The sequence below is a fragment of the Helianthus annuus genome, chromosome 1 (genome assembly GCF_002127325.2).
Source record: "Helianthus annuus cultivar XRQ/B chromosome 1, HanXRQr2.0-SUNRISE, whole genome shotgun sequence".
NCBI lineage: Eukaryota > Viridiplantae > Streptophyta > Magnoliopsida > Asterales > Asteraceae > Helianthus > Helianthus annuus.
The window spans coordinates 34,725,846-34,870,024 of NC_035433.2; the positions used below are offsets into that span (position 1 = coordinate 34,725,846).

General features: G+C 38.3%; 4 protein-coding genes across 4 annotated transcripts; 2 read left to right on the top strand and 2 right to left on the bottom strand.

Annotated features, from left to right (window-relative positions):
* Positions 1 to 45,921: 45,921 nt before the first annotated feature.
* LOC110880296 lies at positions 45,922 to 48,040 on the bottom strand. The gene is made up of 4 exons (XM_022128910.1): positions 47,915 to 48,040; positions 47,521 to 47,764; positions 47,199 to 47,453; positions 45,922 to 46,964 (listed from the first exon to the last, which is right to left on the bottom strand). The coding sequence occupies exons 1-4, from the start codon at positions 48,038 to 48,040 to the stop codon at positions 45,922 to 45,924; spliced, it is 1,668 nt and encodes a 555-aa protein (XP_021984602.1).
* A 4,594-nt stretch (positions 48,041 to 52,634) lies between these two features.
* LOC110880400 lies at positions 52,635 to 53,090 on the bottom strand. The gene has a single exon (XM_022128960.2). It carries the CDS (start codon positions 53,088 to 53,090, stop codon positions 52,635 to 52,637), a length of 456 nt encoding a protein of 151 aa, XP_021984652.2.
* Positions 53,091 to 70,968: 17,878 nt separating this feature from the next.
* On the top strand, positions 70,969 to 72,126 carry LOC110880568 (uncharacterized mitochondrial protein AtMg00810-like). The gene has a single exon (XM_022129093.1). The coding sequence runs from the start codon at positions 70,969 to 70,971 to the stop codon at positions 72,124 to 72,126; it is 1,158 nt and encodes a 385-aa protein (XP_021984785.1).
* Positions 72,127 to 85,468: 13,342 nt separating this feature from the next.
* Positions 85,469 to 87,142, top strand: LOC110936017 (vinorine synthase). Its single transcript, XM_022178366.2, has 2 exons — positions 85,469 to 85,919; positions 86,015 to 87,142. The coding sequence occupies exons 1-2, from the start codon at positions 85,599 to 85,601 to the stop codon at positions 86,924 to 86,926; spliced, it is 1,233 nt and encodes a 410-aa protein (XP_022034058.1). The 5' UTR covers positions 85,469 to 85,598; the 3' UTR covers positions 86,927 to 87,142.
* The last annotated feature ends 57,037 nt before the right edge of the window (positions 87,143 to 144,179 follow it).

Genomic DNA, 144,179 nt, shown 5'->3' on the forward strand with positions numbered 1-144,179 from the left:
TCGGCATTTCTTTACGGGAAGGTTAAAGAGGAGGTATATGTCGGACAGCCACCGGGCTTTACCAATCCAATCCACAAAAACTAGGTCTACTTGCTGGACAAAGCACTATATGGTTTACACCAGGCCCCGAGAGCTTGGTACGAGACTTTGTCTCAACACCTACTAGCAAACAGCTTCATTCGTGGAAAAGTGGATGCCACTCTCTTCACTAAAGAGGTCGACGGACATCTTCTGATAGTTCAAATATACGTGGACGACATAATATTTGGGTCAACAAATGAGAATCTGTGCAAAGATTTTGAACAAGTGACGAAGCAAAAATTTGAAATGTCATCAATGGGGGAAATGAAATTCTTTTTGGGACTTCAAGTTGAACAACTACCTGATGGAATTTTCATTCACCAGACGAAGTACGTTCATGATATTCTAGAGAAATTTAGAATGTCAGGTTCTACTCCAGCATCAACCCCGTTAGCAACAAATCATGGGATTCACCCAGATCTCACCGGAGACAGGGCTGATGAGACGTTTTATCGTTCCATGATCGGTTTATTGATGTACTTAACTGCTTCAAGACCAGATATCATGTACCCAACGTGCCTCGCAGCAAGATTTCAATCTAACCCGAGAGCTTCGCACATGGTTATTGTAAAGAGGATAATTCGCTACCTAAAGGGAACTCCAACATTGGGGTTGTGGTATCCTAGAAAAGGCGACTTTACGCTCGAAGGGTATTCTGACTCAGATTTCGGATGCTGCAAAGTCAATGCAAAATCAACAACAGCAGGATGCCAGTTCTTTGGATCTCGTTTGGTTACCTGGCAGTGTAAGAAGCAAACGTCTGTGGCGCTATCCACATGTGAAGCGGAGTACGTATCTGCTAGTAGTTGCTGCTCTCAGATCCTGTGGATACAGCAATAGATGCGCGACTACGGTTTGCAGTTTCTTAACACACCTCTCTTTGTTGATAATGAGGCCGCTATAAATATAACAAAAAATCCAGTACATCACGCTAAAACTAAACATATAGAAATTCGACATCACTTCATCCGAGATTGCTTCGAGAAGAAGTTGATTCGAATTGAGAAAATCCACACTGACGAACAGAAAGCTAATTTACATACCAAAGCTTTTGATAAAACACGTTTTAAATACCTTTTAAAACTGAATGGTATGATGCTTTTATCGGTGTCAGATGGAATTATTGGCGTTGATGAAGGTACTGTTGTAGATGAAGATGAGAAACAATCTGCAATGGTTTGTCGTTTTTTTACTTGTTTTGGTATTTAGGGGGAGTAAATATTTTCAGAAAATACAAAAACAGTAAAAAATTCAAAAAAATCCAAAAACATGATATAATCTTCAAAATCCAAAAACAATAGAAAACTGAAAAAGAGCTTGTGTAAAAAGGGAAAATGATAGTACATTGGCTGGACAGTTACAGTACGCTAAAGATTTGTAATGTTTAAAAGCATTAAACAGTCTCGCTGATGATGTGTCGATAGGTTTTTACACATTTAGTAGATTTGTTCGGGATATAAACAGAAAATTCAAACTTGCTTATTTTGTGGGGAACACTACTTGGATATATAGGTAACACCTGAAATCTTGTTTGAAAGGTCCCTCTTTCTGAAATACTAGGTCTTTATACTCAGTAATATCTGGGATATTATTCCGGGACTTCTGCTGAATGGAAGTTCTGACCTAGTCCCCGAATAATACTTTTCGCATTGCTTGAAATATAGCACCACCCTCAGCATAAAAAAAGATGAAACATTGCAAAATGATCGTGTGTTGTTGAAACAAAAGATTCTCTAAAGGGAACACACCCAAAGTCAAACCGTCATCTCTCTGCTGAACGGAAGTTCTGACCTGAGCTCTCACGGTTTCGCATCTAACCCCTTACAGATATCATCTGTGGTATACTCACCTGTAAGACTGAATATTGGGATCTGGATACGGGAGTATATTCAAGAGGTGGGACACATGAATGAGTTAAGTTCTAAAGACATCTAATTCGTATCCTAAATAGATTGAAAATTGTGTGAGAATTTAAAGTGGATCAGCATATCGGCAATCTAAGTGAAGTGTTTAATTCTGAGTATGAAATTAAAGCTTAATGGTACTAGTGACTTGTCTGATAGCTGATATGATTCCCTAACACGCTCATCAAAATTATGTTTGTAAATATTTCTTTACATTCTACAATTTAAGTTTCTGTATTTCATTTCTAGTGTAGAAACTTTATTAAAAATCCAAAAAGATTTTTCATTTCTGCTTTATTTTCCGACAAACCAAAGTGGAAAGTTGATCGTTGGATTCTCAAAGTTGAAGCAGATGCAGGAAGTTTTCTGGACTGGATGATGAGGAGAGCTTATCTTGATAGAGTCTGATTGTTGAAAAGTCAAAACAAGTTCATTAACTTGATCTTGTTATTTTTAGAAAATGTTTGAAATTTTTTAAACAAAAATTAGTTTGTTTGTCAAAAGATCAACCAAGGTCAGTAAGTTGAACTTGGTAGATTAATTGAGTAATCAGGGTCATTAATTTGGACTTGAATACTTGAGTGGATTTCTAAAACTGATAAGTTTATAAGTTTTAAGATTGATAGTCAATAGATTGTAATGTTTATGTTTGAGAAACAGGTTGTGGATTTCATCATCCCCATGGCATCAAATTATTGAAGTTTGAACCAGATTACGATCCTAGATCTCAGCTTACCGAGAGGGGGAGTCTAGATTCTAGAACAACACACAAAGGGGAGTTTGAAGATTAAAGTTTGTAGATTGAAAATAGAGCTAGGTTGAGATCCTGAACCTGTGAAGAGAGAGTTTTTACAATAAGAAGACAAAGTTGGTAAGAGACAAAGACTGAAGACTCGACGCCGAAGACTTCATCAACATCCAAGGGGGAGTCTGTTGGTGCACCTAATGTCTGTTAACTACGTCTTAATCGAGTCTTAGGTCTAGATTGGATTGAACAATGCACGGAAATCTAGAATATGTGTTTAGCATGTGATTCCGCTTGAAAGTGGGCATGTCCACTTCAAGTTAAATAGGTATTCCGCTCGAAACTCATTTTAGTGATTCCGCTTGGACAGTTCAAGCGAAATCAGATTTCGCTTGGGATTGTCATGTCAGTTCAAGCGGAATCAGTACTAGTATAAATAGGTGTGTGATGAGTTCATTTGTAACGGTTAGAGTGGAATTAGGAGTCGAGGTGCTGTCGGATTTTTGTCAGAAATCATTGTAAAAGACTCAGAAAAGCAGTAATAGAAAGAAATTGAAATGATACAAGCTGTTTGACGTTGTTTACTTTGATTCCGCCTTTGTAAACGATGATGAACTGCTCATACTGACTGTTTAGGGTCACAAACGGTCCAACATTTTATTTGTCACACCCTGACTTTTGCGGAAGCGTGATTATGGTGTGACTTTGTTGTTATCATTGCATTCAACCATACCAAACAACTATATGATAAAACCAAAGTTTTGTCATCCATAAAATGAGTTTAAAACATAACAACCTTATCTAAAACGTAGACTTCAAATTCAAGTTTTACAAACCATATGAATTGTGTAAAAGTTTGCTAAGGACTCGTCAAAAGATATTAGTTGTAGTCAGAGTTTGGAAGAAGTGTCTCGTCCAGGAGTAAGACACACTGACCAAACCCAAAGACCATGGATGACATCTTTATGCTTAACATGAATTGAAACTCCAACGCCCGCCAGATCCATACTTAATTTCCTGAAATACATGTAGTTTGAAAAACATCAACAAAAGTTGAGTGAGTTCATGTGTGTGTGTATGAATAAGCCTTTAAAGTATGTCTGTATAAATGTATGTCCCTGGTATGTAGCAATAAGGAAAAACAGATCAATTAATGTGTAGCTAATACATTAATAAGTGACATGGCCTATGAAGCACTTAATCCTGTATGCGTATTTCGTATCGGCCCCTCCGGCGGAACGACATAGTCACCACATGCAACCAACTCACCGGCCCATGGGTGGGGCTCGCAACACCCAATAAATCTATCACTCATGCCCCTCAGTCCTTATACAAGGATTAATGGTCTTAAGACAATAGCCTACCCATTCACGTGATCTAGCAGTACATTCCTTAGCTAATCATACCATGTATAAAACGTTTGTAATCAATATATAACATGTATTTCACCCCCGAAGTTGTAAAACTGAAAACAGTTAAAAGAAAAGGGGGACATGAACTCATAGTTTTGCATTCTTCGAATCTGCATGTAACTCAAAGTGTCCTCTGGTGTACACGACTACCACTAGCACAAGGCTAGGGATGATCAAGAGGAGAAAACAAGTGGATAAAAGCAAACGGTGAAGGTCCTTCAACTCCCGAAAGCTCCAAGCTCCCTTATACACCTTCTAACACCTTAGAATCACCTTGGAATGCTTGAATGTTGAACGAAAATGAAGGTAGTGTGGTGGGGTGTATGAGCCGTAGCTATAGGGAAGAAGAAAGGAAATTTTGGTGTTGAAGGTGGTGAAATGAACTTGAGTTTAGTCTTGTGGTTTATAAGAATTTTCTCCAACATGTAATGGAATATGCTATGTTATGTGTGGAATATACCCAACAAGATCAAATAAATAATTAAAAGAAGATCTTCTAGGTGGGTCCCTTGTTGGGGGCGGATTTGGTGGGGGGGGGTAAAATGTAATTTTTTTGGAAGTTTGGGGTCTAAAGTCCAAACTAGAAGGTTTAAGTATGTTTAAGTGTGTTTAGGTGTTTTTATGATATTTAAGGTGTTCTACCACCAATACTAGCTTAATATCATAAAAACATTACTTCTAGTAAAATTTTGATGTCCCGGTTATTGTCCGGTTGTTCGGTTCGTTACGGTTCGTTAAAGTGCTGAATTGTGCAGTTTCACTAAATATGAAGCCCCTTTTGTGGCAGTTTTAATTCCCGACACTTTGTAAGTTGTTTTGGACATCAAAACATAAATTTTGCATGATATTATTGTGTTAAATAGCTGGTTATAGCTGAATCGTGCTGATTTTCCGCAGAATTTTGCGGTTTATGAAAGTTTTAGGCACGTTCCGGCACTTAAACTATCTCTAGGAAGGCAGTTTTGTGATCCTTGCTTTCCTACACACTATACTAGTGTAGTACCTTGTCTCTGGCTCATATTGGGCCTCAAAATATTGTTTGTCTATGTTCTGGCATTGTCAGCATGTTTCTGAATTATCCGCACCCTGTGCTAACTGTGCTCTGTGCATCAGGTTTGTCACTAAGGTTTGTGTGCAATAAATGGAGTGAGTATGAAATGTGATGCATATGTATGTATGATACAAAAATCATAAAGCAGTTTAATCATCCGTTAGGATTTAGCACAGTCATTAAGCACAAATCAATATTAATTAAACGTACGGATGCATGCAAATTTGACAGTTGTCACATTCTCCCCCCGTTAAGAAAATTTCGTCCTCGAAATTTGTACTACCTTAACTCCTTATAGTTACGTCACACACGTATATGAATAATACCGAGGTAGATAATCACCAAACCAAATCAAACCTTACTCACATCAGGTGAGTTCAAGAATATATAACAACCCGAACCCTATGGTCAAAAGGTATGTGCTTTTAGCATTAGATGTCAAAGGTAAAAGACGTATTTGACGTATAGTCTAGTGTAACCCAGCTAGCAGGGGTTCCACAAAAGAGGAGTTTTGACTAATAAGTTTCTCAAACGATCGATCGGAATATGCCAACGAGCTTTCGCAAACCATAGAATCCGCTATATGAATTCAAAATCAACAACTCAAATGTAATAGTAAAATGATCTGTCAACTCCCGAGTAAATGGATGGTAAGGTTTAGTGTGTTGACATTCTTAAATTTCGAAAGTACACCGAATGAATTACGAGCGAATCTGGTGTATCAATGTTTTAATCCGTAGTTGCATCAGGAATGTTTAAATGACAAGCCAATCAAAAGTATGTGTGGTTTGAGTGAAACGGTTGACCCTGGCTAGCACAAGCTGCAAATTCACACCGATACCACAAGGTGTCATAATTGACATACTGCAATAATAGTGGTGATTGAACAAGTTCACCGTGTTTGAAATCAAATGAAAGTGCACTGAAACAATCTGAAGATTTGATTTACACAATGCCATAGCATTTTCAACTGAGTATGGAACATCAAAGAACCACTGTTCCTGATGAAAGAGCAATAATCACTGTGAGAGACCTTCGACCAATAATGAAAGAATCGTTAAGGGGTACATTGTGATATGAAATGAATCGATGTACCATTGCCTTAACACACAACTGTGTTGAGACTGCTTTGGTTGTGATAAGCAAAACGGATTCAGAGCAAATAAATAAACATTTGAATCCGTGTATTAGGTGCATAAACAACTTAGCGCAAGCTTCAATCTTGTGAAAGTATCACAACAAGGTGTCGGAATCGACAACGATTTAGTGGAGTCGTAGATCAACCAAGTCCACTACGACTCGAAATACAAGAACTTCGTAAAAATATTTGAATATGATGTTCCCAATACATCATATGACGTCTTAATTTGAATATGCGAAATGAATAAGTTCAAGCAATTGAACTTAGTAACCTAACAATAAACGTATGTATCAACGAAGGTATCTCAGCATGGTTACGAAGATAAACCATGAATGTAACTTGAAAGAAATGAAGACTCAACAAAGTGTGTTGACTTGGTAACAAAAGAGCCAACAATTACAATAAAGCAGGTCATTCGAATTACAAATCTGTAACTAAATTTAGCAAAATAATTTTTGAATTTCAATGAAGTGTTTGTTTGAATCGAAACCACATGCGTAGCAAATGGTGCATGTGTGTCATAAAAGTTTCCGAGTCCTGAAATAATGAGTATTTGCTAAGATGAAGAAATGACCAAGTATTGAAACAAAAGTGTGTTCGCTCTCAGCGAAGAAAATTGGCGCGATGCAACTACCATCAGGGGAGTAGAGGTGCAAACATCTACTCGCTAGAAGCAAAAGTGATGATCTCAACAAAAGAAATTTAAGTACTTTCTGTTTGGCTGACTGAAATGGCATATATGTCAGGTTAATGGTGTTTGATTGAGTCAACATATGTTGTTCCTAAGTGACAACCTTTACAAGTTTGGACTGGGTTCCCAAGATCCTAGGTACATGTTTTCTAGATTCCCAGAGTTTCGTATTCTGTGTAAAATTGTTCTGTGCATCGTGTAGGAAACACCATCTTGTGCATGTCTAAAACAAGTTATTGTCCCACAATCTCCCCGGTATGCTGTCTTCCTGAATCCTCAGCTAATGATACTCGATCATCGATCGGTCGTGAAATGGTAATTGAATCCTCATAGTTAGTTAAATAAGAAATTCGTTAATCCTTAGCAAGAGTCACCGACTCTCGTTGGTTAGCTCGTTCGGCTCCTGGTAGTTCAATGTTCGTACGAATGCTATCGTCCTTTATCTTGAAGAGCAAAACTGGGTTACCTAAAGCGGGAACTTGGTCTGTTATCTTCCTTCTCTATCAATTACTGAAGCTACACTGACAATCCTTGCATCTCCGAAGGAGTAAGTCGCCAAGGCGTATTAACGGCAGGCACGGCGCCCGGAATCAAATCGATGCGAAATTTGACTTGTTGTTGAGGAGATAATTCTGGCAAGTCTTCGGGGAAGACTTCAGGATATTCCCTTACCACAGGGATATCTTCGAGTTTTGCTTCTTCGGCTCCCTTGTCCACGACATGAGCCAAGAAAACATCACACCCTATGTGCGAAAAACTTATGTATCTTCAATGACTGATAGTCCGTAGGGGCGTTCCCTGCTCCATGAATCACGATCGATTCTTCATTTTCCATCGGAGTGCGGGTAATAACCTCCTTTTGATTGCCCGACAACCAATCCATCCCAAATACCACGCCAAAGCTTCCCTTCAGCTAGTTCTACCGAATACTGGATATCTATCTTGCTTACTATTAAAACAAGTATATTCTGAAGCTAAAATTTGACAACAATATCAAATAGCACAGACGCATAATATTAACTACTATAAGGCGTACTGATAGCCCTGTTTGGATCCTTGCGTGCTTCCCTAGCTCCTGTGTTAGACATTCTTCCCACGATTTTGTTTAATCTCCCTTGGGAAATCTTTCCTAAAGTGCCCCATATCACTGCAATTATAACATCCCTTACCTTTCTTTCCATGTTTCATCTCATGCCAATACGTTTCCCTGCTGTGCCCCACTTTGCCACAGTTGTCACACTTTCCATTTTTACATCGCCCGGTATGATGTCGTCGACACTTGTCGCATTGAGGTAGTTTACACATGTACTCTTTTCCCTTTTTGGCCTTATTGTTGCTATTCGTCTGAGTACCCTGCTTGAAGTTTGCGAACTTTCTCTTGTTGTCACCAGATGACTCTACATGAGTCTCCTTTTTCTCCTCAGAGGTTGAAAATTTGTTCAACCTGATCGCCTCTTCAGTCAAGGTTACACTTAAATCAATGGCCTCAGCGATCATTGCAGGCTTTGATGTCGTCACCATACTCATGATTTGGGGTGCCAATCCCCAAATAAAACGCTCAATCTTTTTAAATTCTGGTTCTACCATGTAGGGGACAATACGTGATAGAACATGGAATTTCTCCACGTATTCAGCTATTTTTGGTCCTTCCATCTTCAAGTTCCAGAACTCAGTTTCCATCTTCTGGCTTTCTGTTATTGAACAGTACTTCTTGTGCATCAGTTCTTTCAGTTGATCCCATGTCAAAGCATACGCAGCAGCCTCGCCCATCGTCTGAACCTAGAGTTTCCACCATGACAGAGCCCCATCTTGGAACAGTCCGGAAATGTACGTGACCTGATGCTCTAGAGCGCATTTGCTCACACGCAAAACAGAATCCGTCTTTTCAACCCAGCGCACGAAGGCCACGGCACCCCCAGTGCCGTCGTAATGCAGGGGCTGGCAGCCCAAGAACTGCTTGTAGGTGCAGCCTGCGATATAAGCAACATTATTCGCGTAAGGTAATAGCAAAGCACTTGTGGAAATGTCCAAACATTTTGTAATGTGTCTTAAGTGACTAAACATTACCGTTGGGTGGGTTATTTCCTGAGGTACCTCCGTTGCGCTCGGAGCGAAGGGCCTTGTACTGTGCGATGACTTGTAAGATGCGTTCTTGAAATTCCGCCTCTGTCGTCGGCAGAGGGTTGTTGGTATCGGTGTTCCCTTCAGTCGACATATCATAAAAATTCTACCACCAATACTAGCTTAATATCATAAAAATATTACTTCTAGTAAAATTTTGATGTCCCAGTTATTGTCCGGTTGTTCGGTTCGTCACGGTTCGTTAAAGTGCTGAATTGAGCAGTTTCACTAAATATGAAGCCCCTTTTGTGGCAGTTTTAATTCCCGACACTTTGTAAGTTGTTTTGGACGTCAAAACATAAATTTTGCATGATATTATTGTGTTAAATAGCTGGTTATAGCTTAATCGTGCTGATTTTCCGCAGAATTTTGCAGTTAATGTAAGTTTTAGGCACTTTCCGGCACTTAAACTATCTCTAGGAAGGCAGTTTTGTGATCCTTGCTTTCCTAAACACTATACTTGTGTAGTACCTTGTCTCTGGCTCATATTGGGCCTCCAAATATTGTTTGTCTATGTGCTGGCATTGTCAGCATGTTTCTGAATTATCCGCACACTGTGCTAACTGTGCTCTGTGCATCAAGTTTGTCACTAAGGTTTGTGTGCAATAAATGGAGTGACAGTATGAAATGTGATGCATATGTATGTATGATACAAAAATCATAAAGCAGTTTAATCACCAGTTAGGATTTAGCACAGTCATTAAGCAAAAATCAATATTAATTAAATGTACGGATGCATGCAAATTTGACAGTTGTCACATTATTAGCCAAATAAATGGCAAAACATTTGGTATTTATCTTTATTGTGAAAACTCGTGACAAAATAGGTTTGTATATGGCAATATGATATTTACTAAGTCATTTTATGCCTTACATTGAAATCTCGATTAAACCATCGTAAAAACTTGTTAATATGTTATTAGGAATCCAATCAAGGATTAATAATAACTGTTTTGAAATAAATCAAAACTTATATAAGTATTATATAAATCAAATCAATGAGTCATGATAATACTTCAGATATCTTTCTAAGAATCTAACATATAAAAATATGGGAGATTCTACAAAGATTTTGATAATCAAACATTGAAGCAATTGTACACAAAATCCTAAAGTGATCCAGATAACGCTACAAGAATAATAAAATAAGAACACTTATATATAGGAAGTACCAGCGGCTTATCCACCATGTTCTTATTTTATTACACCCGTTTTGTTATCTAAATCACAACTACCACATAAACACATAATCGCCAACTTGTTCCACCTCGTAAACACGCATTAAAGTACACAATGAATCCAAACAGGGACTCCAATATCAGTACTCTAAACATCCCACATATGTCTAACAATGAAGATAGATAGATACTACAGGGATCGGGTTCTCGTAACATCATCTAACCTAACACGCATTAAAGTACACAATGAATCCAAACAGGGACTCCAATATCAGTACTCTAAACACCCCACATATTTTTCTAATTATGAAGATAGATATATACTACAGGGATCAGGTTCTCGTAACATCGTCTAACCTAACATGCATTGAAGTACACAATGAATCTAAACAGGGACTCCAATATCAGTAATCTAAACATCCTACAAGAATCAACCTATGAAGATAGATAGATGCTATAAGGATTTTGGGTTCTGTCACATTGAATCGAAACAATCCTAAATCCTAATGGTGATTCGGGATAACGCCACGAAAGGTAATACAATAAGCACACTTATATATAGGAAGAACCAGTGGCGTATCCACCATGTGCTTATTGTATTCTCTAGTTTCGTTATCTAAATCACCAACAAACTACACAAAAACCAACCATCGAGTTGTAAAGTACTTCTTAAAAACCTTACTATGAAGATAGGAAGATCTAAGACGTACTTCAAATATCCTATATGAATCTAGCTATGAAGATAGGTAGACCACTTAAGGATAAAACATTACATTTGCATAATCGGAATAATACACATAAAAGCACTTAGTGAACACACATATGCCATACATTTTGAAAACAGATCGATTACACATATGAATCACCCCGTAACATTTGAAAATGGTAAAAGAGGGGAACTATGTACTCGCCTGGGGTTGCGTATAGTCCCGGTTCAAAGGGTATAACAAAGCTCAAAAGACCAAGAGTTCAAGTGTTGAAGTGGCTCCTAGGGTAACAGATACTATGTTAGCGAATCGACACCTAAATCGGAAGATTGGATAGAATGAGGTCTTGAAAACCAGACGAGCATTGGAACTCATGTGATATGGTTTAACAAAAGCCTACATTCTAAATCGGAACCTATCCTAAGTGCTTACGACCCGTTAAGGTAGCTTACACCACTTTAACACGTCGTTCGCGCAAAAGCGCGTTCGAGACGCCTAACTAGTCCTATGACAAGTACTATATGCCTTAACATACCTTATTATGTTTTATAATCAGTTTAGATGTCAAAACATGTGCTACATATGCATAAAATGAATTTATGCGTAAAAAGGGCATTTTGGTCATTTACCTAAGGCATATAAACTACCTATCATACAACTACTTAAAAGTGACCAATAGGTATAACCTCGGAAGGTTATTCCCTATACAACTATGGTCAAAAAATATGTTTGGTCCAATCCTACTAATTGACCAAACGGGTCAGGTTCGAAAGTCTAAGCGGTTGTTTAGACCGCTTATCTTACGACCCTATATAAGCACTAATCTAAAAGTGACGAGTTAAACATGTTAAAACATGTTTAACGAAGTTTAAAAACAAGTTTGATATCAAGACAAAGGGTCTTGATACCCAAGAATAGTTTGGTTGCAAAATACGCAAGAATACGCATTTTGACCGAAACTATGACTCGCCACTACGACTAAATAACGTGGTAATCAGTAGGTATAGTCACAAGAGACTATAACCACCGTGATTACGCTCACGTTACGAAGTTCATACGAACTTCGTGTTGACCATAGACTGGTCAAAGCAAAAAGTCAAATACTATTTGACTTTTACGCTTAAAAACGCATAAAATAACGAAAGAATACTTACAACGGGTCCAAGAAATGGAGGTTTGATCTAATTATTCTCAGGTATGAAGTGTATAACTTCAACTTAGAGAACAAAATCAGATCAAAGGTGAGTTTGCAAATGAAATGGAAGGGGTATATATAGATTTCGGAGAACCGTTAGGATCGTTTCTCGTAAATCGTGCTTTGATATTAACCTTACAAGTGGGCACATGGTTTTCAAAACCTTGGGAATACTTAAAACCATCAAATTCCAGCCCATAGAGTGGAAAACCATGGGTTAAAACTATCAAAACCTCAAAAATGGACCAAGTTCAATGTATCTGCCAAAAATTTCAAAAATGGTCCCTGCACTTGTAAAACTTGATTTTTGGCACTTTTAAGCCCCGTTAACCCCGTTTCAAAGCTCTAAAATGAAGTTAAAGTATAGGGAACTTAAAATATGCTCAAAAATATCTCGGATGTCGGTTCGTTTGGTCTTACGGTTGTGTTAATCGGTTAATTACGACGGAAGTCGAAACGAACGCAAAAACGATCCAAATTAAGCGACGAATGGAATTTTATTATGCCAATCACTAAAATAAAATATATTAATGATTACATAAATTTTTTGGGAGTCCGGATATATTCAGAACGTAAGATATGCGCGAAAATGCAAACTTATGCACTTTTTGACGCCTTTAGTCCCTATTGATCAAGAAAGTTTATTTTTGCATACCAAACACCTCAAAGCCTATTTCTAAGCTATGTAAAGGATATTTAGGGCATATTTAACTTATGATCAAGTTCCTGAATGTGCGATACTATGTGAATCAATAGACTTTCATAGTTTGACGCAAATAGTCCCTGAGTGTGAATAAACTTGTTTTTGACACACCAAAGCTTTCAAAACTTATATCTAAGTTATATAAAAGTTATTTAAGGTATGTTAAGCCTATGTCACTGGTTCGGAGTGTTTTCCGCATTAAACTTATTACGTTTATGCATCAGATCGCGTTTAACTTTCCAGAAAGTGATTTAAAGCTTGAAAATGAACTAGAATCAAAATGCGAAATTGTAAAACCAAAATAAATAAATTTTTGAGACCAAAACACATTGTTTCTTTGATAAAAGATAGTGTCCTACATTGTGTGTGTTTACGGAGCACAAGTGTCACAGTCTCCCCTACTTCAGGAAATTTCGTCCCGAAATTTATTCGAAGGAGACCGTAGAGTGGAATTGAAACAACTAATGGATAAGCAGATTGCTAGATCCCAATGATGCGGAGCATCGTTTGGAAGGGAATTCAAAATGTGATTTGGGATATTCGAAGTATCTTAAGGTATCCAACCCTTTGAAACTTGTGATAGTCGACTAGTGTTCAAAAATCATTTAAGTATGACACTATGTTATACTAAGCTCCTAGTGTAATTCCTAGCAAACAAAGGGGTGTACATTCAAGCCCTACTCGTACACGGTTTCTAAGGTCCCACGAGGTATATCCAATGCACCATGAGCATCTCATGCATAGGAGACGGGTCAACATACCTATGGCATCAAGATCGTCACCTTTAACACCATAATATACTCCCGGTCGGCTCGATTTGAGTTAATGAATGTACTCGTCGTCTTCCATCGAAAATAACCACACAAATAACACTAAAACACATAATCACATAATGGTCCAAGATAACATAAAATCACCAAATGATCTCAGCAACGTTCTGTAGAATAACACAATAAGAACACTTATATATAGGAAGTACCATCGGCGTATCCACCATGTTCTTATCGCATCATACTTCTCCCGTTACCTTAATCACTCTAGATTTTATGCAACCATACTTAACAAGGCTTACTATGATTCTCATGCGTCGAAACTCATAATTAAGTGTGCACCCATAATTACTTGTTTCGTCACATGGTCCACATAGCTCCTCTTGTTAAGCAAGAGTAAACAAATAATAAGGTCGAACTATCGTCTAAATTAAGTAAACATCACTATAACATAATATCTGTTAAATCGAATTGTATTCTATACCAGCAATGATAACACTACTTATTTTGCATACAACAAATTTAGTAATAGGTATTTTATTCTAGTACAAATATTTATATATGTTTCATACTTAACCAAACAGGTAAAATGCAACATATACAAATCATACATTGTCATCATAATAGAAGTATATCGAGGAAAATATTTTCAAATCATGCGCTAGGTATGCTAAGTTAATACACTAGTCAAAATGCATTTGAAAATTAGAGTACTAAGTACGTTAAATCAACATACGAAATAAATTGTATTTATAATCATGTATTATACATATTAGATAAACAAATCATGCATGTAATGTTATGATCATAAAACAGTATTAACTTATTCATAGTATTCGTATCGATCGTGTCACCACGTTCGTACGAAGGCACCGGAGTGCAATTTATATTATGCTAATATTATAAGATTTAGTTCCTAAAGAACGAAATCATCAAAATCGGCATGAAATTTGAAACCACACATAGTGTAATCACATTAGAGTTTGAAATTTGGAAAATGAATAACATGGATAAAGATAAACTTCTTGAAATTTACATTGTTTTCGAAATTTAACAGAAAATATAGAGGTTCTAATGATCATAAGGGCTTGATCATTAGCTTGAGCCTTATTGACGTTGAACACTCGTCCATTAGCATTGGCAAGCTTGGGGCAGTTTCGCTTGAAATGATTTAAATCACCACAATTGAAACATGCTCTTGGGCGAGTCTGAGTAGGAGTTGCTTGACTCAGGACACGACAGGTTGCAGCTAGATGTCCAAATAAACCACAGATTGTACACTAGCGACAAGGAGAATTTGTTGCATGATGATAATCGTAATGGTTGCACCGCGGTTGCTTTCCATGATAAACTCCTCTAAAGGGTACTGAATTTAGTGGAACAGGTGTAGGAATTGCAAAACTCTTTGAAGTTTTGCGCTTCCTAGAATTTTTAGAAGATTTGGCCTTTGTTCTTTTCGAATTCTCATTAAAAGTTTTGGCGTTTCGTTTCTTGTACTTAGAAAATTTAGCGTTAACTTTGATTTAGTCAAATCTTGTTTATAAGTCTCTTTTTTTTTTGTATTTAGATTATACCGTGTTGTGGATTTTGTTTTGAAAAAAGAATTGTTTGAGAAATAGATTTTTGTAATATTTTTGGATGAGAGAATACAAACCGAGTTAATGGTTCGTATTATAAAATTCTTTACCTGTTAAAAAAATTTATTGCTTTTAAAACAAAAACATTTTGAATAAAAATTTTTAAAACAAAGAAACTTTGTGTTGAAATTTTGAAAATTCTCATCCAAATGGTAAAAATTTGAAATTTTAAAAGACAAAGGTAGTATTTGGAAAATAAAATAAGATCTCGTGGAGTCGTGAAATGAAATGAGATTCATTTCAACTATATTGAATCAAACATACCACCGAAGGTAATATGATGAAATGGTATTGGGAAAGAATGGATGCTTCGATTGTCGCGAAGAGCAAACACATTACCGAGGGTAACATGAATGAGTAGGGTTACAAAGATCGTTTAAAAATCATTCGATAGGGTCAAGATGGATAGGTTTTTATAATGCTTCACGAAGACATGCTTTAGCCTATAAGTGGACACTCACCCTAAGAGTTCCCAGGTAAGAGTGAATGGTCCGAAAATGCAGATTTGTACAAACACTCTAGCCTTAGACAGAAAACTCGGGGTACAGGCATCCACCCTTCTAGATTGCATGTGTTCGCATTATTAAAACCCAAGATTTCGATGAAAAACGTTTGAGAAAACATTCGAGAAACCTTTTGATACAAATCGTTTGAGATAAAACATGTTGTAAAATATTTTGACAAAAACGTTTAAGAAAAACATTTTGAAAGATATTTTAATGAAAACGTTTTGAGAAAAACAATTTGAGGAATACCCCAAGGCATAAAGCCTAAGGTTCAAGATAAATCATCTAAGGTTAGATGCTTCGTAAATCATAGAGTAGTCGTGGCACGAATAAGGATGAGGATTAGGAAAGAAGTCCTAAGTCTACTCATGTTTGGGTCCAAGGAAGGTTATAGACTAGGTTCAAGGCATGCTAATAACCTAATTCCCTATAACCAGTGCTCTGATACCAATCTGTAACACCCCAATCGCGTAATATAACAACACGCGGCGGAAATATCGGGGAGTCACGTTACAAATTGCTCACAACTACTGGTACTAAATTATTTCTATATCATTAACATCGTTTTACAAACAAAGAATACATGTAATTGTTCTTTTGTTTTAGAAGTCTAAGGCTCGTATGCAGTCATACGCGTTGCATGCTTGAACAGTCGAAAACCTGAAACAAATGCGAAAACAGTCAGCATAAAAATGTCGACGAATACATAGGTTTTATTAGCCAAATAAATGGCAAAACATTTGGTATTTATCTTAATTGTGAAAACTCGTGACAAAATAGGTTTGTATATGGCAATATGATATTTACTAAGTCATTTTATGCCTTATATTGAAATCTCGATTAAACCATCGTAAAAACTTGTTAATATGTTATTAGGAACCCAATCAAGGATTAATAATAACTGTTTTGAAATAAATCAAAACTAATATAAGTATTATATAAATCAAATCAATGAGTCATGATAATACTTCAGATATCTTTCTAAGAATCTTACATATAAAAGTATAGGAGATTCTACAAAGATTTTGATAATCAAACATTGAAGCAATTATACACAAAATCCTAAAGTGATCCAGATAACGCTACAAGAATAATAAAATAAGAACACTTATATATAGGAAGTACCAGCGGCGTATCCACCATGTTCTTATTTTATTACACCCGTTTTGTTATCTAAATCACAACTACCACATAAACACATAATCGTCAACTTGTTCCACCTCGTAAACACGCATTAAAGTACACAATGAATCCAAACAGGGACTCCAATATCAGTACTCTAAACATACCACATATGTCTAACTATGAAGATAGATAGATACTACAGGGATCGGGTTCTCGTAACATCGTCTAACCTAACACGCATTAAAGTATGCAATGAATCCAAACAGGGACTCCAATATCAGTACTCTAAACATCCCACATATGTCTAACTATGAAGATAGATAGATACTACAGGGATCGGGTTCTCGTAACATCGTCTAACCTAACACGCATTAAAGTACACAATGAATCCAAACAGGGACTCCAATATCAGTACTCTAAACATCCTACAAGAATCAACCTATGAAGATAGATAGATGCTATAAGGATTTTGGGTTCTGTCACATTGAATCGAAACAATACTAAATCCTAATGGTGATTCGGGATAACGCCACGAAAGGTAATACAATAAGCACACTTATATATAGGAAGTACGAGCGGCGTATCCACCATGTGCTTATTGTATTATCTAGTTTCGTTATCTAAATCACCAACAAACTACACAAAAACCAACCATCAAGTTGTAAAGTACTTCTTAAAAACCTTACTATGAAGACAGGAAGATCTAAGACTGTACTTCAAATATCCTATATGAATCTAGCTATGAAGATAGGTAGATCACTTAAGGATAAAACATTACATTTGGATAATCGGAATAATACACATAAAAGCACTTAGTGAACACACATATGCCATACATTTTGAAAACAGATCGATTACACATATAAATCACCCCAAAACATTTGAAAATGGTAAAAGAGGGGAACTATGTACTCGCCTTGGGTTGCGTATAGTCCCGGTTCAAAGGGTGTAACAAAGCTCAAAAGACCAAGAGTTCAAGTGTTGAAGTGGCTCATAGGGTAACAGATGCTATGTTAGCGAATCGACACCTAAATCGGAAGATTGGATAGAAAGAGGTCTTGAAAACCAGACGAGCATCGAAACTCATGTGATATGGTTTAACAAAAGCCTACATTCTAAATCGGAACCTATCCTAAGTGCTTACGACCCGTTAAGGTAGCTTACGCCACTTTAACACGTCGTTCGCGCAAAAGCGCGTTCAAGATGCCTAACTAGTCCTATCACAAGTATTATATGGCCTTAACATACCTAATTATGATATATAATCAGTTTAGATGTCAAAACATATGTTACATATGCTTAAAATGAATTTATGTGTAAAAAGGGCATTTTGGTCATTTACCTAAGGCATATAAACTACCTATCATACAACTACTTAAAAGTGACCAATAGGTATAACCTCAGAAGGTTATTCCCTATACAACTATGGTCACAAAATATGTTTGGTCGAATCCTACTGATTGACCAAACGGGTCGGGTTCGAAAGTCTAAGCGGTTGTTTAGACCGCTTATCATACGACCCTATATAAGCACTAATCTAAAAGTGATGAGTTAAACATGATAAAACATGTTTAACAAACTTTGAAAACAAGTTTGATATCAAGACAAAGGGTCTTGATACCCAAGAATAGTTTGGTTGCAAAATACGCAAGAATATGCATTTTGACCGAAACTATGACTAGTCACTACGCCTAAATAACGTGGTAATCAGTAGGTATAGTCACAAGAGACTATAACCATCGTGATTACGCTCACATTACGAAGTTCATACGAGCTTCGTGTTGACCATAGACTGGTCAAAGCAGAAACTCAAACACTGTTTGATTTTTACGCTTAAAAACGCATAAAAGAATGAAAGAATACTTACAACGGGTCCAAGAAATGGAGGTTTGATCTAATTATTTTCAGGTATGAAGTGTATAACTTCAACTTAGAGAACAAAATCAGATCAAAGGTGAGTTTGCAAATGAAATGGAAGGGGTATATATAGATTTCGGAGAACCGTTAGGATCGTTTCTCGCAAATCGTGCTTTGATCTTAACCTTACAAGTGGGCACATGGTTTTTAAAACCATGGGAATACTTAAAACCATCAAATTCCAGCCCATAGAGTGGAAAACCATGGGTTAAAACCATCAAAACCTCAAAAATGGACCAAGTTCAATGTATCTGCCAGAAATTTCAAAAATGGTCCCTGTACTTGTAAAACTTGATTTTTGGCACTTTTAAGCCCCGTTAACCCCATTTCAAAGCTCTAAAATGAAGTTAAAGTATAGGGAACTTAAAAAATGCTCAAAAATATCTCGGATGTCGGTTCGTTTGGTCGTACGGTTGCATTATATGGTTAATTACGACGGAAGTCGTAACGAACGCAAAAACGATCCAAATTAAGCGACGAATGGAATTTTATCATGCCAATCACTAAATAAAATATATTAATGATTACATAAATTTTTTGGATGTCCGGATATATTCAGAACGTAAGATATGCGTGGAAATGCAAACTTATGCACTTTTTGACGCCTTTATTCCCTATTGATCAAGAAAGTTTATTTTTGCGCACCAAACACCTCAAAGCGTATTTCTAAGCTATGTAAAGGATATTTAGGGAATATTTAACTTATGATCAAGTTCCGAAATGTGCGATACTATGTGAATCAGTAGACTTTCGCAGTTTGACGCAAATAGTCCCTGAGTGTGAATAAACTTGTTTTTTGACCCACCAAAGCTTTCAAATCTAAGTTATGTGAAAGTTATTTAGGGTATGTTAAGCCTATGTCACTGTTCCGGAGTGTTTGCCGCATTAAACTGATTATGTTTACGCATCAGATCGCGTTTAACTTTCCAGAAAGTGATTTAAAGCTTGAAAATGAACTAGAATCAAAATGTGAAATTGTAAAACCAAAATAAATAAATTTTTGAGACCAAAACACATTGTTTCTTTGATTAAAGATAGTGTCCTACATTGTGTGTGTTTACGGAGCACAAGTGTCACACAAAATACCAAAATTTTGCATACCTTATGATCCCTACAATGAGGTGATCACGAATTTATGCTTGGAAGTCGATTTAGACCAGATTTAAGCCTTCAATTTGTCAATTTAGTGCAAGTTATGGTTTGATGGGGGAGCCCTGGTTCGCCCCCTGTGTTTATGATCGACCAAACACACACACTAAGTGTGTGTTTGGTGTTAATTATTCTCTTTTAATCTTTCAAGTTTCAAAATTGGCAACTTAAGTCACTAAGTTTTATTTTACTTATAGTTTAGGTGTTTTAACCTTTTTATTTGTCACCTCAAGACTCGTAACTAACTGGGTTATCGATTCCTAGTTAGCTTGTTCTTGTTTGCTTAATACTTTATTATTCTGGTTTTAAATTTTATAAATTTCAGGGTGTTACAAGTACACCCCCCTTAAAAAGGTTTTCGTCCCTGAAACCGAATTACGTACCAAATAATGTAGGGTAGAGCCGTTGCATCTCCTCTTCGGATTCCCATGTGGTATCCGAACCCTTCTTGTGTTCCCATTTGACCTTTACTTGATTGATCTCTTTGTTCCTTAATATTTTCACCTTACGATCCAAAATCGCAATGGGCTTCACCACATAGTTAAGGCTATCATCCACCTCGATGTCATCGTAGTGGATATAAGTTGTTTCGTCCGCTAGACATTTCCGAAGATGTGACACGTGGAATGTGCTATGAATTCCGCTTAATTCCTCCGGTAGTTCAAGGCGGTATGCTACCTTTCCTACTCATTCGACAATTTTAAACGGCCCAATAAATCTCGGGCTTAATTTTCCTCTCTTTCTGAATCGGATAACCCCCTTCCATGGAGATACCTTAAGCATGACCTTGTCGCCAACCTGGAACTCGATCGGTCTTCTCCTTTTGTCCGCATACGACTTTTCTCTATCTTGAGCCGCCTTCAAGTGAGCCCGAACCATAACAATCTTCTCGTTAGTAGCTCGAACTATGTCTTTATGGGCGAGTTCACGTGGACCCACCTCATCCCAACACACTGGGGTCCGGCATCTTCTACCATAAAGCATTTCGTACGTAGCCATACCGATACTAGCATGGTAGCTGTTATTATATGAAAATTCGACCAATGGTAGATAAACATCCCAACTACCTCCGCAGTCGATAATATATGCCCGCAGCATGTCTTCCAATGTTTGTATTTTTCTTTCGCTCTGTCCATCCGTCTAAGGATGGTACGCGGTGCTAATGAACAATTTCGTTCCCATTTGCTCCTGGAAATCTCGCCAAAAATTCGAAGTGAATCAGGTATCTCTATCGGACACGATGCATATCGGTACTCCGTGGCGTGCCACTATCTCATTAGTATATACTTCGGACAACTTTTCTGACGTATATCTTTCACGTATCGGGATAAAATGAGCACTTTTTGTCAGTCTGTCAACAACTACCGATATAGCATCAAATCCGCGGTTCATCTTTGGTAGTTTGGTTAATAGGTACATTGTAATATGTTCCCATTTCCAAACCGGAATTTCCAACGGTTGTAGTTTACCGTATGGTTTTTGGTGCTCCGCTTTGACTTGTAGACATGTCAAGCATTTTTCCACATATTTTACTACATCTTTTTTCATTCCGGGCCACCAGTAATTTTGTTTCAAGTCGTTATACATCTTGGTCGCTCCCGGGTGAATGGAATAACGGGATTTGTGAGCTTCATCAAGTAGAAGCTTTTTAATCCCACACGAGTTAGGAACCCATATTCTACCGAAATGTGTTTTCAAAGCGTTGTTGCCATCTACCAGATCCTTAAATTGACCGACTATTCTTTCCTTCTTCCAGTTTTCCACCTTCACTGTTTCAACTTGTGCTTCTCGGATTCGTTCTAGTAGGCCCGAGGTCACAATAAGCTGCATCGATTGTACCCGAATCGGGGCATAGTCTGCCTTTTGGCTTAACGCATCCGCCACTACATTGGCTTTCCCAGGGTGGTAGTGTATCTCACAATCATAGTCCTTGACTGTTTCCAACTATCACCTCTGCCTCATGTTTAATTCCTTCTGATCGAAGAAATATTTCAAACTTTTATGATCGGTAAAGATAGTACATTTTACCCCAGATAAATAATGCCTCCATATCTTTAAGGCAAAAACCACTGATGCCAACTCCAGGTCATGAGTCAGGTACTTCTTTTCATGGATCTTCAGTTGTCTCGAGGCATAGGCTATGACCTTGCCTCGTTGCATTAAAACACATCCGAGCCCCGAATGTGACGCATCCGAGTAAATCACCATATCGTCAACTCCATCTGGCAACGTTAATATCGGAGCGTGAGTTAACTTTTCTTTGAGTGTTTGGAAGGCTTTCTCTTGTTCAATGCCCCATACAAATCTTTCCTCCTTGCGAGTCAATTTGGTCAACGGTAAGGCAATTCTGGAGGAATCTTGTATGAATCTCCGATAATATCCCGTGAGCCCTAAAAAGCTTCAGATTTCTGAAGGATTCTTCGGGGTGCTCCATTTTGACACGGCTTCTATTTTTGACGGATCCACTAGTACCCCGTTAGCACTAATGATATGCCCGAGAAACTACACCTCTCGTAACCAGAAAGCGCACTTTGAGAATTTTGAATACAGCTTTTCTCGTCTGAGTGTCTCTAACACTTCTTGCAAATGATACACATGCTCAGCTTCATTTTTTGAATATACTAAAATGTCATTGATAAATACGATTACTGACCTATCCAGTATAGGTTTGCAAACCTGGTTCATGAGCTCCATGAAAGCCGCGAGTGCATTGGTCAACCCAAAGGGCACTACGAGGAACTCATAACGCCCGTACCGCGTTCGAAAGGCCATCTTCGGTACGTCTTCCTCCTTGACCTTCAACTGGTGATAACCCGATCTGAGGTCAATATTTGAAAACCGACTCGCTCCTTGTAGCTGGTCAAATAAGTCATCAATTCTTGGAAGTGGGTATCGATTTTTCACCGTGAGTTTGTTTAACTCTTGGTAGTCGATACACATACGCATACGCATACGTCCTTCCTTCTTTTTCACGAATAGTACTAGTGCACCCCATGGAGATACACTCGGTCGGATAAACCCCTTGTCGAGCATATCTTGAATTTGAGACATCAATTCTTGTAGTTCTGACGGCGCGAGCCGATACAACGCCTTAGCCACAGGTTTTGCACCCAGAATCAATTCGATTCCGAACTCTACCTCCCATTCTGGCGGTATTCCCGGTAAATCTTCTGGGAACACATCTTCATAATCACGTACCACCGGTGCATCTTCGATTTTTGGGGACTCTTTCTCCGTCTCGCTTGCGTATAGCATATATGCTTTGTATCCATGTTTCATAAGCCTGTGAGCCTCTAGCATTGTACATACCACAGGGTTACCCCCTTTTTCACCGTATATGGTAACGTGCTTTCCGCTAGGAGACGTCAGTTTTATCTCCTTCCGTAAACATGCCACCTTTGCATGGTATCGGGACAACCAATCCATACCCACGATCACTTGAAATTCTCCCATCAACATCGGGATCAAGTCTATTGAGTACACTTCGTCGTCAATGCTCAATTTGCAATTTTGACATACATCACAAACAATAAAACTCTTGTTATTACCTATTTCTACTTCTGAAGGCATAGGTAACTTTGTTAGAACAAATGAAGGATGTCGAATAAAGCCATATGAAATAAGAGATTTATTCGCACCCGTATCAAACAATACACGTGCAGGAATCGAGTTTACAGCAAATATACCTGAAACCACTTCGGGTTCTATTTTTGCTTCTGCGGCGGTTAGGTGGAAAGATATGGCCTTTGCTTTCGGGGTTTCACCTTTCGTGTCTTGCCCATCTTTCTTTCCCACTAGCTCCGGGCATTCCGACTTCTTGTGACCCGGTTGATAGCAATTGTAGCAAATCGTCACTTTTTCTGGGCATGTTGAAGCCATATGCCCCGTTTTCCAACACATGGGGCAGGTGATCGGAGAGTCGCGCTCCGGTCAAAGATAATATTTATATACCCTAATTACCCTTAACAAATAGCTAGTGGTAGCAAGGGGTCGAACCACGAAGAGTATGTGGTTTGCGAATGGACTTTGAATGAAATGTAGAAAATGTCACTTTTATGAAGCTTGCTAAGATATGTTTTTGCGTTTTTGTTTGATTGGAAGATATAAATTATAACTACAAAAAAAGCAATTGCAATAATGTAAATAAGGTTTTGACAAGATAGAGAAAACAAGGTTCACACCCGGTTCGGTTATTGCAATCCTAGGGTTCTTACAAGTTTTAGATTTAATTCACTTGAATATGTTATTAACGGATTTCTATCATCAAAGCTTAGGTGCCAATTGTTATCAACGCATACACGGACTACAATGCACTTCGTTACTTCGGACAAGTAAAACCTTTTGAATGACAAGGCATAATTGCACAAACTTATTTCGCAAAGTCAAATTTCATAACTCACTCGACAATTCACAAATATAGTTCAAATGCAAGACAATTGTCAATCAATTCAAATACAAATCAAGTTGTCACAAAACCAAACTAAATCATTGTTCAAACCCTAGACTTACAATTAACCTACACCGGGGTGAAACCTCCGAGGAATTAGCCGCTCATGGTGTAAATGGCACGATCAACGGATGCACGAGACTTGAATTGGGTCATCTTGGAGCTTGAAGATGGATGGTTGAATGATTAGGGTTTGGAATGGTTGGTGGTGATGAATGGATTGAAAGTGGAAGAATGATTGTGATGGTGATGAACTAGGGTTTTGATTCGGATGAGAATTCGGGTTGTTGGATGGATGGTAGGTTGATTGAAGATGAGATGATGGATGAATAATGGCTCCAAGACTAAGTTTCAAACTCAAAAACTTGTGTAACTCCCGAAATCAATGAGTTCAAACCAATAGAAATCGGAATAGACCCTCAATTAGCAAAAATTCGTGATTCTCAAATCCCACACCCGTCGCCGACGGGTCTGACCCCGTCGCCGACGGGCTCCCAAAAATTCATGTTTGGCCGACGGCCTAATCAACTGGATACGGGTAAACTCAGCATACGGGGTTATCCAGGGGGCGTCGCCGACGGCCTGGACCCCGTCGCCGACGGCCCCCTAAAAACCAACTTTCCATTTTTCGCTCCTGGCACTTCCGGTTGATCCGTAACGCATCCCGGTGCTCCGGTTTTCGACCCGATGACCCGTAAAGCTCCCGAAAAGCTCCTTAAACTCCATCAAACCTGCAAAACGTATTCTTGATTAAAAGTAGGCTATTCGAAACTAAAACTTACGTAAAAACGTTAAGTTAAACAATAACAAGCACCGGTTTTCAACCGCGTATCACATCCCCACACTTGTCTTTTGCTTGCCCTCAAGCAAATCTGTTTTTCACTTTCACGTGGGTCAAACAATGAATATACATCCCATTCCCGAGACAAAGGTTAAGGTCTAATGTCATACAAAAGTTCAAACTCTTTACAATATTCAATGTATTTAGCGGTGACGTGCTTTAGATACACAAATGGTTACCCAAGATTAACCCGCCCGTAAAACTAACAAATCATGCATATCCCTCACAATATGCTCTCCACTCGGCTTAAAGTTTGTTAACATGTGTAATGTATTAGCTTTTCAACAATTAATCGCTCAAAACCAAATAGAACACGTACCCGCATAGGCTTGCAACTCAATCATTCTCCACTATCGAACACAAATACTAAGCACAAGTCAAAAGGTCTTTGAGGGGTTGTAACGGGGCTAGGCGAAGGGTAGGAATAGGATATTTTTAAGTGGCTATGGTGATGAAGAATTCGATTTTTATTACAAACCACTAAACTAACAAGACTAAATATAAACATCAACTATGAGGCAACAACTTTCGCCTTTTATTCAACAAACTACTAGCACATCTTTTTGTGTTTTTCTCACTGCTTTTTCATTCTTTTTCGCAACATTTTCTGAATTGTTTTTTTTTTTTTTACAAATGAATCACAACTATACAAACTTAAGTTCCTATAATCGAATTTTCATCACACGGGTTTAAAAAGAAAAGGCTTATGGTTATGGGCTAAGTGGGTGATCGAACGAAAGGTTTAGGCTCAAATTGGGCGACTAGGGGACTTGTTTGGGTAAGGATAGATAAACGGTTTAAACGGAAAAGGTTTACCTAATGCCTTAATCATTCTCGTGCTTGTATTTGGTCTATAGTCTCAAATGTATCAAAAGTTGCAAGTTCTACAATACGCGACTAATGGCCCACTCAAACAAAGAAACATGTGAATGTGCATCTATGATGTATAAAGGGCTCAAACCTCACGTATAAGGGTATGATATGTGATATGCATACATTGCTAGTTCCTTGGGCGAATTATTCTCAAATAACCACCCGCTAAATACCCGATATGCTTATTAATTTGAACTTGACCGTGACAAAAGACCAAATGGCTTGTGACATCCCTCGTTGACTTAGTTACTTGTGCTTTTGAGATTGCTTTGAAAACAAGACATTTTTGAAAAATTTTTGAAATTTTCCCCCATCCCCACACTCGAGGTAAACATTGTCCTCAATGTGTAGTATTTAAATGAACGGGTCAAAATCGAAAATTTTTACTACTCCCCCATCCCCACACTTGAGGTACATATTGTCCTCAATGTGTAAGAACTAGAGTTTTAAAACGCACAAGGAATGTGACACGGCTAACCTCCCCAAAATTACACCCCGGAAAATAAAATACAATTTACAATCCACTTATTTGCTAACTAAAAATCAAAGATAAAAAGAAACGTATGCACCTGGTTTTTCGCTAGTTCCTCGTGTGCTCTTCATCTTTTCAACAAAGCGGTCGTCTCACGAACATAATGTACCTACAAATCTTAACCCTTGTGTAGAAGCATGCTTCTCACAACCATCAAAATTTGTTAGTTACCTAGTTCTACCACTTTTATGAAATTATTACCAAGCCATATATTATTTTACCTTTGACTTTATGTGGAAAATATTTTACAACAACAATAAACCTAACTCACTTTCGTAGGAATCACGACGGCATTTAGCATATGCACGCAAGCCCTTTAAACCTCCCGATAGCTCGGGAGGACGAGACGGTCTCGTGAGGGTTATATAGGGAACACACCCACAAAGTTCATTTAACTAGGCAATAATTAAATAAAAACAAAAAGAAATAACGGAAAATAATATACAACAACATAAAACATACCATACCTCTACCGCTGATATCGCTCGTTTGGATCCATGGGCGGGTTGGGTTGGTATGGATAACCAGTGAGGGCCTCGAACATCTCCCTATGGTTATCTAAGGGGCTTTGCTCCCCTTGGGGCGGTGGTTGGTACGGGATTGGAACGAAGCTAGACCCTACCGCTTCGGGCCAATGCGGAGTCGGGTCGGATGGGCCTTGAGGATAGGGAAGATCGGAGTAATTTGTCCACCCCGAGTGCTCGGCGTAGGGGAGGCCGGCTTGGTAGTCTCTATGGTGTCGCTCCTGATCATGCAACACTTTGGCGTTATTAAGCGCCATCTGTTGAGAGACGTACATGGCACTCCAACGGCGGCGGTTCAATTCTTCTTCTTGTTGTCGACGCGCCGCTTCTGCTTCTTCCCATGCCCGCCTTCGGGCTGCTTCATCCTCCTGTTGCTTTGCTAACTGTTCCATGTGTGATCTTTGCATGGCTTGGAACAGTTCTTGCTCTTCCATGAACTTATTCATTCTTTCACGTTGGGCTCCTTGAGCGTCCCAGTATTCTTGCATTGAAGCTCCGTAAGACCCTTGCCAAGCTTCTCTCCTTTGATTGTATTCCCGACCTTCTCCTATACACGCGGAGACATTATCATATATCTCCTGTTGCCCCCTATCAAAATTTTTGTAAGAGGGCACACGTCTCCGAGTCACAAAACCTGCCACTTCTGCGTTAATCTCTCTGTGTGGCCGCATGTATCGTTGCCTCGGTCCTTGTGCCCCGGAAGGTTCAGCTTCCTGCTCCTCTTCTTCCTCCATCTCCACATCTTCTTCCCGCACGGGTGGTGCCCCAGAAGTACGAACCTCAAACTTGTTTCCCAAATCATCGGTCACCACATACCTATTTCCCGAAAACTTGACCTCTATCCTCCAATTTTTCTTCATGTAACCCCAGTTAAATTCCTCCACTGGCTTAGAGACCCATAATGCTTCCGAGGGTAAGTAATTCTGCTGCACAAGCATGACACTAATGAGGAGTGCATACGGAATAAACCGCCTCTGGGATGACTCCCTGGTAGCCCATGTGTTCATCATGACTATGTGCCTCCACGACAGTGTCGGGGTCCCATACAATAATGCATGCACCACCCTGCAATCACTTACTCTCACACCCCCACGATCACCAAATCTTGCTAAAATGTTTTCAACCGAGATCCCTTGAAGGATCTTTCCCTCGAGCGACATATGCTTCCGTTTCATGTCACCCCCTGGGTGGGTTGGCAAAATAACATCTATCAATTGATCCGTATCGTTGATGTTCAAATGATTATCCAAAAAATTCTCAATGGATGGGTAATCATAGGCTTGTACCCCCAAAGAGTCAAACCCAGCAATACGATTCATAGTTTCGAAAGACATCGTCATGTTTCCTCGAGATGTCTTCCCCACTAACTTCCATTGCGAAGGGGATTCATTCTTGTTTACAAGCTTCAAAGTGGACAACCACTCACATACTTCCGACAAGTAAATCCGGTGAGTATTGTCTTCACACCAATCCAAAACGCTCTCCCATCCCAACCTCTCAAACATTTGTACAATCCCGATTTTCCGGAATTCTTCTACATTCACGGTCCGTTCACATATCACTCTTGTTGGAACCGACGTGTTCACCCCGTTTGTCATCTTCCATTTCCACAACTTAGCTTCCAACTTTCTATCTTGGTAGCTCGACAACTGTTTGTTCTTCTCGTCATCCCAAATTCTGGCATTTTGACTATCCCTGAACTTTGCCCATTCCCAATCTTGTCGGTATAATCTTGGATCATTTTCCTCAACAGAGCTCAGTTGCTCCCACTTCTTCGGTATTAAACCGGAAGAAGACCCAATCCCGGATGATGAAGCTTGACCGGTAGTCTTTTGTCTCTTGCTTCCCGCCATGACTACAATCACAAACAAGCAAAACATCAATATAGATTCAACCTTCATTAACTCCCAAACTTTGAACATGAGGTACGATGTTGATAATTTAATTTAATTAACAAGTATATGCAAAATCGCCTCTTTAAACTTCCAAAGTCGCTCACTTTGTCATAAACTTATTAATCTTTTGTTAATCTTACAATCTCATATAATTTCAACAAACATTCAACATCATCTTCATGCTCAATCATGTTCATAACAGTGTAATCACTTCACTATGGTTATGACATACTCAAATTCCATTCAAAACAACTAATCTTGCTCAAAATCATGCTAGCACAACATACATTGTCTAAACAACCTACTCTTAAACCAACAAGTTTAAAATTTCGGAAGAAAAACACTAATATATGATAATCAAGCATAATTCTAAGAAAAATCCATACCTTTGATGTTGTTAGACAAGAAGAACTAAGAAAAGATGGCAAACAAGCAATTTGATGAACACCCCTTCAAAAACCCTAAAGAACACGCCCAGAACTCTCGCACAATAGCAAGAATTGATGAAAACCGTGTTGGGGGTTTTGTTCGTCTTGAAAAATTACTCAAGATGGACCCAAAAATCAGTGTATTTGATGGAGAATTGAGAGAGTTATGGAAGCTTGAAAGTTGCTAGGGTTTGGAGAAACTTGAGGAAGATGAAGTGAGTTGAGGAAGATATGGGTGTTAGAAGAGAGAAGGTGCAGTGAATTTGTGAGGTTGTGGTGAAAGGAGGTTGAATATAGGGTTAAAATCACGTTTTAGTAATGTTTGGATGGTTTAGAAAGGTTTTTTTTATCGGCCGATAGAGCAAAAAGGCATCCGGTTTCCCGATCACTTCCTGATCTCGATTCCAAGGATAGGATTTCCACCTTAGAGCGGGAAATAGCTCAATTGAAGAAAAAGAAAGAGGTGAACGCGGTTCAATTTGAAGTGTGTGAAGATTGTGGTGATATTGGACATAGCACCAAGCAATGCCCAACGGGATCGAGTGACTACACCGAAGAGGTAAATCAAGTGTATGGGGATCGGAAGCAATACGACATGAATTCCAACACTTACCATCCGGGTTTGAGAAATCGCCAAAATTTGATCGGAGAGTCGCGCTCCGGTCAAAGATAATATTTATATACCCTAATTACCCTTAACAAATAGCTAGTGGTAACAAGGGGTCGAACCACAAAGAGTATGTGGTTTGCGAATGGACTTTGAATGAAATGTAGAAAATGTCACTTTTATGAAGCTTGCTAAGATATGTTTTTGCGTTTTTGTTTGATTGGAAGATATAAATTATAACTACTAAAAACAAGCAATTGCAATAATGTAAATAAGGTTTTGACAAGATAGAGAAAACAAGGTTCACACCCGGTTCGGTTATTGCAATCCTAGGGTTCTTACAAGTTTTAGATTTAATTCACTTGAATATGTTATTAACGGATTTCTATCATCAAAGCTTAGGTGCCAATTGTTATCAACGCATACACGGACTACAATGCACTTCGTTACTTCGGACAAGTAAAACCTTTTGAATGACAAGGCATAATTGCACAAACTTATTTCGCAAAGTCAAATTTCATAACTCACTCGACAATTCACAAATATAGTTCAAATGCAAGACAATTGTCAATCAATTCAAATACAAATCAAGTTATCACAAAACCAAACTAAATCATTGTTCAAACCCTAGACTTACAATTAACCTACACCGGGGTGAAACCTCCGAGGAATTAGCCGCTCATGGTGTAAATGGCACGATCAACGGATGCACGAGACTTGAATTGGGTCATCTTGGAGCTTGAAGATGGATGGTTGAATGATTAGGGTTTGGAATGGTTGGTGGTGATGAATGGATTGAAAGTGGAAGAATGATTGTGATGGTGATGAACTAGGGTTTTGATTCGGATGAGAATTCGGGTTGTTGGATGGATGGTAGGTTGATTGAAGATTAGATGATGGGTGAATAATGGCTCCAAGACTAAGTTTCAAACTCAAAAACTTGTGTAACTCCCGAAATCAATGAGTTCAAACCAATAGAAATCGGAATAGACCCTCAATTAGCAAAAATTCGCGATTCTCAAATCCCACACCCGTCGCCGACGGGTCTGACCCCGTCGCCGACGGGCTCCCAAAAATTCATGTTTGGCCGACGGCCTAATCAACTGGACACGGGTAAACTCAGCATACGGGGTTATCCAGGGGGCGTCGCCGACGGCCTGGACCCCGTCGCCGACGGCCCCCTAAAAACCAACTTTCCTTTTTTCGCTCCTTGCACTTCCGGTTGATCCGTAACGCATCCCGGTGCTCCGGTTTTTGACCCGATGACCCGTAAAGCTCCCGAAAAGCTCCTTAAACTCCATCAAACCTGCAAAACATATTCTTGATTAAAAGTAGGCTATTCGAAACTAAAACTTACGTAAAAACGTTAAGTTAAACAATAACAAGCACCGGTTTTCAACCGCGTATCAGCAGGGTTTATCCTTGAAGCGGCACTCGCCCTTATGACCCTTTCCGCAGATTTTACTGTTTCATTCGTCCGTGCTTTCTTAGTAGGGCTTGGATTAAGATCATGTGCCCTTCGTTCACCCCGTTCAACTACTTTTTCAATTCAATCTCTCGTTCCCGAGCAACATTTATGATCTCGGTAAGGGTCTCATACTTTGAAGGAGTCATAAACTCCCTATACTCGGCACTCAACATGTTATAATAGTAATATATCTTTTGTCCTTCATTTGTCACCAATTTATCACAAAACTTCATCTTATCCATAAACATTCCTATGATTTTGTCAATAGACTCACCCTTGTGTCTAAGCTGCATGAATTCTTCTTTGATTCGGTTAATAACCGCTTTGGGACTATGATGTTTAAGAAAAGGCGTCTTAAATTCATCCCATGTCAAAGCCTTAGCCGTTTCACTTCCAATTTCTTTCTTCTTGTTATCCCACCAGTCTTTCGCTTGACCCCTTAATTGACCCGTACCATAGGCTACGTAGTCATCTGTATCACAATGGGTCCTTTCAAACACTCCCTCGATGTCACTTAGCCATCGTTGGCATACTATCGGGTCAACCTCCCCATTATAAACTGGCGGGTTTGCACGCCATGAACTCTTTGTATGAACAAGGCTTTCGTCCTCCGGACTTTTCCTTCGCTAAATTGGCACTATCTTCCAATTTCTTGATTCTCTCATCCACCACCGATAGTACCGTGTTTTGGATCTTATCGATAAAACCGGACAAACTATTTTCGGTTGCCTTTCCAACCTCCTCGGCAATCACTTCACTCATTTGCTCGGTGACTCTCGGCACCGCATCGTCGTTACCTTTATCCGTCATCTTTAAAACTGAAATGTTTACATCAACCCTTAAACATTTCATTTATAACATATAATTTACTTGCTTCGGTTTAATCAAGTCAGTAACTTGCTTTAACCGTTCTTGTTTAATGCACATCCCGTGTTTGAGTGTGTTAACACACTCTTTCCGTGCATGTCAATTCATGTTTCCTTTCTATATTTACTAAGTCTACTTAAAACAATTAACTCTTACCGGATTCTTGATCAAGCTTGAACCGAACAAACTTTATTGACAACCTTGAGCTCTGATTACCAACTTGTAAGACCCATCTTAAAAATAACAAAATTTTATAATATTAACACACATTTATCACAAAAATGCGAGCTTACAAAATTTTTGTTGGGTTTACGATTGTACAGGAACAACATATACTAGACATCATCCTAATGTTTAAACCTTCAAAACATAATATCCAAGAGTTTACATATTAACTAAAACAAAATAGATCAATGCGGAAGCTTGGTTTAGTGCGTTCGGTTCTTGATAGTCGCTTGATCTTCATCCGGAGTCGCTCGTGCTTATACCTATGCCAAAACCACGTTAAATGTTAGTTTCGACCGTATTTGAATACATATAAACAAGTTCTAATGTCAAACGATGAAAACGGAACAAAATTGCTGAGATTTGGGGCTGTCGCGCCCCGCGACGGGTTAGCCGCATCCTACGCGGCCCACGACAGTCGTCGCGGCACGCGACGATAAATCCATATTGGCATCCCGTAGCGCGACGCCCACTTTTTCACAGAATGTTCGTTTCCTTTTTGCTGCACTTGCCCAGCTACGAAAATTAACCAATATAAACTTAGAACTTGCATAACTTTCGCTATACAAGTCCGTTTTACGCAATTTGTTTTCCCACGCGACCGTAATTAAATTACGGACCCGTTTATCAACACAATTTACCTAAAAATTCAGTTTAAGAGCAGTTGGCCTATAATTCGGCTCTTTGTTTATTCAACCCATTTGTTTACAAGTTCTACAACTTGTATTGTTGTCGTCTCATGTTTTAGGCCATTTTTACCCATTACCGGGTTTTCCAACAATAGTGTTTTGCTCCCTTACCGAGAGTTGTTTACGCCTTAACAACATGCTTTGTTTTCGAGGATTTTTATCATGCTCCTCTTAACAATTTGACAAGCATAACTTCTAGATTTGTAGGATCGAATACCGACCTGTTTGAGTCGTTCAGAGAAGTTCGTATCCGAATTAAGAGGCGGAAACTAATAATTCGGTGCACTTGACGCTGAATTCACTTTAATCTTGCTGTTGTATTGCTATTGAACTCGATTACAATGTTTTACAGCACTTCGGCAGCACTTCGTGGCTTACCGGAACAATTCACCTCTAACTATGTGTTTGGAACTATATGTTTGGAACCACTCTTATGACCTATATATATGCCTCTGGAACCGCTTATACGTCATGTCCGTATGAGTGGTTCAACAACTTGACGTAAAAGGGGTCCAAGATCATGACACAAAAGCGGTCCATGATCATGACATAAGAGTGGTCCTAGACGTACATAAAAGCGGTCCTAGACTAGATATGACACAAAAGCGGTCCTAGATCATGTAAACATAAACAATCCTATACAAATCACTATTTCTAGGATTCCGTGCCATTTCTGATCTGTTCAGCTTCAAGACTTGATGGAAGACGTAGTCAGCAGACGTAGGTGCACTAACAAACTCCCCCTCGGATGTTGACGGAGTCTTCATCAATGTCTTCATTCCAGTCTGCAATCTACAATCTTCATCAGTCGACAATCTGCCTCTGAAAAATTTGTCGTTCCAAGAATCCTGGTTCTCTTCAATATCAACAAACTCTTCTCTCTTGAATGTTGACTCGGTGTCGTCAGACTCCCCCTCTCATATAGCTGGGATCGTAGTCTGAAAGTCAATCTTTCACTGGTTCTGAGATCTTTAACAGGCTCTCATCAGGTTCTAGATCGAAACCTGGCTTTTTAACACCTGCACAATCTCTACCCAACCATAAGTTTCTATAAAGATAAACTTTTCAACAATTTTAAAAACTATATAGAACCAATCAGCAATAATGATTTTGCATTCAAGAACATTACTGGTTTTTATCAAAAACAACTTCATCATTTAACTCTCAAACACTCCCCAAACCAGTTCTTCAAGTTTAGCACTTTGAATTTCGAAAATCAGTATCTCAACATCATTTGTCGAAAATCTTTTGATTTTTCAAAATTTATGCTAAAACACACTAAAAATCTTTTTGAATTTTCTGTATGAAAGATAAATGCAGAAATGAAATATTTACAGACACTATTTTTGTGAGTTTGTGCAAGAGGATCATATCAGTTATGAAACATATCACTAACACCGTTAAGCTTAATTACATAATAAGTTCTAAACAATTTACCTAGATTGTCAGTATGTTTGTCCACTTAAATTTTCAACACAAATTTCAATCGATTCGAGATACGATATTAATGTTTTAAAGACTTAAACTTAATTGTGTATCACTCCACTTGAATATATTCCCGTATCCAGATCCCAAATATTCAGTCTTACAGGTGTGTATACCACAGATGATATCTGTAAAGGGGTAATGTGCGAGGGCCGTGAGAGCTCAGGTCGATACTTCCGTATACGCAGAGAGATGACGGCTTCGACTTTTGGTGGGTCCCCTTTAGAGGATCTTTTGTTACAACAGCAAAGATTACCAATTTTATTGTTTAATCAGTTTGCTGAGGGCGGCGCTTATATTTCAAAGCTTTTTGCAGAAAGTATTATTCGGGGACTAGGTCAGTATTTCCATACAGCAGAAGTCCCGGAATAATACCCCAGATATCACTGAGTATAAAGACCTAGTATCTCAGAATACGGGACCTTTCAAACAAGATTTCGGGGGTTACCCATATATCCAAGAATAGTTACCCACGAATCAAGCAAGTTTGATTTAGGTTTATATCTCGTTTCAATTTACTAAATGTGCGAAAATCTACTGACACATCCGCAGTAAGATTGTTTATCACATTTAAACTTTACATTTCTTTAGCATGTCGTGATAGTTCACTGATGTACTATCATTTCCTCTTTTTCGCAACAAAACTCATTTTGATTTTATCATGTTTTTGGCTTTTTCAAATTTTCTGATGTTTTTGGATTTTCTAAAAATTCTTACTCCCCCTAAAATTCAAATACATCTAAAGAAAATTGAAAACAAACTATACAGAACATGACAACTGATATCAAAACACTTTAATTCTCCATCCGTTTGGCATAAACAATCAGAACTCCCCCTCACAACAAACTATTTTCCCATAATGATTTCAAAACACTTAAGTTTGTTTTAATCAGAATGGTTTTTCCGGAAAATAAGTTTCGTTGTTTTTACCTTTTGTAAAAAGGGGTTCAAATCATCACTTTGTTTACCAAATTCTTGAATGATAATTAAATCAAGTTCAAATTAATGACCCTGATTTAACCACTTGTAAGATCTACACCAATCACAACTATTTAACCAATTGTAAGTTTAGCAATTCAAGCTCTTCAAACCTGTTTTTCAACCAATTTACCATCTTTAGGTTGAATTCTCAAGATGCCGATTCCTACTCCTCGCTTACAAACCTGGAAGTTCCGGCAAGTCCTGCAACTTCACAAACAAATTTAGAAAGATGCCGATTCATGATCCGCAATACCATCTTGGGATCTCCGGCAAGTCAGGTTTTCATTCTTGAAAAAATATATCCACCCAAGCCTGACCTTCCTTGGGTGTAACCTCATCGTTTTCATTGTTTCTTTCAACTGACCTGTAAACCCATCCTTTGGAAGCATAAAAATCCTGAATGCTTTGGGCCTTACCACTGACCATTTTTCCAAAGATGCGTTTTACATTTCCGTTGAAAGTTTTTTCAACATCAATTTTCTTCTTGTCAGAATAAAACTGATTTGAAATGTCAACTTTTCCGATTTCAGATTTGTAATTTTTAGCACTTAGTGGCGGAAAATTCACATCGTCCACTTTCTGAACTTTCTTTTCAATCTTTTTCTCAACACGTGGCTCCTCTGATTTTATGGAATCAGATTCATCACCAGACTTGTTACCTGAACCTTTTACAACCCATTTCTGATTTGTAGAATTGTCTATTCTTTTGGAAGCACTCTTTGAACATTCTCCTTTCTCATAAGTCGAATTCTCAAAGCCTGTGAACTTCCGGGTTGACAGTTCAGTCTTCTCAACAACTTTTTCTTTCATTTTTCTTGAGACTTCTTGTTTTGGTCGAAATGTCTTTGGACAATCTTTCGCAACATGACCCACAGCTTTACACTGAAAACAAGATCTCTTTTCAACCTTTTTCGGGTCTTCTTTCTTCATGCCCTCTTGCTTCTTAGCAAGGAATTCTTGATTTGTCTGATTTCTGAAAGATTTCTCCTTTTCAGCTTCTGTAGTTTTTCCTGCAACAAACATTGTTTTTGGTTTATAAACTTTTTCATTTTTATAGTTTTTCTGTGGAGCAAAACCAAGACCTTTCTTTTTGTAATTACGATCATGGTTTGGTTTCTTTTGGAAACTATAACCACAATTGTAACCCATTTTCTTGTTGATTCTTTGTTGATCTCTTGAAGTGTATTGTTTAGGTTTTCCATTAAGATTAAAATCTTTTATTTCAGAAATATTAATTTCTGTGATTTTGAAAACCTTTTGAATCATTTCAATTCTGACACTTCTTATTGGAAAACTTTCATCTGAATATAATTTGTCAGAACCTTTCAAAGTATATGCCACTTTGACCGATTCATCATTCAAATTAGATTTTGAAAGTAAAAATTCTTTATCATAAACCCGTTTGTCCTTTTTGACTGTTTGCTTTGATGCACTGGACCCAGACTTTGACTCGGGTTTAGACTTCGGTTTTGATTCTTCATTGTCATCTGTGTCTAACACCTGATCGACCATACTTTTTATCAACTTTGACTCATGATCAGTGTCTGATGACGTATATGTGACATCAATACTTTCTGGTAAGTTATCCGACGACCCAGACTCCCATTTCAAATTGATCGCTTGATTGACTCTTTCTGAATTTGGATTTCGAGGTGAATATCCATTTTCGACTGGGGGCGGACATCTGTTGTAAGATACACTCGGTTTCTTACCAAAAGTTTTCAATTTTTCTTCATCTTTTGTCACGGATTTTTCTTCTTCAAATATCTTCACTTCTTCAAAAGTCTTCAAATCTTTCACAACTGGATAAATCCTGTCAACAACAAAAGTAGAACATGAGTAACTGTCTAATAATTTCTTAACTTTCTCAGTTTCTATCTTTTGTGTTGCCAACTCAAGCTCGAGATCTGCACATTTCCTAATGTTATAGTTCGCCGTATCAAGCTGTCTTAGATATGCTATCTTCAAAGTGTTCATAGCTTCAGCTTGTTCACCACCAGAATCTGTATACTTGTTGATTTCTCTGTTCATTGTGTCATACGATTCTTTCAGCTTGTGAATATTGTGCAACAACTCATTGTTCTGCTTAATCAGCGAATCACAGTTCATGCACTTTTCTTGGACTATGACCGGTTCAGCATCCACTTTAATTTCAAATTCAGGAACTTCTTTCACTGTCCTGCCTGAATTTAAAAAATGAGCTCTTCTCAATTTTTCAGCTTTCGCTTCTTCCTTCAATCTCTCTTCCTCTTCAGCCTCCTCTTGAATCTTTCTTCGTCTCTCTTCAGCAGCTTCCATGACTTTTCTGCATCTTTCTGCACATTTTAAATCATAAGCATTAGCAAAGAAAGCATGAGAAGTATTTTTGGCCATAAAGTCTTGATCTGTACAGAAATTATTCCAAGTAAATCCTTCAGCCAACTTCTCGTCATTGTGCTCAGCTACACACACTTTAAACTTTGCTTCCAATTCTGTCCAAATCGAATATGCAGTTCCATCGTGTTGAAGCAAAATCAAGATATCTTCTTTTATCGCTTGCTGAAGTAGACTGACCATTAATTTCTCATCTCGATACTTCTTTTTCTCATCTGTACTCATCTCTCGAAGTGTTAGTTGCACACCATTTTTAACTGGTTTAACATATGGTTCCTCGGTGTGTTCCCATGCATCAAGATGATAAGCTTCAACCCAATTTCCGAATCGTTCTGACCACACGTTGTAATCATCAATATCCATGAGTTCCGGTGGCTTCTGAGACGTTCCGGTTTCATTTTCTATCAAAGCACTTTGAGTAATCGAGGTTGGGGTAGCAAAAGCGTTATAAAATTCCATATCCATTGTTCAAATTGTCCACAAATTCACAACAATTTTCAATTTTTTTTCAATCAAACACAATGTCTGCTCGAGCGAACTGTCTTTCAAACGATCCAATCAATTTCCAAATAAACGGCCCAAACTATTCAAATAAGCGGCCCAAACAATGTCTGTTTGAACGGGCTAACCAAATAAGCGATCCAAACCCAATCCGTTCGGGCGGTCCAAACTGTATCAATTTGAGCGGTCCACAAGTTGTTTATATAAGCGGTCCACGAGATTCGTTCGAGCGGCTCACACAACTCGTTCGAGCGGTTCACACATGGTTCATTCGAGCGGTTAAAGACAGAATCAATTTGAGCGATCCAAGGGTTCAATATAAACTGCACATCCACATGGATCACAAATAAATGTTGTGTAGTGGGCTAATTTGACCAACAAGTGTTAATGGTTCGGCAATTAATTCACGTGACCATTCACCTTATCCAACAAGCAAGATTCTAAAATGTCCGACATATGAAATTCATATTATGAATCACTGTTCTTAAATCTCATTGGCCATTTATTTAGTGGGGGGCGGCAATGTTATGATTATTATGGGCGGTGTAATTTTTAATTGAACCCCGTATATATGTTGATGTCATAAAAGCGAGTCATGCATCCACCAAAAGAGCGGACCAAAGACTGACTAATCAGCGAACTCTCCCCTTTTTTAATCCCTATGAGCGATCCATGATGTTGATCACATAAGCGGTTCAAAAAGTTTCCCTATGAGCGGTTCAACGTGTTCCACATGAGCGATTCACATGTAAGTTCACAAAAGCGGTTCAAAGAGGTAACTTTATGAGCGATTCAGAACAATTTCACACGAGCGATCCTAAAACTTTGACGAAAAAGCGGTTCACAACTGTTTGAATAAGCGGTTCAGACTTTTTGACGAAAAACCGAACCGAAAAATCGCGATATCTCCAAAACGGCTTGGAATTTCGAGCTGAAACTTGGTAGGGTTTTAGATCATGTATACGCGCACCACATATCCAAAAATCAGCCAAAACGGACCGTGAAATCTTGGTCTGACGTAAGAAAGAAGGTGTAGAAGAAGAAAATGTGACGAAATCCAGCAAATTACAATAAAACTCCTCCTCCTGAAGCTCTGATACCACTTGTAGGATCGAATACCGACCTGTTTGAGTCGTTCAGAGAAGTTCGTATCCGAATTAAGAGGCGGAAACTAATAATTCGGTGCACATTAAGCTGAATTCACTTTAATCTTGCTGTTGTATTGCTATTGAACTCGATTACAATGTTTTACAGCACTTCGGCAGCACTTCGTGGCTTACCGGAACAATTCACCTCTAACTATGTGACTCTCTTTGGAACCACTCTTAGGACCTATATATATACTTCTGGAACCGCTTATACGGCATGTCCGTATGAGTGGTTCACCAACTTGCCGTAAAAGAGTTCCAAGATCATGACATAAAAGGGGTCCATGATCATGACATAAGAGTGGTCCTAGACGTACATAAAAGCGGTCCTAGACTAGATATGACACAAAAGCGGTCCTAGATCATGTAAACATAAACAATCCTATACAAATCACTATTTCTAGGATTCCGTGCCATTTCTGATCTGTTCAGCTTCAAGACTCGATGGAAGACGTAGTCAGCAGACGTAGGTGCACTAACAAGATTTTTAATCCCCATACAAAGGGTTTATTTGCAACAAGTTTAGCGTGTCCGCTTCACGGCTTATGCTTTAACTATAACAATCATCGAGTGATAGGTCATACGCTTCCACATTTACAACTCGACATTGTTTTGACCCGTTTGGATGTCGAATGGAGGCCACCATTTCAAAGACATACCAAACTCTACATCTAACAAATGTTTGACCTGTTTTATTTGTCTAAGGTACTTCGTCACTTCCGTGACCTAACGGGTTTCCTGTTTGCTAATTCTAATACAACAAACTCGAATAAATAAATGATATAGTGTAACGAAACCATAGGTCGCGTACCTTTAGAGTACACCCTTCAAACGCGTATCACCTCCGGCTTGTCCGCTTAACGATCCAGATTCTTTACCTAAAGAGTTCCATTCACAACCAATTTAGAACCCTTTTTTACAATCATTAACGCATAATTCATTATGATATTCGAATCTGCGTTTTTGTCCGATTATTAACATTTTAATCCTCTCTTAGGCGTTTTAACAAACACCTAGCGGGTCAGATTTTTACATAATCAATACTAAATTCATGACTTGTTATTTCCATCTATATCAACTTCAATTTAGCAAATCTACACAAAATTTTAACATCAATATTTCAGAATTTACCACATAAATTCAGATTTCACTAGAATAAGAATCATAATTCTAGTGTTTACCTAGTTTCTACAAACCCATTAATCACCTACAATGGTGATTATAATCCCCACAAGTATCATACAAGATTTTCACAAGAATTTATCTAGGGTTCATCCCTAGACATCATATTACTTCTAATTTCACCTATACAACACATATCCAAGCTCAATTTCGTTTTTCTCAATTAACCTAAAATTGAACATGAATCAAAATACCATAATTTTTCATACCTTATGATCCCTTCAACGAGGTGATCACGAATTTATGCTTGGAAGTCGATTTAGACCAGATTTAAGCCTTCAATTTGTCAATTTAGTGCAAGTTAGGGTTTAATGGAGGAGCCCTGGTTCGCCCACTGTGTTTATGATCAACCAGTCACACACACTAAGTGTGTGTTTGGTGTTAAGTATTCTCTTTTAATCTTTCAAGTTTCAAAATTGACAACTTAACTCCCAAAGTTTTATTTTACTTATAGTTTAGGTGTTTTAACCTTTTTGTTTGTCATCTCAAGACTCGTAACTAACTGGGTTATCGATTCCTAGTTAGCTTGTTCTTGTTTGCTTAATACTTTATTATTCTGATTTTAAATTTTATAAATTTCGGGGTGTTACATAAAGCTTTGGTAACTAACGTTTTCGTAAAACTATGAACTCACCAGCGTTGTCTGATACACGTGTGTGCATGCTCGCAGGTTGTTGATACGTGTGGATGTGGAACTTGCTGTCTGGGATGCTGGAGTGGTCATGGGTCGAGGAACATGGAAACTTGAAACGCGACTCGATGATTTCATACACTTGGGTTTTAGTTAAACTTGTATTATGCTTCCGCTAAACACGAGTTCTAAATAATGTTTTGTAACACTTTATCTTAATGAATGAAAGTTTTTATTAGAAATCTTGTTATGAGTTCAATGTGATTAGTGGCTAGATCCTGGTACGTCACACGTCCCGCGGTATTCCCGCATGTGGTATTTGGGGTGTAACATCGTTGTTCTTGAATTCCGTACCACTGTCACTGTGAATACGACAAATAGGCCGATGGTACAAATTCTCTAACTTTCGGAACAAACTCAACAAACTCACGAAGGTTTGATCTTTGGTCTTCAGAAACGTTACCCACGAGAACCTAGAATAATCATCAGTAACCACAAGGCAATAAAGATCTCCGGTAAGACTCTTCACACTTACAGGACCGAAAAGATCCATATGTAGCCTTTCCAATGGTTTAGTGATCGAATTTTCAAGCTTCCTCAGGTAAGAGTTCTTGGTTTGTTTTCTTTTCTTGCAACTGATGCACTCACCTTCCAAGTGGAAACTCTTCAAATTGACACCTCTCACTAAATCGCTGTGGACTAAATGATTCATCTTCCGTAAGTGGATATGGCCCATTTTGCGATGCCACATAATCGAATCCTTTTCAGTAGCCTTAGATACGAAGCACTGAGGTTGACCATTTGTTTTAGTCGCTATGCTCATGTCAAGAACACACAAGTCATTCTCTCTTGGTGTTCGCATTAAGATCCACTCCTCAGGGATAAAAAAATCCTGGCTTTAAGATCAAACATTCCTTATCGGTGAAATGAGTAGTGTACATCCTGTCACAGATCTGAGAAATACTAAGTAGATTGTTCTCTAGCTCTGGAATGTAGTTTACTCTTTCAAAGGACACTAGACCATTCGATAAAGTCCCTTCCCTGATTATTCTACCTCCCTGGTTACCAGCGAAACCCACATAACCTCCACTAAAACCACGAACGTCGTACAACAGGGTTTTTCTCCCTGTCATGTGCTTGGATGCTCCATTATCCATTATCCATTAAGAGATTGATCTTGGGAGCTCCTGCATGTTTCAGACACAATTAGTTAGATGAAGCAACCCAAGCCTCTTTTGACTCGGGTAGCTTGACGTTTAGGCGAGTTGTAGTTGTGTAAAGAGCCGGGAAATTCTTATCATTAACTTCCAAACCTTTTTCTGTTCCAAGCTCAACCTCTTAGTCACACCCCAACCAATTGCGAAAACATCGGGGCGCGACACTAAGCGATTCAGATTGCTCAAGAGATTCCACAACACTGTTAGTTTCAATATTGATTAATCAAATTTCATAAAAATTTTCTAAACATCATCCATGATTCACAATCCACAAAAGTATCAAATACATAACATTCAGATATTGATCAAATTTCTGAATTAACTAAGATGAGTTTCTAAGCATCATCCTAGCTTATTTTCTTGATTTCCTCAGCTACTATCAACCTGCAACATGTATTAAAATACTATCAACAAAATGTTGGCGAGCATACAAGTTTGAATACGTAGCATAATAGTTTAAAAAGAAACTCATATCCATCATGTAAACATATATAAGTTTCACCATGCTAGTTTACGCAGTCCAAGTGATAGCCCAAGTTTCCAATGCGTTAAATGCCTTTCCCAAAGACTAACGGGAGGTTAAATGTCTCATCCTAACAATACCCCAAAGACTAACTGGGAGGTGCATTACCCCTATAGCGCTACCATTTTTAAGGCGAAACTACACATAAGGATTAAACGTTCGCATAGCATAAAAGTCTCAAGTTTCAAGTTTCATGTTTAACGAGGATAGAGTATGTTTCAAATAAGTTTCAAGTGTCAAGTGTCTTGATTATAGAATACATATTGCATCCCAAAAGTGTTTAAAGCAAAAAGGGATCGAGTATACTCACAGTGGGTGCTTAAACCAAACACCGCTAATGATTGGATCGAAGGGAGCGTTGGATCAGCCTGCATGCGGGAACAGAGCATAACTCCTCTAAGAGCTGACCCGGTTGGGAACAGAGTGTCAAACGGTGCGAAAACCGAGTAAAAGTATCTGACTAAATACCTGAGCGGATGGTCATCCGGACGGATGACCATTAGAACGGATGGCCATTCGAACAGTAGGTAAAGTTTGCGAACTGTTAAAGTGTCAAACGTAGTGATCATAGTGTCCTGTAAAAGAAACAAGTGTCAACATAATCAGATCAACTAGATGGTTGGTCATCCGATCGGATGCCCATCCGGACAGACGATCAGTGAGTGAAGTTCTGTGAAAGTTCCTAAGTTTTGAGCTAACAGAGACAATGTAACAACGTGTCAAACAACAACAGAACATACCAAACCAGCTCGTTCAGTCGGTTGGGAACCACCCCTTCTCGAACCGACGAACTGTTTATGGTGAGTTTCATGTAGGACCCGTCAATCGACCCGTTTTCCGGTGAAAATCAGTTTTCAAGCCGGCTTTTGACTAAGGACGAATCAATAGCCTGTTCGAGTCCAATTTTGCTACTGTTTGTATAAATGTTTAAGAAAAATCCGAAAATCAGTTGTAAAACATGGTGTTCTTTAGATCTGGGCCAGAAACAAGTGTCATTCCATTCGATCTGAGGTAAAAGTGTGAGTTTTCTTTAGATTTCGTTTAAAAGATGTGAAAATCTGTTAGATCTTAGGCCGATCTTGGTTACATGGTGCTCCACAACAGTTTGTACCAACATCTGAGGAGAAACCACCTTCAAGAGGCCCAAATCAGTTGATTTTCATGAAAAGTTGAAGTGTTCGTGTGATTTTGATGAAGAATCTTGTGTAGAAGTGATGAATGATGAAAGTTGTACAAGAATCTAGGAGAAATACTTACAAGTTTGCCTTGAACCGAGTGAAATGTGCTTGAAAGGACTTGGGAATGCGTGTGGTCGGATGGCAGAGAGTGAAAGGTGAGAACGAGAGCACAAGTGGCCTATTTATAGGTGATAGAGATAGGTAAGGCGGTGCTGTGTGCAAGGGGTCGGATGGCCATCCGATCGGATGGTCATCCGACCGGATGGTCATCCGACCGGATGGTCATCCGACCGGATGTCCATTCGGACAACCGAGACCTGTTTGCTAGTTTTCCGACTTTGGTTCATTTTGCGAGCTAGATTAAGCGTTGCGTTACGTATGATTATGAGTAACCAGTACAATGGTATAATTATAATTAACACAAAAGTTTCCAAGTTTCAAGTCTGCGTATAAGCTAGTTTCCCGTTTGACAAGTACCAAAGTATCAAAGTATCAAAGTCTCTCGTTCAATAAAGGATCAGAGTTTCATGCATCAAAGTTTCTCGTTCCATCGCAGTATCAAGTATCAAAGTCTCTTGTTTAATAAGTATCAAGCATAACAAGTTTCAAGATTCGAGTTTCACAAGATTCAAGTATCATAAGAGTCAAGTTTCACCAAGTATCACATCGAGCAAAGTTTCACATAGTTTAACATAGTTTAAGGCTCAATTAGGAAACATTAAGTATTATAGGGATGAGACTTGCCAAATATGAAAGTTTCAAAACGCAGGGCGTTACACTCTTTGTATAAGAAAAATTCCTTTTTGGTTGGTTGAACAAATTTGGGAACATACTTCTTGACCTGAGGGGTCGAAGAAGTTTATTTCTCCAAGTTATAATAGAAATCAATAGGAACAAACTTTTCAACCGGTTTGGTTAGAGGAGTTTGTTTCTCTTTTGGAACACTAACAGAAACCTTTGGCTTTGATTTAACCGATGCTTTGGCATGAGATTTTGGCTTCCAAGTTTGTTGTTTTGGTATAAATTGTTTCGAAGATTCACCAGTTTTCTTCACAGGTTGTTTTACTGGTTTAACATTGGTTTTAGCATTTTCAGATTTTGGAATCTTCTTTTCAACAAACACCGGAGCCTTGCCTTTTACATTGTTTGGTTTCTTTTTGTTTTCAACAACCACAGACTTATGTTTTGAGTTGGTGCACTTTCGTGCAATATGTTCAATCTCATTGCATTTAAAGCATGTTCGATTATCAGTAACCTGACTTGGACCTTCAGTCTATGTTTGTGATGCTTTGTTCGCAAAGAATTCTTCATTTAATTTCGAAAAAATTTCAGACTCTTGATCTTTCATAGAACTTGAACTTTTCACAAATGTAGTTTTCTTAACGAATTTTGACTTCTGAAAATTTCTTTTCTTTTGTTGCTTACCAGCCCACTGCCCATTGTACCCTCTGTTCTGATTGTTGTTCTGAAAACGTGGTGGATTTTTGGGCTTGTTATAGTAATACTTATCTTTTTGAAAATTCAAAAATCTTTTGTAACTTGACAACCTATCAACTTCTGACACATCAATCCCCACAAGTTTAAAAACTTTCTCAAGTTTATTCACATTTACATTTTCTATCAGAAATTCCTCATCTGGGTATAACTTATCAGAACCATACACCTGGTACATGACCAGGGTAGGTTCGTCCTTTAAGTTGTTCTTGGATTTGGAATTTGGAAGATAATTATTTAGAAAACAATCATCATTCTCATTTGAAACCGTGGAGTAACTATCTGTTTTCAAAACATTTTCAACCACATTTATCACAACCTCCGATTCAACACTATCCTCATCAGATGTTTCAATAAATGTGACGTCTATATTTTCAGGCAGGTTGTCAACTTCACCCTTTGCATTCATATTTAACTCTTTTTCCACCCCAAAATGTTTCTTTGTGAATTCATTGTTCATGGGTGGTGGAACTGTATGATACCAGACCCCAGTTCCATTTTGATAAACATCTTCACCATCTTTGTTCTTCCCAATGGGTTTCGGGACAATATGTTGAAGAACAAAGCTGGCGGAATGATAACTCTTCAACTTCAAGTTGATTCGTTCATTCTCAATCTTAACTTCTTCAATATGAAGTTTTAAGTTTGCGATCTCATCCAGTTGATTGTTAATTTGTTTCTCTTTTTCTTGAATGACAGTTTTTAATTGAATGTTCTCTTGACGAGTTTGAAAATCTCTTGAATCGGAATCTTTAATTGTCCGTTTTAGTTTTTCAAAAGCCTCGGTTAATTTTCTGTCTTCAAGAACAAGTTTTTCATTTTCTATTCAAAAATTCTCAACATCTTTTTCATCATTCTTTATCTTTTCTATTAATTCATCAATTCTTTCTTTTAAACTTTTCACAATTCTGTCTTTCAAACCCATATCATTTTTTAAGTTGTTGATTTTACCGGTTAGTTCCTGGATGTTAGATTTTAACACAAACTCATTTGTATTACAGACCTGCATGATTTCATGCAATTTCTGCAATCTCAGTTTTGTATCCTGAGACTTACCTGCATTGACATTATGACCGACCGAACTGACCTTGTTAGATGACTCAGACTCAAAAGCAGATTTGGTATCTACCTCAAGTGCTTTTGCCATCAAAACTTGATCAGCTTTTTTCTTCAAGTTCTCGGTTGTCATCTCTACATTCACATCTATGATTTCCTTAACCACTTTCACAGAATTCTCTTTGCTCTCCTTCTCAGCCTTTTCTTCAGCTTCTATTTTCAATCTGTCCTCCTCTTCAGTTGGAATCAACTTCACTAGAGCCTCAAAATCGATTGTTTTTGGGTCTGTACAAACACTTCCCTTCGGGTCCAAATAACACACTCTCTCTCTCTCTCTCTGCGTCCCATCTTTTCGCCTTTACAGCTTCTTTGTATGCTCTATGAATTATGTTCATTCTCACGTGTGCAATCTCTCTTTCTCTGTTAAAAGTCACCGGTGAGATGTCATCGACAAAAGCTGAACCTATCTGTTCTTCATCTGGAATATAATCATTCCAGTTGAAGCCTTCATCATCTTGTATAACCGCTAGCGCCCTAGATTTTTGCTTCACCGAATTTTCCTCAATCTACCTCATCTTCGGGGGTTCCCCTCTGTTCCGATGATAAACCGTCTTTCGATAGTAATCGTCTTGAAAAGGATTGGCAGTTTCATCAACAGCAGAATTCTTGCGTTCCCGTTTAAAGTGACCTTTTTACTTGCACTTAAAGTAAGTTACTTTTGATTTATCAAAACCCAACTTTGTAGATGGCCCACTGATAGACTGCCTCCCGGTAATTTCCATGAAGCGTTGAGCACGACGAATGATGCGGGCCATACACCACCTAATGTCGATTAGCTCCATCTCTTTAGGATCAATTTGATCATAATCCTCTTTGGTCAGGTTGGTATTCCCAATCTTTCATGCGACTAAACTCTCGTATGAGTCGAGGATTTAAGCCAAAAAGACCATTTGCTGCTTGGCAGTTTCTGTATTGAAGTTCTGAGCGTTGTTGAGATTCAACGCAACGTTACATTGAATAACATTCAGATTAGAGGCACTTTGATTCTGATTCGAATTTGGTGTAGACTGAGCTTGCGTGCTTGAACTCGAACTCGGATAACCAAAACCACTTGTACCGGCTGATCCCCCACCAGAGTTACCTTTAGATGTATCGTTGGAATTCTCGGCACTGAACGCTGTTTTAGGTGACGAAGTGTTTGAAATCATGCTACCACGGTAATATAGATTTACATTTTGTTGATAAGTAGCATTGTTCATTTTATTTTGTTTTCTGATTTCAAGTTCGTGACCTCCTAATTTTTGAATTAGCCAGTTCAAAGTTATGTCACTCATTGGTTTGGTGTTCTTCAGAACTATCGCGTAATATTGCCAATCCTGTTCATTTAGCAATGCTTCGAAAAACTTCTCGATGATTTCTTCCTGATCCTTTTTAATCCTAAACCTATCAAGCTCAACCTTTAGATGACAGAATCTCTCGATCATCTGTCGAACACTTTCTCCCTTCATACATGCAAAGAGATCGAATTCCTTCTTGAGTAGAGATTTATTGTTCTTCACGATTTCCTCACCTCCCATACACTTCTTCTTTAGAGCTTCCCACAATTCTTTCGATGTTTCGTAATCAAGCAAGGAAATGATGTCATCTTGAACCGACTGATGAAGAAGTGCAATTGCTTTCTGTTCGGCGATAAATAATTCTTGCTCATCTGAACCAAGATTTGTAAACACTGTATTTGTAGTCATGTACCCCACTTGAACTAACTTCCAACTATCATACGCAAACGCCCTCAACCAGTTGTCAAACCGTTTTGCCCATCTGTTATAATCTTCTATATTCATCATATTTGGCGGTTTATTGTATGTTCCATATGCGTTGTCGACACTTAGCGATATGGAAATCGCTTTCGTTGCATTTTTCGGATTTGCATCTGTAGAAGTTGATTCCGTGTTGTTGAACGCGTATGTGTTGTAGAATGGATTCATATATTTGTCAGCCATGATTGGTACATGAAAACTTCAAACACTTAGTCAAACTTTGGAATGAAAATAGCAAGAACAGTTGCTTTTACAAAGCTAGAATTGTGAGTTCGTATGAAGCCAAACAAACAAGCTAATCAAACAACTAATCTGTGCGTTCGTACGAAGCCCCATGTCTTCGTACGAAGCTGGAACAGTCACTTCGAACAAGTAAACTTTTTGCAAAAATAACAACAAGAACTCTGCGTTCGTACGAGGCTACCTTCGTACGAGGCTAAGCTGCGAAGAATGTTGTTGTGTTTTTCATGATGCTTAGCTGATTTTGAGAGATTTAGATTGATTTTAGGTCTGAAACTTTAGAGGATTGCTTAGTGATGTGTTTTTCACATAATATCACAAATTCAGCTGAATCTATCCGTGGATTCAATGTGAATTTGAGGTCCAAAGTCTCAAAAACTCAAAAAGAAGAAAGAAGGAGCAGAAGTAAGATGAATTTTGATTTGAATCAGCTCAAATCAGGTAGATAACTCCAGTAGATGATGATCCTCTGTCACGAATCCGGCCTCCAAGCTCTGATACCACTTGTGAGGACCGTGATCGCCTTCAATTATGCGCTCCGACCGGTTTGGTTTATCTACAAGCTACGTGCAGAATCTGTGCTAGTGATAGACATAAGAATCATGCATAAACCGTTAAAGTTCATTCTCATTGATGTTTTGCAAACTTACAGACCCAGGAGAATTTTGGCAGCACTTCGCATCAAGTTGCCAAAAGTTACTTTTCGTTAGAACCCACTACCCCTATTTATAGATAAACAAGGGCCTTCGTACGAAGCCTGTGTGGCTTTGTACGAAGCCAGGTAATGGCTTCTAACCAACTAACATGTCTAACTATCATGCCGTTGTACGAAGGCTTACATGAAAGACAAAACCAAACAAGTTGATCATAATTACATATAAAGACTCGATACTCGACGAAGGCTACAAACATATGCATCTACACATCAGTCCGAGTCACATTCGCATGAATGTGCGCATTCATACGAATTGACCCTGATCCGTCCCTAGGTGCGCATCCGTGATAAAGTCCATCCGTCCTTACATGTATGTGCAGATGGGTTGTGCCTATAAATAGGGATGAGGTCTCTTCATTTGGACAACTTTTGGTTCCCAGGGGGGAAACTCTGTCCAATTGGTTTCATGGTTATGTAACTTCAAACATTGAATAGAAACCAATTTAAATTAACCTGTTCGGTGCTTCTACTCCTTTTATCTCAATAATATTCTACCGAATCAGTTATCTCGGGGCCAAAACTCCGTCAAACCTGCCGGATCCTGGAATCTCAATTGGTATAAGAGCTACGGTACCGATTTAATCGACCTAACAGTTGATTGAATCACCTACGCTCATGAATTTTGGATTTTTAGGAGGTTTTGACGTTAAACATCAAATTGAAGGTCAATTCTCGAATGGGATTTGAAATTGAATACATCATTAGGTTCGTAATTGATTTTCGCACAATCCTGTGAAGTTTCATCATGAAATTCGCAGAAATAAAGATTTTCGATCGAAAAATGTGATTGGGAATGTTCTTGAGAAGATCAGCTTCTCTAGGACGGATGTGCAGGTTCGCACGAACCGACAGTCTTGATTCGCACGAATCGGGCATTCGCTCTAAAATGTCATTTGATCCAAAATCAGCCCATTCGCAGAAATGGACCTACCCTATTCGCACGAATGAACAAATGCCTAAAAAATTGGCGATTGGCATGATGACGTGTTGAGTCTCTAGAAAAAATTTGGTGATTGAAAATTTTTTCGAGTTTTTAACGACCAAGTTGAGTTGTTCGGGGACACCGTCTGGTGCTTCAGAGAATAGTTTTGATGATGTGATCACAGATTGTGGAAATTAGTGGGGTATCATGATACTGGTGCAGAATGTTTATCATCAGGGTTATCTGACTACTAATGGGCCTTAATGTAAAATCCGCATTGAAGAAAAACTGACTTCTGAAGGCCAAAATGTCATATTTTCGGTATAGTCAAGTTTTTCAGAGATAAGAGAAGACTGAATTGCTCAATTTGAAGGGGAATTCAGTGATAAGACGTCAGAATTTGCAAAAATGAAGGGGAATAAACTTTCATAGAATATATTGAAATTCCAGCATTTTTGAAATTTGTGACAATGTAACAGCATTCGGGTGGTTCCGGCTTCAGATTTTTCGGGGATACATAAGATCTGGATTCGTGATTTCGTGATCATAGGAAGTTCAGACTCTACATATCAGGGTCAGATTGATGTCTTAGGGTTTGAGTCATGGGTCTTCGTCAAGCCGATCAGCAGGATTAGCGTCAGGAGTTGCAACTGTATTGTGGATACTTATAAGATATCACAGCATTGTGATAGTCTAAAGTGTCAGAATGGTTAATCTTCGAGTAGAGGAATTGTTTTTCGGCTAACCGCTGGGGAATAACGATGTTTGTTAATTAAGTTGCTGCCGGAACTAGCGGAGAAGACTATACATCTGTTATCGTGACTGAAGAGGAAGAATGTGAATCTGATCATGGATGAACGTTTCTGAGATCTGAAGGCATTACCATATGATTTGTTATCCGATGAAGATTTGCTTAAATAAGGGACCCAAGTTGAATGAGTCAAAAAGGGCTCCACTAAGTTGAATGGGTCAAATAGGGCTCCACTAATTGATCGTGTTTCATCCCCTCCTGTTTACTCGGTTTAGTTATTATAGTTCAGTCCTTTTATACAAATTGCAAAATCATGTGTTAAATTATTATATAAACGCTCTTAAAAATAAGAAGCGTACAAAGACACAATGCATGACACAAGATAACATAATGTTGAGCAAAATATACCATAGTGTCGAGGAAAAAAAGGCATAATGACGCAAGTATAGGAAAAACACAATGGTAAATAAAAGACACAATGATAATAAACAAAAATTTTAAAATCTGCAACCTATAAATAAAAGAGTTAAAACCTAAAATCTCACATCGTAGAGTTCGATGAGACGGTTCCAATGCTGCTTGAATGAGGTCAATCAGAGTTCGTTTGATACCCTTTGTACGGCTTCTTATTTTTAGCAGCCTTTTTATTTAATTCTAAACCGCAAAATTATATCCACCAAACTAATTATTTTGGTTAAATTAGAAATTAGAAATTCGCCCGAAGGTATATGTACCCACCTTTTCATAATTATACATAAATATACTGTAGAACCTCTATAATTTAATACTCGATAAATTAATAACCTCGATAAAATTAATAATTTGTCAAGTCCCAACTTGGGACCCCAATCGATAAAATAATAAGATAATAATTTTTTTTTGAAATCCCAATGTAAATAATTAAATATATTGGTAACAGCGAAATTATAAATTAATAATTACTCAAATATTCCAAAATTGTAGGATTGCTAGTAAAAAAATGAATCTATAGTCACTTGTTTTTTTTTTTTTTTTTTTTTTTTGTGAACTTCAAATCTATATTGAGTTTATCTTTAAATCTCCTCATTGCACTTAAGAGTTGAGGCACTGCATTCTCGTATTGCAACAAAAACTTGTGAAGAGTTGTTGTCGCTTGCAATGCTTCTTTCCGAGTGACCAGTTTCAAAGGTACTGAATCATCATCAAGCCAGCCCTGTGAAAGTTTATGCTCAGAAGAATCCTGTGGATACAAAAGCTTCAACGCCTCAACCGCCTTCTCTATGGTTAGCTCTCCTGTTATATTCACACGCTCTTGATGTTGGAGAAACCATTCATAAACAACTTTCTCCATGTCCGGATACTTGGCTGCTTTGTGATGCTTGTAAGATCCATCTTTATCAAAGTTAGTTGATAGGAAATCAGATGATCTCTTAAGAGTGTTTGATATTGTTCCTTGACTAACTTTCATATCGAAAGTTTTGTCAACCCACTACACCAAATGTTGGTAAGTGCATCCTTGGTGATCTTTCTTATACTCGCATAACAGTTTTCATTATTGATTAGTCATCGTTGATTTTTTAAAACGTTTTTAGTTTAGAAGCCATAGTTGATTTGATTTTAAAATTTATCATTAGATATTTTATAGTAATCAATCTAGATCTTTGTACAATGAACTTGACAAGTTCATTAATGTGTGAATGTACATGAGAATTTTGAAGGTCATTGTTTCTGTTTTATTCAAATAGGTAAAGTGAATAGACAAGAAAATTTTGAAGGACGATGCATTAATTTGAGAGTTGCTCACGAAGATAAGACAACTCTTTATATTAATAATTTATTAATTTATCGATATAATAATATCTCGCTAAGTTAATAAAACATCATGATCCCAACATTATTAACTTATAAAGGTTTTATACTGTATATGAATAGTTTTACCGTTTGTGAGATAACTAGAATTGGTTAAACTCGCAACCCTAAACATTATTATTATTATTATTATTATTATTGTTATTATTATTGTTATTATTACTCCTACTGTTACTGTTACTATTATTATTATACTTATGTAAAATAATCAATATTATTATGTATTTAATAAGTATGATTAATATTATATTATTATAAATAATTTTGTTATACAAAAATAATAATTATGTAATTAGAAACAATTAAATAATAAATGTGCTAAGCCTATTCTCAAGTTTTTTACATTGCTTATGAGTAGGGGTGCAAACGAGTCGAGCCGAGCTCGATTAATTTATGAGAGCTCGAGCTCGAGCTCGGCTCGATTCGAGCTTTGTTTTCAAAGCTCGAGCTCGCCTCATTTGTATTTTATCAAGCTCGAGCTCGGCTCGGGCTCGGGTCGTTTATTATCTATTAATTAGTATATTAAATAAAAATAATATAAATAATAGACTTTTTAGGCTTGCGAGCTCGATAGGTAAAGCTCGGGCTCGGGCTCGTTTACTAAATAAGCTTATTTTTAGGTTCGAGGTCGGCTTGTAAATAAGTTAAATAAGCTCGGCTCGACTCGGCTCGTTTACACTAAGGCTCGATAAGGCTCGACGAGCCTAACGAGCTTCACATGTGAGGCTCGAGCTCGGGCTCGATAAAAAACGAGCTTTGTTTTGAGGCTCAAGCTCGGCTCGGGCTCGACAAGGCTCGGCTCGTTTCGAGCTTTTTCTCGAGCCGATCTCGAGTAGCTCGCGAGCCGCTCGGCTCGTTTGCACCCCTACTTATGAGCCGAGCTCGAGAATTAAATATAGAGTTCGAAAATTTCGAGAAAATAAGTTAAATTTGAACTCTGACTCGGCTTATAAAAAAACTCTAAATGCACAAAGGACGAGAAATATATTATAGCAATATAAAAGGTAAGTAAATGAATAAGCAGATGATAGCGTTAACCTGAATCAGTTTACCAAAAATACATACGATCTCATACACCTTAAAATATTATCTTAGATGGCTTAATTTTTAGAAAAATCAGTTTACCAAAAATACATACGATCTCATACACCTTGTTTTATTAAAATTTTAAAATTAAAATTGTCATTGTAATTATATATCGTTTAAACCATAACTTAGTTATGATAACTATAATAACTAATGCCTAACTATTTAAATGAAATCTAGAAAACATAAAAAGGTCCGCGCATGTCAATCAAACTGATGCAATCATTCAGCCTTTACTAAAAATGATAGCGTTAACCTGAATCCGTTTTGGGTCATCATTCAAGTTCAAGCTGCACATCTTGACCCAACCCATTCAACCTATACTAAAAATGATCATTTTAACCTGAACTCCGTTTTAACCTATTATCCAACCCACCAATCTTGACCGAACCCCTAAAAAAATCATTTTAACATGAATTTTTTTTTTTTTTTTTTTTTTTTTTTGTGATAACATCTTTTTCATTGAAATGCCAAAGTAACATGAATTAATTTGACCCATTATCCAACCTGTCCATCTTGTCCAACCCATTCAACCTATATTACAAATATCATTCTAATCCGAATCTGTTTTGACCAATTACCCAAACATATTTCTAGATTTCTCCCTTTTATTGATAAATTCCAATGCTTCCCGACAATGGTCGTGTATGGAAAAGCCTGAGATCATAGCATTGAATCATTCTTCTGGTTAAGTCACCACATTTTGCATACATGTTAACTAAACCATTCAAAAAGAACTGATTAAGCTTGATTCTTTTTTGAATAATCATGTTATGAAGTTCATTACCTGTATCTAACGAACCCAATTGAGCACAAAAGATACAACACTGGCATACGAGGCCTCATTCGGTTTAAACCCATATGATTGCGTTTTCGCAAATGCATCTAGTGCTTCATCACAAAGACCATTTTGACAATAACTCGAAATCAGTGAGTTCCAATTCACCAAATTCCGAACCTTAATACATTCAAAAAAGGATTTTAACAACCTATCACATTCCTCCTAACACTCAAGAGTCTCCATAATTATTCATTTATTCACATTGATGTTTGTTATTAATTTTACATTTATTCTTTGCCTATATGTATGTTCATATTGTAACTTGTTTTGTCATAATGAGAGTTATCATTTCCTACATGGTATAGAGCCAAAACCGATCCACCCTCCCTCCCTCATTCTTCATCATCGCTACTATGGCTGCCTCTTCTTCCGAATCCACCCCCTCCCTCACTCTCTTGCTAATCTCATTCTCATCAAACTCTCATCCTCCAACTACCTACTTTGGAAATCCCAAATGGAGCCTCTTCTTTCCCTTCAAGGTCTCATATCACATGTTGATGGCTCAGTTGATTCCCCAACTCCCACTGTTACCACTAATGATAAAACCTCCCCTAATCCTGAGTAAGTTTCATGGCTTGCTGCTTATCAACGCACCATTGTGCTCATCAATGCCACGCTATCAGAGGAAGCGATGACCGTAGTGGTCGGCCAGGCCATCGCTCGTCAAAGGTGGCAGTTTCTTGAAGCCGCCTATGGTAACACTTCTATTTAACGGGTCCAGAACCTCCGTGATCAGCTTCGCACTCTTCTTAAAGGGTCTAAATCTGTGGCTGACTTTGGTCGTCAATTCAAGGGATTGTCGGACCAATTGGCGGCGATCGGATATCCGGTTAACCGGGATGACCAGACTCACTGGTTCCTTTGTGGTCTAGGACCTCTTTTGAGTCATTTTCTGCCATCATTAAATCAGTTCAGCCACAGCCATCTCTTTAGGATCTTATTTCCAAAGCCGAAAGCTATGAAATGTTTTTTCGGCCGTTACATGCTAACAATCAGCCTCCATTTGCTTTCACGGCCCAAGCCGATCGCACCAACACTCCTGTGCGTGGTCGTCGTTCTTCTCGTTTCGCTGGATCCGCTAACCGTGGTGGTCGCTATGGTGGTCGTGGTTATAACCAGCGACTGCCCCATTGCCAATTGTGCAGTCAATCGGGCCATTATGCCTCTGCATGCCCATCGTTGTCCACTTTTGCTAATCGCCACAATTTGGTTGAGGAGAACATTGCTAATGCTTTCTTATCGAAATGTGTTGTTAATGAATCTCGTCCCGATTGGTTTGCTGATTCGGGAGCAACGGACCACATGACTCCCAATGATCAAAATGTCATCAACACCACTCCATCTTCAGGTAATCAATCCGTTATGTTTGGGAACGCTCACTTGCTACCTGTTGCCCGAACAGGTTCCTCTACTCTCTATAATTCATTAATATTAAATAATGTTCTTGTTGTGCCACATCTTATGCGCAATCTTCTCTCAATTAGCAAACTTACTATGGATTATCCTGTTGATGTCCTATTTTCTTATCCTTCTTTCTTTATTCAGGATCGCAAAACAAGACAGGTTCTGGCTCGCGGTCAATGTGAAGGTGGTCTTTATGTTTTGAAGCCCACTCCTCAAGCTTGCTTTTCTACGTCCTCGTTTTCCACCGCATCTTTTGAACTTTGGCACTCCCGTTTGGGGCATGCCCATTTTGATGTTATTAATAATCTAAATAAACGTGGTTGTTTGCCCGTTTCTGCTTTATTACCTAAACCTCAATTATGTCAATCATGTCAAATAGCCAAATCTAAAAGGTTACCGTTTGAGTCAAATAATAATAGGGCTACTAAGCCTCTTGATTTTATCCATTGTGACCTTTGGGGTCCATCACCGGTTTACTCAAATGATAACTTTAGATATTATGTCATATTTGTGGACGATTACTCTCGTTTTTGTTGGTTCTATCCTCTTCGTCTAAAATCGAATTTCTATCGTACATTAGACATTTTTTTAAAACTCGTACAGAACCAATTTTCATCAAAGGTTAAAGTGTTTCAAAGTGACGGTGGCACAGAATTTGTTAACCATAAAGTTCGGTCTCTATTTGAACAAAATGGCACCCTACATCGTCTCTCATGTCCATATACACCGCAACAAAATGGACGTGTCAAGCGCAAACATCGACATGTTGTTGAAATAGATTTGGCCATGATGTTCAATGCTCAACTTCCCACGTCTTTTTGGGTTGATGCCTTTTCATCCGCTGTTTACATTATTAATCATTTACCCACTCAAACTTTAGAAGGTGTATCTCCATATGAGCTTTTATTTCGCAAAACACCAAATTACACCACTCTTCGTACCTATGGGTGTCGTGTGTTCCCGTATCTTCGGGATTATGCCGACCACAAATTAGCACCTAGGAGCCTTCCATGTGTGTTCATTGGATACAGTCTGATACACAAAGGGTACCATTGCCTTGATCCTATTACCAATCGTGTATATATCTCTCGTCATGCGCATTTTGATGAATCCGTTTTCCCGTTTCAAGGTAGTTCGGCCACACCAAACCTTTCACAGCCTGATCTTGTTGCATTTCAGGATGATGCTCCTACCCCCACTCCATTGGCCACTCCCACCATGCCTTCGGCTACCTCTCCACCAGTTGATTAACATCAACTCACTGTTGATGTGATATCTCACACTTCTACCCCACCAATCTCCACACCACTTCCGGTGCACCCGTTTCCGTCACCACCTCCTTCCCCCACTCCATCGTCTTCATCTGAAGACACATCATCGTCCCCAGCGTCTCCTTCGTCTGTGTCTCCTTCGCCAGCCGTCAGTCCGTCCTCGGCAGTATCGTCGATTTCTACACCGCCACCCTTACCATCTTATCCGATGATTACTCGGGCCAAAGCCGACATCTTTAAACCTCGCCATTTTGCTGACTTCTCCCATTTAGTTAATCAGCCACTACATCATGCCTTGCATGCGGCTAGTGACCCTAAAACTCATAAATCTGCAATTAAAGACCCTAAATGGTTAGATGCTATGAACAAAGAGCTCGATGCGCTTCATAAAAATCAAACCTGGTCCCTCGTTCCTCGTCCTACTAATCTCCACATAGTTGGCTCCAAGTGGCTCTTTCGGACAAAATATCTCTCTGATGGCACTATTGATCGTCATAAATCCCGCCTCGTTGCTCAAGCTTTTTCTCAATACCCGGGACTTGATTTGTGACAACTGTGTTCTGTAGTCGTGGTGCGATGTAAAACAATGTTGGTTATCAATAAAACAATGTGCTTTGGTGTTATTACATGCTTTTTTGTGTTATTATGTGTGTATTTGTGTTTGGTAAATTTTCAATTCAATTCGATTCCGATTTCAAGCTCTAAATCGCTTTCTAGAAGGTTATATGCGCACGAATGCGTAAATATAACCAGATTAATGCAACAAACACTTCGGAATAGTGAAATAGGCTTAACACACCTTAAATAACCTCCACATAACTTAGAAATAAGTTTTGGATGGTTTGGTGTGTTGAAATCAAGTTTGTTCGATCGTAGGGACTATTTATGTCAAACTGCGAAACTATACCGATTTGTATGGTAACGAACATTCCGGAACTTGATCATAAGTTAAACATACCCTAACTAACCTTTACATAGCTTAGAAATAGGCTTTGATGGGTTCGGTATGCTAAAACAAACTTTATTGATCAATAGGGACTAAAAGCGTCAAAAAGTGCATAAGTTTGCATTTTCGCGCATATCTTACGTTCTGAATATATCCGGACATCCAAAAATTTATGTAAGCATTAAAATATTTTATTTTAGCGTTTGGCATGATAAAATTCCATTCATCGCTTAATTTGGAGCGTTTTTGCGTTCGTTACGACTTCCGTCGTAATTAACCGTACGACCAAACGAACCGACATCCAAGATGTTTTTGAGCATGTTTTGAGTTCCCTATACTTTAACTTCATTTTAGAGCCTTGAAATGAGGTTAACGGGGTTTAAACGCATCGAAAAAGGCCTTAAACATGTGCAGGGACCAAAACTGTAATTTTTGAAACTTTTCTGAAGCTGGCACTTGCTAGCGCTGCGTGAGCACCAACTGCTCTCCTCGTGGCGCTACGCGAGCACCTCATCTGGACAGAAAGTTGATTTTCTGCATTTTTCAGCAATGGGGTCGAACTTGGGGGTCTATTTTGTAACTTTTTCAATACCGTTAGCTGGTTTTAGGGCACCCCTAGTATCCCAAAACCATGGGCCACATGTGTACAATCCAGATCGAAGCTCAATCTTCGAGAAACGATCCTAACGGTTCTTGAATTCCTATAAATACCCCTCACCTTTCACTTGCAAAACCCACTTGATTTCTTGAGATTTCTCTAAGTTGGAGTGCTAAACCAATTCATACCTGAGAATACTTGAGAAATCAAAGCTTGCGGGGACCCGTTGTAAGTATTCCTTCGTCCTTTTCATTCGTTTTTATCATAAAAGTCAAACTGCGTTTGACTTTCTGCATTGACCAGTTTATGGTCAACGCGAAGTTCGTTTGAACTTCATAACGTGAGCGTAATCACGATGGTCATAGTCCCTAGTGACTATACCTACTGATTACCACGTTATCTAGGCTCAGTGACGAGTCATAGCTTCGGTCAAAATGCGTATTCTCGCGTATTTTGTAACCAAGCTACTTATAGGTATCAAAACCGTTTGTTTTGATACCAAACCTGTTTTCAAACTTCGGTAAACATGTTTCGACATGTTTAGCTCGTCACTTTTTAGATTAGTGCTTATGTAGAGTCGTAAGTCAAGCGGACTAACACCCGCTTAGACTTTCGAACACGACCCGTTTGGTCGATCATTAGGATCCGACCAAACATGTTTAGTGACCATAGTAGCATAGGGAATAACCTTCCGAGGTTATACCTTATGGTCACTTAGGTTTAATTAGTCGCATGATAGGTGGTTTATATGCCTTTGGTACATTACCAAAATACCCTTTTCATACATAATTGGTAATTAAGCATATGTAACCTAAACTTTTGACACGTAACTGATTATGTAACATAATTAAACATGTATGGGCATATAATACTTGTCGTAGGACTAGCTAGACGTCTTGAACGCGCTTTTGCGCGCATGACGCGTTAAAGTAGCGTGAGCTACCTTAATGGGTCGCAATGGGTCGAAAGCACTTAGGTTAGGTTCTGATTTAGAATGTAGGCTTTGTTTAACCATATCACATGAGTTCCAACACTCATTTGGTTTACAAGACTTCATTCTATCCGATCTTCCGATTTAGGCGTCTATTGTTTGACTAGTGGTTCGATTACTAGGTGCTGTTTGATTGCACTGGTTTACTTGAGTTTGCATGAGTTCTATTGATTGAAGATACTTTGCACTCCATGTGAGTACATAGTTCCCCTATTTTACTGTTTTAAAATGTTTTGGGGTGATTCATATGTACGAAATGTTTTCAAGGTTTAAACGATGATTTCAAAAACGATTAAAACGATTTTTACTAAGCTAATAACGATTTCAATAATGTGAACGAAACTTGATGGTTGTAGTTACATAACAAATGACATTCATTAGCATTGATCAAGCCGACCAGTATTAGGTCATGGTACCATAGGATCTGACAAATCCCGTTACTTTACTACACCCATGGTTATGTGTGGGGGTTGTAGGTAGTGACTGAATCTGATGTTTGTTAACTTACCCTTTGGTGGTTTGTTAATTCGAGAAGCGAGAAGCGAGGTGATCGAGTCACGAAGGTTTGAATGTTGTTAGCGAGACGACCATAAATAAGTTTTCACAATTAAAACAAGGATGATTTTAAACGATTAAAACGAGTTAACGATTTGGAAACGATTTGAAAACGATTTGAACAAGTTATACGAATTGGGTAAACGATTGGTTTTTGGCTAGTGTTTAGATAACGGGATTGGTGTAATATGGTGAAAACATGGTAGATACGCCACTGGTACTTCTTATATATAAGTGTTTTCAATATATTACATACAGTGGCATTAGTTAGTTCACTTGGGTAAACGATTTTGAAACGATGTCACACAAACGATGTTTTCTAAAGGTTATAAACCATACGAGTTTTTAACGAATTTTTACAAGATGTTTTACTAGTTGGTTTTCTAAAACAAATGTTTTTGGGTTAAGAAGCATGGCTATGGGATTTTACAAACTATAACCCACTTGATTTGAGTTGGTTAACTATGTTGCAATACACTTTTCAAAACAAGGTTTGTATTTTGACTCTTGTAGTCTAATAAAGTACTGCAACATATAAACGAGCCATGATTCTGATACTCTTATAAAACCTATGTACTCACCAGCATTTCTTTGCTGACTAAGTTTTTACATATGTTTCAGGTGTTGATGCTTGATTGATTTCTAGGATGCATGCGTCACATAGGATCTGGACAAGGCCTTAGTGACACAACAACTATGATAGACGATATAAAACTTGTTTGTTCTATGTGTTAAGATAGTATAATGTTCAATCTTATCAATAAAACAAAACTATTTTGTATCTATGGTTGTGAAACAATAGCTTCTGTTGCAACACTCCCCGACCTTTCCGCCACGGTTTGTTGTCCTACGTGGTCGGGGTGTGACAGAAGAAAGTTGGTATCAGAGCCAATGGTTATAGGGAATTAGGTTATTAGTAATGCTTTGACCTAGACTATAACTTTTAGGACCCTAACGCAAGTTTCTTGCGTTTAGATTTTAAAACAATACCGTCACCTACCCTTAGGTGATAACCACAATAAGTTCGAATCTCTTTGAAAACTAATCATCTGTTCTAGGATGATTGATTACTAGGTTTTGAACCCTTTGTTATAAGGTTTTGAACCCTTTAAGTTTTCAAAATCTCGTCAGAGTTTGGGTCTAAATAGTGTGAACACGTGCAAACTGGAAGAGTGGGTGCCTGTACTCTGAGTTTTCTGTCTAAGGCTAGAGTGTTCGTACAAATCCGCAGTATCGGACCAGTCACTCTTACCTGGGAACTCTTGGGGTGAGTGTCCACTTATAGGCGAGCATGTCTTCGGCGATACATTATTTTTGATCCATTTACTTTGATTAGTCACTCCGTGTTGTTTGTTTGTTCGAGGTAACGAACAAATGATTGCCTTTCCGGTGTTTTGACGGTATTTTCAATACCTCTTTTGCTTTTCAACCTCACTCGTTTCTCTTATGTCCTTATTAGACAATGCCTCCTCGACGTGAAGCACAATCTTTCACTATTGAAGAAATCGCAGCCTTGGTTTGTCAGCAAGTGGCTGCTGTGCTTCCAGGCGTTGTGACCCAAGTCCACGAGATATACAACAACAACAATAACAACAACAATGCGCCGTGTAACTTCAAGAGTTTCAATTCTGCTAAGCCTCTAAAGTTTTCTGGGTCGCAAGGAGCAACTGCGCTCCAGCAGTGGCTTGAGAGTATCGAGAGCACATTCAGGCATGTGCAGTGTCCGAATGCGCGTAAGGTTGAATTTGCTTCTAGTGTGTTCGAGAAGCGAGCGCTTACCTGGTGGAATGGTATTATGCGCGATAGGGGTGCCGAGGTGGCATTGGCACAAACATGGGAAGAGCTTCGAGCTCTCATGATGAAAGAGTTTTGTCCCCGTCACGAGATTCGAGCTTTGGAACGAGAGTTTGACGATTTAAAGCAAGATGGGGCTGAACACCGTGCGTACACGGATCGTTTTGAGGAACTCAGTCTATTATGTCCCACCATGGTTACCCCACCAGACAAAGCAATCGAAAGATATATCGATGGTCTACCCGATTCTATGTTGGATATCGTGACCGGTGTTAATCCTACTACCCTTCGTCAAGCGATCGAGTTGTCTGCTACCCTGACTGAGTCGCAAGTCAGGAAGGGTAAACTCACCCGCAAGGATGATAAAAAGAAGGTGGCAGATTCTGAGAAAGACAAGAAAAAGGGTAAGGGTAAGGGTAAGGAAGGTGAGACGACAAAGAAGTCGAGGAAACGGAAGGATGCTCAGAATTTTGCTGTTACAACACAGACTGATCAGAACCCACCGGCTCAGCCACCTGCGAAAAAGGCGTATGCTGGTACCGCACCTCATTGTGCACGCTGCAACGGTCATCATGTTGCACAGCAAGCTTGTAAGCAATGCACAACGTGTGGAAAACTTGGGCATTTGGCCAATATTTGTCGTCTGGGACAGAATCAGGCTGCTCAGGTTCAAGCTCCGGTTCAGGGGAATGCTGCGAGATTCCCACCGGGTTCCTGTCTCAATTGCGGAGAGTTTGGTCACTTCCGCAACAACTGTCCAAGACTGGTGAATGCGAACGCGAATGCTAATGCAAACCCGAATGCGAACGTCAACGTCAATATGAATCCAGCACATGGACGAGTGTATAACATCAATGAGGCACTCAACGATGCAGCAGTGAACGATTAGTATTTTGTATTTTCTCTGGTTGTTATCTTTTAACATTTTAAGACAATGCGGTTGTTATATAAATAAAATTTATGGTTTTTATTTTTGTGAACCAATGCAATTGTATGAATTTTTGATGCAACCTTATGATGTCAATACAAAAATAAACCACTCGTGTGGTTTTGTCATTTTTTTTATTCACTTGTGATCCCCCCTAGAACCTTAAACGCCCGTTTCTTTTAAGAAACAAGAGCCGAAAGATATCTACGAAAAAGATATGTTGCTTTCCTAGCACATGTCACCGAGGAGAAAGTCAGGAGCAAGAGTATTCAGGATATTCCGACTGTTCGGGATTTTCCAGAGGCGTTTCCTGACGAACTGCCTGGTTTGCCTCCAGTTCATCAAGTCCTGTTTCATTTTAACCTTGTACCCAATGCCAACCCAATTGCAAAAGCGCCTTATCGACTTACACCGTCGGAGATGCAAGAGTTATCAAAACAGCTTCAAGAGTTATCTGATAAAGGATTCATCCATCCAAGCTTTTCGCCTTGGGGACCTCCTGTCCTCTTCGTGAAAAAGAAAGATGGGTCTTTTCGAATGTGTATCGATTATCGTGAGCTTAATAAGCTTTCCATCAAGAATCGATATCCCCTACCTCGAATTGATGATCTCTTCGACCAGCTGCAAGGTGCTTCATGCTTTTCAAAAATCGACCTGCGTTCTGGGTATCATCAACTTCGTATTCTCGAAGTAGATATTCCCAAAACTGCTTTCCGTACATGGTATGGGCATTATCAGTTCTCTGTCATGCCCTTTGGTTTGACAAATGCTCCAGCCATCTTTATGGACTTAATGAATAGGGTCTATAAACCTTATTTAGACAAGTTCATCATTGTGTTCATCGACGATATTCTGGTTTATTTGAAGTCTCGAGCCGAGCACGAGTAACACCTTCGCTTAACATTGGAACTCCTGAAGAAGGAACAACTTTTCGCTAAATTCTCCAAGTGTGAATTCTGGCTTAAAGAAGTTCAATTCTTGGGTCATATAGCCAATGAGCAGGGTATTCATGTGGATCCATCCATCATTGTTGCTATTAAAGACTAGAATACACCAACAACACCAACAGAGATTTGATCTTCTCTTGGTCTTGCTGGGTATTTGATAGACTGTCGTCGGGTCTATGCAAAAACCTAAAATTACCTATAGACAGGGTAAGTCAGGTATCGAATCCAGAGGAGCATGTGGTCAGTGTAATACCGTTTAACTAATCTAAACTTACTTTATGAAATTTGCTAGTTTATCTATTTTTGTAATTTTTATGAATAAGTATTGTGAAAATGAGAAAACAAAGATAGGAACGTGACCACTCCGGGATTCAGATTCTGTAAACACTTAATAACCTAATTATTGTTTATTTGGATGCCACTGATTAAATGATAAATCTGTCACATAAACTAATTACTTATACAAGATCCTAGCATAATACCAATTGATCAGAGAGATATTAACCGCAAGCATAAATAATTATTCAATCAGCAAAGGCAGAATTAGATTTAACATAAATACGTCTCTCTGGTTATCACCAGGATTTGTCTGTCACACAAATTGTATATATATATATATATATATGTGAATGCAATTCGGTCAACACCTAATTACAATCTAATTCTCAAACAAACAGAACTAAATTAAAAGTGAAATACAAGAATCATCACCCGGAGTGTTCACTGGAGGGTTAACCGCGCATGTTGGTGGGTTGATCTTCACAGGCTCGAGCTGAGGTTGAATGCATGATCGAATTGGTTGAGTGGTAGAAGATCGATGATGATGTGTGATGATGTGTTCGATGACTTCAGAGCCCCCCCAAAGAAGGTATACGGCTGCCAATACTTTAGAGTTCGGCCCATGTGCTCTTCTGAATTATTCATCCCCTAATCCAATATGTCGGCCCACTTACATGGCCCAAATAGAAGTCCACTAGAATAATTAAGTGGTTTCCAATGATTCGATAATCTTGCTGCCAGTTTCGTAGTCTCCTAGATGTCCAATATCTGCCGCCACTAGTGTTTGCGTGGATGTGTGGCCCAATCCAATATGCGGCCCAACAACCCTCCATTTTTGTTCCAATCTCCACGTGCATATGTTGTCCAAAATTGTCTAGCATATGCTACCTGTGATGATGAATGATATTTATATTGATATTTGTATTGTGATTTAATGGCCTTGCACGTGTGTAGTTTCCCAATGTTCCAAAAATCAACACATATATATGATGTTGATTCTTGGATGATGAAAATTTATAATACGCCAACAGCATGTGCGCTCCTTTTACACTCAGCCGTAACCTACGTGTGAAGACCGTAGGTTATGCTTTTAATATTCTGTTTCTTTCCTTCATGTTTCTGTCGATTTCACGTTATCATTCGGTCCGAAACGTTCCCAAGTAATGCGATACCTCTTTCTAATCATCCATGCTTGTATCGTTTCATCACTAAACTCTGTAACCTCGCCATATTACGCGTTTTACCTGTAAAATCATAAAAACCCGTAGTTATCATACTCGCAACGCGTAATCACTTAAAACAAATAACATACATAATTTAACACACTTAACACTCGTGTTTTGCACTCTCCATCAGTATTATCATCGAATCATTTCAAACTTCTCAAAAATCGCGGTTCCACTCACTGCTTTGACTCAAAAGAATAAGCCTTTTGAGTGGTGACCCAAACAAGAAGAAGCGCTCCAAACGCTATTTAATCTTCAAACTCGTGTTCTTCAAGCTCAGCAATTTTGTGTTTCACAAAATTTGATGGGTACGGAATTACCACATCAGCTTGAGCTTAAACTCGAAACGAAGGACGATGGGTTGCTCTATTTCAAGGATCGTTTGTGGATTCCAAAACAAGACGACCTTCGCACCTTGGTAATGGACGAATCTCGCAAGTCTCGATATTCTATCCATCCTGGTGCTGATAAAGTGTACAAGGATCTTCGTACTCAGTGCTAGTGGCCTGGTATGAAAAAGGATGTTGCCTTGTATGTATCAAAATGCCTAACTTGTCTTAAAGTCAAGGCTGAACATCAAGGACCTTCTGGTTTGCTTGTACAACCAGAGATACCGGTTTGGAAGTGGGAGAGCCATGCGATGGATCTCATCACTAAGTTACCGCGTATATCTAAAGGTCACGATGCTATTTGGGTTGTTATCGATCGATTAATGAAATCAGCTCATTTTATTCCAATTCGCAAGGTCCTATCTGCTGATAAACTTGCAAAGATTTATGTTGATGAGATTATATCACGACATGGTGTTCCTTTGGATATTCACCCGACTTTTCAAGTGTCCAATTTGCGAAAGTGTTTAGCTGACGCTGATCTTCACATTCCTCTCAATGAGATTCGAATCAATGAAACGATGCACTTTGTCGAGAAACCGGTGGAGATCATGGACCGTACTTTCAAACAGTTGAAGAACAAACGGATTCGATTGGTAAAAGTTCGCTGGGAATCCAAACGTGGCCTAGAGTTTACCTGGGAACGTGAGGACCAGATGAAGGCGAAATATCTGCATTTGTTTTCACAAGCTCCCTCTAGTTAAAAATTTCGGGACGAAATTTCCTAGAAGTAGGGGAGACTGTGACAACGGTGTTCTGTAGTCGTGGTGCGATGTAAAACAATGTTGGTTATCAATAAAACAATGTGCTTTGGTGTTATTACATGCGTTTTTGTGTTATTATGTGTGTATTTGTGTTTGGTAAATTTTCAATTCAATTCGATTCCGATTTCAAGCTCTAAATCGCTTTCTGGAAGGTTATATGCGCACGAATGCGTAAATATAACTAGATTAATGCAACAAACACTCCGGAATAGTGAAATGGGCTTAACATACCTTAAATAACCTCCATATAACTTAGAAATAAGTTTTGGATGGTTTGGTGTGTTGAAATCAAGTTTGTTCGATCGCAGGGACTATTTGTGTCAAACTGCGAAACTATACCGATTTGTATGGTAACGAACATTCCGGAACTTGATCATAAGTTAAACATACCCTAAATAACCTTTACATAGCTTAGAAATAGGCTTTGAGGGTTCGGTATGCTAAAACAAACTTTATTGATCAATAGGGACTAAAAGCGTCAAAAAGTGCATAAGTTTGCATTTTCGCGCATATCTTACGTTCTGAATATATCCGGACATCCAAAAATTTATGTAAGCATTAAAATATTTTATTTTAGTGTTTGGCATGATAAAATTCCATTCGTCGCTTAATTTGGACCGTTTTTGCGTTCGTTACGACTTCCGTCGTAATTAACCGAACAATGCAACCGTACGACCAAACGAACCGACATCCGAGATGTTTTTGAGCATGTTTTGAGTTCCCTATACTTTAACTTCATTTTAGAGCCTTGAAATGAGGTTAACGGGGTTTAAACGCATCGAAAAAGGCCTTAAACATGTGCAGGGACCAAAACTGTAATTTTTGAAACTTTTCTGAAGCTGGCACTTGCTAGCGCTGCGTGAGCACCAACTGCTCTCCTCGTAGCGCTACGCGAGCACCTCATCTGGACAGAAAGTTGATTTTCTGCATTTTTCAGCAATGGGGTCGAACTTGGGGGTCTATTTTGTAACTTTTTCAATACCGTTAGCTGGTTTTGGGGCACCCCTAGTATCCCAAAACCATGGGCCACATGTGTACGATCCAGATCGAAGCTCAATCTTCGAGAAATGATCCTAACGGTTCTTGAATTCCAATAAATACCCCTCACCTTTCACTTGAAAAACCTACTTGATTTCTTGAGATTTCTGTAAGTTGGAGTGCTAAACCACTTCATACCTGAGAATACTTGAGAAATCAAAGCTTGCGGGGACCCTTTGTAAGTATTCCTTCGTCCTTTTCATTCGTTTTATCATAAAAGTCAAACTGCGTTTGACTTTCTGCATTGACCAGTTTATGGTCAACGCGAAGTTCGTTTGAACTTCATAACGTGAGCGTAATCATGATGGACATAGTCCCTAGTGACTGTACCTACTGATTACCACGTTATCTAGGCTCAGTGACGAGTCATAGCTTCGGTCAAAATGCGTATTCTCGCGTATTTTGTAACCAAGCTACTTATAGGTATCAAAACCGTTTGTTTTGATACCAAACCTGTTTTCAAACTTCGTTAAACATGTTTTGACATGTTTAGCTCGTCACTTTTTAGATTAGTGCTTATGTAGAGTCGTAAGTCAAGCGGACTAAACACCCGCTTAGACTTTCGAACACGACCCGTTTGGTCGATCATTAGGATCCGACCAAACATGTTTAGTGACCATAGTAGCATAGGGAATAACCTTCCGAGGTTATACCTTATGGTCACTTAGGTTTAATTAGTCGCATGATGATAGGTAGTTTATATGCCTTTGGTAAATTACCAAAATACCCTTTTCATACATAATTGGTAATTAAGCATATGTAACCTAAACTTTTGACACGTAACTGATTAACATAATTAAACATGTATGGGCATATAATATACTTGTCGTAGGACTAGCTAGACGTCTTGAACGCGCTTTTGCGCGCATGACGCGTTAAAGTAGCGTGAGCTACCTTAATGGGTCGCAATGGGTCAAAAGCACTTAGGTTAGGTTCCGATTTAGAATGTAGGCTTTGTTAAACCATATCACATGAGTTCCAACACTCTTTTGGTTTACAAGACTTCATTCTATCCGATCTTCCGATTTAGGCGTCTATTGTTTGACTAGTGGTTCGATTACTAGGTGCTGTTTGATTGCTCTGGTTTACTTGAGTTTGCTTGAGTTCTATTGATTGAAGATACTTTGCACTCCATGTGAGTACATAGTTCCCCTATTTTACTGTTTTAAAATGTTTTGGGGTGATTCATATGTACGAAATGTTTTCAAGGTTTAAACGATGATTTCAAAAACGATTAAAACGCTTTTTACTAAACTAATAACGATTTCAATAATGTGAACGAAACTTGATGGTTGTAGTTACATAACAAATGACATTCATTATCATTGATCAAGCCGACCAGTATTAGGTTATGGTACCATAGGATCTGACAAATTCCGTTACTTTACTACACCCATGGTTATGTGTGGGGGTTGTGGGTAGTGACTGAATCTGATGTTTGTTAACTTACCCTTTGGTGGTTTGTTAATTCGAGAAGCGAGAAGCGAGGTGATCGAGTCACGAAGGTTTGAATGTTGTTAGCGAGACGACCATAAATAAGTTTATACAATTAAAACGAGGATGATTTTAAACGATTAAAACGACTTAACGATTTGGAAACGATTTGAAAACGATTTGAACAAGTTATACGAATTGGGTTAACGATTGGTTTTTGGCTAGTGTTTAGATAACGGGACGGGTGTAATATGGTGAAAACATGGTAGATACGCCGCTGGTACTTCTTATATATAAGTGTTTTCAATATATTACATACCGTGGCGTTATTTAGTTCACTTGGGTAAACGATTTTGAAACGATGTCACACAAACGATGTTTTCTAAAGGTTATAAACCATACGAGTTTTTAACGAATTTTTACAAGATGCTTTACAAGTTGGTTTTCTAAAACAAATGTTTTTGGGTTAAGAAACATGGCTATGGGATTTTACAAACTATAACCCACTTGATTTGAGTTGGTTAACTATGTTGCAATACACTTTTCAAAACAAGGTTTGTATTTTGACTCTTGTAGTCTAATAAAGTACTGCAACATATAAACGAGCCATGATTCTGATACTCTTATAAAACCTATGTACTCGCCAGCATTTCTTTGCTGACTAAGTTTTTACATATGTTTCAGGTGTTGATGCTTGATTGATTTCTAGGATGCATGCGTCACATAGGATCTGGACAAGGCCTTAGTGATATAACAACTATGATAGACGATATAAAACTTGTTTGTTCTATGTGTTAAGACAATATAATGTTCAATCTTATCAATAAAACAAAACTATTTTGTATCCATGGTTGTGAAACAATAGCTTCTGTTGCAACACTCCCCGACGTTTCTGCCACGGTTTGTTGTCCTACGTGGTCGGGGTGTGACATGATTACTCTTACCCTTTTAGTCCAATTGTCAAAGCGTCTACAATTCGTATTATTATGACCATTGTTGTCTTGAATAATTGGAAGTTACACCAACTTGATGTTAATAATGCTTTTCTACTTGGGAACTTAAGTGAATCTATTTATATGGAACAACCACCGGGATTTCTTGACCCGCAGTTTCCAGATCATGTTGGTAAACTGAACAAAGCTCTTTATGGGTTACAACAAGCTCCACGGGCCCGGTTTCGTAGACTAAGTGACTTTCTTAATCGTAGTGGGTTTACCTCCTCTCGGGCTGACCCATCTTTGTTTATTTTTAACAAAGGCACATGTGCTATGTATGTTCTTGTATATGTTGATGATGTTATTGTGACAGGTAATCAAGGACACAAACTACATGCATTTATTAAAGCTCTCAACACTGAGTTTGCACTTAAAGATTTGGGTGAACTTAGTTACTTTCTTGGCCTTGAGGTTGTTCACATGAATCAAGGTTTGTTTATACATCAAGCGAAATATGCTACCGATGTGCTTGAACGAGCTCGTATGATGGATGCAAAACTGGCGGCCACACCTCTCTCATCCACGGTCTTGTTTTCCTCAATGGGTGACCCGTACCATGATCCGACTTTTTATCGATCCATAGTTGGTGCACTACAATACTTAACTATCACTCGTCCTGATCTTTCATATGCCGTGAATCAAGTGAGCCAATTTTTACATGATCCAACAATACAACATTTTCAAGAAGTCAAACGCATCCTTAGATATGTTAAAGGCACGATTTCATATGGGCTCAATTTTACCAAACCAACAAATGTTAATATACTTGGGTTCACTGATGCGGATTGGGCCAAGTGTCTAGAAACAAGGAGGTCCACCTATGGTAATTCTATCTTCCTTGGTGGCAATCTTGTGTCTTGGAGTTCAAAGAAACAACCAACTGTGTCTCGCTCCAGTTGTGAATCTGAGTATCGGGCCATGGCTAATACGGCGGCAGAAATTATTGGTATAACTCATCTTCTAAGTGAACTTGGTGTCCTACCTACAAAGTGCCCAACGCTTCTATGTGATAACCAAAGTACACTCTTTATAACTCAGAATCCAGTTGCTCACAAGCGGGTTAAACACTTGGAACTTGACTATCACTTCATTAGAGAGCTTGTTGCTTTGGGTAATTTACTCACCAAGTTCATTCCATCCAAGCTTTAGGTGGCAGACATTTTTACGAAGAGCTTGCCTAGACCGCAATTCGAAAGCTTTCGCTCCATGCTCTGGCACAGTCTACCACCGTCTCGCTTGAGGGGGGATAACAACCTATCACATTCCTCCTAATACTCAAGAGTCTCCATAATTATTCATTTATTCACATAGATGTTTGTTATTAATTTTACATTTATTCTTTGCCTATATGTATGTTCATATTGTAACTTGTTTTGTCAAAGTGAGAGTTATCATTTCCTACAGACTTGCCTTGTTCCATGTCATGTTTCTTAAAATACCCCGAAACCATCAAAGACGAAACAAAAAAGCTCCATTCGGGCATAACCTCAAACAGATTCTTCCCAGCCTTCTTCTACCTGTTACTCGCATACCCATCAACCATAACACTCCAAGTAACCACATTTTTTCAGAGACAACGGAACCTAGTCGAAAAGATTCCTTGCCATCTCAGTATCTCTTGTTTTAGCCTACCCTGCAATCATTTCAAGCAACGAAACCGTTGTCCGATCAGACATCTTTTCAAACAAGCACAACGCGGTCTCTGTAGCTCCATTCCTCGTATATTCACTAATCATGGCATTTCATGTGACAACCATGGGCGAAGGATAATGGGGGCGGGAGGGAGCGGCCGACCCCCCGAACTTTTCACTCAGTAGTGGAGAGCATGTAGTTTTCGTATAGAAATTTTTGGTTATATACGTTTTCAACAACCCGTTTTACAGAAATTTTTGGGTATATACGTTTTCGACCCCCCGGTCGGAAATCTCAAGCTTCGCTACTGGTGACAACATTCTTCCCAGGCATTGCATAGAATACGTGTTTAGTGTTGAGATATCTATATTTTAAATGAAATTTTGATGTCTTTCAATTTCGTTTTTCTTATACTAAGCTTAGAGATATAAGATATATCTAAAAAAAAAACGACATTCCTTTTTAAATATCTATTTCTTTTTGGTCTAAGACCATGCGTAGTGGTTGGGGTGAATAATGCCCCACCCTTGGGCGTTGTCCGCCACGTGTCGTCCTAGTCAGCAAATGGGCGTTTTTTTCTAAAATAGTTGTAGTGGAGATGTGGGCATTATGTCAAAAGCAGTGTAAAGAATTAATAAATAAAAAAACCATGAAAAAAATTGATTGGCTAAAAAAGAAGAGGGTTACATATGATTGGGTATTCAAAATGGGGCTTTGGCGCTGTTTTTAGAACGTCTGGGACAAAAAAAAACCAAAAAAAAAAAAAACGCTCAAAAGGGCCATGACGGGAGCGTGCTTTGGCGTTTTCGGGCAAAAAAACGCCCCAAATCCACAGCACTACGGGTGGTGTAACAGGGCTCCACAAATTGATCCTGTTTCCTAAAGCTCCACTAAATCCCACTAAATGCTGTTGAATGGGTCAAATAGGGGACCGAAGAAATATCATAAATATAATTGTTGGTTATACTAACTGAAATAAAAACTCCAAATATACGATCAATTAGAAACATTAAAGTTACACACTACAAGCATTGTTTGCAAAATGCTATGTGCTCTCCGAGATATAGAAACTTTTAGCATTTTACCATACTGACCAAAATATTCTTTCTACTGAAGAAATAACCCGTTGATGTGGCCTTACGGATTAACATTACCAATATGACATAACTAATCCCTGACAATTACTTGATGGTAGTAATTGTAATTATTGATTAGTTTAAGGGGCAATTATGATTTCCTTTTAGGTACCTTTAATAGAGAATGTAAAGAGGTTTCATAACCTACCATCACTTATGATCATTATATATTGATCATTGGTATTGATAAAAAGGTATGAAAAACTCATTAAGAACACCAACACTAAAATTCTCTCTAAGGTGATCCATCAACCCAAGGTACCATAACAGGAATCATGGCCTTATCTTCGTCTTCAAAGATGACCACTCCCACAAGTAAGTGTCTCTAACTTGGTATCTATATTTACGTTATGATTGAATAAACATGATTAGGTTTTATATTTTGACCCATGTTTATAGATATAATCAACATGTGGTATCAGAGCAATGTTGATTATATCAGGTTGATCATATAAATCGATTTGTTGCCATGTTTTATGTTTCATGATCTTCTGACCTGCAAGTTGATTTAGAAGTTAAATCATGTAAGTCAATTTGTTAATAATATCACGAGCTCTTTTGAACAATTCAAATAACTGGCAATCATGATGTAATAGCTTTCTTATGGAAGTAAAATATATTCATTTTCAAATGATTCATTCTGACACTCTTGATAACCGAAAAATATGGCATACAATCCAAAACAAAGAATTATCATTTTAACTATATTTACATCATCTTGAATTGCAATTGATGGTGATTTTAATTAGTGACATATTTTTAATTGTGTTTTGTCTATTGGGTTTCACAATACTCTATTGCAATTCTTTATTCAATGTGATTAATCAATGAATTAATGGTATATTAATTTTATATTTATGGTATATTAATTTTATAAATGTATGAATCAATACTATTAATTCTCACATAAATAATTTTAGTCTAAGCAACGTATTAGTTGCATTTCATGAATTGAATGCATGAATCAATTCTATTAATTCTCACATAAATAATTGATTAGAATGATTTTTCTTATGAATTACTAAATACTAATATATATCTGTCTTCATTCACGATTATGATTATTGGAAATTTTAGTTCATATATATGAGCTATGTGTGTTGAACCTTAATTGATGGGTTTAGATTGCTATGATGTGTTTTATATACGGTTAATTGATCAGTCATTATATTTAAAATTTAGTGCCTTGCCTTATGTCGATGGCTATCAAAACTAAATTATATATATTTGTTGGTGTGAATCCTATCTCCAATTTCGCATGGCTCATTTAATTTATGAAATTAATTAATTGACTTTTTTGTATGATCCACAAAAATTATATATTAAGCTTTCGCATGTGATATTTTGTATAAATTATTTCTGCATAAATTTTCGCATAACGTTTATACGAATTCGCATGCCTTATGTTAACTTTTGGAAGCCTTATTTTATTTGGTTTCGTATGACCATAACTTGCGAATGGCCCAACTTTCATTTATGTCATTTTATGTTATTATGTGTATTATTGGATAATGAACCCAACAACTAATTGTTTAATGACATACATAGTGAATTATTAGCCTAATTTACATAAATATTTCATTTTTGGCCCAAAGGTGTTATGTTATATTTATGTGTTTTACCTTATTGTGTATGTATGTTCATCATGATACATGAATTTTGGTCAAAGCCAAAGCGAAGCTAGAGTTCATGTAGAACATTGAGACAGTCTATATTTATGTGTGTTCATAATATGTGAATTTTGGTCAAAGCCAAAGCGAAGCCAGAGTTCATGTAGAACACTAAAGACGGTCTATTATTTATATCGTTCATAATGCTGAATTTTGGTCAAAGCCAAAGCGAAGCCAAAATTTAGGTAGAACATTAAGCCGAGGTTTATTATTTTATATCGTTCATCATGCGTGAATTTTGGTCAAAGCCAAAGCGAAGCCAAAATTCAGGCAGAACATTAAGTTGGTTTTATTTATTTATGTTCATAATACATGAAATTTGGTCAAAGCCAAAGCGAAGCCAAATTTCATGTAGAACAATAAGTCAGTGTATTATGTATGTTCATAATGCATAAATTTTGGTCAAAGCCAAAGCGAAGCCAGATTTATTATAGAACATCAAGACAATTTGTTATTTATGTACGTTTATAATGTCTGAATTTTGGTCAAAGCCAAAGCGAAGCCAAAATTCAGGTAGAATCTTAAATTAGTCTGTTATTTTGGTGTTATAGTAGACTATATCTTCAATATAATAATTTGTGTGTGCCTTACTTGATTACCCCATAATGTAAATCACTCCAAGCTTCTTCTTAGGTTTGTATCTCATCTATTTCATCCACTCTAATTTCAAAACCTAAAATGTTTTACTTACTAAAGAGTTTCTACAAAATTTGCTCTTGTTATTTTGTTGATTATTTCTTAAGATATGATAATCCTACTGCTCTTTTCTGATAAAAGTTTTCCAGAAGACAACTAGAGTATGACTAGTGGGATAAGTCAACCATTATATCTCTTATGATAATCAAGAACTAACTTATTTATTGCTATCATGTGAGCTATTCTAGATTCTAAATTTCCGAAGACTAATTTGTTTTCTTTGGAAGAATCAAAATAACTCCTAAGATGCATGCATTACTCTAGATTCTTACTATAAAGTTAGTGGCATATGCGAGTACATCATGGTGTACAATACCATGACCCATAATTTAAAGGTTTACACATGGAAATCAGTACACTTTTCCGGTGCATTACATATAACTTTTCCACCAATACCATAAGTTGCCTTAAGAATCAACTATACCACTCAAGAGTACCAAAGGAAAACGAGTGTGTTGATTAGCAGCATATGTACAGGAAAAAGAATGCATGAAACTGGAAAATTAGATGCTGTTTATCTCACCGCCACTAAACCTTAAAGGAGGATACTTTTAAGATTCAGTGATAGTGTACAAGTACTATTTTCAGCTATAAGTTTCTTCAAAAGGAAAGTCTCGCTGCAAATTTGTGTCATTAAACCAGGCATGAGCATCGAGACTATCCATTATTCAATGGAACAACTGGCTAACATAAGTAGTCAGAAATTTATGATATTTAAGTCTGCTAATGATGATATTCCAATCAACACATGACGAGTTGACTCTAGTTCTTTGTGTTTCCTTACCAGAAATCAACAAATAATTAATATGAGAGTTAGTGGCAAAATTTTATGTTAAGACTATAAGAACCATAATAAACTGTTTTACAATTAGGCTTTATGATACCTTATATATTTTGTAGATTATTCAGAATTTAGTATCAATATGAAAGCTACATTATGACAGTTGTGAGGTTTGCATGGTTAAAACAAAGTCACTCTTACCTTAAACTCTCATATTATTTGTCATCTCAATCTGGATAGAAACCTTATAAGATAGCACTAGTTGATGCTACACTTTTTCACAACCTTTTGTTATCATGAAAATGAAAATTTAACAAAAGAAAAACGAGACTTACAAATTCCATCCATTAAGACCAAATTTCATGAGAAATCATGACTAGGTTAATGAAGGATGAAATATTATCAAATCTCATTCTTAGTGACTTATGAGCATGTGTTATAAGCCTTAATATTTAAATGGCTAAGGGAATAAATTAAGTTCCATTAGAAGTTATATTTCATTGGAACTTATCTCAAAATAGAATATTCAGACATAATTCATTTATCATAATATTTACTTGTATTTAATATGTCTTATATGAATAAAGATATTAAAGAAATTAATTCATGTATACTATGATTCCTTCTAAATATGTCCTCAAATATTTTATAACATCTGGACATTAAGGAAATCAAGTCTAACATATATGAAAGGTTCCCACAACACGTACATCACTGAAACTCATCCTGTAGCATTCCTAGAGATCTAAAAGGTTAGTGGGAGCATTAAGTGTCTTTATCTTAACTTGCGAGAGTTGCAAGAGGTAGGGGAGTGAAAGCTTGTTGTTATATCAATTTGTACCTCTTGTACAAGACACAGCTCCTTCACAACTTTTCTCTTTAAGAATATACTGCTACTTTAACAAAAGTTTCATTGTTGCTCAGACGTGGGCACAATCAGATTTCTTGCCATAATTGGAATCCTCAAACAGAGAAACTACAAGGAGTAACTTCATTAATTTGTTACTCTATTAGAATTTATTGGTCTCCTAATGTTGACCATAAGCATGCTAAATTGTTAAAGATTTCTAAGTCAGTGGGAACAGTAATAGTCCTTATCAGGACTTGCAAGAAGTACAAGAGGCGGGGGGAAGAGACTTATTAATTTTTATTCCGATTACACCTCTTGTACACCATACTCCACCAACTCTTACACACTTAGAATCTTGAAAGCGATAGCAACTTAATCAAGAGTTAATCCATAAATCTGAAACTCACTATACAACCCAATAATCAACTACGGAGGTCATATAGGTTTAACTTTGATGATTATGTATCCTACTTGACTGAAGTTGAAATGGATATCGGAAAGTTTACTGATTCTACCTTTCCTAATTAAGCCATTTGCGTTAATCAATTTTCTAAATGGAATAAAAATTATTTTAGTAAAATTAATTTTTTGTTTAGAATAATGTTTGTTATCAAAGAATCATCTTACCTTTTTGCAAAAGTTTTCTTTGAGGATCATTGTTGTTTTAGTAGCTTATAATCTTTTGTAGCTACATTAAATGGATATTAAAACAACTTTCCCTAAACAAAGACTTGCATGTTCAAAACAACCTGAAAGTTCTAAACTGAAAGGTCAAGAACACTTAGTTTCTAAGTCGATGAAATTCATATATGGGTTGAAGCAAACATCAAAATGTGACGAAATCTTAATGCAATTCTTTTCATCACGAATTAAGTGGATTTATGTGTACCAACCTCAGGATGAGTGGGAGCAATTAATGTAAAATTATCCTTATATAGATGACACTCTTTTGATAAGTATATGTTACATAAGTCAAATAATTTCTCACACATATTTTGATATAATGAATCTCGGAAATAGCACTTACGTGAGAGATATCAAAATATACCGAGATAGACCCATTGGGGCATTAGTTTCATGCCATAAGCTTTACTCTAAAAGTGGGTCCTTACATATGTAACAAACAATATTGCTCTCATTAAGAGGAAAAAATAATAAATGAGATTACTTCCTTATTCTTTGTTAATTAGAAGCCTTACGAAGGTTCAAGTCTATGCTCGTTTAGATATTGCTCACATTGATGAACAATAGACCACTATAGATTATTGTGAAGCATCTTACGATATCTTTTAGAAACGAGAAAGACTGTAAGACGAAGTGAGAACTCAAACAGGTTAATTACTTTTCCTTTGAATGTCAATTTCGGGGTATATCCTTACGTCAGCAGATATAATTGTCTCATGGAGAAGTCATAAGAAACTGATAAAACAACATAAATTATAATGACATAATATGTTGTTAATTAACAACGCAATTATCACTAAGTGTTGTTGAAAACTTATCAGTGGACTCATAAACTTATGAACTCCATATAAATACTATATTGAAGATTTACTGTGAAAAGTCAGCTACCTTATTTCCTCGAACAGTAACAGTTCGAGAGGTGTTGCATTAAACTTCGAAACAAAATTATTGTTCGTTTATGAACAAGAAGAGGAAACTAATTATTTGTATCGAATACATTACATTCATGATATGCTTGCGGATCCGATAACTAAGGTCTACACCCAAAGTCTTTTTAAGAGCTCATAATAAAGACGGGTTTTACTAAAGGCCTTACATAATAGCATATCGTACATATGAATGATTAGTTATTATTTTTCCTCAATTATACAATTTGTTTGTCTATAAATACATATGTGCACCTAATGACGTATAGACAAGAATTATACAAATTAATTTTAAAGGGCTTACCTTAGTCATTTTGGTCTTAAATTTACGTATGTTTTGATTTGGGGTTGTAACATGATTAATGGGGGTCTTGAGTTGAGAATAACTCAATGACTGTATTTTTCTTTTGCAATTTCAATTTGAAACATCGATTAATGTTTTAACTTGGCCAAACTTACTTATACTTATCACAAATGATCACTCGGCCAAGTGGGAGAATGTTAGAAATAACCCGTTGATGTGGCCTTACGGATCATTTTGTAACATTACCAATATGACATAACTAATCCCTGACAATTACTTGATGGTAGTAATTGTAATTATTGATTAGTTTAAGGGGCAATTATGATTTCCCTTTAGGTACCTTTAATAGAGAATGTAAAGTGGTTTCATAACCTACCATCACTTATGATCATTATATATTGATCATTGGTATTGATAAAAAGGTATGAAAAACTCATTAAGAACACCAACACTAAAATTCTCTCTAAGGTGATCCATCAACCCAATGTACCATAACGGGAATCATGGCCTTATCTTCGTCTTCAAAGATGACCACTCCCACAAGTAAGTGTCTCTAACTTGGTATCTATATTTACGTTATGATTGAATAAACATGATTAGGTTTTATATTTTGACCCATGTTTATAGATATAATCAACAAAAACTCCACAAAGACACATAAATATAAGTTGAGTTTTTTACTAAAGTGAAGTTGGTGGAAAAAGTATTTACCACAATAGTGTTGTTTCAAAAATATTTACCAAAATAGTGTTTTATTTTATTTTATTAATTTTCACTCCTAATCTCATTGGATAACCTCATTTTATAAAACAATAATGACTTAATTATTTTTTTTAATTTAAGATAACTCTTTTCCTTAACATAAGAGAAATTGTTAACCTCATATGTAATTATTTTTTTTCCTCTAACTAATATAAAAAATGTTTGTTACTGATGTAAATAAGCACGTAAGTATTTGTTTTTTTTCCTTAGAGATGCAGAGAAAAGTAAATAAGTTCATTCAAGTATGTTTGATATGCATACTCTGATTTTAAAGAATCGATGTAAAATAAAAATTACAAGAACCATATGAAATAAATTTACAATATGAAATATGGTAAGATTATAACAGGTTGATCGGAATTTGGATTTTAATAGAATTTAACCCTATTAATTTCAAACCGGCCTATTATTCAAAATCGAATTAAATAATTTCTATCTTTTTCATATCTATAGTTACTTTATTGATGTACTGTTGCTCATATTTTTTTTTTGTATGTTTATAGTGAAACTATAACATGGATAAAAAGAAAAAAAACAAATTAATCTCTTTACAGTTCAGAGAAAAAGAATCTTCAAATTTATTTTCAAATGTGAAGTTTCAGGGTTCGATATTATAAAGTGTTTAAGGTTAACAATATAACCTTTTTTAATAAAAATATGATCAAGCCAATAATTAATTAATGAAGTAAAACTAACCAATAAAATTAGGAGTGAGAAACCATAAAAAAGAGATAAAACACTATTTTGGTAAATACTTTTGAAATAACACTATTATGGTAAATATTTGTTTTACCAACACCACTTTGAAAAAAAAAACTCAAGTTGAGTTTGTAAAAAGAAAGTGATTACATCTTCATCTATTAAAATTAAGAGGCAGAACCACAATGGTTCCTTTGAATTACCCTCACACTATTGACAAGTTTTATATCTTCTGAAGCTTTAATTTTGCTAAATTGTGAGTCTTGTTTCTTCTACACACTCATTTCAACAACTAATCTGATTGCACAATAGAAAAGCCTACATCCTTCAGTTTTAGAAAACATCTTCAATCATACTTGGTCAGATTTCATAAATAAGTTAGGAAAATGACATAAGAAGGCAAGTAAACGGGCAACAAGCTGTGCCGCAATCCCCCTTTTGGATAACAAATCCAATTCTACCAAAAACAAAACTCTAGTTTTTCAGCGTCAAGAAATTGTTGTGCATGACCTTCTGCACTCTATCCAGGAAACCGAGCTTCAGTGGCAATAGACCCAAAAGTATCAAAGGGAAAGAAGACATGTTGATTCTCAGCACAAGCTTATTCATGCTTAGGTACTTTCCCTGATTCTGCCTTTAACACAGCTTGACCAGCCACGAAACGATTTTCCCTAAGACCAACAAGGAGGGAAACCCCAGTAACATCCACACAAGCGTGTGTCCCATCTGCCCAATCAAACACGAGAACATCCCTTGGCCGAAGAGTGTCAGGAAATTCACAAGGGCCTTTTTGCGGAGATTCCCGCCCGCTTAAGTACATCACTAGGGATGGCAATCGAACCCGATGGGTAAACTCGAAATCCGACACATTTGGGGCGGGTTTGGGGTCGAATAATCAGGTTTGGGACTAGTTTAGATTTTTTTTCACGGGTTTGGGACGAGTTTGAGATTTGGTGATATACCCGTTTACCCGACCCGATTACCCAATAAAGTGTACCCGTTTACCCCATTGTATACCCGACATAATTTCTTTTATGTTTTTAAATATGTATATATATATATATATATATATATATATGATACTTTCATTTTTGATACATATAGATAATTTATTTCATATACATTATAGCTATCTGATATATTTCTATAGTGATAATATTAAATGGGTTTACAACGGGTGATTATCCGATGGGTTTACACTCATTATTTTATACATTTTTTTTATTTCATAACTGATTTGTTGTTATCCAATGGGTTTTGGGTCGGATATATACAACGGTATTTTTTTAACTAACGGGTTTACCCAAAACCCGTGGGTATACCCAATACCCGACGGGTATTTACCCGCTAGAAAACTGACGGGTTTTGGGACGGGTTTGGGACAACCTTATCTAACCAGGTTTGGGTTTGGGATTTGGTTTTGGTTTTGGTTTGGGTTTGGGTTTGGGTATGGGATTACCTAAACCATCCCAAACCCGACCCTTTGCCATTCCTATACGTCACATAGGACATCCATGACCAAGTCACGTCTGTATTTGAAACTCGGTAGCTCCTTGCAATGGACCGTATGCTCCCCAAATTTATCGAACCAAACCTTGCGGTAAATTGGGCAAGGCTCGTCAACTGGAAACAAGAGGGTCATTAACCGGCATTTAAGGATGGACCGATACTCCATCGCTGGCATGTGTTGGCCTAGACATTTAATGTGGATAACAGTCAGAAAATTCTAAGTATGGGGCCGAAAGACATTCTAACACCGCTTTCTGGTGCACTGATAGGTAAAATTTTTCTCACAAACCTTGGGCGGCTTTATATAGAGGGCACTCGCCAAAGTTGTTTGAGCCTTTGGAGGGGCAGTGTCCTTATTAGCGAAACCGCTAAGATCAAGACCGAGAAGGGACCTATAAAATCTACCCAGCGCACATCCATAATCGGCATCTAACCCATCAATACCACTGTCATGTAGGATATGGTCTTGTAAACTCCAAGATTGTGCTTTCGACGCCACAAAATGCTGATACATCTTCTGTTGAATATAGGCCTAAACCCCATTGAAAATCACCAAAAAATGGACCCCCACAAACCACAATGTCCTCGATCACGTCTCGGAGGCCCTTTTCGAAAATATATACAACTTTCTCAACAAAGACGGGTTGGCAATTACGTAGGCTAAACAACATCTTGGCAACCCCCATACAAGAGCAAAACAAAATGAGCTCGCATTGAGGGTCCCGTAAGAGAGGTAGGCATCTCATAAGTTCCACCGCACATGACGCCCTTTTCACAACCAAATTGCTTATCTAACAGGCGTTCCGCCTAACACCCCCCCCCTCCACGAGAAGTTTCACACCCAACTCTGGTATCCCAATCCCACTAGGGACCAACGATTCCTTGGCCTTTACACCATTGCATGACGACCCAAAGACCTCAATTTTCTTGATGTTATGCTCAAGCCCCAATAATGATATTCAAAGCTTTAGCCACTTCGACATCGTCTCTTATAATCGTTGCATCGTCCAAGTTCTACGCATGGAAAAGTAAGTTGTAACTATCCTGCACCGGATGAAAGAGAGGGTGCAAAACTAAGACAAAAAGAAAGGGCCCTGAAGGGTCTCATGTTGAACCCTAATAGTGGACCCAATGCAATCGTCCCCAACATATAATCTAGCAGGTTGTCCATATAGGAAATTGACCCATGGGGAGATGGATGGGCATCGGGAATGAATATCCCGAATGAGAGTCGTCCTATCAACTAGGTTGATTATCATCATTTTATGAAAAGAGAACATTATCATTTGTAATGACCAGGCAAATATCGTGTCATTTTATGAAGATACATGCATGACAAAAATCTTCCTATGAAAATCCTATTTTTTGAAAGGCTTTTGTACATCTTTATATGCAAAAACTCTGATTTATTTATTTTTTTTATTTTTTTTGAAAAAAATAGTTTTTAACATGTTCAATTGAACTTTTATGATGTATTTAACTTGTTAAATGTCAAATACGGTTCCTTGGTTCTCACTTTTTTGAGGTTCCCCATGATCGTCACACACACACACACTATATTACAATTAGGCATGAGCAAATGGTATAAAATACCGATCCCATCCGATCCCGATATCGATAATCCCGATCCTGACATGTTTCGGTATCGGAAATTGTATCCACATTTTGGTTTTTTCGGTATGGATACAGTACGGTATCGGTAAAATACCGACTTTTACCCTCAAAATACTGATACCGTACCGAACTGACATGTTTCGGTATCGGTATCGGTATCAAGTATTCATGAAATTTCGGGATCGGGATTATCGGTATCGGGACGGGATTGGTATTTGCTCATCCCTAATTACAATAACCCTACCTTAAATTAATTTTAATTCATACATACAAGTTGCACATTTAAAAAGGATAACGCCTCGTCACAAGCAGTGGCGGTCCTAAGATTTGTTTCAGTGGCGTCATTTTTTCATGTTAAGATTTTGACACCCGAACATTAGAATTTTCGGTTTAGTCGTCATTAGGAATGGGTCAGCCTGAAGAACATAATAAAATACGATATCATAAAAAAAAATATGATCATTACTCATTAGAAAACAAACATTACAAATACGTTGTTGTTCGAATTGAAAAGAAAACATTACAAATTTTAAATACGTTGTTGTTCGAATTGAAAAGAAAACAATACAAATTTTAAAGTTGTTCCCTATGATATATAACAAATACAAGAATCGTTTATATAATTACCGTCTATCCGGTTACGCAAAATTCGATTGCAAGTTTATTTTCATAAATACTGTGGATAACGATATCACAATTCTAGTCATTACAAGTTAAGACAAAGTCAATTGCATCTATATTGCTAGGCATTAGAAGATGCAAAAAAAAAAAAAAAATCCTTGACGATGGGGACAAGCTTTGTTGTCTTATTGACAATGCTCCAGGTCCACATCGATCATCATCGACGCTAAAGAAAGGCATAATGCAAAAACGTAATAATTCTTTATATAGAAGTCAAATAACAACAGCTTGGGTCATCCTTTAAATAGAACTGGGTGCTGTGAAGTTTATCATTTTCAATCGATAATGAAGTGGTTTTTCTCAGCCCACAAAATAACCCAACATTTCCTCAATTCTCAACGATATCATCTTCATGGTGGTTCTCGTTGGCCATCTTTATCCATATATTCTGGTCACTATTATAGCAGCTCGAAAATTTTAAATGATACTGAATCCTCACACAGGTTAGCAATGGCAACCTCGATCATTTTATCGTCTAAAAATGAATTCGTTTTAAACACGTATCTAATGCATAGATTGTGGTTTGTTACTATGTTTGTAGGTTGGCTAACAGTAATAAGACTGAAGACAATATTAAGGATGTAGACCTTGAAATCTTTTCAACAGAAACTATCAAACCATTTTCTCCGACCCCTCATCATCAAAGAACCTTTAATCTCTCAATTATAGACCAATGTATGTACGATGTGTACTCTCCATGGATCTTATTTTTTGCTAATACGAACAAGGAAAGTGTTACGGATGTAGCCAAAAGATCCAAACGTTTGAAAGAGTCTTTATCTGAGATTCTAACAAGATTCTATCCTCTAGCTGGAAAACTCAAGGACAACTTGCAAATTGTATGTAACGATGAAGGAATCTATTATACGGAGGCTCGAGTCAACCAGACACTCCAAGATTTTCTACTTCATCCAGATGATGAAAAAGTGAAAAGGTTGACGCCCAAAACACCTGGCATCACAGAATCTTCCATAGGAAATTATGTTATGGGCATTCAGGTAATTAAATTTTAATTGGGTCATATTGTTATATGTTAGAAAATTTAATATTTAAGTCTTTGATAAACAAGTTGAACTTGAAATATGTATGCTAGGTGAACATTTTCAAATGTGGTGGGATTGGGCTTTCCACGAACACATCACACAAGATCGTTGACGCACATACATATTATGTGTTTATGAAAGCATGGGCAACAGCTTTTAGAGGCTCACAAGAATCTGTTTCACCAAGTTTTATTGCTTCTGAGATCTTTCCTAACAATCCTTTGTTAGAATACTCGGTGTCTTCCAAGTTATTGACCACCAAATCACTTAGTACGAAACGATTTGTGTTCGATTCTACGACTTTGGGTATACTCAAGGCACAACCAGTTGCCAGCACTAGCTCAACACATCCACCAACTCGCGTGGAGGCCACAACTGCTGTAATTTGGAAGGCTGCTGCCAAAGCGGCATCAAAAGTAAGAAATTTTGGTCCACAATCACCTCATGCTTTATTGTCAGCAGTGAATCTCCGACAAAGGGCATCACCTCCTTTGCCTAAGGAATCCATTGGAAACCTTATTGATGTAGTTTGTGCAATCTGCTTTCCCGGTGGCCACCTTGATTTGCCAACCATGATGGGTGATTTAAGAGAAGCAATAACAAAAATAAATTCTGATCACATCGAGTCCAAGAAAGGGATAAAGGGGCGTGAGACATTTAATGAGATATTAGGGAGATTAAACCAACTGATGGATGCAACTGCCGAAGAAGACCGCTTAGTGGCTACAAGCTTTTTAAATAGCGGAATGTATGAGTTGGATTTTGGGTGGGGAAAACCAATATGGTTTTATGTTATGAATGCTAGAGTCGTCCGGAAAGTGGCGTTGAATGACACGTTGAAGGGTGGTGGTGTTGAAGCCATAGTTACATTGAGTCCGGATGAAATGGAGATATTCGAGCATGATTCAGAGCTTTTGTCCTATGCCACTGTCAACCCTAGTCCACTTCGATTTGTTCCTTAAATGACATAGATTTCATCTTTCTTTTCTGCTAGATTAAATTATGACATAAAGTTTGTTGCAACCGAGAAAGAAGGACCAATGTTCATGTTTATGTTGGTAAATGAAGATCCAATAATATCACACACTTAGTTTTATTTTTGACTATGTAATGCAACACCAGTAGGTTAATTATGATCATCCCATTTGTCGAAAATAATCATCTTATTTACCTTTCAATTCTGCATCTACTTCCAGTTTAAAAGATCAATAAAGTGTGCCGACTAATTATCATTTTTCTTTCTGTTCTTCTATTAAACCACCTCTGAATACCAACAAAGTCAAGCATGGTTGCATGGGAATAGGTACTTTTTATTTTTTTATTGGACAGTGACTTATTTTCTACACTCTTAACAGATTACGTGAAATATATGTTAATCATATATTGATTTTGAAACTACTGTCGGTGTTAAAAGTGTATATAAATTCATAAATCATCCCTTTTTTAATATTTGTGTTTACAGCTAGCTTGATTACAGTCTATTTATGTTCTTCAAGCCTTGCCATTCAGTTTAATTAGCCAGGTTAAATTAAGATGTTACAAGTGTTCATTTGGATTACATGATTTTATTTGCCAAGGTTATGATCAGTACAAATTAGACGACCTTCATCTATTGATGTATCCGTTGGTGGTCCCTCTGTGGATCAGGTTAGTGGGAATAGGGTTGTGAGTAAAGACTTCACCTATAGATTACCTATAATCACATCTGGAGGATCTCCTTTAATTAGACACATCACTAGCGCATCACCGGTCAACCAAAAGAATCATCAGGTCATGTTGTTATATCACCAATGGATTGGCGATAAACCTTTTCCATCGGATCATGGGTAGATGTTTCTCCAACAGATCAGCACCGCAGCTTTGACATACAGATGATCAACCAACAATGAAACTTTTTCTTGTAAGGTAGCGATGGAATTTTTTGTGGATGACACAGTTACTATTGGCATATTAGTCTAAATACAACGTAAATAAATAATAACTAAAATACTATTAATAAATAAAAAATCATTTTGATCAAGTTATGTAATGACATACAAAGTATGTTTGATAAATAACAAACTATGTAGCTAAATATGGGAGGAGATTGTTGAAATTTAGGGTTGGTCTTCCCAGGTACTATACAGGTACATAAAATCAGTGAAGTTGCTCATTTATTCAAACCTCGCCTTTAACCATTGATAAAAGATTTCTTCAAAATGCTTTACATTTACATCCATAGCCTTTGCACCTCCGCAATTTATTCTTGCCAGATTACCGATAATCACTACCGAAGGATCATCGACATGCATTACCGGTCAACCAAAAGAATTGTCAGATCGTCTTTGCAAAATTCCCAACGGACGCCAATTGATCGCCAGCAAACCTTTGACAGACACATCAACAATGAAACCTTTTCTTGTTCGGTAGCAATGGAATTGTGAGTGGTTGACACAATTAATAACCATGATTTCATGTAAATACAGTGTAATTTTTTTTTTTTTTTTTTACTTTAAATTAGCATTTTTCTTTCATAACAATCATTAGGGCAAATTACATAAGGATAGCAGTAACAAACTGCGCCGCCATCCCTTTCTGAATAGAAAACCCTAATCTACTAAAAACAAAGCCCCGCCCCTGAGGGGTCGAAAAGTTGCTATGGACCACACGCTGAACTTTAGACAAGAACCGAACTGCCTCCGGTGCCAAGGAGTCGAACGTGTCAAACGCCAGGGGGACAAAGGCATGCTGATTATCCTCACAAGCTTTCGCGTGCTTTTCCACCTTCTTTGACTCTGCTTTCAGTACCGCTTGCCCCGCCACAAACCCATTTTCCCGGAACCCGGCTAGTGGGGATACACCTGTGAGATCGACACAAGCATGTTTCCCGCCCTCCCAACCAAAAACTAGCACGTCAGCTGGGCATAGGGTGGATCTCCCCTCCGACAGGTCTGTAAGAAAATTAACCGGTGCCTCTTTCTTCGCCGAAATCCCTGCTCGTCTGAGAATATCCATTAACGCGTCTCACACAAAGTCATGACGATACTTAAACCCCGACAACTCTCTACAGTGTAAATCAAATTAAAAATAAACTACTATAAATAAAAAGACCATTTCAATCAAGTTTGGTAGTTATAGAAAATATGCTTGATACACAACAAGTTAAGCTAAGCAGGGGAGGGGAGTGTCATCATGATTTCTTCAAAGTGCTTTACATTCACATCCCAAGTCTTTGCACCTCTACAATTTATTGTTGTCAGTTACCGGTCGACATTCACATCCCTAGTCTTTGCACCTCTACAATTTATCCTTGTCAGTTATCGGTATTCGACAAATCTTCTAGTGTTGCAAATGACAAGATCACTGATAGTGTCAAAGTGGGGATTGTAGGAAGTGATCTTGACCATTGGATGAGTGCGTTTGATGGTTGAGATTATCTTGGTGACATTTTGGTAATATATGTATCTTAATAATAGGATGATTAATTAATTAATTAAGGGTAAATGTGCCATTTAACTTTTTTTAAATAAGGAAATTACTGTCATACTATAAACCACCCCACATTTCATGCGAGTTTCTCTCTCTCTCTCTCTCTCTCTCTCTCTCTCTCTCTTCCTTCGTGAAGAAACACAAAGACTAGAAAACACATTGTGAATCATACAATATAACACATCGTGAAAAAATCCAAGAAAACACATCTGAATCATACAATATAACACAACGTCATTTAACGTGTATGGTGTGTTATACAATATAACACATCGTGAAGAAACCAAAAAATTATAAAACACAACGTTAAGAAACCACAAATGACATGTCATTCGTGAATTATAACTAGTATAACATATGGTGAATTAACCTATAATTAGTAAAACACGTCGTCAAGAAATTACAAATACATCTCCTTTCTAAAAACACAACCTCAATAATTACAAATGCATCTCCTTCCTAAAACATAAACCACTATAACACATTGTGAATTAACCTGTAACTGGTAAAACACATCGTCAAGGAATTGTTCATGAAGGATTGTAACTGGTAAAACACATCATCAAGAAATTGTTGATGAATGATTGTAGCAGGTAAAACACATCTACAAATACATCAATTTCCTAAAACATAAACTGCTATAACACATTGTGAATTAACCTATAACTAGTAAAACACATCGTCAAGAAATTGTTTATGAAAGATTGCAGCTTCACGAAAGATTGTAGCAGGTAAAACACATCTATAAATACATCTCCTTTCTAAAACATAAACCTCAATCAACCATGACATTTGACATCGGGATTTTTTATTAGTAATATGAATTGATCGAAATAGATAAAATTTAAAGGATTGTGTTGGTGAATTAGGGATGGTCTTACTATAAAAATATAACAACCGAATTTGAATTCAAATAAGATATTCAGTTACCATAAAAATCTCAAATTTTGGTTTAGGAGATAAAATCTTCCATAAATAAAATAATTATCCAATTACAATTTTGCCCTTTTTATATTAAAATATCAAATGTCACATGTCATATGGAGAATGCTTCCTACACTTTGTAGGAAAAGTTAGCTTTGTAGCCAACTACTACCCTATATATAAATATATATACACACACACAACCCCAACCCTACCTAACCCTGAGGAAAATGGATACCGAGTTCACCCGCACACCACATTTACATCACAATTCAAAAGATAAGGTTTCTCACTTTCTCAGTTTGAAGTTTTGCACGACACATTCATCTGATTAATTTTTATGCTCAACCCCTTCCTTGATCTAGTGAAATGCTCTTTGTTTTCGATTTTTTTTCTTGGTTGTTGAGTCAACCATAACAATAAAAACTAAAAATATATTTGTTCGCTTTATATTGTAGGTATCTATTCTAGGGTTGTTCAAATTACTCGACGCTCGTTCGATGCACGCTCGATAAATGCCCGGAATTTGCCTGTTCGATTCAACTCAATTGAAAAAAATGCTCGATTCGGATCGGTTCAGTTTGTAAACGAACCGAGCACGAGCAAAGATCCGCTCAGTTTGGTTCGGCTCGGTTTATTAGTCAATATATATATGTGTGTTTGTGTGTGTGTGTGTGTTTGTGTGTATCATTTTTAATGAAATGACTAGAGACCACCATCAACAATGTTTGTTCCAAGATCCAAATAGAGCTCATTTAAGTAATTAGGATTGAAATCCATACCAATAGTCCATTGTCGAATACTTAGATGTCCATTTGAGTAATTGAGTCAAAATTTAAAATATTAAAATGTGAAACGTCGATCAATACTCAAGTCTCAACCTGCCATTCGATTCAGAAGTACAAGACCCTAATCAAAAACCCCCATTGGCAATCGTTATTCGATTTCTCATCGCCACTCGCCAAGTCGCTAGGGTTTTGCTTCAATCGGTTCCTTTAATTTCAAACTTCCGATAGAAGAAGGGTATGTTTCAATCGGTCGACGATTTATCTTCCCGCTTAGTTAATCTCGATAAAACTAGTTGTGTGTTTTTGTATTCCTGGTTATTTGTTAAATTTTCTACTTGTGTTCTATTGGACGAAACATCGGGACACTTTATTCTAATAACTAGCACTCACATCGTCACTTTCCATGTTTGTTCTTAGATGCTCGATACTTGCTGTTGGATCGTCGTGTGACCCTAACGAGTCAAGATGAAGAGTTCAACATCAAAATCAAGGGCGGAATCAATGAAATTGACGTAACACAGCTTGTTTTCCTCTAATTATCTTCTTATTAACCGATTCTGAGCTTTTACAGATTCAAATGACAAACGGACAACACCTCGGCTCTGAATCAGACACACTAATTCCGTCCCAAATGACACGGACACATCAGGTATTTATAGGCGGCTGATTCCGCGTGAAACTTGTACAAACTGAACTTAATTCCGTGCGGAATTAACTTCAAACGAGATTCCGTTTCAAGCGGAATTACCTTTCCGAGCGGAATTATAATTCCAAGCGGAATTATAATTTCAAGCGGAATTACCTAAAATCTTCATTTCTCGTTTCGCGTGCCCTGATCTATCTAATACAATAAAAGACTCAATAAAGACGAAGTTAACAGACATCAGTGCACCAACAGACTCCCCCTTGGATGTTGATGAAGTCTTTAGCATCCAGTCTTCAGTCTTTAGTCTTGATCTATCATTCTCTGCCCTAAATTGTCTTTGACATTGAAAAGCATCCTTCAATCTTTTATCTTCAAACTCCCCTTTTAATGTTGATCAAGAATGTAGACTCCCCCTTTCGCAGACTCCCCCTCTCGATAAGCTGGGACTCGAATTCTGGTTCATACTTTGACATTTTCTTTACCATGGGGATCTTCACTCATGTTTCCTGTTTCTCAAACATATACCATTATAATCTATTCAATCTTAAATTTCTATTAATTGTTCATCAGTTTTAGAAATCCACTTAAGTATTCAGGTCCAAGTTAATGACCCTGATTACTCAATTTATCTACCAAGTCCAACTTAATGACCTTGGTTGATCTGAGACAAAAATAAACTGATTTTTGTTCAATTCAATTTTTTTAATTTTTTTAAAAAAATTACAAGTTTCAAGTTAATGAACTTGTTTTGACTTTCCATTTTCTCAAATAACATGTCAAGCTCCCAACTCATCATCCAGCTTAGAATCTTTCTGCATCTGCTCCAACTTTCTGAATCTGAAGATCAACTCCCCACTTTGGTTTGTCGGAAAATAAAGCAGAAATGAAAAATCTTTTTGGATTTTTAATAAAGTTTCTAAACTAGAAAGCTATAAAATCTTTTTGAGTTTTGGGATTTTTAACATAAATGAAATGCAAAATGTAAACTATTTACAAACATATTTTTGATGAGCGTGTTAGGGAATCATATCAACTAATGACAAATTACTAGCACCGTTAAGCTTGATAACATACTAAGTCTTAAACAATTCACTTAGATTGTCGATATGCTGATCCTCTTAAATTTTCATACAAACTTCAATCTGTTCAGGATACGATTTAGGTGAATTAAAGACTTAAACTTATATGTGTGTCCCACCTCTTGAATATACTCCCGTATCCAGATCCCAATATTCAGTCTTACAGATGAGTATACCTAGATGATATCTGTAAAGGGTTAAATGCGAAACCGTGAGAACTCAAGTCAGAACTTCCGTTCAGCAAAGAGATGACGGCTCGTCTTTTGGTGTGTTCCCTTTAGAGAATCTTTTCTTCAACAGCACATGATTAACATTTTTCAATGCTTCATCATTTTTTGTACTGAGGGTGAGCTTTATTTCAAGCAAGCGCAAAGTATTATACGGGGACTAGGCCATTGCTTCCGCAAAATCAGTAGTCCCGGGATAATACCCCAGATATCACTGAGTATAAAGACCTAGTATCTTAGAAAGAGGGACCTTTCAAACAAAATTTCAGGGGTTACCTATATATCCAAGATTTGTTCCCCACAAAATAAGCAAGTTTGAATTTTAGGTTTATATCCCAAACAAGATTTACTGAATGTATAAAAACCTATCGACACATCATCAGCGAGACAGTTTAAAAACTTTAAATCTTTACAAATCTTTAGCGTACCATAACTGTCAAGCCGATGTACTATCATTTTCCCTTTTTACACAAGCTCTTTTTCAGTTTTCTATTGTTTTTGGATTTTTGAAAAAATTTTACTATTTTTGGATTTTTGAAATTTTTTACTGTTTTTGTATTTTCTGAAAATATAATACTCCCCCTAGATAATAAAACAAGTAAATAATCGACAAACCATTGCAGATTGTTTCTCAACATCATCATCTACAATGTTATCCTCATCAACACCAATAATCCCATCGACACCGATAAAAGCTTCATACTGTTCAGTTTTAAAAGATATTTAAAACGAGTTTTGTCAAATCCTTTGGAATGTAAATCAGCTTTCTGTTCGTCAGTGTGGATTTTCTCAATTCGTATCAACTTCTTCTCGAAGCAATCTCGGATGAAGTGATGACGAATGTCGATATGTTTCGTTTTAGCGTGATAAACAGGATTTTTTGTAATGTTTATCGCAGCCTCATTATCAACAAATATAGGGGTGTTAAGAAATTGCAAACCGTAGTCGTGCATCTGTTGCTGGATCCACAAGATCTGAGAGCAGCAACTGCTAGCAGATACATACTCAGCTTCATATGTGGATAAAGCCACATAGGTTTGCTTCTTACATTGCCAGGTGACCAAGAGTGGTCCAAAGAACTGACAACCCGTTGTTGTTGATTTTGCGTTAACTTTGCAACTTCCGTAATCGGAATCAGAATACCCTTCGAGCGTGAAATCACCTGTTTTTGGATACCACAACCCCAATGATGGAGTTCCTTTCAGGTAGCGTAATATCCGTTTCACAATCACCATGTGCGAAGCTCTGGGGCTTGACTGAAACTGTGCTGCGAGGCACGTTGGATACATGATATCGGGTCTTGAAGCAGTTAAGTACATCAGCGATCCGATCATGGAACGATACATTATTTCATCTACCCTGTCTCCGGTGAGATCTGGGTCTATCCCATGATTCGTTGCTAAAGGGGTTGAAGCTGGAGTAAATCCTGACATCCCAAATTTCTCTAAGATATCATGAACATACTTCGTCTGGTGTATGAAAATTCCCTCAGGTAGTTGATCAACTTGAAGTCCCAAGAAGAATTTCATCTCTCCCATCGATGACATTTCAAATTTTTGCTTCATAACTCTTTCAAAGTCTTTGCACAAACTTTCATTCGTTGACCCAAATATGATGTCGTCCACGTATATCTGAACTATCAGAAGATGTCCGTCGACCTCTTTGGTGAAGAGAGTGGCATCCACTTTTCCACGGATGAAGCTGTTGGCAAGCAGGTGTTGAGACATTGTCTCGTACCAAGCTCTCGGGGCCTGGTGTAAACCATACAACGCCTTATCCAATAAGTAGACCTTGTCTTTGTGGATTGGGTCGGTGAAGCCCGGTGGCTGTCCAACATATACCTCCTCTTTTACCTTCCCGTAGAGAAACGCCGATTTCACATCTAACTGAAGAACTTTAAATCCCTTCCACGATGCAAATGCCAGAAAGATTCTAATCGCTTCTAGTCGAGCTACGGGAGCATATACTTCGGTGAAATCTATACCCTCCTGCTGACTAAAGCCCTGGACTACGAGTCGAGCTTTGTTTCGAATAATAACCCCTCGATCATCTCTCTTGCATTTAAACACCCATTTTGTGTTAATTTTCCTGTGACCATCAGGCAAATCTACTAACTTCCACACTCCTAACTTCTCAAACTGAATTAACTCTTCTTGCATAGCATTGACCCAAGAATCTTCAGTTAGCGCCTCTTTGTAAGTTCGCGGTTCGATCTGCGAAATAAAACAACTTAGTGAAAACTCAGTTTGCAAAGGTGCTACTGTAGAATAAAAACAAGTAAGGCCTTAGTCAATTTGTCGTCTAGTGCGGACGCCTGATTGTAATTCTCCAATAATCAGCTCCTCTGGATGGTATGAAAGAGTTCTTGGCATCAACTCGCCTGGAACATCTACCTCGCCCTCCAGATTTGTGATATTTTGATCTGCACTTTGTTCACTGACTGGAATAGATTGACTTGAAAACTGAATTTGCTCCCCCTCAGAATCTAAATCATCACGATCAAATACTGGTCTGTTCTCAGATTCTTGATTATCATTCTCTGTCGTCTGATTATCATGAGCAACTTCATTTTGTTGAATATCATCATGTTCTCTAGCATTGCTTGGACCTGCTTCATCATCATTTGAAGTTTGCCTTTGACGCCTTGAAGACTCAGCTGGGAACCTTTCCTGCGATGACTCATACTCTCTTAGAATATCCAACTCGTCAAAGAAATCTTCTTCTTCTTTTTCTTCTTCCATGTCAAACGAATTCTACAAAGTGTCATAATGAAAACGCCATGAATCTCCTGGATTCTGCGGTGGCATTGTATAACCTTGACACTCAACATTCGATGCTTCGATAATCCGCTTTAAGCTTGGAACAAAGACACATCTTAGTGGACTTGAGTAACCCACAAATATCCCTTTGATGCTCTTTGGACCAAATTTACCAAAAGGCTCTAGAACTGTACAGGGAGACCCAAACGGTTCTAAATACTTCAGGTTCGGCTTGCGGTTGTTGATGAGCTCGAAACATGTCTTGTTGAATTTTTTTACAGTAAGAACCCGATTGAGCGTATAGCATGCGGCTGACACTGCTTCTGCCCAAAAGTTAACAGGAAGTTTGGAATTAGCAAGCATCGTCCTGGCCGTTTCAATTAGCGTCCTGTTCTTTCGTTCAGCTACTCCATTTTGCTGCGGAGTGTAAGGAGAACTAAATTCATGCAATATACCTCTTTCATCGCAATACTCTTCCATCTTGATATTCTTGAAGTCAGTACCATTGCCACGACGTAATCTTCTAATGCGTGTTTGGTAAAAGTTTTCCATCTTCTTGAAAAGTGTCATCAAACGATCAAACGTCTCATCTTTTGACTTCAGAAATAATACCCAAGAAAATCTTGAATAATCGTCTGTGACTACAAGACAATAGAGATCCCCAGTAATGCTTTTGACGTTCACTGGACCAAACAAATCCATATGGAGTCTCTCTAAAGGTCTTGAGATTGAATTTTCTTTCTTCCCGGGGTGAGATTTCTTCTTCTGCTTTCCTTTGATGCAGCTAATGCACTCCCCCTCAAGATGAAAACCTTTCACATGAACACCATTAACCAAGTCATTGTGCACCAGGTGATTCATTTTTTGCAAATGTATATGGCCCATCTTTCGGTGCCATAGTTGTGATTCTTTCTCTGTTGCTCTAGACATGAAACAATGAGCCTGACCCGTGGTTGTAGTTGCTACACTCATGTCCAACACGTACAGATCATTGACTCTTGGTGCTCTCATGATAATCCATTCTTCGGGAACAACAAATCCTGGTTTCAAGATCAAACATTCTTTGTCTGTGAAGTGCGTTGTATACATTCTATCACAGACCTGGGAAATACTCAGAAGATTATTCTCAACCTCAGTAATGTAGTTAACTCTTTCAAACGTGACAATGCCATTGGATAACGTTCCTTCACCAATTATCCTACCTCCTTGATTTCCTGCGAATCCCACATAACCTCCATTAAAACCACGAACATCGTACAGCAAGGTTTTCTTCCCTGTCATGTGCCGAGAAGCTCCACTATCCATAATCCATCGTGAAACGAATCTTGGAAGCTCCTGCACAAGTCACAAATGCTTAGTTAGTTTTGGATGCCACCCAAGCCTCTTTTGACTCAGGTAGCTGGAAATTAAGAACAGTTCTTTTGGTGAACAATGGTGGAAAATTCTTGTCATTCATTTTTAAGCTCTCTTCAGATCCAACCTCAACCTCTTCGTATAAGAAAAAAACTCATCTTTACCGGTGTAGTAGAAGATTTTTCTTTTCAGAAATGAGCATTTGTTCTTCAAGTTTCTCATAATAATCCAAAGGAACATTCATCTTTACCGGTGTAGTAGAAGATGATTGTTTTTCTGACTCTGAAACCTTTAGTTTTGGAGAACTTGTTTTCTTTTCAACAACGTTTGGCTGCCATGTTTGTTGAGATGATGCAACCCGTTTGTAAAATTTGTCATTTTTAGTTACCACATTTTTAACAGGTTCAGTTTTGACTTTGATGTTTTCATTTTTCAAAACCTTTTTCTCAACAACCATTGGAGCTTTTTCTTTCACATCAACTTTCCTTTTCTGAATCTCAACAACTTCAGTCTTAGGCTTCAAGTTGGTACACTTTCGTGCAATATGTCCAACTTGATTACATTTGAAGCATGTTCGGGTGTCAACTACCAGACTTGTGCCTTCAGACTGAGGCTGTGAGGCCTTCTTCTCAAAGAACTCTTTGTTTGATTTTGAAAAAAATTTAGATTCTTCATCAGAAAGCGAACTCGAACTTGAACTTTTCACAAACACCTTTTTCTCAGCAAACCTTCTGTTTTGAACATTCTTTTTCTGATAATTCTTACCACCCTGATATCCACCCAACCATTTGTTTTGATTGTTTTTATAAAAACACGGTGGAACAACAGGTTTCTTATAGTAAGCTTTATCTTTTTTCAAAATTCATTTGCCTCTTTGTTTGATTTAAACTTTCTTCTTCAGACAGATCAATTTCAACCAATTTGAACACATTTGTCAATTTAGCAACATTAACATTCTCCAGTGGAAACTCAGAATCCGAATACAACTTATCCGATCCTGACATCTTGTACATGACAAGAGTAGGTTCTTCATTTAAGTTGTTTTGGGATATTAGTTTCGGAATGTATTTGTCCAAGAAACAATTATCTTCCTCAGTAGTGTCACTTTCAGATTTTAACACATTTTCAATTATACTTTTCACAACTTCAGATTGAACACTATCATCATCGGAAGATGAAGTAAATGTGACATCAATCGTGTCCAGAAGTTTCATTTCATGAACATCTTCATCATTAACCAGCCCTGATTGTTTCTTTGAATAATTGTTTAAAACTGGTGGTGGAACTTGATGATACCCCACCCCTGTTCCGTCCGAAAAAAACATCTTCGCCTGCTTTGTTTTTCCCGATGGGTTTGGGAACAATGTGTTGTAAAACAAAGCTTGCGGAGTTGTAACTGGTTAATTTCAGATTAATGCGCTCATTTTCAATTTTAGCTTCTTGAACTTGAAGCTTCAGATTAGCAATCTCATCCAACTGTTGGTTGATTTGCTCTTCTTTAACTCTAAGAACACCGGTCAGCTGAAGATTTTCTTTATCTGTTTTACCATTTCTTTCATCAGAATCTTTTACCGTTCGTTTTAGTTTTTCAAACTTTTCTGAAATTTGATGATTTTCAAGAATCAATTTTTCATTTTCTTTCCTAATTCTTTCTACGTCAATTTTATTGTTTTCAATTTTCTTAGTTAGTTCTTTTAATTTGTCATTCGAAGCTTTCAACAATTTATCACGGTTTAAGATCTGATCTTCAACACTTCTGACTCTACTAGTCAGTTCTTCAACCTTCTTACCACTGAGGTAAGCATTTGTACTACAAACTTTGCACTCTTCCATGCAATTTTTGCAGTTGTTCTCAGATTTAGCTTTCTTACCTGACTCATGTGTATCATTTGAACTGACCTTGTTTTTGAACTCAGTTCCAGAACCAGAAACTACCTCTAGTTCTTTTGCAGCAAGAACTTTGTCAGCCATCTTCTTCAAGTTTTCAGCGGTGAATTCTTGTGACGTATCAATAATCCCGTCATCAATTTTCTTTGGCTGCAATTCTTTTTCTGTCTCTTTCTCTTTCTCATCAGCTTCTCCTCCTCCCCACCATTCTCTCTGTCTGGCTTCTTCTTCATCAGCAAGTTGTTTGGTAAGAACTTCAACATCAACTGTATCTGGATCAACAGCTATGTTTCCATTAGGATCGAGATAACATTCTCTATCAGGATCCCATCTCTTTGCTTTCCTTGCTTCCATCCATGTACGATAGATTTTGCTTTTCATGAATTGAGCTGTTGCCTTCGTGTTCACATACTTCACTTCTTCAGATCTGTTATCTTTAAAAGGAACAATCTTTGCTGAAGTAAAGGCATAACCAACTGCGTCTTCCTCAGGCAAAACATCACTCCAATCATAACCTTCATCATCATGAAAGACAGCAAGTGCCTTGGATTTTTCTTTGGGTGCCTCCTCTATCTGCTTCATCCTGGGAGGTTCTGCTTTATTTTGATGATAAATTGCTCTTTTGTAATAATCCTCTCGAAAAGGATTTGCAGTATCATCAGTGTAAGCATTTCTGCACTCACGCTTAAAATGACCTTTTTGTTTACATTTAAAGCATGTGACTTTTGACTTGTCAAAGCCTAACTTGGTAGAGGGTCCACCAATAGACTGTCTTCTGGTAATCTCCATGAATCGCTGCGCTCTTCTCACTGCACTCGCCATACACCACTTTATATCGATCAACTCCATCTCCTCAGGGTCGATTTGATCGTAGTCTTCCTTTGTTAAGTTGGTGTTACCTATCTTTCCTGCAACAAGACTTTCGTACGATTCTAACACAGACGCTAAAAACACCATCTGTTGTTTGGCAGATTCTTCACTAAAATTCTGACTTCAGATTCACAGCAATGTTGCATTGAAATAGATTCTTTGGTGCAGATTGATTTGAAGTATTGGACGAAGAACCACCATGATAGCCACTGCTAGGAGTTTCTTGATTCATTGTGTTTGCACTTTCTGCTGAAAAGGCTGTCTTAGGAGATGCAGTCTTTGGGATCATACTACCTCTGTAATACAGCTCCACATTCTGCTGATAAGATGAGTTGTTGACTTTGCTGGATTTCTTGATCTCTAGTTCATGGCTTTCCAGTCTTTCAATAAGCAGATCCACTGTCAAATCTTCTAACTTGATTGTGTTTTTCAGCATCAAGGCAAAGTACTGCCAATCTTGCTCATGCGGTAGTGAATCAAACAATTTATCAACCAACTCTTCTTGAGTGTATATGATTTTGTGTCTTGCAAGCTCCATCTTCAGATGCCCGAATCTTTCAATCATCTTGGAAACAGACTCGTTCTTTAAACAACCAAACAAATCAAACTCTTTTCTTAACAACTTCTTTTTGTTCTTAACTATTTCAGCACTGCCTACACATTTTATTTTTAATTTTTCCCAAAGGTCTCTCGAATCTTTGTACTCGATCAGTGAGATGATGTCATCTCAGACAGATTGGTGAAGCAGAGCAATGCACTTTTGTTCAGCAACATATCTTTCAATTTGATTATCTTCTAAATTTTCATAATCTGTCCTCCCCAAATCAAAGCCATTTTTTAAACTTTTCCAACTAGAATATGCAAACACCTTAAGCCATTCTTCAAATCTTGTAGCCCACCCGCTGTAATCTTCAATTGCCATCAACTTGGGCGGCTTGTTGTATGTTCCATATCCACTGTCTACACTCATAGCATCAGAAAGAATTTTCTTCGCACTCGGTGTTGGTGTAGTTTCATTCGTGTTATTTGAAGTGCCATCTCCTGAACCACTGGTAAATGCAAACACATCATGAAATCATCCAGCTTTCAAGTACCTGAAACAATCAACAAACATTTAGAAAAAATTTTTGAAATTTTGAAATTTTGAAAATAGCAGTTTCAAACGAAATTAGTTCAAGCGGAATGGCTCAAACGAAATTAACTTGTTCAAACGAAATACCCACTCAAACGGAATTAAGTATTTCAAATGATATCACCAAGTGAAATCTAATTCCGTGCGGAATTAGCTTAATCTCAAACGAAATTATGCCAATTGAAATGGAATTAAGTACTTTGGTGCGGAATTAGTAATTCCGTTTGAATGTTTCAAACGATATTAAATCCCGTGTGAAATTATCAACACTTTTCAAGCGAAATTAGATCAAATGTATGATTCCGTGCGGAATTACAGAGTTAATTTCGAACGAAATTAAGATGACATCAGCATGTTCGATCTGTCTTTCAAGCGGAATTACAAGTTTTATCAGATTTAAGTCGAATTAAGGTCCAAATCTTTCAAGGATTAGTTAAAACTCTGTCTTACGTGATATATGTGAGTTTTAAGCCATTTCGACCGTTAAATTGTGTTCAAATCAGAAAAGAATGAGTAGAAGTGAGAGAATCCGATGAGATCAAGCTGAATTGGTATGAACTCCTCGTCCTGAGCTCTGATACCACTTGTTGGATCGTCGTGTGACCCTAACGAGTCAATATGAAGAGTTCAACATCAAAATCAAGGGCATAATCAATGAAATTGACGTAACACAGCTTGTTTTCCTCAAAATTATCTTCTTATTAACCGATTCTGAGCTTTTACAGATTTAAATGACAAACGGACAGCACCTCGACTCTGAATCAAACACACTAATTTCGTCCCAAATGACATGGACACATCAGGTATTTATAGGCGGCTGATTCCGCTTGAAACGTGTACAAACGGAACTTAATTCCGAGCAGGATTAATTTCAAACGAGATTCCGTTTCAAGCGGAATTACCTTTCCCAGCGGAGTTATAATTCCAAGCGGAATTATAATTTCAAGCGGAATTACCTAAAATCTTCACTTCTCGTTTCGCGTGCCCTGATCTATCTAATACAATACAAGACTCAATAAAGACGAAGTTAACAGACATCAGTGCACCAACACTTGCTCGACGTTCGTTTGAAAAACGCTCGCTCGACTTTAACTCGGTTGAAAAAACGATCGGTTCGGTTCAGATCTGTTTGTAAACGAACCGAGCACTAGTAAATGTCTGATCGGTTCAGTTCGGCTCATGAACAACCCTAATCTATTCCTTGATTTTTTACATTTTCATCAGGATACTTCTACTTTCTGACTTTCAGTTACATAATGAAATATGCTTGCCACACCCCTTTCTAAGGCGGAAGCACGGGGTGTGATCCTGAAAGGTTCTCATTGCATACGAACGGTAAACATACTATATGATCATAAAACAAACTCCAATATGCCATTGAAATTAAATATTTAAAACATAATTTAAGTTAAGTGTTTACATCACACAATAGATAATTGTTCAAAAGTTTACAACTTTATTTCAACAAACATCAAGGTTTTGATCATTATATCACCACACGAGATGGAATATAACAACCAAACCCCACAAAAGAGGCATTGGAGTCTTGACACGGCATAACTAAAACATAAACAACATCCTTGAGCAAGAGTGAGAACGCATGTACATCCACTTAGTTACCTGAAATACATGTAAGTTTTGGAAAATCGTCAACATAATGTTGGTGTGAATTCATGCAATTTTGTGTAAAACATTTAAGCATTCGTTGTAGAAAACATGGTATGTAATTGTACTGGAACAAGTATTTCTGTAAATATAAGGAATACGAGATCGCTAATGGTTCACGAGGCCATTAACATATGCAACAACATAGGAAGCATCCAAACCAAAGGCATTTTACTTGTCGATTCACGACTAGAGACACAAAAGCACTCTCGGTAAAAGTGTGGCCAAGAGTGTGGCTGCCTAAAACCCATTAGATCTAACCTTTTGTTCCATGGTCTAGGTATATAGTTGATTAGTGGTGCTCATGGCACTCTATACGTCACATGATCTATGTGTCATTCCTTGGTTTTGTATTCTACATACCATTGTACATGTATTTTCCCCAAGTTTAGAAAACCAGTAAAAGTTTAAAAGTGAGGACATGAACTCACAATTTTGTGTATCCTGCGTCGTAAACTTCACCGGGTTTGCTTAGTGCGCGTCGTATCACTACCTACACACGTACTATGTTTTATTAGACGGTTAGGTCGTGTAACGACTCTTAGTCTTAGTTGTTTATTAAGACTTATTTTGGAATTCATGGTATACTTTGAGTTACATCTTTGATGTACAATATATAATTCCAAAGTATATAATTATTAGTTAAATAATATTTTAACTTAAATTATATTTATCCAATTATTTGGAATATTGTTAAAGTAATATATTTTTAACTTGGTTTATTATGAATTTCTACGCATGTATATTTTCCCAAACATGAGTATACTTGTATTTGTGTATTTTCATAATTGTGTATCTTGCCAAGTATTGGTGGTGTATTCCGGTATGCATTTATATGTATGAGGATACGTATTTTCTTGTATTCATTAAGTATTTTATTCTTAAATTTGTGATTATTTTTTCAGAACATTATTTTTAGACAACTAAAAATCACCAATTTATATTCTCAAAATATACATATTTTGAGAGGGTTTTTATAGAAAAATATCTATAAATTTATTTGGCAAAAATAAGTATATTTCCATATAAATCTCAAAAATAATATATATTTTTAAGATCAGCTTTAGAAAATATATATTTCTAGTTTTCACCCAAAATAATACATTTTTGACTTGTTTAAGGAAATATATGTTTTTCTCCATCCAAAACAATATATTTTCTATTTGACAAAAATATGATATATTTTTTAACACTTGTAAAAATTCATATCTTGCCATTCCTTGGTTTCAAAAATACCGTTCGTCACACTTGTTAACTTACGGATTTATTTCCTGAATATATATACTTATAGTCCATAAGTTCGTTTGTCCGATTGTCCAATATTCGGGTATAACTTATATATTTATTTTATTGGAATATTGGTAGTATTTTATATTTCAAATTTTGGTATTTTGGTGTGTTATATTATTTTCAACTGCTAAAATAATATAACTAATACAATCAATATAAAAATAACACACAATTTGTGACATCTAAATATATATTTTCCTAAATATATGCTTAGTCATTTTAATTATCAAAAATCAACCTCCAATATTTGTAATTTTTGTAATAAAAATTATGGCAAATTTTTATATGAAAACCATGATCAAAATTTACTTGTAAGCACTTGTTTAAAAATATTTCTCTAAGGTAGCGTTTGATATGCAGAAGTTCAAAGCTCTGAAGATTCAAGTGACGCAGCAAGTGAAGATCAAAATTCAGAAAATTCAAGTGAAGATCAAAATTCAGAAAATTCAAGTGAAGATCAAACATCAGAAATTTCATCAGATCCCGACAATGATGAAGACTGTTCAGAAGATGAAAGCCGCATTGACAAGAAAATGAAGAAAGACGAGAGATCAAGATACACTGCATCAAAAGACTCTTCAAAAAGCTCAAGACACTCATCACATACATCATCTTCTAACACCAAAAAGCCCAGAAGCAAACGATGTTTTCGCTGTGGTCATTTAGGACATACAGCGAAACATTGTAAAAACAAGAATTTTTCTAAACCAGAATATAATTTTGTTAAAAATTTCACAGATCAGCTTGACTACCTTAAGAAATCTGTCAAAAATCTGGTTAATTCAACTGCTTGTTTTTGGAAACAAAAAGAGGATATCGTGGGACAAAACCACGATAGATCCAAGGTGAAGCAAATCTGGGTTCCCAAATCAAACTAATCTGTGTATATATTTGTATTTCAGAATAAACTCCAGAAATGGCTTCGGATGCTCATGGAATATATCTGGCATGTCGACAGCGGATGCTCAAGGCATATGACAGGCTTAAAGGAACTTCTGAAGAATTTTCGTTTTATTGATGGCGATTTCGTATCATTCGCTGGAGACGAGAAAGGAGGGAAAATCGTTGGTGTAGGAGATGTTGTGTCTGAAGCACTTACGTTAGAAAAACTCAACCATGTTCCAGAATTTTGCTACAATCTTATGAGTGTATCACAAGTTTATGATAAAGGAATATCAGTACTTTTCAACGACGTGGAATGTCTGTTTCTCATGCCTGAATATGTCGTTCCTGCTGAAATGATCATGCTTACAGCTCCACGACAAAACAACACATATGTGCTCAACATGAAAAATGCCAAGACAAATGATAACTTGACGTGTTTGATCTCTAAGGCTTCAGAATCGGAGTTACTGCTTTGGGACAGGCGATTGGGGCATGTGAATTTCAAAAATATGAACAAACTCTCTAAGTTAAACTTAGTAAGAGGTCTTCCAATAAAAGAATTTCCTTTTTCTGAAAAATGTATAGCATACGCCCAAGGAAAGCAACACAAGAAATCGCACAAGCCCAAAGCAGTGAATACGATTACTACGCCTCTTCAATTGTTGCATATGGATCTTTTTGGTCCAATAACTGTTAAGAGTCTTGCTAAAAGTTCTTACTGTTTGGTGATTACAGATGATTGCTCTCGTTTCTCATGGGTTTACTTTCTTGAAGCCAAAAGTGAGACGACTGATATCCTCAAGTCATTTATACCCTTGATTGAAAACATGACCAGATTGAAAGTGAAGTCGATCAGAAGCGATAATGGTTCCGAATTCAAGAATCAAACCTTCATATCCTTTTGTGTAGAAAAAGGAATTCATCTTCAATACAGTGTGGCCAAAACTCCTCAACAAAATGGAGTCGCGGAATGAAAGAACAGAACTTTGATCGAAGCTGCAAGAACTATGCTGGTGGATTCAAAGCTTCCAATCATCTTTTGGGCGAAAGTGGTCAATACTGCATGTTATGTTCTGAACAGGGTTCTCATCGTCAAAACTCACGGAAAGACTGCATATGAACTTCTCTTCAAAAGGAAGCCTCTTATTGATTTCTTCAGTCCGTTCAGATGTTCTTGCACTCTTTTAAACACTCAAGAAAATCTTGCCAAGTTCAAAGTAGTGGGTGATATTTGCTACTTCATGGGGTATTCATCAACTCAGAAAGCTTACAGAGTCTACAACAAACGGACAAAGATGGTGATTGAATCTTATTACGTTGACTTCCAAGAAGGAAATTACACTAACACTGGAAGTACTCCCGATTGGTTCTACGATGTGGGTGTAATTTTCAACACCTTCGAAATTCCAGAATATGTTCAAGAAGCCGAACCTGCAGAAGCTGCTCAAGTTGAACCTATCACACCCCGACCGCGTGTAACATGCAACCGCGGCGGAAAACGCCGGGGAGTGTTGTGGACAGAATTAATTGTTATACAACCATGGAAATTAAAGTTACATTTTATTTGTCAAACACGGGTGTTACATTGTCTTAAAAGGAAGTACAGAATTCAAAACATAGTTATACTAGTTCTATCTTCTTTTTAGTCTCTAAGGCACATGTCCGCCCTAGTATCGTGATCAACATCTTATGGAACAGCTCCTGAAAACACATGTGAAAGTAGGTACGTCAGCATAAAAATGCCTGTGAGATACATAGGTTTTGTGAAAGTGGGATTCATGACTTGAGTTTTAAAGAAATGTTTAATAACAGTCAGTCATGAACCTTGTAATTTGTCTCGCTTTGTAAACCATTTGAAAAACGATAATATCAGATGATATGTATAGATAAACGTAAGGTTAAATGAATAACCTACTAAAATGAGTTGAATAAGATAAGTTGTTTTGTAAGACAATGTTTTATGAAAAGTATGTTATCTGTATAAAATGTTATATGTCTAAACTGAAATGATTTAGATAACGCTAAGATATGTAATATTATACAAACACTTATATATAGGAAGTACCAGCGGCGTATCCACCATGTTTGCATCATATTACATACTCAACGTTACTCAAACCATTTACCCAAACCATCCACCATGTAAAATTGTTCTTGTATAACTCAATTGTCAAGTGTTATTGTGTAAATCATGTCAAATGTCTATGTTCAATGTAAACCACCAAATGTGTATGTCAATGTCAACGTGTTTATGTTCAATGTAAATCATGTAATGTGTATCCCAAAATGTATCATGTACGGTAAGCGAAATGTATCAACTTAAACCATATGTAAAATGCACAAAACAAGTCGTTGAAGTAAAACGTGGTTTAAATCAACGTTATGTTCTGTGGAAAAATGCATGCTCTATTGATATTAACATTTATGCGGTATTGTGAAATATGCATACATCCAAGCCTTGAGACTGTGGCGATAAACCCTTAAACAAATTAAAGGTTTATCTAAGTTATGTATATCGAATTCGGTCATTCCTTACAATCCTATCAAACCCAGGATTTCAGGAACGGGAGTTGTCAATTCCTATGGTACCACTACCTACTAACGAACGGCGTGATCAATGTTAATGAATGTATTGTCCCATGTTAAACAAACCAAATGTCATAACAAAATGAAGGCATGTGATGTAAACAGTTGTACTAAGTATGCTAAGTAAACATACGAAGCAGAAATGTTCATGTAAATCAATGTGCCCATATGCTGAGTAAACATATGCAGCAGAAATGTTCATGTAAATCAATGTGTCCATATGCTGAGTAAACATATGCAACAGAAATGTTCATGTAAATTAATGTGTCCATATGCTGAGTAAACATATGCAACAGAAATGTTCATGTAAATCAATGCGTCCATATGCTGAGTAAACATATGCAACAGAAATGTAATGTAAATCAATGTACTAAGTACGCACACAATGGGCATACATAGCATGAAATGTAATGAAATCGTGTACTATAATGTACTAACAACATAGCAGGCATATGATGCGAAAACATGGAAAGCATGAATGTAACAGATAGGCACATGTGTTTCACCCCAAAACAGTTTGGAAAACAGTAAAAGAGGGGTTCAATGTACTCACCTGAGATTGCTTTGTAGTTCTTGTATAATAACCAAATAATGCTAAAGATCACGGGATATCAAACGGCACCTAATAGGTAGCTATGTTAATATACCGGACCAATTCGGAAGGATCGGATAGTATGCGGGTTCGTAAACCAAACGAGTATGGAGACTCGTGTAATATGGTTTAACAAAGCCTACATACTAAAATGAAACCTAACCTAAGTGCTTGCGACCCATCACGACCCGTTTAGGTAGCTTATGCTACCTTAACGCGTCGTTCGCGTAGAACACGTTTGGAACGCCTAACAACGTGACCACAAGGCATAACCTCGGGAGGTTATAGCTATGGTCACCTAATGTGTTTGGTCGGATCCTAATGATCGACCAAATGGGTCGGGTTCGAAAGTATAAGCGATTGTTTAGATCGCTTACCTTACGACCCTATATAAGCACTATACTAAAAGTGACGAGCTAAGCATGTTAGAACATGCTTAACTAAGTTTAGAAAACAGGTTTGGCATCAAAACAAACGGCTTTGATGCTTACGAGTGGTTTGGTTACAAAATATGCAAGAATGCGCATTTTGGCCGAAACTACGACTCGTCACTGAGCCTAGATAACGTGGAAATCAGTAGGTATAGTCACTACGGACTATAACCATCGTGATCACGCTCACGTTATGAAGTTCTAACGAACTTCGCATTGACCATAAACTGGTCAATGCAGAAAGTCAAACATAGTTCGACTTTCGGACTTGAAAAGCGAGTAAAAGAACGAAAGAATACTTACGGAGGGTCCCCGAATGCTAATCTAGATCAAAATGGCTCAGGTATGAAACAATGGTTCCAACTTAGAGCCTTTAGATCAGATTGTGTGAGTTTTTAGCAAAATGGGGGGGGGGGGGGGTTTATAGGAAAGGCAAAGCCGTTAGGATCGTTTCTTGATTTTCGTGCCACGATCCTAAGCGTCCACTTGTCAAAATGTTGTGGTCACTGAAAATGGCCCTTGGCTCTTGATTAGGTGAAAGGGCATTGCCCCTTGATCGAACGAAAGGCCAACTGCAAGTGGATTCAATGAATCTGCTGTACTGGGGACTCCTTACAGACCGTATGGGTTTTGGCTTATGGTCCGTAAGCCCTTACTTTGGCAGATTTACAGTTTTGGTCCCTACAGTTCCAAAACTTGGTATTTGATGCATTTTTGACACGTTTAAGCCCCGTTAACCCCATTTCAAAGCTCTAAAATGAAGTTAAAGTATAGGGAACTTAAAATGTGCTCAAAAATATCCCGGATGTCGGTTTGTTTGGCCGTACGGTCGCGATGTTCGGTTAATTACGACGGAATGCGCATAAGCGCGAAAGACAATCCAAATTGTGTGATGAATGGATTTTTCTCATGCCAAACACTAAGGCATAATATAAGGATGCTTACATAAATTTTTGGATGTCCGGATGTATTCAGAACGTAAGTTATGCGTGAAAGTGCAAACTTGTGCACTTTTTGACACTTTTAGCCCCTGAATGATCCAAAAGTTTGTTTTAGCATACCAAACCCCTCAAAGCCTATTTATAAGCTATGTAAAGGGTATTTATGGTATGTTTAACTTATGGACATGTTCCGGAATGTTTGTTACAGTTCAAATTGGCATACTTTCGCAGTTTGTCAAGTTTAGTCCCTGTAAGCGAATTAACTTGTTTTTGCCATACCAAAGCCTTCAAAACTTACTTCTAAGTTATGTAAAGGTTATTTAAGGTATGTTGAGAATATGTTGATGTTCCGGAGTATTTGTCACATTAAACTGAGTACGTTTACGCACCAGTTTGCGTATAACTCTCCAGAAAGCGATGTAGAGTTTGAAATTGAGCAAAAGTCAAAACATGAAAAATGTAAAATGAAACCAAACAAACATTGGGATCAAATAGCATTGTTTTATTGATAATAGAACTGTTCACAATGATTATAAGCATAAATGTTACAGTCTCCCCTACTTGTGGAAATTTCGTCCCGAAATTTATTTAGAGGAAACTCGTTGAAACAGATGCGGATATTTCGCCTTCATTTGATCTTCACGTTCCCAAGTAAACTCGGGTCCACATTTAGATTCCCAGTGAACCTTGTCCAAAGGAATGCGCTTGCGGTTGAGCCACTTGACTTCACGTTCCATGATTTCCACCGGTTTCTCAACAAATTTCAGTGTTTTATCAACACGAATTTCGTCAAGCGGTATGTGGAGGTTTTCATCAGCTAAACACCCCTTGAGATTGGACACGTGAAAGGTTGGATGAACATTTCCAGGTTCAGGAGGTAACTCAAGTCTGTAGGCTACGTTACCGATTCTTTCGATGATCTTGAATGGTCCAACGTATCTAGGTGCAAGTTTTCCTTTCTTTCCAAATCTGATCACACCTTTCCAAGGTGAGACCTTAAGTAATACACGATCACCGACTTGAAAATCCAAGGGCTTGCGTTTTAGGTCCGCATAACTCTTTTGACGGCTTCTAGCTATCTGAAGGTTATCACGAACTTTCTTTACCTTATCTGTTGTCTCTAAAATGAGGGCAGGTCCAGTAAGTTGAGCCTCGCCAATCTCATTCCAGCAGACTGGTGAACGACATTTTCGACCATAGAGAGCCTCGAAAGGAGCCATGTTGATGCTGGAGTGATAACCGTTGTTGTAGGAGAATTCAATCAATGGAAGATGTGAATCCCAACTACCACCAAAATCGATCACACAAGCTCTAAGCATATCCTCCAGTGTCTGGATTGTTCTTTCAGATTGGCCATCCGTTTGCGGATGATAAGTTGTGTTCAGATTAAGTTGAGACCCCGTAGCAGATTGCATGGTTCTCCAAAAATGAGAAGTGAAACGAGCATCCCTGTCAGAAATGATGTTCAAAGGAACACCATGTCGAGCTACAATTTCATCTACGTAGATTTGAGCAAGTTTTTCAGCAGAAAAATCCTCACGGATTGGCAAGAAATGCGCTGATTTAGTAAGACGATCAACAACTACCCAGATGGCATCGTGACCTTTCTTTGTGCGCGGAAGTTTGGTAATGAGATCCATAGTAATGTTTTCCCTTTTCCAAACTGGGATCTCTGGTTGCTCCAATAAACCAGAAGGACGCTGATGTTCAGCCTTAACCTTAAGACAAGTAAGGCATTTTGATACATATAAGGCAATGTCTTTCTTCATACCAGGCCACCAATACTGAATACGAAGATCCTTATACATCTTATCTAAGCCAGGATGAATAGAATAACGAGACTTATGGGCTTCATCCATAAGCAAGGTACGAAGATTATCTTGGCTTGGGACCCACAAACGGTCCATGAAGTAATACGATCCATTGTCCTTCAGTTCTAGAGCTGGAGTTATGTGATAAGGAAATTCCTTATCCATCAAACCTTGTGAAACACAAAATTGTTGAGCCTGAGAAATACGGGCTTGGATATCGGATTGAGCTTGAATAACAGATTGGACACGAACACAACGAAGCTTAGTACGTTCCTTGCGACTCAAAGAATCGGCTACGACATTCGCCTTACCAGGATGGTAGCGAATCTCGCAGTCGTGGTCGTTTAGAAGTTCAACCCAACGTCGTTGTCTCATGTTGAGCTCTTTCTGATTGAAGATATGCTGAAGACTTTTGTGGTCCGTGAAAACCACACATTTTGTACCGTACAAATAGTGTCTCCAGATCTTAAGAGCGAAGACAACTGCACCCAACTCAAGATCATGAGTGGTGTAGTTCTTCTCATGTATCTTCAATTGTCTTGATGCGTATGCTATGACTTTGTTTCTTTGCATTAGGACGCAGCCAAGACCTAATTTAGATGCGTCGCAATAAACAACGAAATCATCATTGCCCTCAGGCAATGTTAGGACAGGCGCGTCGCAAAGCTTTTGTTTCAAAGTCAGAAATGCTTCCACTTGCTTGAATCCCCAATCAAAGGGTTTATTCTTCTGAGTTAGAACAGTTAGCGGAACTGCAATATTTGAGAAATTTTCTATGAAGCGGCGGTAATAACCCGCCAGACCAAGAAAAGAACGAACTTCAGTAGGAGTAGTAGGTGTATCCCAATCCTTAATCGCACTGATCTTGGAGGGATCTACATGAATACCTTGTTCGTTGACAATGTGTCCTAAGAATTGAACCTCTTTAAGCCAGAATTCACACTTGGAGAATTTGGCGAAAAGCTGCTCTTTCTTTAGGAGTTCCAACTTAAGACGAAGGTGTTGCTCATGATCAGTTCGCGTCTTAGAATATATCAAAATGTCATCGATGAAAACGATGATGAACTTATCTAAATAAGGCTTGCAGACCCTATTCATCAAGTCCATGAAAACAGCAGGAGCATTAGTCATACCAAATGGCATTACTGTGAACTCATAATGTCCATAACGAGTGCGGAATGCTGTCTTGGGAATGTCTTCTTCATGCACACGAAGCTGATGATATCCAGATCGTAGATCAATCTTTGAAAAATAAGAAGCGCCTTGCAATTAATCAAAGAGATCATCAATGCGAGGTAGGGGATATCGATTCTTGATGGTGAGCTTGTTAAGCTCGTGATAATCGTTACACATCCTAAAAATCCATCCTTCTTCTTGACAAAAAGAACGGGAGCACCCCAGTGTGAAAAGCTAGGACGGATAAAACCTTTGTCGGAGAGCTCCTGAAGCTGCTTAGATAACTCTTGCATCTCAGACGGTGCAAGACGGTATGGAGCTCTGGCAATGGGATTTGCACCAGGTACGAGATCAATACGGAACTCGACTTGGCGTGCTGGGGGAAGACCATGTAACTCTTCAGGAAAAACTTCAGAATAATCCCGAACGACAGGAATATCTGAAATAGTCTTACCCTTGCCTTTATCTGCTGTAACATGTGCTAAGAAAGTCACATAGTTCTTCCGTAGATACTTCTGTGCTTTAAAACAAGACATGAGTTTGAGACCACCGGCAGGCTTCTCACCACGAACCTGTAGGATCTCGCCTGTCGACAGCGGCACACGAACAATCTTCTCAGAACAAACTATCTCTGCGCGATGCTTAGATAACCAATCCATACCTGCAATAACGTCGAAGCTTCCAAGTTGCATAGGCTTGAGGTCAATAGGAAAAATATGGTCGTTAAGGTTCAACTGGCAGTTGCGGAGAACAGAATCAAGAACAATGGGTTCACCATTAGCAACCTCTACTGTCAAAGGTTTACCTAGTTTCGTTCTAGACACGCGAAGCATTGGCTCAAAAGACAATGACACAAAACTCTTGTCCGCACCCGAATCAAAAAGAACAGATGCAGGCTGATTATTAATAAAGAACGTACCGTTCACCACTTCATTGTCTGCTTGTGCCTCTTGAGCATTCATGTTGAAGACTCGCCCTCGAGCCTGAGCCTGATTCTGGTTTGTATTCTGGTTCTGGTTGACTAGTCTTGGGCACCGGTTTTTGTAATGGGTCAGATCCCCACAGTTATAACAAGCACCTGGTGGGTATTGTGGTCGTGCAGCTTGACCCAGTTGCTGAGCAGGAGGCTGAGCAACTTGTTGAGCAGGGTTCTGAACTGCGCGATTTTGAGCAAACCGACAAACATCGGCAAGATGACCTGACTTCCCACAGTTGGTACAGAAACGACACAGATGTTGCGGCTGATGGTGACTGTTGCATCGATTGCACAAAGGTGCACTTCCTGAATAGGGCCTCTTTGCTGGAGGCTGTGCAGCTTGGTTGGGAGCTGCCTGGTTAGCTTGGGCAGTGACAGCATAGTTTTGGGAAGCCTTACGCTTCTTTGACCCCCTTGAGGTACCAGAATCCTTTCCCTTCTTGTTTTGACCTTTCTTGCTATCTTCCTTGTCAGCCGACTGTTTCTTGCCCTTGTCACCCTTCCTGTGTAATTTATTCTTTCGAATCTGCGACTCAGTCAGTGTCGCTGATAACTCGATTGCCTGACGGAGTGTGGTAAGGTTGCTACCAGTAATAATGTCTTGTACCGAGTCAGGCAGGCCGTCGATGTATCTTTCGATAGCCTTGTCGAGTGGGGCGACCATAGTCGGGCAAAGTAGACTCAATTCCTCAAACCTATCAGTATATGCCCTGTGCTCGCCACTATCTTGCTTCAAGTCATCAAACTCTTTCTCCAACGCTCGTTGCTCATGACGAGGACAGAACTCCCTCATCATCAGAGCTCTTAGTTCAGCCCACGTCTGTGCTAGCGCAACTTCTGCACCACGGTCTCTCATTACCCCATTCCACCATGTAAGAGCCCTCTTCTGAAACACGCTTGAAGAAAACTCGACCTTGCGATTATCCGGACACTGCACGTGGCGAAAAGTATTCTCGATGCTCTCGAACCATTGAAGAAGCCCAGTTGCTCCCTCAGAACCACTAAACTTGAGTGGTTTAGCCGAGTTAAAGTTCTTGAAATTGCATGTACCATTGTTGTTGTTGTTGGCTTAGTTCCATTGAGCAAAGAGATTTGGGAATTGAGCAGCCATCTGCTGCGCAATAATTTTTGCCAGCTCGGCAGTTGCTATCTGGTGTTCGCGTCGAGGAGGCATTCTAAAAGAGGAAAACATGAAAGGAAACGAGTGAGATGATTGGATGAAGAGAATTAGATGAAACAGAATCAACAAAAGCAAAGATGGTGGTTACGCATCGCAAAGCAAACAAGCGACACGAAATGTCTAGTCAAAGTAAGTGGGTCAAAAATAATGTATCGCGAAGACATGTTCGCCTATAAGTGAACACTCACCCCAAGAGTTCCCAGGTAAGAGTGACTGGTCCAATTTTGTGGATTTGTACGAACACTCTAGCCTTAGACAGAAAACTCAGGGTACAGGCATTCACCCTTCCAGTTCGCACGTGTTCACACTATTAAAACCCGAAAACCTTGACGAGATTTTGAAAATTCAAAGGGGTTCAAAACCATATAACAGAGGGTTCTAAACCTAGTAATCAATCATCCTAGAACAGATGATTAATTTTCAAAGCGGATTCGGAATCGAAATTCTCGTTGTGGTTATCACCTAAGGATAGGTGAAGTGCATGTTTTAAAATAATCTAAACACAAGATAACTTGTGTTAGGGTCCTAGAAAGTTATAGTCTAGGTCAAAGCATTACTAATAACCTAATTCCCTATAACCAATGGCTCTGATACCAACTCTTCTGTCACACCCCGACCGCGTGTAACATGCAACCGCGGCGGAAAACGTCGGGGAGTGTTGTGGACAGAATTAATTGTTATACAACCATGGAAATTAAAGTTACATTTTATTTATCAAACACGGGTGTTACATTGTCTTAAAAGGAAGTACAGAATTCAAAACATAGTTATACTAGTTCTATCTTCATTTTTAGTCTCTAAGGCACAGGTCCGCCCTAGTATCGTGATCAACATCTTATGGAACAGCTCCTGAAAACACATGTGAAAGTAGGTACGTCAGCATAAAAATGCCTGTGAGATACATAGGTTTTGTGAAAGTGGGATTCATGACTTGAGTTTTAAAGAAATGTTTAATAACAGTCAGTCATGAACCTTGTAATTTGTCTCGCTTTGTAAACCATTTGAAAAGCGATAATATCAGATGATATGTATAGATAAACGTAAGGTTAAATGAATAACCTAGTAAAATGAGTTGAATAAGATAAGTTGTTTTGTAAGACAATGTTTTATGAAAAGTATGTTATCTGTATAAAATGTTATATGTCTAAACTGAAATGATTTAGATAACGCTAAGATATGTAATATTATACAAACACTTATATATAGGAAGTACCAGCGGCGTATCCACCATGTTTGCATCATATTACATACTCCACGTTACTCAAACCATTTACCCAAACCATCCACCATGTAAAATTGTTCTTGTATAACTCAATTGTCAAGTGTTATTGTGTAAATCATGTCAAATTTCTATGTTCAATGTAAACCACCAAATGTGTATGTCAATGTCAACGTGTTTATGTTCAATGTAAATCATGTAATGTGTATCCCAAAATGTATCATGTACGGGTAAGCGAAATGTATCAACCTAAACCATATGTAAAATGCACAAAACAAGTCGTTGAAGTAAAACGTGGTTTAAATCAACGTTATGTTCTGTGGAAAAATGCATGCTCTATTGATATTAACATTTATGCGGTATTGTGAAATATGCATACATCCAAGCCTTGAGACTGTGGCGATAAACCCTTAAACAAATTAAAGGTTTATCTAAGTTATGTATATCGAATTCGGTCATTCCTTACAATCCTATCAAACCCAGGATTTCAGGAACGGGAGTTGTCAATTCCTATGGTACCACTACCTACCAACGAACGGCGTGATCAATGTTAATGAATGTATTGTCCCATGTTAAACAAACCAAATGTCATAACAAAATGAAGGCATGTGATGTAAACAATTGTACTAAGTATGCTAAGTAAACATACGAAGCAGAAATGTTCATGTAAATCAATGTGCCCATATGCTGAGTAAACATATGCAGCAGAAATGTTCATGTAAATCAATGTGTCCATATGCTGAGTAAACATATGCAACAGAAATGTTCATGTAAATCAATGTGTCCATATGCTGAGTAAACATATGCAACAGAAATGTTCATGTAAATCAATGCGTCCATATGCTGAGTAAACATATGCAACAGAAATGTAATGTAAATCAATGTACTAAGTACGCACACAATGGGCATACATAGCATGAAATGTAATGATATCGTGTACTATAATGTACTAACAACATAGCAGGCATATGATGTGAAAACATGGAAAGCATGAATGTAACAGATAGGCACATGTGTTTCACCCTAAAACAGTTTGGAAAACAGTAAAAGAGGGGTTCAATGTACTCACCTGAGATTGCTTTGTAGTTCTTGTATAATAACCAAATAATGCTAAAGATCACGGGATATCAAACGGCACCTAATAGGTAGCTATGTTAATATACCGGACCAATTCGGAAGGATCGGATAGTATGCGGGTTCGTAAACCAAACGAATATGGAGACTCGTGTAATATGGTTTAACAAAGCCTACATACTAAAATGAAACCTAACCTAAGTGCTTGCGACCCATCACGACCCGTTTAGGTAGCTTATGCTACCTTAACGCGTCGTTCGCGTAGAACGCGTTTGGAACGCCTAACAACGTGACCACAAGGCATAACCTCGGGAGGTTATAGCTATGGTCACCTAATGTGTTTGGTCGGATCCTAATGATCGACCAAATGGGTCGGGTTCGAAAGTATAAGCGATTGTTTAGATCGCTTACCTTACGACCCTATATAAGCACTATACTAAAAGTGACGAGCTAAGCATGTTAGAACATGCTTAACTAAGTTTAGAAAACAGGTTTGGCATCAAAACAAACGGCTTTGATGCTTACGAGTAGTTTGGTTACAAAATACGCAAGAATGCGCATTTTGGCCGAAACTACGACTCGTCACTGAGCCTAGATAACGTGGAAATCAGTAGGTATAGTCACTACGGACTATAACCATCGTGATCACGCTCACGTTATGAAGTTCTAACGAACTTCGCATTGACCATAAACTAAACTGGTCAATGCAGAAAGTCAAACATAGTTCGACTTTCGGACTTGAAAAGGCAGTAAAAGAACGAAAGAATACTTACGGAGGGTCCCCGAATGCTAATCTAGATCAAAATGGCTCAGGTATGAAACAATGGTTCCAACTTAGAGCCTTTAGATCAGATTGTGTGAGTTTTTAGCAAAATGGGGGGGGGGGTATTTATAGGAAAGGCAAAGTCATTAGGATCGTTTCTTGATTTTCGTGCCACAATCCTAAGCGTCCACTTGTCAAAATGTTGTGGTCACTGAAAATGGCCCTTGGCTCTTGATTGGGTGAAAGGGCATTGCCCCTTGAACGAACGAAAGGCCAACTGCAAGTGGATTCAATGAATCTGCTATACTGGGGACTCCTTACGGACCGTATGGGTTTTGGCTTACGGTCCGTAAGCCCTTACTTTGGCAGATTTACAGTTTTGGTCCCTGCAGCTCCAAAACTTGGTATTTGATGCATTTTTGACACGTTTAAGCCCCGTTAACCCCATTTCAAAGCTCTAAAATGAAGTTAAAGTTTAGGGAACTTAAAATGTGCTCAAAAATATCCCGGATGTCGGTTCGTTTGGCCGTACGGTCGCGATGTTCGGTTAATTACGACGGAATGCGCATAAGCGCGAAAGACGATCCAAATTGTGCGATGAATGGATTTTTCTCATGCCAAACACTAAGGCATAATATAAGGATGCTTACATAAATTTTTGGATGTCCGGATGTATTCAGAACGTAAGTTATGCGCGAAAGTGCAAACTTGTGCACTTTTTGACACTTTTAGCCCCTGAATGATCCAAAAGTTTGTTTAGCATACCAAACCCCTCAAAGCCTATTTCTAAGCTATGTAAAGGGTATTTATGGTATGTTTAACTTATGGACATGTTTCGGAATTTTTGTTACAGTTCAAATTGGCATACTTTCACAGTTTGTCAAGTTTAGTCCCTGTAAGCGAATTAACTTGTTTTTGCCATACCAAAGCCTTCAAAACTTACTTCTAAGTTATGTAAAGGTTATTTAAGGTATGTTGAGTATATGTTGATGTTCCGGAGTATTTGTCGCATTAAACTGAGTACGTTTACGCACCAGTTTGCGTATAACTCTCCAAAAAGCGATGTAGAGTTTGAAGTTGAGCAAAAGTCAAAACATGAAAAATGTAAAACACAACCAAACAAACATTAGGATCAAATAGCATTGTTTTATTGATAATAGAACTGTTCACAATGATTACAAGCACAAATGTTACAGAACCTCTGTTTGATTCTTCAGATATTGGTTTAACTCCTTTCACTACTCGATTCTCTCCATTCTCAGCCGATCCACTTCTCTCCGTGGATGAAGTAAATGGTGACACTTCGCCTGAGAACGCTTCACAAAATGGTGCTTCTTCTTCACAGGTGAATGTGGATGAACCAACTCAGGAAGATGAACCTCCGGTGATCTACGTTGATGAACATTTCACTAATCTTCCCCAGCAAATTGAAACCTACACAAATGCAGGATACAAAACAAATCGTAATCATCCTCTTGAGAATGTCATAGGTGCAGTAGAAGATGGAGTTCGTACACGTGGTCAGTCATCGAACATCAACAAAGGGCTCTATGCCGCGTTTCTCTCGCAGTTTGTGCCTCATGATATCGAAGAAGCTATTCAAGACTCCAGTTGGGTACAGGCCATGCAGGAAGAACTATCTCAATTTCGCAAACTCAAAGTTTGGGAGTTAGTTGATTTACCTGATGGAAAGTTTCCAATTGGTACAAAATGGGTTTTTCATAACAAAATGGATGATCGTGGAGTAGTGATCAAGAACAAAGCTAGATTGGTAGTGCAAGGTTTTCTTCAGGAGGAAGGAATTGATTATGAAGAAGTTTTTGCTCAAGTTGCAAGACTGGAGGCAATCAGAATATTCTTGGCGTACGCATCATACAAGAATTTCAAAGTTTTCTAGATGGACGTGAAGAGCGCTTTTCTATATGGCAAGGTAAAGGAAGAAGTCTACGTTTGTCAACCTCCGGGTTTCGAAGATCCTCATTTTCCAAGTCGCTACTACAAGTTGGACAAAGCCCTGTATGGTCTTCACCAAGCTCCACGTGCTTGGTACGAGACTTTGTCAACTTATCTTTTGAAATGTGGGTACACCAGAGGAAAAATCGACATGACTCTCTTCACTAAACGAATCGGAGAAGACGTAATGCTGGTTCAGATTTATGTGGACAATATCATCTTCGGTTCAACAAATGAGGAGCTGTGCAAGGAATTCGAGACTGTAATGAAGGAAAAATTTGAAATGAACATGATGGGAGAACTCACGTTCTTTTTGGGATTAGAAGTGAAGCAAAAGGATGATGGCATTCTTATTCATCAGGCTAAGTACATTCGGGATATCCTCTCAAAATACAACATGAACGACTGCAAAGTTGCAAGCACTCAGTTCGCCTCACAGACCGAGCTTACTCTAGATCCTCAAGGAAAACCAGTAAACAAGACCTTCTACCGATACATGATAGGCTCTCTGATGTACTTAACTGCTAGCAGGCCTGACATTTTGTGGGCCGTCTATCTCTGTGCTCGTTTTCAGACAAATCCCAAAGAATCACATGAAACTGCTGTGAAGTGTATCTTCCGCTATCTTAAAGGAAATCCGAAACTCGGTCTTCGGTATCCTAAAGATAGTAATTTTGATCTTATTGCTTATTCTGACAGTGATCATGCAGGTTGTAAGGTTGATCGCAGGTCTGTATCAGGAGGATGTCAATTCTTGGGAAATTGTCTAATCTCGTGGCAAAGCAAGAAGCAGACGACTGTGTCCACCTCCACTGCTCAAGCTGAGTACACTGCGGCCTACAGTTGCTGTTCACAAGTTCTCTGGATACGAAATCAGTTGTTGGATTATGGAATCAACATCATGAAGACTCCTATATTCATCGACAATGAGGCATGTCTGGGAATTGTGAAGAATCCAATCCACCACTCAAGAACAAAGTATATCGAGATTCATATTCACACAATTCGAGATGCATATGAGAAAGTATATATTCAACTGGTGCAAGTGGATACAACACAGCAACGGGCCGACATAGTCACGAAAGCCTTTCATAAAACCCGATTCAACCAGCTGGTAACCTGGTTGGAAATGGTTAGTTTCCTTGAGTGGAAATGAATCTTGTCGTCTAAAATCGTTTGTAAATACTCTATCTTTTGTCCATATTAAAAAAAAACGTTTGGTAAAAATAAAACAAGTATCGTAAAATGTTGCCCTAAAAAAAAGATTTTCTGATCATTAAAATTTCATTTTCGGGCAATGGACTTTCGAAAAGAAAGATTTTAGGGGGGGATATTCCAGAAAATCAAATTGGATGCTTGTGTCTGACTCCTGTTAGAAGAAATGATAGAAAAATTGCTAAGACTTTGTCATTTCTTGAAAAACAGAAAACAAAAGGAGTCGGGGTACCAAGTCACGACGTGTCAGTAGATTCAGCAATACCAATGAGTAAACTGCTATTAGGTGGCAAAACATAACATCTACACAAGGATTCTGGCTTTCCTCAGGCATTACGCATCATTATGGGTAACACGTTGGGGCATATGGCTTAATGGTCTTAAATCTTGCATTGACAGATTGCCAAAGTCCGAGATTTCGGGTCTTTATATTGGTTTTTCATTCGGGGATATCATAGTCGCTCTTCTGCTGCATCTAGATACATGCTGGCCTAGACGCTATGATATCTTTTCAAGAAAAGATCCAAAAATGGCCAAATCCCTAAATTGAAGAAGCTTTCATAGAAAGTCATTTAAATGCGCAAAAATGCACAAATCGTACCAATTCTGGTATATGTCTCCGCCCTCGATAGTTTTTGGGATCTCTATTATAAGAAAGTACTGACTTGATCACCAACTATCTATCGTTGAAAAGAAAAACGAATGAATCCAATATACTCACCTGTTATGAGGAACCTTTGTGCTTACCATGATCGCGGGGGTATGTCCTAATGTGGGACTCATTGGCGTAATGATTCTATTTTCAATAGCTTGTGTGGGGGCCATAGAATTCTTGTCAATATTACCAAAAACATGTTAAACGCGCTCACCAAAGGCATGTTGAAAGAAGGATGCATGGATTTAAGCGGACAAACATACTGGCAGTTTTTCTTGTGCCTTGATTTGCTAAAAAGAATAATTAAGGATTTAACAAGTGTTGACAGTGTGATCTTTTGCAGGTAAGTCGACAAGCGTTAAAAGGAAAAGAAAATTAGTAAAAATGGAACTTCCTCGATTCGAAAAATGAAGTTCGGTGTCCAAAATTGCCCAGATTTTCTCTAGTTTGTAAATATTCTCTATTTTTTATTATTTTAAACCAAAATGGGCACGTTTTTTGAGAAAGTTTGAAATTCACGAGCGTATTTAAATTTGATTTTGAAAAGGGGTGTATAACCATATTGGCAGTGGTATTAAGATTCCAGCGAAATTAATAATTTCGCTGGTCATCTTCTTAGGTTTTAAAATAGCCATAACCGATCCTTTTTCAATTTTTTTTTCAAACAATCTCTTTTCCTCTCCTTCACTATAATTGGTATTCATCAGTCATCTTTTTCAAGACCTTAATCACATTAGTTCTTAGTGGTTTGTTCAAGATCAATAGGTAATACATGCTTTGTTCATTACTGATTATTATGACTAACGAATTATGATTATTTGAGTTTTGTTTTGAAAAATAGTTCATGTCTAAGTATCATAAATCAGAAGATATTAGGGTATTTTTGAGAAAGATTATAATCGGCATTGCCGATTTTTGAACATGTTTGGACTGTTTTTAATCAAAGATAAACAAAGTGTGCATCATTTATGTAATCTGTTAGGCTTTTAGAGGGGTTTATCAAGAAAATTATGGGGACAGTGAAATTATGATGAACACAGCGATGAATATGGCGATATTAGAACAAATCAAGGAATCTCAAAAGTCTTGAACGCGAGTTCGAGCAACCGGCGAAATAATCTATTTCGCCGGTAAGACGGCTTAGACGATTGTCTTCGCTGCTCGCTCGCTTCGAGAACAAAAATTTATCTTCGTCGGCAATCATCAGCGAATTTAAGTCTAGGTCATATCTTTGTTGCCGATGAAAACATCCTTGACCCGCTATTGTCGCCGGCGAAAATGTCCTGTGTCGTCTTAAATCAGCAGCGAAGATACCTAAGATCTATCTTCGGCGAAATTAACTTTTTTTTATTTTTGTAAATATCTTATATATTATATATTATATATTGTATATTATTTTAATTTGTAAATATGTTTTTCAATTAAAATATCATACTATATATATTTTAAAACATAGTTGTAAATATTATATCTTTGTGTCGTTAAAATTCTAACTTGGCTCGTTTGTCGTGTCAGTAGCAAGATGGTGAAAAATATTGAGTGGGATAAGACCCTCAAGCATAATCAGTCACATACTCGATCCAGCACCAAAAGATTTTGAAGACATGGCTAGATGGATCAGATCAAGCAATATCAGTTATGCAGTTCAAACAGAAGTAATCATTCGTCGCATTCACATTCAAGAGTTCTAGCAAACGGCGAAACCTGAAGTTATCGAAAGAGTTAGATGTATTACAGCAACAGTTCGAAACAAGAAAGTCGTCATTACTAAAGAAAGAATCCACACAGTGTTGAAACTTGGAGATAAACACGATGATCCAATCAGCTTAAAGAAAGATGACATTCTGGACGGTTTTCATGGAATGAGATATGTAGGAGATTTCAGCCAAAAAAGGAGATCAAAAGGAACGGCCTTACAAGGGATTGGAGGTTCATCTTACATGTAATTGCAATGAGTATTGCTCATTGTAAAGGGGGTTATGATGGCCTAAATCTGGAATGGTCATGAGCGATGTTGAACTTATGTTTAAACCAAAAGTTCAACTTCTCAGGACTAATCTTCAACTACATGATCGAGAATTCAAGAGAGAACACATGGGCAATGTACCCCAGGTTCATTCAGATGCTAATCAATGATCAATATCCCGAATTGCCGCATAACGGAGGTCGTTACACCTTCCATGTTCCTACTTGTTGACAACTTACAGAAATCAAAACAAACGAGTGGGTGATGTTGCACGATCGGATGTACTCTGCAGAAAGACTTTCGTTGGTTAAAGTTGCGTATCAAAAGTACAGTGAAGCACTCAAAGCAAAACAACAGTGAAATGTGCAAGCAGAGGAAGAAGTTGAAGAGGAAGAAGAAGAACAATTAAAGAGAAAGAGAAAAGGAAAGCAAGCGGCCGATGAAGAACCTCCAAAGAAAAAGAAATCATCAGAGAACCCCGAATAGTTTATGGGGGAAAGCTTTAGGGCCGCAGATTCTGAAGAACATCGTCGGCACATTCAAGATATGCGAGCAATTCATTAAATGGAAGAGAAAGAAAAGAGAGAAAAGAAGCTTGCCAGACATTAAATGACGGAATCAGAAACTCCTATCGTTGTAACGGAGGAAGAAGAAGGTCTAGAAGATTTTGTTGATACTCTGTTAATCGATCCAGAAGAACCTTCCGCAAGCAAAACGCCTCCACCCAAGAAAAAGAAAACAGATGAGGGATCTTCTAAGCATCCTCAAGTGAAACCTACAAGGATTTCACAACCTCCTGTCCCACCACAAAGAATCCGTCCATTTCAAGACTTGTATGATAAGCTCATCAAAGACATCGGTGCTGGTCCTGCCAAAGATATATGTATTCTAAAGCACCAAGTGAATGATATAAACAATTTGAGAGAAAAGCTGAAGGAACAACGGAAGAAAAATAGAGAAATGCATGCTTATGTTACTGAGCAATAAAAATACATAAGATTTCAACAGCATGGAATTGAAAAGTTGTACAGAATGATGAAGAAAATCTGTGCCAAAATTGAGATAGAGCCTATGTTCTCCTTTACGGAGATCTTCGACTTCGAGAAGTTTAAAGAAGAAGAAACGAACAGAAAAGCCAAAGAGGCTGAAGCGAAGAAAAGGCGTATAGAATCAACTGAGAAGGTCAATGAAGGTGACTGATAGTGACGCAGAGGAAGTAGACAGGGATGAAATGCCCTCAAGGTTCATTGAGTGGGGGTTAGAAGAAGAAGTCACGTATGAACAAGAGGATGGAGAGATGTTCACTCCACAGCACCCTGAATGGTTCAGAAAGGAAAGAGAAAAACTTCCAGATTTTTATCAAGTAATCACTGTTGAAAAGACAGAGGTACTGATAAAGTCATCAGTTGGATGTACAACAATCTTAAAGGAATGTTCGTGGTTAAACGCAGAGGAGGTGTTATTCAATATTTCAAAACCGGGTATCATCTGTTTTCTCTTCCTAGATGGAATGTGAGGGAACTTGGCAGACTGGATCTGTTAAATCCAGATCGCAGCAGTCTCGGGGCGAACTTTGAACGTATAATCGCTAAAGAATGTGTAACAAGGGTTTTGAAGTGTTCAAGCCATAGCGTCCTCGAAGGAGAGTTTCCAAGACCACAAAAGATCCTATCACCGGCAAAGGAAAAGTGACGTGGGTTATCAACCCAGCGAAAGTAGTCACTAGAATCAAGCTCCTAGCAGAAGTCCCAATCTGTCTGAACAACTTTAAGAAGTGGTTCTATGACAGTCATACAAGTGAAGCAATGATCCGATCGAATGCAAATGAAGATATCAGAATATTGGATCCGATGGACGTCTTCATGTTCGGACTTTCTGATTTAAATGTGTTGAATGCTAATCGCATCAATGTTGGAGCTGGAAATGCCAATTTAGAAGAGGCGATGCTGTTTTAGAGAGCAGTAGAAAGAGCCTGGAAGAGAAAACGCGAGATGCTCGACATTATTGACAGAATTGAAAAGAAGAAAGATGCAGAAGCAAAGAAGAAGGAGGAAGCTAGGAAGAAGAAAAAGCTTGACAAAAAGAAAGAAAAGACTTATTCCAAGACAAAAGAATCCACGTCAACTCCTCAAGAAGCACAACAACCTCCGGCCTCATCCACATATGAGGCCATTATGGAGGATCCGCCATCAATCAGTGAAGCTACTTTAATCCAAGAAACTCCTGCAACAACAGAAGAAGTTCCACCACAACCGCAAGCAACAGTGACTGCAGAGATCCCTCCAGAGCCTGAAAAGGAAGCTGCAAACAATCCAGAAGCCACAACTGAAGAATGAAAGTTTAAACAAGTATGCAACGATCTAGGGGGGATATTGTTAGAGCTTGTGAGATCGTTGATACTTGTACTGGATTGATTTTGTTATAGTTTGTAGCTTTATTGAAGTCTAGGGACTAATATTGTAATAGTTTGATAGTAGAAAATCTGACTTGGTTTAATTAAGATGCCAGCATAATTATAATTATGCTGGCAAGTCAGATCCTATATAAACTCATGTAATGGTGCCCTAGCCAAGCTTTTGGCCACTCTTGATGAAAACTTATGTTGTTTACATTTTGATCATTATTGATGGTGCTTAATCAGATCTCCAGGTGCTTTATTGTTCATTTCATTGTTTGGATTCAATACAACACTTGTTGTATTCATCATACCATTAGCTTCATCTTCATTCTATGATTTTTCTTAACTTTCTCATAGTGCAAACACCTAATTAATAGGTATTTTGGACTAAAACAATCAACCACTATGATCCGGATTGATATTGGGATCTACAGTGCCTTTGTACGAAGCTAGTGTCTTCGTATTGGCAGCTTGTTTCTGTGTCCAAAATTGAGTGTTCTTCGTGTTTTGCTTCGAGAAATCGAGTGTTCATCCCTCCAACCTTAAGCTACTGATTAAACTTAAAGTCGTGGTGGTCTTTGTTTGAGTCACGGATGTGAACTTGGGCTGGGTTATGCGAAGTCAGTGCCTTCGTACGAAGGCAGTGCCTTCACACAGAACAGTCCAGCTCGCAAACGTGGTTGTTTTTGCATTCGAAGCTATGTTTTCACCTGAATCGGATGTATTTTAGAGTCCTTTTCATGACGGTTTCGACACCACTTCATCCCACTATCCGGTGAACGAAATATGTGTCAGTTTTGGTCCGTTTTGTGTAAAAATCGAGTTTAAAAAGGGTTTTCACTTGGAATAAACACTTGATGAGTGCAAGATCTTCATTTCTACAACTTGGGAAGCCAAGGCTAGTCCCAAATCACTCGTTCAAGTGTAGATCCGTAGAGAAATAAGAAGATTTGATGAAAAAGATGAAGGTTTTTGTAAAAAGAATGAAGTTCTTCATAAATAAAGTGGTTTTAGATGAAAAGATGAAGTTTAGATGAAAAGAGTGGAGTTTGATGAAATCGAAGATAAACTTATGGAAAATCGTAGTAGAAATCGTTGTGTAACATGTAAAAATGATAAATCTTACTTGAAAATCGAATGGACAGCAATTCGGGAGCGTTTTAGATGAAATGGCAGCAAGTTAGAATGAGTGAGAATGGCTAGGTATTTATAGAAGTGAGCTGGTGGTCTTGTGCGAAGGCTCTGCCTTCGTACGAAGCCAGTGGCTTCGTACGAAGGCGGGTGACTTCCTGCGAGGGGACCCATTGGGTGTGGAAAACTTCCGTTTCGCATGTCGGATGTTTCTTAGGTGCGTTTTGTTGCGTTATTTAGTGCGTGTACTTTAGGTATTTTAGCGAGATATTAAATGTTGCGTTGCGTTTCGGTGTGATAAATCGAGTTGCGAGAGCAAGCGTTTGAGCATTTTAAGTGATGTGTTGATTAACACATAACATATTAAAAAGTAAACACACAAATAACACAATAATAAAAACAAGTCCGCGTTTCGAATTTGCATTGTGTTTGCGTTGCGATAAGCGTTCAGTGGTAAGCGTTTAGATGGGATAAAATGCGTTATAACTGCGTTTAAAATATAGTTTAACCCATAGTGGTCATCGAATCTCAGAGTACAAGCTTTTACGAGTGACATAACAGTAACAAAGAACAATCAAAAGTTCGGGTTGCTATAGTCATAACCATTTACAGACATGTTTGTAAAGAGGCAGTTTCCCACGATAAAATAAATAGACATTGATTGCTTAGGAATACAGGTAAAGTTCTCTTTACCCAAATGCAATCAATCAGTTAGTACATAAGTAGTAAATATGTTTGTATTCTTCTACCAACTGATCCATTTTCTAATGCCTTTTAAATACAAATCATAAACCATGAACAATATCAATGAAAACAGCTTAACTTGATCCAACTATATTTGGGAAGAAGAGAATTAAACCTGTACTCCTGAGTAATCAATATGTCTATTTATTTCATGGAGGGAAAATACCTCTTTACAGGCATCTCAGTAAATGGTTAGGACCCTGTGATCGACATGAGTGTCTACCATAACGCAATGGTTGCATGCTAACCTTTCACAGCCGATGCATTACTGATCTTCAAGATTTACGAAATGTTTGTGTGAACTCTACAAGCCAAAAAGAACATCGTTTACAAAAATAGGTATAGCCAACATATATAACTAGACACCTACTGAAAAAAGAAGAAGTTATAGTTGTGGATGAGGTTGTAGTTTATGTAACAGATATTTTCATGACTGTAACCTGCCATAGTTAAATGTACTACTCAATACATTAGTTTAGAACCCATCAATAACCAATATGAATCAATGGGAAGACTATATGTATTGAGTAGTACTTTTAACTACGTACGATTACAGTCCTGAACATATGTGTTCCATTAACTACAACTTCATCCACAACTAAAACTGCTCTGATTATTCTATAGGTGCCTGGTGCTATATTGTGGCTAAACCTATTTCTAGAAAGGTCTTTCTTCTTGGCTTGTATAGTTCGCGCACACATTTCAGGAAATCTAGAGAACCAATACTGCTTCGACTATGAAAAGTCGGCATGCAACCACTACCTGGCGAAAGGCACTCTTGCTGATCACAGGGTCATAACCATTTACAGACTTGTCAGTAAAGAGGCAGCTTCCAATGAAAAAATAAATTGACATTGATTGCTTCGGAATACAGGTAATGTTCTCTTTATCCCAAATGAAACCAACAAGTTAGTACAAAAGTAGTAAGCATATTTGTATTCTTCTACCAACTTGTCCACTTTCTAATACCTTATAAACATAAATCATAAACCATGAGCCATATCAAGGAAAACAGCCCAGCTTGACCCAACTATATTTGGGAAAAAGAGAATTAAACATGTTTTCCTTTCCTGATTAATCAATTTGTCTATTTATTTCATCGAGGGCAAATACCTCTTTACAGGCATCTCTATAAATGGTTTGGACCCTGTGATCAACATGAGGGTCTGTCGTAAGGCAGTGGTTGCTTGCTGACCTTTCACAGTCGATGCGTTACTGATTCTCAAAATTTCCTAAACGTATGTGTAAACTCTGAAGCCAAAAAGAACGTCCTTTATAAAAATAGGTATTGCCACCATATATAACTAGAAACCAACAGAAAAAAAGAAGTTATAGTTGTGGATGATTTTGTAGTTTATGTAACAGATATTTTCATGATTGTCACCTGCCATAGTTAAATATAGTACTCAATACATTGGTTTGGAACCCATCAATAACCAATCTGAATCACTGGGAAGAATATATGTATTTTAGTTGTGGATGAAGTTATAGTTAATGTAACACATATGTTCAGGACTGCAATCTGAATCACGTAAGATTGCAGTCCTGAACATATGTGTTACATTAACTATAACTTCATCCACAACTAAAACTGCTCTAATTATTCTATAGGTGCCTGGTGCTATATTTTGGCTAAACCTATTTCTAGAAAGGACTTTCTTCTTGGCTTGCATAGTTCACACACACATTTCAGGAAATCTAGAGAAGCACTACTACTTCGACTGTGAAAAGTCGGCGTGCAACCTCTGCCTGGCGGAAGGCACTCATGCTAATCACAGGGTCATAACCATTTACAGACATGTCTGTAATGAGGCAGTTTCCCACGATAAACTAAATAGACGTTATTGCTTAGGAATACAGGTAAACTTTTCTTTATCCCAAATGCAATCAGTGAGTTAGTACAAAAGTAGTAAACATGTTTCTATTCTTCTACCAACTTATCCATTTTCGTAAGCCTTATAAACACAAATCATAAACAATGAAACATATCAATGAAAATAGCTCACCTTGACCCAGCTGTATTTGGGAAAAAGAGAATTAAACCTGTATTCCTGATTAATCAATATGTCTATTTATTTCATGGAGGGCAAATACCTCTTTATAGGCATCTCTGTAATGGTTAGGACCCTGTGATCAACATGAGTGTCTGTCGTAAGGCAGTGGTTGCATGCTGACCTTTCACAGTTAATGCATTACTGATTCTTAAGATATCCTAAACGTATGTGTGAACTCTACAAGGTAAAAAGAACGTCCTTTTATAAAAATAGGTATAGCCACCATATATTACCAGACACCTACAAAAAAAGAAGTTATCACTGTGGATGATGTTGTAGTTTACGTAACAGATATTTTCATGAATGTAACCTGCCATAGTTAAATACATTAATCAATACATTGGTTTGGAATCCATCAATCACCTATGGTTATCTGAATCATTGGGAAGTCTATACGTATTGAGTAGTACTTTTAACTAACTAAGATTATAGTCCTAAACATATGCGTTACATTAACTAGAATTTCATCCACAATTAAAATTGCTCTAATTATTCTATAGGTGCCTGGTGCTATAGTGTGGCTAAACCTATTTCTAAAAAGGACTATCTTCTTGGCTTGCAGAGTTCACGCAAACATTTCAGGAAATCTAGAGTAGCACTAATGCTTCGACTGTGAAAAGTCGGCATGCAACCGCTGCCTGGCGGAAGGAACTCATGTTGATCACAGGGTCATAACCATTTACAGACATGTGTGTAAAGAGGCAGTTGTGCAACATAAAATAAATAGACATTGATTGCTTAGGAATACAGGTAATATTCTCATTATCCCAAATGCAATCAATTAGTTAGTACATAAGTAGTAAACATGTTTGTATTCTTCTACCAACTTATACATTTTTTAATGCCTTATAAATACAAATCATAAACCACGAACCATATCAATGAAAATAGTTCAGCGTGACCCAACTGTATTTGGGAAAAAGAGAATTAAACTTGTTTGAGTAATCAATATGTCTATTTATTTCATGGAGGGCAAATACCACTTTACAGGCATCTCTATAAATGGATAGGACCTTGTGATCAACATGAGTGTCTGTCGTAAGGCAGTGGTTGCTTGCTGACCTTTCACAGTGGATGCACTACTGATTCTCAAGATTTCCTAAACATTTGTGTGAACTCTAAAGCCAAAAAGAACATCCTTTATAAAAATAGGTATAGCCACCATATATAACCAGACCCCGGCAGAAAAAAAAGAAGTTATAGTTGTGGATGATGTTGTGGTTTATGTAATTTTTATGATTGTAACCTGCCATAGTTAAAAGTAGTACTCAATACATTGGTTTGGAACCCGTCAACAACCAATCTGAATCACTGGGAAGAATATATGTATTGTGTAGTACTTTTAACTACGTAAGATTACAGTCCTAAACATATGTGTTACATTAACTACAACTTCATCCACAACTAAAACTGCTCTAATTATTCTATAGGTGCCTGGTGCTATATTGTGGCTAAACCTATTTCTAGAAAGGTCTGTCTTCTTAGCTTGCATAGTTCACGTAAACATTTTAGGAAATCTAGAGAAGCACAAGTGCTTCAACTGTGAAAGTCGGCATGCAACCACTGCCTGGCGGAAGGCACTCATTCTGATCACAGGGTCATAGCCATTTACAGACATGTCTGTAACAAGGCAGTTTCCCATGATAAAATAAATGGACGTTCATTGCTTAGGAATACTGGTAAATTTTCTTTATCCCAAATGCAATCAATGAGTGATTACAAATGTAGTAAACATGTTTGTATTTTTCTACAAACTTATCCATTTTCGAAAGCCTTATAAACACACATCATAAACCATGAACCATATCAATGGAAATAGCGCAGCTTGACCCAACTGTATTTTAGGAAAAAGAGAATTAAACTTGTATTCCTGAGTAATGAATATGTCTATTTATTTCATGGAGGGCAAATACCTCTTTACATGCATCTCTGTAAATGGTTAGGACCCTGTGATCAACATGCGTGTCTGCCGTAAGGCAGTGGTTGCATGCTGACCTTCCACAGTCAATGCATTACCGATTCTCAAGATATCCTAAACGTTTGTGTGAACTCTACAAGTTAAAAAGAACGTCCTTTATAAAAATAGGTATAGCCACCATATATAACCAGACACCTACAAAAAAAGAAGTTATAGATGTGGATGATGTTGTAGTTTACGTAACAGATATTTTCATGAATCTAACCTGCCATAGTTAAATGTACTACTCAATACATTGGTTTGGAATCCATAAATAACCAATCTGAATCACTGGGAAGAATATATGTGTTGAGTAGTACTTTTAACTACGTAAGATTACAGACCTAAACATATGTGTTACATTAACTACAATTTCATCCGCAACTAAAACTGCTCTAATTATTCTATAGGTGTGTGGTGCTATATTGTGGCTAAACCTATTTCTAGAAAGGACTTTCTTCTTGGCTTGCAGAGTTCACGCAAACATTTCAGGAAATCTAGAGAAGCACTAATGCTTCGACTGTGAAAAGTCGGCATGCAACTGCTGCCTGGCGGAAGGCACTCATGCTGATCACTGGCTCATAACCATTTAAAGACATGTGTGTAAGAGGCAGTTGCGCACGATAAAGTAAATAGACATTAATTGCTTAGGAATACAGGTAAAGTTTTCTTTTTCCCAAATGCAATCAATGAGTTATTACATAAGTAGTAAACATGTTTGTATTCTTCTACCAACTTATCCATTTTCTAATGCCTTATAAACACAAATCATAAACCATGAACCATATCAATGAAAATAGTTCAGCTTGACCCAATTATATTTGGGAAAAAGAGAATTAAACTTGTTTTCCTGACTAATCAATATGTCTATTTATTTCATAGAGGGCAAATACCTCTTTACAGGCATCTCTATAAATGATTAGGACCCCGTGATCAACATGAGCGTCTGCCGTAAGACAGTAGTTGCTTGCTGACCTTTCACAGTCGTTGCATTACTGATTCTCAAGATTTCCTAAACATTTGTGAGAACTCTGCAAGGTAAAAAGAACGTCCTTTATAAAAATAGGTATAGCCACCATATATAACCAGACACCGAGAGAAAAAAAAAAGAAGTTATAGCTGTGGATGATGTTGTAGTTTATGTAACAGATATTTTCATGATTGTAACATGCCATAGTTAAATGTACTACTCATCACATTGGCTTAGAATCCATAAATAACCAATCTGAATCACTAGGTAGAATATAGGTATTGAGTAGTACTTTTAACTACGTAAGATTGCAGTCCTGAACATATGTGTTACATTAACTACAACTTCATCCACAACTAAAACTACTCTAATTATTCTATAGGTGTCTGGTGCTATATTGTGGCTAAACCTATTTCTAGAAAGGTCTTTCTTCTTAGCTTGCATTGTTCACACAAACATTTTAGGAAATCTAGAGAAGCACTAATGCTTCGACTGTGAAAAGTCGGCATGCAACCACTGCCTGGCGAAAGGCAATCATGTTGATCACAGGGTCATAGCCATTTACAGACATGTCTGTAAAGAGGCAGTTGCCCACGATAAAATAAATAGACATTGATTGCTTAGGAATAAAGTAAAACTTTTATTTATCCCAAATGCAATCAATGAGTTAGTACAAAAATAGTAAACATGTTTGTATTCTTCTAACTACTTATCCATTTTCTAATGCCTAATAAACACAAATCATAAACAATGAACCACATCAATGAAACCCAACTGTATTTGGGAAAAACAGAATTAAAATTGCATTCCTGAGTAATCAATATGTCTATTTGATTCATGAAGGGCAAATACCTTATTACAAGCATCTCTATAAATGGTTAGGACCCTGTGATCAACATGAGTGTCTGTCGTAAGAATTTGGTTGCTTGCTGACCTTTCACAGTCGATGCATTACTGATTCCTAAGATTTCCTAATTGTTTGTCTGAACTCTGCAAGGTAAAAAGAACGTCCTTTATAAAAATAGGTATGGCCACCATATATAACCAGACACCGACAGAAAAAAAAAAGTAGTTATAGCTGTGGATGATGTTGTTGTTTATGTAACAGATATTTTCATGATTGTAACCTGCCATAGTTAAATGTACTACTCAACACATTCCCTTGGAATCCATAAATAACCAATCTGAATCCCTGGGAAGAATATATGTATTGAGTAGTACTTTTAACTACGTAAGATTGCAGTCCTGAACATATGTGTTACACTAATTACAACTTCATCCACAACTAAAACTGCTCTAGTTATTCTATAGGTGTCTGGTGCTATATTGTGGCTAAACCTATTTCTAGAAAGGACTTTCTTCTTGGCTTGCAGATTTCACGCAAACATTTCAGGAAATCTAGAGAAGCACTAATGCTTCGATTGTGAAAAGTCGACATGCAACAACTCCCTGGCGGAAGGCACTCATGCTGATCACAGGGTCATAACCAATTAAAGACATGTGTGTAAAGAGGCAATTGCGCACGATAAAATAAATAGACATTGATTGCTTAGGAATACAAATAAAGTTTTCTTTTTCCCAAATGCAATCAATGAGTTATTATAGAAGTAGTAAACATGTTTGTATTCTTCTACCAACTTATCCATTTTCTAATGCCTTATAAACACAAATCATAAACCATGAACCTTATCAATGAAAATAGTTCAGCTTGACCCAACTGTTGTGACACCCCGTTGAAACGTTCTCACTTATACTAGCTTGACAGTGACTGCCTTAACTTTCGGGACGAAAGTTCTTAAAACTTGGGGATAATGTGACACTCTAGGTTTTCCCGAACAAATACCTTGTAATAGCCTTATGTGTATATACGTTATTAAATGAAAAGTTGCGTGTTATCTTGATGATTCTATGTGATCCTTTGTGCTAAGTGTGTTGTATGTATGTATGTTATATATTTATGTATGAGTATTACATGTGAGCCGAGACCACGAAACTCAACTCGAGACCACCGGGTCTCGGGTAAACAGTGAACGGTTGGGCCGGTTGGGCCGCAACCTCCCCTTAGCCCATTTCGGAAACCTTTAAGGATGCACCCTTGGCTATATATAGCCCCAAACTCTCACACTCTATCCTTTACACTCTCCCTCATTTCACTCTCACCCTTTCTCCTTCACTAAAACCCTAAACCTTAGCAAACCAAGATCACCAGAAGCCAGCAGGCCTACTCCAACAACCGGAAATCCCGAAATGGAAATGGGAGCAAATTTCCATGGATTTTGTTACAGGGCTACCTAGGTCTCAACGCGGAAATGACACTATTTGGGTAATAGTAGATCGATTGACCAAGTCCGCGCACTTTCTGGCTATTAAAGAAACAGACAAGTTTTCTACCTTGGCGGAGATTTACTTAAAGGAAGTAGTTTCGAGGCACGGGGTGCCAACCTCAATTATCTCCGACCGAGACGCTCGTTTTACTTCGGAATTGTGGCAAGCTATGCACAAATCCTTTGGCTCACGTTTGGACATGAGCACCGCTTATCACCCGCAAACGGATGGACAGTCCGAACGCACCATCCAAACCCTAGAAGACATGCTTAGAGCGTGTGTGATCGATTTTGGCAAGAATTGGGAGAAGCATCTACCGCTAGTAGAGTTCTCCTACAACAACAGCTACCACACTAGTATTCAGGCAGCACCTTTTGAGGCATTGTACGGTCGTAAATGCCGGTCACCTCTCTGCTGGGCGGAAATCGGTGATAGTCAAATCACGGGCCCAGAGATGGTGGTAGATACAACGGAGAAGATTGCCCAGATCAGACAACGCATGGCGGCAGCTCGTGACCGTCAGAAGAGTTACGCTGATAAGCGTAGGAAACCATTGGAATTCCAGGTCGGTGACCGGGTTCTACTTAAAGTCTCACCCTGGAAGGGTGTGGTTCGCTTTGGTAAACGGGGCAAGCTTAATCCGCGATATATCAGACTATTCGAAATTACCGAGAAAATCGGTAAGGTTGCTTATAGATTGAACCTGCCTGAAGAACTGAGTGCGGTACACAACGTATTTCACGTATCTAATCTGAAGAAGTGTCTATCAGATGAAACGCTCATAATTCCCTTCAAGGAACTAACTATTGATGAACAGCTACACTTTACTGAGGAACCGATTGAGATCACGGATCGAGAGATCAAAATCCTCAAACGTAGCCAGATACCTCTTGTACGAGTCCGTTGGAACTCGCGACGTGGCCCAGAGTTTACCTGGGAGCGGGAAGACCAGATGAAGCACAAGTATCCCCAGTTGTTTCCAAACGAAAACCCCAGCACTGAAGCTACAACCGAATTTCGGGACGAAATTCCAAACTAACGGGGGGATGATGTGACACCCCGTTGAAACGTTCTCACTTATACTAGCTTGACAGTGACTGCCTTAACTTTCGGGACGAAAGTTCTTAAAACTTGGGGATAATGTGACACTCTAGGTTTTCCCGAACAAATACCTTGTAATAGCCTTATGTGTATATACGTTATTAAATGAAAAGTTGCGTGTTATCTTGATGATTCTATGTGATCCTTTGTGCTAAGTGTGTTGTATGTATGTATGTTATATATTTATGTATGAGTATTACATGTGAGCCGAGACCACGAAACTCAACTCGAGACCACCGGGTCTCGGGTAAACAGTGAACGGTTGGGCCGGTTGGGCCGCAACCTCCCCTTAGCCCATTTCGGAAACCTTTAAGGATGCACCCTTGGCTATATATAGCCCCAAACTCTCACACTCTATCCTTTACACTCTCCCTCATTTCACTCTCACCCTTTCTCCTTCACTAAAACCCTAAACCTTAGCAAACCAAGATCACCTCCTCACCCTCTCATCCCTCTCGGATCCAACCATAACATCAAGGCTCTCGGATTTAGACTCGGAATCATCACTCGGAAGCTGAATCCTTGCTCCTTCAAACCCACAACTTCAACCGGTTAGTGCATTTAAGTGTTTAACTAAGATTCTTGAGTATTGATGATAAGTGTTTGCCATGTGTTAGCTAGAAATGCCATTAGGGATGATGATGAGCATGTTTTATCTAGTAAAAGTCGAACCATGCGATTGATTGCTATTAATAGTGTTTTGACCGAATGATATGCATGATTTCTTGATCTTATGGGTATTTTGTTGTTAATGAGACATGTTAGACTTAGGAACCGAGAATGATGGCATCGATTAGGTCCGATTATGTTATGAGGTTTGGTGATAAACGTGTGTCTTTTATCCTAGTATTTCATATGAGATTATGTGTTTTAAAATGATATGAACACATGAAGAACAACATGAATGTCATGAAAATATTTGAATATACTTGTTTTGATCTGTATGATAATTTGGACAAGAAAACATGTTTATGGCATCTTATTGGTTAGTACAAAATTTCATGAAAACAGAATTCTATTGGATAGTACATGTGGCAGGTTCTAGAAGGATTCTGGTGCACGTAACAGTGGTTGCGAGTCGGAACCCTTGGTTGCGACTCGAGACCACAACGTGAAATGTCGAGATCTCCCGGTTGCGACTCGCAAGCAGCTCATGATGAACCGAAACAAAGGCTGCGAGTCGGAATCTCTGGTTGCGACTCGGAACCAAAGCATGACGGGCCGAAACCGAGATTGCGAGTCGCAATCCTTAGTTGCGACTCGAAACCATGAACCCTTGTCTCGACTGGGCTGTTATTGGGCCAAAGAGCTTGTTGGATTATCTGCTAACTGGACTGCTTGTGTATCTGTTACTGTTTAGGCCCAATACCCCAACTGTTTGATTGTATGCATTCTAAGTGTGTCTATACGTGTTTGCTATACGTGATTACTTGTACCCCTACTTGACCTATATTTGGTAACCATGCTAGGACGTGGTGACCAACGTGTTTGACCAAGTAAAATATCTACCGAGCAACCCAAGGTGAGTTCACAACCTAAAGCATGCGTTCCCGGTGGTTTGGGAAACGGAACTACAAACAACACTATCCCCTACGAGGGATACAACTTACTTTTCTTCCCTTGTTATTGGGATCCTTTAGTTAATTACTGTTTATACGGATTGCAACTAACGGCACTAAACGAAACTCTATCACTCAAGTCCCTACTACATAATACCGATTAGTCGCCGGGGCCAGGCGAACGGGTTATTAGTTGATAGGGCTATTTAGGTTTTACCAACCTCACACCGTGCCATGGTTTGGGATCGGTCGTGAACTAATGTACTCAGGCATCCGTCAATGATGATAGAACATTGACATCGGGGCATCCTGCGGAAACGCAAACGGTTACCTAGTGTTCGGTATTGGAAAAACAGTTTAGTCGCTAACTTTTGGGGTAGCTCCCCATGGCATGTATAAACGGATAAATTAACTGGTGCAACAAGTTTTTGGTAATTAAAACTGGACAACTAGTGAACTCACTCAGCATTATTGTTGACCCCCCTTACTGCATGCTTTGCAGGTAACCAGTGACTGAGGAGCTGCTGCTTGGGGATGTGTAGTGTTCGTCAAAACCCGTGTGTTGGGTTTTACTTATCTTGAACCATGAACTATCTTTTAAAACTGTTTGGTTTATGCTTCCGCTGTTTTGTTTAAACTTACTATCGAACTTAAACTACGATGTTGCTAACTACTTTAGATAGCAATTACTTTACTATTAACCAATGCTTAGTATAATTGGTGGCTGGATCCTGGTCAGTCACGCCCTCAAGCGGATGTCACTCCGCAGGTGGAATTTGGGGGGTGTGACAGATTGGTATCAGAGCCATTGGTTATAGTGAACTTGGTTTTAAAAAGGGGAAAAATCTTTTTGAGAAAAACCAGACTATAACCCGTGACTCGTGACGACACTACACTCCAAGTGCAAGGCTCGACTTATCTGACCTCATAGCTCGGACCCATATTTACTTGCTTGTTTGTCTTATGGTTTCTGCTTTACTATACGTACTAGTTTGCCTGATTAGATAGATACGCCTCCCCTCTTCTATCTCATTCTCGCTATGTTACGACACCACACTCATACTATGTTTTCTGGTTATGAAGACAATGAGTGGACGCGGACGAGGAAACGTCAACATGACTCAGGCTCAGTTCACTAACCTGATCAACACGGTGGCTGCAGCTTTCGCAGCTCACCCAGGAGGTAAGCTTGTTGTTTTAGGATGTTTAGATCCTACCGCCACATCGTCTTTTCACCTCTAAACCTATTCGTATCGCTCCCACAACAGGTCAGCATGCGCCTGTGCAACCACGTGTCTGTATCTTCAAGACCTTCATGGATTGCAAGCCTCTTCCATTTAATGGCACTGAGGGTGCCATAGGTCTTCTGCACTGGATCGAGAAGGTCGAAGCTATCTTCGCTGTCTGTGAGTGTCCCCTGCTAATTGGGTAAAGTTTGCTACTGGTACTCTTGAGGGAAGCGCACTTTCGTGGTGGAAGGCGCAAATTCAAATGCTTGGTTTGGAGACTGCTAACGCTACTGCATGGGAAGATTTCAAGGATATGATCAAGGAAGAGTACTGTCACAGGGATGACATCCACAAACTCGAGGACGAGTACTATGAACTCAAGATGGTTGGGTCAGAGATTGAGACCTACACCAAGCTGTCCAACGACTATGCTGCTCTTTGCCCAAACATGTCCCGACCCATGTACCGAAGGATCGAATTGTACATCAAAGGCTTAGTCCCAGAAATCAGGAGCCATGTAACCTCGGCCAACCTCACTGCCATACAGCCTGTGGTCCGTCTTGCCCACAAACTCACTAACCAGGCTGTGGAAGAGGGCAGGTTGCCCAAAAGGATCAGTGCTGCGGAAGGAACTTCCAGTGATGGCAAACGAAAGTGGGATGGAAATCAGGGCAAAGATGCTAACCCTACTCAGGCCCCAGCTCAGCAAAGGAAAACTGACAACAACAAAGGCACCCAGCAACAGGGTGGCTACCGGGGAAGCTACCCTAAGTGCAACAAGTGTAACAGGCACCACAATGGGGCATGTAACAAGGGACAGTGTCAGCGATGCCACAAGATGGGGCACGAAGCCAAGGATTGTAGAAGTCAATTCCCAGCAAGGCAGAATCAGCAACAACCCCAACAGCAACAGCAGCAGGGAAACAACCGAGCATGTTTTAAATGCGGGGCAACAGGGCACATGCGAAAGGATTGCCCTGAACTGAATTAGAATCGCAACAACAACCAGGGAGCTGGGAACAATGAGCAAAACAACAATGCTGGGAATGGTGCAAGGGGAAGAGCTTTCGTGATTGGAGCTGGAGAAGCAAGGAACGACCCCAACGTCGTGGCGGGTAAGTTCCTACTTGATGATCGTTATGTTTCTGTGTTATTTGATTCTGGTGCCGATGCCAGTTATGTATCCCTTCGCATTAGTAAGAAACTTAAGCACCCGCCTGCATTATTAAGTTCTAAGCATATCGTCGAGACAGCCAATGGTAAGAACATCGAGGCCACGCACGTGATCCACGACTGCACACTAGAATTGTCTGGTCACACGTTTAGTATCGATCTTTTCCCCGTCAAACTTGGAAGCTTCGACGTCGTCATCGGTATGGATTGGTTATCCAAACATCGCCCTGAGATCCTCTGTCAAGAGAAAGCGGTTCGTATTCCTCGCCGTTCTGGCCAACCCCTTATCGTTCAAGGCAACAAAGGTGGAGAAGTCACAGGCATTATCTCGCTCCTGAAAGCCCAGAAGTGTTTACAAAAAGGGCACACCGCTATCCTAGCACTCGTCACCGACACCCACGAAAAGGAAAAGAGGATTGAAGATTTCCCTGTAGTACGTGACTATCCCGAGGTATTTCCTGAGGAACTACCCGGACTCCCTCCCCACCGTCAGGTCGAATTCCAAATCGAGCTAGCTCCCGGAGCAGCACCCATTGCTCGTGCACCTTACCGTCTAGCCCCTGCAGAACTGAAGGAACTCTCTACGCAACTACAGGAACTATTGGATAAAGGATTTATCCGCCCTAGTTCATCACCCTGGGGAGCACCAGTACTCTTTGTTAAGAAGAAGGATGGCACGCTCCGAATGTGCATCGACTATCGTGAGTTGAACAAGGTCACCATCAAGAATCGTTACCCTCTCCCGCGCATCGACGACCTATTCGATCAGTTGCAAGGATCGAGCTACTATTCTAAGATTGACCTGCGATCAGGCTATCATCAGCTGAGAGTTCGTAATGAAGACATCTCTAAGACTGCGTTCAGGACTCGTTATGGTCATTACAAGTTCCTCGTTATGCCTTTTGGAATGACTAACGCACCTGCGGTTTTCATGGATCTCATGAACCGAGTGTGCAAGCCTTACCTCGACAAATTCGTGATTGTGTTTATCGACGACATTCTGATCTACTCGAAAAGTCAAGAAGAGCATGAACGACACCTACGCCTTATTCTCGAACTCCTACGCAACGAGCAATTGTACGCCAAATTCTCGAAATGTGACTTCTGGCTTAGAGAGGTCCATTTCCTTGGGCATGTGGTCAATAAGGACGGAATTCACGTCGACCCCACTAAGATCGACTCGATAAAGAATTGGCCTACGCCCAAGACCCCAACCGAAGTTCGCCAATTCTTGGGATTGGCAGGATACTACCGCAGATTCATTAAGGGATTCTCAAAGATTGCACAACCCCTCACGACTCTTACTCAGAAAGGCATTGTTTACAAGTGGAATGAAGCTCAGGAGTCGGCCTTTCAAAGGCTAAAGGATAACCTCTGTAGCGCTCCTATTCTCTCGTTGCCTGAAGGCACTGACGACTTCGTGGTTTACTGCGATGCGTCCATCCATGGGCTCGGTTGCGTGTTGATGCAACGCGAGAAAGTTATTGCCTACGCCTCTCGCCAACTTAAGACGCATGAAAGAAACTACACTACGCATGATTTGGAACTGGGAGCAGTGATCTTTGCTCTTAAGATATGGAGACATTACCTGTACGGTACCAAGTGCACTATTTACACCGATCACAGGAGTCTCGAGCATATCTTTAGGCAAAAGGAATTGAACATGCGACAGCGCCGCTGGGTCGAACTCTTGAATGATTACGAATGCGCCATCAAGTATCATCCGGGCAAAGCCAATGTCGTGGCAGACGCCCTCAGCCGAAAGGACACTATACCAAGGCGCGTGCGAGCATTGCAACTTACCATCCAGTCTAACCTCCCTACCCAGATCCGCAATGCTCAAGTCGAAGCATTGAAGCCGGAAAACATCAGGGCTGAGTCTCTGCGAGGATCGAGACAGCGATTAGAACAGAAGGAAAATGGCGCTTACTATGTAACAGGGCGCATTTGGGTCCCACTCTATGGAGACTTACGTGAACTCGTGATGGACGAAGCCCACAAGTCCCGTTATTCAGTACATCCTGGTTCGGACAAGATGTACCACGACTTGAGGGCTACATATTGGTGGCCTGGCATGAAGGCCCACATAGCAACATATGTCAGCAAATGTTTGACTTGCGCAAGAGTCAAGACAGAGTACCAGAAGCCAGCAGGCCTACTCCAACAACCGGAAATCCCGAAATGGAAATGGGAGCAAATTTCCATGGATTTTGTTACAGGGCTACCTAGGTCTCAACGCGGAAATGACACTATTTGGGTAATAGTAGATCGATTGACCAAGTCCGCGCACTTTCTGGCTATTAAAGAAACAGACAAGTTTTCTACCTTAGCGGAGATTTACTTAAAGGAAGTAGTTTCGAGGCACGGGGTGCCAACCTCAATTATCTCCGACCGAGACGCTCGTTTTACTTTGGAATTGTGGCAAGCTATGCACAAATCCTTTGGCTCACGTTTGGACATGAGCACCGCTTATCACCCGCAAACGGATGGACAGTCTGAACGCACCATCCAAACCCTAGAAGACATGCTTAGAGCGTGTGTGATCGATTTTGGCAAGAATTGGGAGAAGCATCTACCGCTAGTAGAGTTCTCCTACAACAACAGCTACCACACTAGTATTCAGGCAGCACCTTTTGAGGCATTGTACGGTCGTAAATGCCGGTCACCTCTCTGCTGGGCGGAAATCGGTGATAGTCAAATCACGGGCCCAGAGATGGTGGTAGATACAACGGAGAAGATTGCCCAGATCAGACAACGCATGGCGGCAGCTCGTGACCGTCAGAAGAGTTACGCTGATAAGCGTAGGAAACCATTGGAATTCCAGGTCGGTGACCGGGTTCTACTTAAAGTCTCACCCTGGAAGGGTGTGGTTCGCTTTGGTAAACGGGGCAAGCTTAATCCGCGATATATCGGACCATTCGAAATTACCGAGAAAATCGGTAAGGTTGCTTATAGATTGAACCTGCCTGAAGAACTGAGTGCGGTACACAACGTATTTCACGTATCTAATCTGAAGAAGTGTCTATCAGATGAAACGCTCATAATTCCCTTCAAGGAACTAACTATTGATGAACAGCTACACTTTACTGAGGAACCGATTGAGATCACGGATCGAGAGATCAAAATCCTCAAACGTAGCCAGATACCTCTTGTACGAGTCCGTTGGAACTCGCGACGTGGCCCAGAGTTTACCTGGGAGCGGGAAGACCAGATGAAGCACAAGTATCCCCAGTTGTTTCCAAACGAAAACCCCAGCACTGAAGCTACAACCGAATTTCGGGACGAAATTCCAAACTAACGGGGGGATGATGTGACACCCCGTTGAAACGTTCTCACTTATACTAGCTTGACAGTGACTGCCTTAACTTTCGGGACGAAAGTTCTTAAAACTTGGGGATAATGTGACACTCTAGGTTTTCCCGAACAAATACCTTGTAATAGCCTTATGTGTATATACGTTATTAAATGAAAAGTTGCGTGTTATCTTGATGATTCTATGTGATCCTTTGTGCTAAGTGTGTTGTATGTATGTATGTTATATATTTATGTATGAGTATTACATGTGAGCCGAGACCACGAAACTCAACTCGAGACCACCGGGTCTCGGGTAAACAGTGAACGGTTGGGCCGGTTGGGCCGCAACCTCCCCTTAGCCCATTTCGGAAACCTTTAAGGATGCACCCTTGGCTATATATAGCCCCAAACTCTCACACTCTATCCTTTACACTCTCCCTCATTTCACTCTCACCCTTTCTCCTTCACTAAAACCCTAAACCTTAGCAAACCAAGATCACCTCCTCACCCTCTCATCCCTCTCGGATCCAACCATAACATCAAGGCTCTCGGATTTAGACTCGGAATCATCACTCGGAAGTTGAATCCTTGCTCCTTCAAACCCACAACTTCAACCGGTTAGTGCATTTAAGTGTTTAACTAAGATTCTTGAGTATTGATGATAAGTGTTTGCCATGTGTTAGCTAGAAATGCCATTAGGGATGATGATGAGCATGTTTTATCTAGTAAAAGTCGAACCATGCGATTGATTGCTATTAATAGTGTTTTG

Excerpts from the sequence above, each read along its gene's own strand:
- LOC110880296 (XM_022128910.1), bottom strand. The coding sequence starts at position 48,040 with ATGGAGCTAATCGACATTAGGTGGTGTATGGCCCGCATCATTCGTCGT. Across the intron at positions 47,765-47,914 it reads TGGGTTTTGATAAATCAAAA|ATTGAGGAAAATTCGGTGAA; the intron begins GTAACTTACTTT and ends AAGATGAGGTAG. Across the intron at positions 47,454-47,520 it reads CGCAGAGAGAGAGAGAGAGA|TGAAGTTGATTCCAACTGAA; the intron begins GTGTGTTATTTG and ends TTGAGGCTCTAG.
- LOC110880400 (XM_022128960.2), bottom strand. The coding sequence starts at position 53,090 with ATGAAAGTTAGTCAAGGAACAATATCAAACACTCTTAAGAGATCATCT.
- LOC110880568 (XM_022129093.1), top strand. The coding sequence starts at position 70,969 with ATGACCATTGTTGTCTTGAATAATTGGAAGTTACACCAACTTGATGTT.
- LOC110936017 (XM_022178366.2), top strand. The coding sequence starts at position 85,599 with ATGTACGATGTGTACTCTCCATGGATCTTATTTTTTGCTAATACGAAC. Across the intron at positions 85,920-86,014 it reads ATTATGTTATGGGCATTCAG|GTGAACATTTTCAAATGTGG; the intron begins GTAATTAAATTT and ends TATGTATGCTAG.